General features: G+C 41.7%; 12 protein-coding genes and 1 long non-coding RNA gene across 23 annotated transcripts; 7 read left to right on the top strand and 6 right to left on the bottom strand.

Moving 5' to 3' along the window:
* Nucleotides 1-14046: 14046 nt before the first annotated feature.
* clint1a (clathrin interactor 1a) lies at nucleotides 14047-25932 on the top strand. The gene is made up of 12 exons (XM_058063742.1): nucleotides 14047-14262; nucleotides 17243-17347; nucleotides 17994-18090; nucleotides 18424-18532; nucleotides 18977-19141; nucleotides 19258-19438; nucleotides 19857-20076; nucleotides 20162-20249; nucleotides 21115-21180; nucleotides 21642-21934; nucleotides 23389-23581; nucleotides 23897-25932. The coding sequence occupies exons 1-12, from the start codon at nucleotides 14222-14224 to the stop codon at nucleotides 24238-24240; spliced, it is 1902 nt and encodes a 633-aa protein (XP_057919725.1). The 5' UTR covers nucleotides 14047-14221; the 3' UTR covers nucleotides 24241-25932.
* On the bottom strand, nucleotides 21995-28552 carry lsm11 (LSM11, U7 small nuclear RNA associated). The gene is made up of 4 exons (XM_058063743.1): nucleotides 28078-28552; nucleotides 27726-27865; nucleotides 27545-27628; nucleotides 21995-27294 (listed from the first exon to the last, which is right to left on the bottom strand). The coding sequence occupies exons 1-4, from the start codon at nucleotides 28508-28510 to the stop codon at nucleotides 27055-27057; spliced, it is 897 nt and encodes a 298-aa protein (XP_057919726.1). The 5' UTR covers nucleotides 28511-28552; the 3' UTR covers nucleotides 21995-27054.
* A 235-nt stretch (nucleotides 28553-28787) lies between these two features.
* thg1l (tRNA-histidine guanylyltransferase 1-like) lies at nucleotides 28788-31947 on the top strand. Its single transcript, XM_058063934.1, has 7 exons — nucleotides 28788-29190; nucleotides 29455-29658; nucleotides 29731-29907; nucleotides 29987-30156; nucleotides 30235-30323; nucleotides 30750-30857; nucleotides 31786-31947. Exons 2-7 carry the CDS (start codon nucleotides 29465-29467, stop codon nucleotides 31945-31947), a joined length of 900 nt encoding a protein of 299 aa, XP_057919917.1. The 5' UTR covers nucleotides 28788-29190; nucleotides 29455-29464.
* A 68-nt stretch (nucleotides 31948-32015) lies between these two features.
* LOC131110643 (N-acetylglucosamine-1-phosphotransferase subunits alpha/beta-like) lies at nucleotides 32016-37797 on the bottom strand. Of its 4 annotated transcripts, none has more exons than XM_058063928.1 (19): nucleotides 37596-37797; nucleotides 37418-37506; nucleotides 37079-37198; nucleotides 36677-36879; nucleotides 36504-36568; nucleotides 36307-36441; nucleotides 35157-35336; nucleotides 34795-34995; nucleotides 34545-34715; nucleotides 34213-34336; nucleotides 34103-34137; nucleotides 33874-34043; nucleotides 33579-33798; nucleotides 33422-33499; nucleotides 33258-33334; nucleotides 33083-33181; nucleotides 32847-33014; nucleotides 32696-32783; nucleotides 32016-32626 (listed from the first exon to the last, which is right to left on the bottom strand). In XM_058063928.1, the coding sequence occupies exons 1-19, from the start codon at nucleotides 37725-37727 to the stop codon at nucleotides 32558-32560; spliced, it is 2424 nt and encodes an 807-aa protein (XP_057919911.1). In that variant the 5' UTR covers nucleotides 37728-37797; the 3' UTR covers nucleotides 32016-32557. The 4 variants fall into 4 exon arrangements, with proteins under 4 accessions (XP_057919911.1, XP_057919909.1, XP_057919913.1 ...); XM_058063926.1 differs by having other exon boundaries at nucleotides 32018-32626; nucleotides 33252-33334; nucleotides 37596-37796; XM_058063930.1 differs by lacking the exon at nucleotides 37596-37797 and having other exon boundaries at nucleotides 32019-32626; nucleotides 33252-33334; nucleotides 36677-36875; nucleotides 37437-37506.
* On the top strand, nucleotides 34568-61448 carry adam19b (ADAM metallopeptidase domain 19b). Of its 2 annotated transcripts, XM_058063925.1 has the most exons (25): nucleotides 34568-34616; nucleotides 35268-35356; nucleotides 41005-41108; nucleotides 41695-41780; nucleotides 41870-41940; nucleotides 46579-46657; nucleotides 46836-46912; nucleotides 47215-47395; nucleotides 47462-47527; nucleotides 47864-47935; nucleotides 56153-56319; nucleotides 56399-56483; nucleotides 56570-56709; nucleotides 56889-57066; nucleotides 57133-57222; nucleotides 57303-57498; nucleotides 57682-57790; nucleotides 58737-58953; nucleotides 59031-59108; nucleotides 59178-59286; nucleotides 59357-59483; nucleotides 59568-59670; nucleotides 60347-60556; nucleotides 60630-60718; nucleotides 60813-61448. In XM_058063925.1, coding segments are annotated over exons 2-25 (2643 nt in total). In that variant the 5' UTR covers nucleotides 34568-34616; nucleotides 35268-35354; the 3' UTR covers nucleotides 60820-61448. The 2 variants fall into 2 exon arrangements, with proteins under 2 accessions (XP_057919908.1, XP_057919907.1); XM_058063924.1 differs by having other exon boundaries at nucleotides 47215-47527.
* LOC131110641 (N-acetylglucosamine-1-phosphotransferase subunits alpha/beta-like) lies at nucleotides 46757-54606 on the bottom strand. Of its 5 annotated transcripts, XR_009120934.1 has the most exons (19): nucleotides 54125-54605; nucleotides 53704-53792; nucleotides 53343-53462; nucleotides 52147-52349; nucleotides 51985-52049; nucleotides 51421-51555; nucleotides 51131-51301; nucleotides 50845-51054; nucleotides 50593-50763; nucleotides 50204-50327; nucleotides 49739-50135; nucleotides 49445-49664; nucleotides 49252-49365; nucleotides 49093-49166; nucleotides 48925-49023; nucleotides 48677-48844; nucleotides 48211-48298; nucleotides 47316-47448; nucleotides 46757-46939 (listed from the first exon to the last, which is right to left on the bottom strand). XR_009120934.1 is itself a non-coding variant. In XM_058063922.1 (18 exons), exons 1-18 carry the CDS (start codon nucleotides 54374-54376, stop codon nucleotides 46931-46933), a joined length of 2709 nt encoding a protein of 902 aa, XP_057919905.1. In that variant the 5' UTR covers nucleotides 54377-54606; the 3' UTR covers nucleotides 46757-46930. The 5 variants fall into 5 exon arrangements, 3 of the variants coding, with proteins under 3 accessions (XP_057919905.1, XP_057919906.1, XP_057919904.1); XR_009120933.1 differs by having other exon boundaries at nucleotides 47316-48298; nucleotides 54125-54606; XM_058063922.1 differs by lacking the exon at nucleotides 47316-47448 and having other exon boundaries at nucleotides 54125-54606.
* A 416-nt stretch (nucleotides 61449-61864) lies between the features above and the next one.
* Nucleotides 61865-62492, top strand: LOC131110650 (uncharacterized). The gene is made up of 3 exons (XR_009120935.1): nucleotides 61865-61989; nucleotides 62065-62153; nucleotides 62230-62492. It is a non-coding gene; the product is annotated as an uncharacterized LOC131110650 (long non-coding RNA).
* A 955-nt stretch (nucleotides 62493-63447) lies between these two features.
* On the bottom strand, nucleotides 63448-66775 carry gpr151 (G protein-coupled receptor 151). Its single transcript, XM_058063933.1, has one exon. The coding sequence runs from the start codon at nucleotides 65737-65739 to the stop codon at nucleotides 64429-64431; it is 1311 nt and encodes a 436-aa protein (XP_057919916.1). The 5' UTR covers nucleotides 65740-66775; the 3' UTR covers nucleotides 63448-64428.
* Nucleotides 66776-66962: 187 nt separating this feature from the next.
* On the bottom strand, nucleotides 66963-102704 carry ppp2r2ba (protein phosphatase 2, regulatory subunit B, beta a). 2 transcript variants are annotated; one of them, XM_058063931.1, is made up of 10 exons: nucleotides 102436-102704; nucleotides 77216-77313; nucleotides 76346-76511; nucleotides 75593-75705; nucleotides 73276-73453; nucleotides 73020-73184; nucleotides 70540-70709; nucleotides 69294-69385; nucleotides 69083-69206; nucleotides 66963-68077 (listed from the first exon to the last, which is right to left on the bottom strand). In XM_058063931.1, the coding sequence occupies exons 1-10, from the start codon at nucleotides 102512-102514 to the stop codon at nucleotides 67922-67924; spliced, it is 1341 nt and encodes a 446-aa protein (XP_057919914.1). In that variant the 5' UTR covers nucleotides 102515-102704; the 3' UTR covers nucleotides 66963-67921. The 2 variants fall into 2 exon arrangements, with proteins under 2 accessions (XP_057919914.1, XP_057919915.1); XM_058063932.1 differs by lacking the exon at nucleotides 102436-102704 and adding an exon at nucleotides 86399-86755 and having other exon boundaries at nucleotides 66966-68077.
* A 450-nt stretch (nucleotides 102705-103154) lies between these two features.
* rpl26 (ribosomal protein L26) lies at nucleotides 103155-105373 on the top strand. The gene is made up of 4 exons (XM_058063935.1): nucleotides 103155-103277; nucleotides 103884-104055; nucleotides 104137-104277; nucleotides 105211-105373. The coding sequence occupies exons 2-4, from the start codon at nucleotides 103888-103890 to the stop codon at nucleotides 105337-105339; spliced, it is 438 nt and encodes a 145-aa protein (XP_057919918.1). The 5' UTR covers nucleotides 103155-103277; nucleotides 103884-103887; the 3' UTR covers nucleotides 105340-105373.
* Nucleotides 105374-106053: 680 nt separating this feature from the next.
* On the top strand, nucleotides 106054-107658 carry atp6v0e1 (ATPase H+ transporting V0 subunit e1). Its single transcript, XM_058063936.1, has 4 exons — nucleotides 106054-106304; nucleotides 106691-106738; nucleotides 107130-107251; nucleotides 107360-107658. The coding sequence occupies exons 1-3, from the start codon at nucleotides 106201-106203 to the stop codon at nucleotides 107221-107223; spliced, it is 246 nt and encodes an 81-aa protein (XP_057919919.1). The 5' UTR covers nucleotides 106054-106200; the 3' UTR covers nucleotides 107224-107251; nucleotides 107360-107658.
* A 635-nt stretch (nucleotides 107659-108293) lies between these two features.
* LOC131110350 (vesicle transport protein SEC20-like) lies at nucleotides 108294-111256 on the top strand. The gene is made up of 6 exons (XM_058063398.1): nucleotides 108294-108380; nucleotides 108784-108876; nucleotides 108946-109037; nucleotides 109109-109213; nucleotides 109471-109589; nucleotides 109718-111256. The coding sequence occupies exons 1-6, from the start codon at nucleotides 108300-108302 to the stop codon at nucleotides 109912-109914; spliced, it is 687 nt and encodes a 228-aa protein (XP_057919381.1). The 5' UTR covers nucleotides 108294-108299; the 3' UTR covers nucleotides 109915-111256.
* Nucleotides 111257-112405: 1149 nt separating this feature from the next.
* nkx2.5 (NK2 homeobox 5) lies at nucleotides 112406-114027 on the bottom strand. Of its 2 annotated transcripts, none has more exons than XM_058063562.1 (2): nucleotides 113619-114027; nucleotides 112406-113013 (listed from the first exon to the last, which is right to left on the bottom strand). In XM_058063562.1, the coding sequence occupies exons 1-2, from the start codon at nucleotides 113944-113946 to the stop codon at nucleotides 112406-112408; spliced, it is 936 nt and encodes a 311-aa protein (XP_057919545.1). In that variant the 5' UTR covers nucleotides 113947-114027. The 2 variants fall into 2 exon arrangements, with proteins under 2 accessions (XP_057919545.1, XP_057919546.1); XM_058063563.1 differs by having other exon boundaries at nucleotides 112406-113010.
* Nucleotides 114028-121813: the final 7786 nt, after the last annotated feature.

The raw sequence follows: 121813 nt of genomic DNA, 5'->3' as shown, positions 1-121813 counted from the left end.
TCCACCTTTGCTGCTGCCTCATCTGTCTTCACCAACAAAAGTCTTCCATAAGGGCAAAAGTGACGATAATATTCATTCATCCATGTAATTTTTAAAAAAATTTGTATTAATTGTCTGATAGGGCGGCACGGTGGTTGAGTGGTTAGCGCTCAGACCTCTGTGTGGAGTTTGGATGTTCTCCCGGACATGCGTGGGTTTTACTCCGGTTTCCTCCCACATTCCAAAAACATGCTAGGTTAATTGGCGACTCCAAATTGTCCATAGGTATGAATGTGAGTGTGAATGGTTGTTTGTCTATATGTGCCCTGTGATTGGCTGGCCACCAGTCCAGGGTGTACCTCGCCTCTCGCCCGAAGACAGCTGGGATAGGCTCCAGCACTTAGTGTATTGTCCGTGTATTGTAATTGTCCAATTAATATCGGACAATTTCCATAAAAACATGATCGCCATATGCCAATAAATGCCTTTCTAAGTCGATCACAAAAAACAAGAGTGAATTAGGTGTGTTTTCTGTGGAAAAAGATCACATATGATCAATATAATTAGAATTAACATTCTGAAAGTTTTACATATGAAAAGCTCCCACAGGCTGAAACTATTTTTCGTCTTTCCATGAACTGTAAATCTTACTTGTGCGAGCTGAAAAGCAAACATGTGACATAGTCCACATCTGTACAGCAAATGTGCTATCTCAGTGTTTGATAAACAACTGATTAAATCGACACTGCTCCTCTGTTTTATAAAAGATGCCTAAAACGTGTCAAAAACATCTGCTTATACAAAGAAAATAATGCTAAGCTTGAACTGACGCCGTCGGAGGTGATATTTAACAATACTGTGTGTTTTTTTAAAACAGTCCTTGTATCTGATCTCATTAGATTGTACAAGTGGTTCATAAAGTATGCGTTTTAATGTTTAACACGTTGTTGTTTTTAACAGCTGAGTAGACCTGACCATGCAGAATTGCATGCAGAAGCAAATAAACACATTGTTAGCATCCACCTTTTTCTAAATAACCTAGTTTGCCCTGCAAGAGGAGCAGAGTGGGAGTGGGAACAGCTCACTCCCTTACACCTTAAGAAACATGCTGGTGACAGATGCTAGTAACCAGATGCTGGTAACTATAGCCTGCCATACCAGGGTCATGAGTGCATCTTTTTTCTTTAGTGCCCCCCCTGTGTTATTCTCAAGTGAAATTCAAAAGAAGCACAGTCCAATTATGGTCATTTTATCATCCGTTCCAGAGAAAATGTTTGGCTTTTTTACTGTTTTTTTTTGGCTCATATGGGAAAGTGAGATATTCTGGAAAATCTGTTTCCAGGCTAATGGAAGCAAAGTTTTCTCTATTCAGTTCATTTCAATTTTATTTAATCACAATACTAAGTTCTCTCAGCTTATAATTAATTCCCTAGTCCAATGGTTGAATATCAATAAATATGGATCCCCTTCCTCAGAAATATTACATTAAACACAATAAACACAGCTTTATATCCCAAACCATCCACAGCCTCCAGGTTTAGAACCCCTGCTCTATTCACACAGAACTTCATAGTCTGAAGAGCCTTTGTTCAGCCTTTGCTCATTTGTCCAACTTTAGGATTTTGGGGTTCATTCCAAAAGATGATGTCTTCAGAGAAGAAGAAAGAATATACACCAGAAGTTGCATGATGTGATTTCTTGTTTCAATATTGGCTGCTCTTTTGGTCCTAACTGCTCATCTGTTGCAACCATCATGCAGGATAAAGATGATTGTATGAATACTAGAGGGGTCATGGATTCTGTGCACTGTTACAAGAAGTTCTGATAAGAGAAGGACAAAAGGAGATTTTATTACTTCTTCCTTTCTATCTTGTATCATTTTATTTCTGTATACAGTATATGTTCTTCATATCCTCTGTTAATTTAGGTATACTATGTTCTGACTCGCATTAAAACTCAACTTACATAACAGCCTAAGAACGGATCTCGTTCATAACCCAACGAGCACCGGTATTGTATTTCCCACAATAAAATTAGTTTTGGAATCCAGACAAATTGGAGATTGACCGAGGTGGTGGAACATCTTGGATTTGACGTTATAAGTACAGTCATTTAAAGAAGACAAGGGCAGTATCAAAATAAATAAAGCATGCAGGCTTGACCATAGCAAACTTTTTTAGGGTCCTCGAGTTTCAGCAGACAGCAAGTATCCTTTACTCTTAAGTTAAATACGACCCAAACTATGACATTGAGAGCCGTACTCTTTAGGTATAGGGGGGAGGCGCACGGGATGCCGCTGCTGGGTAACATCTCTGTCAGGGTGGCTTTGCTCCATCACCACCCCACTTCCACATGCACACACACATCCACCCACTCCATCACCACCCGCTCAGGGCTCATCAGTCGCAACGGAGCACATGTGGCTCGAGTATTCTAAACAAAGCTTTATAAAGAGCTCAGCTAAGACGGCCCGATGTCACAGTGGGGGTACTAATGATGTCTAGAGACTGTTAAATACGCCAGTGACAGACCAACGGCCCGCATGCCTCGCACTCAAACACATCACACACATGTTTTCCTTTTGGTATGTGTGGACAATCACGATGGAGGGGTGGAACACATGATCACCGGGACAAACACACACACACCTTGTGCCCAAGGGCATCTGTCCGCAGCCTAAGAGCCCCCCAACTGTTGAAGAAAAGCAGCTCAATTAGCCGTGTGGAGAAACTAACAAAATACATCCATAGACACACTCACACCACCCACACACACACTCAGAAGTGCATTGATCCTTCCCAAGTCTGGGGCTCTAATTGGTGTGTAGATGATACCGTGAGAGTGTGGGATCCTTCAAGCAAACACAGAATGACTTCCACTTCTTTATTTCTCATTTAAAGTTGAAATACACCCACAAATCCTCCCAGTCGCACTGTATTCTACCTGATATTCTTATCTCATCTCTCTGGGTTTAATCATTTTTGTGCATAAAGCACACACTGGAGCATTAAAATCAGAAACATTCCGCTGCCATAAATATCTAATCGCTTGATAACTTTGTAGACAGAGAAGTGGAAAAAGATCCATTTCTATTATGCGTACATGTCCATTGTTCGATGAGCGCCCTGAATTCTAATATACACGCAGCACCTCCCACACACACATAAGAGCAAGTTGTTACAGGCCGTTATCGAGAGCAAATGGAGTCGAGTTATTTCCACAAAGGGTCTCAGCGGGTCTAGAGGATCTCGACTCTCGCCGACTGGGAGCGATTTAGAGAAAGGCACACTGGTATATTAGTAACTGAAGACGTCTGGGGACAAAGCTGCTCTCTCTAAAATCTCATCCCTGCACCGTGACCTCTGCAGCACTCACAAGCGGGACTCGGATGTGCTCGCCGTTCTTTTTTGTCTTCATTGACCATTTGAAGTTTGTTCTTTTCTCTTTGACTCTTCTTTTCTAACGCGAGGTCATTTTCTCTTCCACCTCCTTTCTTCCTCCTTTCACTCAACTGCACTCATATCCCAGCCTATTTTTCCACATTTCTCTCACTACACTTCTCTCCTCTTGCATCCATCCCGTCGCTCCACTCTTTCCCTCCACCGCCCTGCCTCACTGGCCCCAGGGACGGACTGCTGATAGACTGTGTACACCAGCTGCCCAGGGGCTATTTTTAAGGAGCATTTGTCCTTCTCCTTTCCTCTGGAGACTGACTCAACCCAGCAACATCTCGTTCGTGCACACTCACGTGCACACACAAACACACACAGGCATTAACACATGCACTCATTAGCCCATGAGCATGCATGCCCCACAGTGTTTCTCACACACACACACACACACACACACACTCCGTCCAAGGGCATTCTGTAAATGTGGGGGCAGCTTGTAGGGCCGCAGCCCACTGCTTAACTGCACAGGAGCCCTGGCGCTCCCTGGCTGGCCTCAGAGGGCTCATAAAGCTGCACTTCTCCTCCTCCTCCTCCTCCTCCTCCTCCTCCTCCTCCTCCTCCCAGGTCCCGGGCTAATTCTCTCCCTTGTTCTACTGATGCTTTACAATAGTTTGTAAAACAATACTGTAAAACACTGTTGCAAAGTATTGCGTCACATTGCTTTCATCACTAAACCCAGCAGCGCCCAATAGGAGCCTTTGAATAATGCATACAGGAAGTGGCAAGTTTCAAAATAGTGGGACTTTACCACAGTTAGTTAGTTTTTTTTTTTAATGTGCGGCTGAAACATGTCAAGAAATCCACAAATACCGACAGGAAAACAGCAGACAAGAACAAGTGATGCAATTTGTCTTCAGAAATGTTACAGAAATTCCATGTCACCTTGGACGTGATTGTGAGGGAATTTGTTAACAAGCTTTTTCAAATTAAATTCACAGCATCAAATCTGGGCTGCTTCTGTGCTGCGTTCAAGCACCGCTTGCTGCTCAAAGCGCATATAAGGCATAAAATGAATCCTCAAACAACTGCTCCAGCAACCTCGTTAAGGCATTATTTACTTTCATCGTTAGCCAAGGAAGAGGACACTAAAAATCTGTCAGCAGCCTGAAGTGTCTGAGCGCTGCTTAATTGTGCCATTTATCAGCCAAAAAAGCCTGCACACTCATAAATAAACACAATGCCTGTGCAAAGGAATTATAAAAATGTCAGGGCTAATCCACAAGTGAGGCCAGCGTTGATGCATATTAAGCGATTTAGTCAGTGAAGAAGTGAAGCAAAAAAATATGATGGTTAATTTAAGAGTCATTAAAATTGCATGAATGTGCATTGCGCTTGCTTGGAGTGGGATTTTCTTCTGATCGCTAGAGAAGAGGGAGAAAGAGCAATACAAGCTGCCACACAATGTGGGCTATAAGCTCGCTGATTGATCACAGCAGAGCCCAGCAAGCCTGAGAGAGAGTTCAAATCAATGCTTCTGATACTGTGGAGCTAATGTATGTGGCACATGGATGTGTGTGTGTATGTGTGTGTATGTGTGACCAGTGCGTGTGTGTGTCACATTTCGTCCATACACGTTTACAACCTTGTATGTTTTGTGCATATTGAAGTGCTTGGTGTTTGTGTGCCTCCCTCATTTGAGGAGAGACAATGTTCTACATTCCACAGGGGAACACAATCATTACCCAAGCAGGAACTATCAAGCCTGGAGGCCACGGCTCTGCATGTAGTGTGAATAGATCCATCTACTTTTTCACTGAGACGTGCTACTGAACGCACCGTCCACCATTACCAGTGCCCTGCAGTTCAAACCGCACTGTCACCTTAAACAACAAAACAATTAAGGTGCACAAAAACAAACGTTATCCAAACATTGCTCTGATTGTGATGAAGCGGTCACCGCTTGATGCACAAACCTCACCGCTCCATCGATTATACTTAAATAAAACACAAGAAAGGGTTGAGTGGGTTCCTTCTATGAGGTGACATGGACAGTAGCTTGTCTAGACGGTTTGTGAGTGCAAGCCTTTACTTTCCTAACTGGCCTGAGGGACAAAAAGGGCTTTGAAGCCCTCTGCTGCCCTCTGTTGGTGACTACAACTCACCATACATTCCCACGCATGGCAGGCAGGTATAAACATATGGCAGCTGTCTATCTCACCAAATAACAGGTGTGTGAGTGATTCCTCTCTTTCCCACCATGCCCCTTCTTCTTTGTCGATTTCCCCTGCTGGCAAAAAGCAGACAAAGTATGGTTGAGTTAATTTCCCTTGTTGCTCTCTCTCTCACACACACACACATATGTTGTTAGCATGGCCCACAGGAAGCTATTGTTCCATCATAATAGATGGCAATCAGAGGTGACGCCAGCTGTCACCTGATGCTGTGTATCCTGCTCTCTGATAGACCTGCACAAACGTACATAATCAGGGTACCCAAGCTCTGTTGTTTCAATGACCTTTTGCACAGTATGGCCATTTGGTGAGAATGTGGTGCATATACTGGGTTTTATTATTGCCCTTTTTACATCACTCTGGCTTCAACGCAAAGTAAGCACTGGAAGAATCATAAATAGCCAGAAAAAAAGCCGAATGCCACACTATATGTTTTTGGCAGCAGTACAGGAGATGCATGGGGGTTACGTTCCAACGCCACCTACGAATAGCCAAGATGTTTGAATACTTGGCTAACTCCTCATTGCAAGTTTTGAGGCTGAAATGATCGGCAATTGGACTGTACATGCTAGTGCTGCTGTAGCAACACAAACAGAGCACCTCCATCTTGCAATAATTTGGAAATAAGGGAAGTTTATCAAGAAAATTTAGGGAAAGTGAGGTAAAATGGTAGGAATTCTGGTCTTTCGGAAATGCCACTATAGAACTTTTTTCAACTGTGTTGGCTAAAATACAGGAAACTTTAATAAAAATACGGGAAAATTTGAAAAATAATTTAAAAAAAATGGCCAAATATGTTACTTTAACATTTAATGCATTATTATTACATATTTATAAATTATTACCAACTTGGAGTAAATGGTATGTTTTCTGTGGAAAAAATTGGTTGTTTAAAAAATTATTTATATTTAAATTTTTTTTTTTTTAACCAAAGATCCACAAAGAGTGAATCGCGAATATTGCATATTTATTTACATATGCTCATTGTAGCATGATAAAACAACGTAGTTTTCACAGTACTGAACATTTCTAACGCCATGTGGTTATTTCTCTTGTCCTCCTAGCCACTAAATTAAGCATGACATATCTGGGTTGCGATAGCTCTGTAACACACCATAATGCTACTATACAGCACTGATTACACAAATGTGCACATACACACACTCACCAGCCTTAATAAACACAAAGATACGTCTTTAATAACCTCCACACACAAAGAATGCTCTCTCTCTTGCTTTATGCATCCTTGAAACTACCCCATTCAGTCATTTTAAACATACTTCTCCGGGTCTGGATTTCTTTTAAGATTTATTGTTAGTGTGCTTCCAGGGCCTAAAGTCGTAAAGAAATGTGCCAGGGTGCTCTCAGTATGACACAATAAAGTTGATTTTGATTGACACCACTGGTGAGGTCTAAAAAAAAAATGAATATTTACACTATTAGTATTAGTCATAGTAAAAATTCCAGTCACATCACATACATACGCTTAAACCAGCCTTGATCTATAAACAGACTGAGAAGGGAGCGACTTGATTGGCTGAGAGGATGATTGACAGTTGAACGAGTGGAACCTTTGAATGTAAAACTCAAAGGAAAGATGGGAAGCGTGTTTGTGCAGGTCCCATGGGGGGAAATGCCTGGATTTTACACACGTGCACACATATGCACGCGCGCGCACACACACACACACACGCACACACACACACATAGACACAGCCTTGCTCTACTTTGGGCTGTGCTCCACTTGAAAGCATCAATGCTCCCTGTTGTTTGAGACAAGCTGAGTGTTGCATTGCAAAGGAATATACAAGTCAGTGTATCCTTGTAGGTGGACAGGTGTGTGACGATAGCAAAACAGGTGACATGGCGTCCATCCGTCACGGCCCTCTTCATATTATTCCCGTATCCATCCTACAGTATCTCCTTCCTCTCCTTCTTCCTCCTCTTTTGTTGTTCCTATCATGTCCCAAGAGATGGAAATGAATGAGTTTCATTCACGTGCAAAGCTTCAGGTGAAGCCCAGAACAGCAAATTATTTTCCATTCACTTTTCAATGCTCATTTTCTCGTCTGTGTCATTCACATATAGGATTTATCCTCATGTTCACGTTTCATCCAAGCTTGCAAACATATTAAGAGTGATGTATAGTCAAATGAAATGACAAAATACGCTGTGTTCTGCAAACGGTGCTGCAGAAACGTGAAGGCACCGTGCCCTTGACTATCCCCCTGCTGAAAGTAAGTCTTAGCCAATTAACAGTGTCTTCTACTGGGTCTACATGCACACACACAAACACACATGGGTATGCACTCGCACACAGCCGAACCCTCACAGCTCATGGGACTAAACCTCATTAACTGCTCTGAGACAGACACTCGCTCTTTAATCAATCCTTTTCTAAGACTGCACGCACATGGATGAGAAAGATGACAATACACCACAAACACACACACACACACATAGTATGTGGAGAGAGGTGTATCTATGTTCCCACACCGGTCTCCCAGAGAGAAAAACATGGTCATTTGCCAGGGTGATTCAACTCTAAAACACCCTAATTACATCGACAAAGCCACTTTGTTTTGGTGCTGGATAAAATGTGAATGATTTAGCATATTATTATTACGCCTCTAAAATATTAACCAACCCCTAGGGAGTTGATCTGCTCTTTTAAATATATGCAAATTATTTTATTTTGGTTTGGTTTGTTTCCAGTGACTTTTGTGAATTGTGTTTGGATAATTAAATGAGTACATGCAGATGTAGAATTGTAAGCACTGCCTGCTCGATGATCGCACAGATTTGCATACAAATTAGGAATGGCGCACCTCGACTGCTAATCGACAAACTTTTGTTTTCACTTCAACCTTGACCTATTTGAAACATCCACCGTGTGTCTGGCCTTGGAGAGGAAATATAAACACTGCTTTTTAATTGATAAGACTTACTTGATATTGTCCTTCAGTGCAACACTTTCTCTTCTGTCAGGCTCTTTCAATTATGATTGTCCTCCTTTATTTTTTTTTTTGCACACAACCACTGGATTGATGTTACTGTGGAGCTACAATACCAATTCTGCAATGACTTGCAGTATCTGTTCAGCTGAATTAGTGTATGTGAATCATGACAAGCGCAATTCTTTCAATTTCAAGGATGATGTCAATTTGAATTGGTTCGTGTTTTTATATTCATTTTGCTTACTTGGGAATATGCTTTGTTATGATAATAATTGTATAACTATGTACAGTGCCGCACTGTGCACTGTCACAACCCATGAGGTGCCCAAATTTGCGCAGAGGGGGTGAACTCACGGCATAGAGCATGACAGCCCAAGGCTGCTGCAATGTCAGTGCCTGGTGGTGTAATGGTACAGCTGCTGCAGAGGCTGCAGATTTGATCACAGTATATAGTATAGCAATAGTATAAAAATAGCTTGAAATGGGTCAGTTTTAATAGGTGATTTTTTTTTATGGGGCCCAGATTTCCTGAAGGTGCCCACGTTAGTGATATAGTAATTATGTAATTGGGGAGGGCTCCAAATAACATTCTGCTTAAGGCTCCAATTTGGCCAGGGGTGGCCCTGACTATGTACACGTAATATACATCCATCCATCCATTTTCAATACCGCCTCTGCAGGGTTGCAAGGGTTGCAAGGGGAGCAAGAGCCCATCACAGCTGACATGACAACCATTCACACTTGCATTCACAGCTACAGGCAATTTAGAGTCTTCAATTAACCTAACGTACATGCTTTTCGACTGTGGGAGGAAGTACCCTGAGGAAACTGCAAACAAGCATAGGCAGAATATAAACTCCACACAGAAAGTCTACATGTTTGTTAGTGATTAGAATATTTTATGAAGGATTATGAAATAAAGGCGCAGAATTATTTCATTGATGCCAATCGGTGAAGAACATAAGGACACCCAACTCACAAGACGAGATGATGCATGAGATTGGGTCTATCGGAATAAGACAAGATGAAATTTTATGATGATTTTTAAGAAAAGTACAATGAAAAAATATCACAGAACTTTAAATACATGTTTTTATTTAACCAAGTCACAAAACAATGCAGGTGCGTAAATGCTTATTTGCCCATGTGCAATTTGTCAACATTTTTTGATACCAAATGAACCACGGATGTTATGATAATTAATAGTAATATTTCCTCCCCACACAACCACACAAACAAAGCGACTATATGACTGACAAGAGGTCTCACTCTGTTTGAATGCCGTTGTTTTACGGAGCATCGTTGTTCTATGAAACGTCTAAGTTTGCACAGAGTGAACCCTCAACCTGCCTGACAAGAGGAGAGAAAAACGCACCATATATAATGGCCGACAAAATCATCCAGGTAAAATGTAACCAAATGACCAAAATGTGGCTTTTCCTCAGTCTACAAAATTTCGTGCTTTTGTATATTTATGTCATCTTGCAAAATGTCACTCAAGCAACAAAGCTGGCAACATATGCACAGTAGTATAGCAATAGTACTTCTGCATTTTTTTTTTTACATATTTGAGAAAATACAAACTTGCCTGGCGTATGGGTCGAGTGGTTAGCATGTTGGTCACACAGTCAGGAGATCAGGAAGACCCGGGTTTGAACCTTTGTTTGGGCATCTCTGTGTGGTTTCCCCCCCATATTCCAAAAACATGCATGTTAAGTTAATTGGGGTTTGTCCGTAGAGTGTGAATGATTGTTTGTTTATATGTGCCCTGCTATTGGCTAGCGACCAGTCCAGATTGGTGACCAGTCCGTGCCGCTCGTCCTGAGTCAGCTGGGATAGGCTCCAACATACCCCAGCGACCCTATTCTTTCCAGGTTGTGTGGCTATCACGAATTCTTGCATCCATGAAGTCTTTTGAACCCTCCACAAAGGTCATTTTCCCACTATCTTTGTTTTTCCACTGCTTTCTCGCTGATTATGGAGGTACTTTCCTGTGAGCAGAGTTAACATTCTATCTCAGTCAGACGTATGTTGAAAGTCTCCACTTATAGTACTTCTCCATTTACTCGTGTTGCTCGTGCCCTCTAAAAGCCTCTGCTCTGTCCCATTTCTCCCATTGCCTCAGGTCCTTTTTGACACCTCTGCCATGTTAATGGACCAATCAGAGACACTGTCCTTGAGAATCTCACTTTGGCTCATTTTCATACCCCCCTTCCTCTCGCTCAGATTTATAACCTCTACTCCTTACAGCTCCAGATGTTTTGTTCTGCGTTTTACTCTCTGTAATTGCTAATTCAATCTGGTAGTAAAGCAGCAGATGCTCGTTGGATTTGAGCGTACCTGCGTGGGTTCCTGCGTCTATGACGCCTCGGACAGGTTCAAGGAAACAGGATTTAGTGTAACATGCCGACTCATAAATACTTAGAAGTCTTATCCCAAGTTCATTTAAGCGAGTATATAGAAACAGGTATCAGCTTCAATCATACGCTGAATGACCGCCCCCAACTTAAGCCACGGTTGCTGAGCTTCACTAGTTTCATTCTATTGACAATTGACTTTGGAGGCCTAAAGCACGGTGGGAGTTTCTGTCGTTGGCTGTCTTGCTGTTTTTTATTATTACTATCATTTCCCCATCTTTTTTCTCACAAGCGAAAGTGGCCGTCAAGTCAAGTATAAAAGAAAAATAAACAGAGTGGTTATCCACAGGAATGGGAACACTGCTTTTGTCCCATTAGGAACATCTGTGTGTGTGGTTTAAGATCACAGCAGGATGTGTGTGTGACTTTGAACACATCACAAATGGACTGACTGCATAAGCACATTCAATACTTACATACTGCGACAGATATGTTGAGTATGGGTACATAAGGTGTCTATGCAGTACTGTATATAAGTGTTTACATGAAAGTTTAACACACACGCACTGCTTACACACACACACAACACACACACACTCAACACAGTGGACCTGTCATGTGTCATGCAGACAAGGGTCAGATACTGCTTGATGTGTGGGGGGGTTATATCGCTTGGGAAAAGGACCTAAGATCTAACTGGGGCTGCAAGGGGGCCAACAAAAACAGCATGGAATACAACAGCAGAGAAAGACCAGTCCCATGGACAAGAGGAAGTCTGAGACTCAACCAATGGCTCCGCGGAACAGAACTGTTAAATTATAGGTAATGTGAAAAACAAAAAGAACTGTTATCAAATGACACAATATCTCCACAGGGGGGGTTAGAAAATGCTATTTTACGCACATAGATATCATATTCCAAGCACATTCATCATGGGAACTTTGTGGACACACAGTCTGGTTCTCCAAAAGTGACTGGCAATTGGATATAAAAGCTAAGCACAGAGGTAGAGTATCATCTCACAGGATCAGAAAAGTCAGAGTGCCCCCTAGTGTTCCCATTGCTACAATTACACCACAATTGTTGGCTGTTTGGAATCAGTGGAAGATGACTCTGGATGTGGCATGAGAAAATCTAATGTAAAAGAATATTTTTGTCTGATAAGTGAAACTAAAACAGCCTGATATGATTTGGAAATAGGACAAATAAGCACCAAGATTGCATACACCCACAGTATCCACACAATCCACACCATCCACACGTCAGCGGACAGAATTGTGATCTTTCAGGACACATGGGCTTTTTTCAATCAAATCTTTGATTGAATACTTTGCTCTCCTCAGCATCCGCAGCCTCAAAAACGCACACATTGTTGACAGAGAGTGTCTTGAGCAACATCATTTACCACTTAGGCCCCTCCCAGAGGAGCACGCCATGCCTAATGCGTGGCAGATAGCTTGATAGCTCTGGCTTGTGTCGAGAAGTGCACGTCAATCAACAGCTCGCGTCAACGTCACGGAGGCAAAGTGTTCCTGAAAGATCTTTTTACTGAGTGCCTTTCTATCCATCCTCTCTCAGACACACACAACATTCACACATGCACAATCACACGCGGCCATTTCCATCTCAGCAATCACTACTCCTCGAGTTCTGCTCTTCGGACGTGTAACAGTAATTGAGGCTGCTCCCTCGGGTGCAGTGCATTCTGGGCTGTTAAGTGCTGTTTCTTGTTTTTGTTTTTTTTTCTCAACAGGCTTGTATTTTGGCTATTGTGTTGTTTCCTCCTCCTCTTCTATTGAAGTGGAAGTCATGGGCCGATTTACGCGTATCATTAGAGGTTCCTGATGGATGTAGGCCATCCTTCCCCAAGCTATATTAATCAATACGACAAAAAGGATTTAGATGTTTTTGTATAAGCACACAAGTCACATGAGAATTGGAAGTGTATTTAAAAACATGGCCAAACAACTGCTGCCAATCATTCAGCGCCTCTTCCTCTTCAAGAACTCCTTCTATATCCGAGATGACACTCAAGTCAGTCAAGGCACTTCACATGCCACGCTGACCTCGCTGCTCGCCACAGCAGGCCTGGCTTTAGTATGCCCTTGTGACCTTTGTGTGCGTTGATGACGTCATCCGTCCAGAAGAGGGAGTGATTGATCTGGATTGACACAAACAGCCAGTGCCCTGGCTGGCCTGTCACACAGCATCACTGGGTCATTGCATGCCTGAATGCCAGATGAGGAGGGAGTGAGAGCATGCGGGGGGGATGACCTGCTCACTTTTATGTGGCTGGAGCACATTTGGACAAAAATGAAAGGTTTTCCTTTGACAGTGGAGCGTGAGAAGTTAGTTGAGATGCTCCGAAAATACACCAAAAAGTACTGTGTACTTTGACACATCCATGCTCAAATAGTGGCCTTTGCTGTAATATACTGTACGCCATGCCTCAATTAGTTGTCCATTTGAGCAAATAAATGCCAAATGAAACCTTTTTTGCCAACATTATTAACCAAAATAAATAAATTCAGAGTTTTATTATATTCTAAAATGATTGGTCTTATACTTGCGTTCTTGTCAAGTTGCAAAGTTTTTCGGTTGAGGGTTGCATACTGACCGACTTTTGAAATTTGTAAAAAGGCTTAAAAAAATAAACATTGGCTCACACACCTGTTATGAATTGAGTTCCTTGTTGCAGCAAGTTCTGCAAAAAGTACTGAACAGTTTGTCAAGGGCATTCAAACATTGAGAGAATGTCAGTGAAGCTCACCTGTAAAGGTTATACTGTAATGTGGCTTTAGCTTCACACTCAATAGCTGAATAATGTGCAAATAGGTCATTTAATTTGTGTTATAATTATTCATTTTTAGTATAGTATGGTTTATTTCTTGTTATATTGTTATTGCATTGTATTATATTGTTTATTCAAAAAAGCTATCTAAATATAATTACATTGCAGGGCCTATGATCAGACAATTAGGAAAACAATGAATGAGTGTGTATTTAAAATCCTTATTGCATTGCGTATGTGTTCCCATGACAAAGTTTGCAACAAGAGGTTCCTGGTGCAAAGGTGCAATGTCAGGTCTTTTGTTCTTCCACTTCAAAGTACTTGAAGCAAACGGAAGCGATCATTTATTGACGCCAGTAAGCTTTCGTGACGGCCTGGTTGGTGCGTTTGCGCCTCCTGTCTAGAAAGAGAGGTGTGACCACTCTTTACTTTTCCAATTCAACGTTTGGTATCGGTGTTGGGCTTTGAGTGAAGCGTTTTAGCGAGGCGGAAAGCTTCTTTTCACAGAGCCAAGATGCTGAACATGTGGAAGGTTCGGGAGTTGGTTGACAAAGCGTGAGTATCTGGCAGCCGTTTACGTGTCCTTTGCGTGCGGAGTGTACCTGTTTGAAAGAGACACGTATCAAAAAGTTTGACGTCACGTCGCTCAGACAAGTTAGCTAGCTTTGGACGCTTGCTAGCTATGTTGTTGGCAAATTGGACTCATTCTTTCAACGTGTACGCTCATTATTTCATTGTTGCATTTGATGGTATGAGGCGCAATGTACTGCTTATAACCTAAGCGTGTTGTTGCTGTTTGTTCCCGGCAGGTCAAGCTAACTCACTTAGCCAACAAGCTAATTTCCTGGCTAGGTGGCTAACTGACCCGGCTAGCCAGCTAAGCTAGTTTGACAGCTTTGGCTCATTAGAGGGGGGTACTGCTGCTATATAACGTTACGTTTCACAGCCACGGTTTGAAGTGACAACAGTTAAATACACGAACTCGCCAAGTGACGTGGACATTCTGGCACTTGTCGATAAGTTTGACTCACTTTTAGTTACTCCTTATGGAAGTGTGTGAACGTGTGTCTTATCATTTCGTGTGAATCAACATGTAAAAATGTTATAACATGTAGTAATATGTCATTTATTGGTGTGTTTCGAACATTTGTTAATATTTTACACATAATTTAGCTAACAAGACGTGCAGTTTGTCTTGTTTACGTTTCAACAGCTGGTTGACAATGGAGCTGATAACGAGGGGTGGGGGACAATTCCGGTGGTGGTATCCTTATCGGATCGATACTAGTGTGATGAGATCGATATTTTCCAGTTATTTTCTATGTTTATGTTCACAAATGTGTGTGTTTGGTGTGGCTTTGCTTGTCTGACAAATGCTCAGAGTCACAAAGAAGACATTAAAGACAAAATAATTTCATGATTTTAAACATACTCAAGTTAAAAAAAAAACTTTCCTTGGTTTCAGATCAGAACACAGGTTTGCAGTATCGCTCAACACTACTGAGAACATGTGAACTGATTTTTAAAAAGTGTATGCAAATGAGTTGCCGTGACACTCCTACATGTAGTACACTAAAGTGTCAGTTGTGTGTGATGGCAACCAGTAGTAAATATTTACCAGCTTTGACCTCAAGCAACTTCTGTTTTTTTTCGTTTATAAGTTTTCTTCACGTGTAAGTTAATTGTGTGCACATTTTTATTGTATTATAGGTCTTACATGCAATGTTATTAGTTACATGTTTGCAGATATTTGACCCAAGACCATTATTATCTAAGAGTGTTTTTCTGTTGGATGCACTCTTGCAAGTAGTGTGACACAGAAAGGGCACAAAATAAAGAGGAAAATGTATGTTCAAATAAAAGATCCCTGAAGTTTCCCTGAAGCCTTGGGTGATTAATACAGCACGTGTCACCGACGGTAATGTAGTGTAAATGGTTTCCAACCGACTACGCTTCAGCTGTTTGTTTTGTCAGTGCATAAAAATAACGTGTGAACAAAGAGTAAAACACTTGGACAAATGCCAATCTAAAGAATATATCTGTTTAAAAAGTATGTGATAGTACACCACTGTCGGAGAGAATTGCAACTTCCACTTTATCAGTAACGTTGAAGGCAATGGTGACCAGTAAATAAGATAAGCCATTGCATTACTACATCCTGTCTCTGCATGCATGTGTCATTTATAAGAACATGAGGCAATGTGCAGTATCTTAAATTATTACAGAGGCAGATGATATGTCCACATCATACAACATAATGAAAGTAACTGAAGAAAAACTAGATTATGTCAGTCATGATTGCCTCTTTCACACTGGGGCTATTTTTCCATTTAAGAATTACAGTAGAGAGCTGCTAACTTGACATTGACGCTCTCCAATTTTGGATCAACTTCTGCAATAAGTGTGACTTTTGTAAGTTTAGATTCATCTCCAGAACTTCCCATTTCTGTCTTCAATATGCCTCACAATATTTGTATGTATGCTGTTTATTTATCCTGTGTATTTTTTCAATGATTACCAACTTAGGATGAATGAGATGTGTTTCCGGGGAAAAATAAACAGTTTTCTTGCCATGAACTTGCTTTTTCTTCCAAAGAACACTGTGTACTCAAGTGTGTAATCCTCATCCCCAGAAGCTTGACGTAGTGATGCAGTCTGTCTTCACAACCACAAAAAAGGGTGTATCCCAGTTAAACTACCACCAAATCAATGCTGCTCTTTTAGGCGCTGTGCTGAGGTGGCATGAATATGTGAGGAGGTTAGGAAGCGTACGGCCCAAATGTACCCGCCATACCATGTTTTGGTTATACTGTAGCTCTGATATTTAAGAATCCAAATGTATTCTTAATATTTTTGCTCAAATCCAAAACCTCCCTCCTTATTAGCATTGTATTAACCAGCAAACAAAATATAGAGGCCCCAGATTTTTGCTTTCCAAATTATATGCCCTCAGGTGAATTTGGAGGTCCCACGTTCTTTCAGTCTTTGTATTTGATGATCGTTTGTGGCTTAACTTCTACATACTCATCATTCTTTTCGGATATTTCCTGACTGTTCAACAAGGTCACGTTCTAACCACTTCAAGCAGAAGTTGCAACATGTGTACAAGGACTGAACAGATGAAAGATAACATGTGTTCTGTGTTTTCACAAGCTTATGAGGTGTTCTCATTTGGTAGTTTTTTTATATAGCCAATAAAGATCCTGACTATGTTTATGTTGCCCTACGTTGTACTTTTTGTAGGCTAAAATCAAGCAAGAGGTCTCTTGCAGCAGGTCTTGTGGTTTTATACTGGACACAAATTATCTTTTGTTTGTTCATAGACACGTTATACGGTTCTTGTTTTGACTGCTGGTTCCATGCAGCGTTCACAACCAAGCATTCCCTTTGTCCCATTGTCCAGAGGCTGAAAGAACAAGTGTATGGGTGTGGCAGTAAATGCAACCTTTTTACTTGTTGAAACAGATGATGTGATTTGGTCTGTTTTGTTTTGTTTTCTTTCATATTGATTTTTTATTATTTTAATTCTGCACAGAACCAATGTGGTGATGAACTACTCGGAGGTAGAGTCCAAAGTTAGAGAGGCAACCAATGATGACCCCTGGGGACCATCAGGACAGCAGATGAGTGAAATTTCGAGGTGAGCAACTTTCAATTAATGTTGCATGCTACCTCTCTTACTATCTTGAATAAAGGTTTTGCTTTGTTGTGATTATATATTACAGTCATCCCTCAATTATTGCGGGTAATTTGTTCCACATCCAACCGTGATAAGTGAATTTCCCCGAAGTAGGATTCCTTTTTATAAAAGTCATATTTTTACAGTTAGAGCATCAAAAACTGTTTACTAACCTGTCTTCTAAGTATTTTTTAACATTACCTCTAGACATGAAATAACACCTCTATAGTCATCTTTACACCCATATAACCTTAATAGTAGACAAAATAAGAGACATAGAGAAGACATAAACAAGTCTTGTTTCCTAGGGGACCTAGCAGACAGGCAGACATGAAGTCAGGCGTTCAGAGTTGAGTTTCAGCCTTGCAAAAGTAGCATTTTTAGTAGTAAAATAATTTAAAAGTGTGACCCTTGTGTCTCTACAATATTACATAAAAAAATATTTTGTATTATTTATAATTATATATTGATAATACTCAAAAAGCAATTTTGGCTGAAAACAATCTTTGACCAGTTATTTCATTACTAAATAAGCCAGATGAACTTTGCATTGTGGTGTGTTAACGTGCTGGCTATTTCTCTGCTTTGCAAATGTCTTAATGCTCAGAGCAACCTTCATGTACGAGCAGTTCCCAGAGGTGATGAACATGCTGTGGACCCGCATGCTGAGAGACAACAAGAAAAACTGGAGGAGAGTCTACAAGGTATGTCCATGTACTACAAACTTGTAGTATATGCATTTCTGCAACACAGGCGCAAAGGCCGATGGTTACAATTGATTGACCCTTTTAAAAATGCAGCTATTTTCAAACTTACAGGAACATTTATGTGATTAATCATGAACACATCAAAACCATGTGTGGAAAACCCTTGAATGTTTGTGATTTTTAACCTATCCTGGATTTTTCTCAATACAATACCCTGCTGGCCAGAAAAAAAATCAATCTTGGCCGTTTTGAATAGAATTCTACAATATTCATATCCGCAATTTATGCAAAATCACTCTTGATTATTATATATTTTGTCCTCCTCTGCAGTCCCTACTGCTGCTTGCTCATCTCATCAGGAATGGATCCGAGCGGGTTGTCACTAGTGCTAGAGAACATCTCTATGACCTGAGATCATTAGAAAGCTACCACTTTGTTGGTAAGTGTTTTTCCCCCTCTACCGTGTTTTCTTTTCCTCTGCACTTTGGTAGAGGAGTGCATACGCAAGCATGTCAAACCTCTGCAACTCATTGTCACTTTAGCTGTAAAGTTCTGCTTTGATAATGAGAGGCTTTCTCTAACAGAATGCTAATTAACAACAGTTTCAGTGTGAGCTGTGATGAAAGCTTTGCTTATTCCACAATTCCTAACACCACACAAACGTGCGCACGCACACACACACACCCACAGTCACAAACACACAAAGCTGCTTTCATTATTTTCAACCATATGTGTATTTAAGGTGTAGTTTACAAGAAATTCATCATTTTCTGTTGATTTTAAATTTGCTGTGGTCTGTAAGTGCGAGGCTGCACGTCAGCATTTAAGTTTGTTAAAAGAATCTGTACACGTTGGTAATTATATGCTGCATCTTTGCACCTAGACGAGCATGGGAAGGACCAAGGGGTGAATGTGCGGCAGAAGGTGAAGGAGCTGGTGGAGTTTGTCCAGGATGATGAAAGGCTGAGGGAAGAGAGGAAAAAAGCAAAGAAAAACAAAGATAAATATGTTGGCGTGTCCTCAGACAGTAGAGGATACAGAGGTTACTGTAAGTCCGCTGTTGACAAATTGATCAAAACTAATCTCAGCCCCTTATACAAAAACATTGATGTTTTTCTCTGTAATCTGTGTGTAATCCTTCTGTTTTGATGTGTTGGCCTCCAGCGGGGGACAGGTACGATTCAGATAGCCGTGGCAGGTGGGATGACGACTGGGAGAATAATAAAGGACAGTTTCCTTTCAGCGATAAGTTGGGAGAGATCAGTGACAAGATTGGAAGCACCATTGACGATACCATCAACAAGTTCAGGAAAAAGGACAGAGACGACTCTCCAGACCGATTTAGGTAGGGGGAAGCGGCACAAACCATTTTCCAAATATCAACTCCCATTGCCAAAAGGGCATTCTAACCATTTTGAAAATATACCCGTTTTATTGTTTTCATGAGTGTCATTACTCTGTACACTGTACTTTTTACTGTTAGCTGTACAATTTGTGATTAGCCGTGTGCGTTTTGTGTCTTATTGACTGTTGTACAGCACTTTGAGCAGTTAATCGTTGGAAATGAAAACAAATAAATTTGACCTCGACCTACCCAGCCTCTTGCCCAAAGACAGCTGGGATACCTAGTGAGAATAAGCATAGAGGCAGCACAATGGAAAACGGAGCTTAAAATTGAGCATTTAAAAATATATATGTTCCACACTAAAACATTTTACAGGGGCTTTCAATATGTTTGTGTTTTTTTTTGTTTTTTTTTCAAGTGACAATGAGGAGGAACGAGGTCGCTCATCTCATAATGGCAAGTCAGGCAAAGAGTTCAAAGATGAAGAAGAGACTGTTACCACCAAGAGTGTACAAATAGTCCAAGCAACAGAGACGACGGCTACCAGAAAGAGAGGTGGTGTCCCATCTAGGAAAGTGGACTTGGGGGCAGCGGCCCAGTACACAGGTGACAAGAGCCCAAATGCCACCACCAAACAGGTAGCATATGTTTAAGAGAAACTTCCTATACAGTAGACGGAAGAATATTGTCCCTCTCTCATGTATTTATTTTATCATATTTCAGCCCCAGTCAGCAACCCCACAGCCTTCTAGTAGTGGACTCGTTGATCTACTAATGGTGGACACGACACCTTCAAAACCGGCTTCCACAGGTATTTTCTGAGTCAATTTCAGAAAGACATTTTCAACCATGATTTTCAGTAAAAAAAAAAAAAAAAAAAAGTCATATTGCAAATCATGTTTCTTCCAAAATGTATGAAAGCCAAAAGATTTATACAGAGTAGTTGTCATATTCTCACCAGTGTAGTTTAAGTAAATACATAAAATGAGGCGTGGTCCGACGCAGGACATACATACTACATTGTAATGTAACCAAAGTCCCGGTCAAAAGTCCAGAAGCTCTTTTTTCCCCTGCAATTTAATAGAGTAATGTACCTACAGGTGGGTGTTACATGCCGGTTTAATCTTATTTAAGATGTTTAAGACTTATTACATCTGAAATCAGTGCAATTTGAAAGATCTGTCACACTGCACTACAGCACTCCATATAGTGATACAATAATACATCAGCACAATGTAACAGACTATTTAAAGTGGTAATGTTATGGGTCACCAAGCATCTGTTTAATCTTATACACTCACGCAATCAAGGTCCAAGCAAAGACAATCTGAGTCTCTGCACTTGATTATTCACAAAATGGGAAATGGTGATCCAATGGCCTGACGGCTGGCTTTCTTAAAACGGACACTTCTATACTTTTCACAGTGTCCAGCTGCTGTTGTTGGCGTCAGATTTTGGGGACTGTTGGAGGAGGGAGTTCATGTATAGGAACTAAGTGCAACAGATGTTTTTTGGAGTAGTCCCTGGTGAATGACGAGGGCAGGAGGACTGAGCAGATGTTACCACCCATCCTTTCTGCCCAGCACTCCTGACACTGAAGGAATGCTAGCTGGCAGCTCAACACCTGGAGTTGGTCTATAAAAAATGGACCTCTTCATGTCTCTTTCTCATTGCAGACTTGATTGGTGGATTTGCCGACTTCTCTTCGCCCGCTGCTTCGACTGGTCTTTCCGCCGGATCTGGTAGGATTCAAGTTTTTTTTTTTTTTGTTTTTAAGTGTGTGTTGTGCCATTGTAGCTATTCCAGCACACTGCTAGAATATTCAAAAGGAAAGCTGGCCATATGGTGCATGCTACCTGCTCTGCATAACAAGAACAGACACACATCAGCTTCAGTTATGGATGACAAGGAGACAGGGACAGAGGAAGACGGTGCTGGTGGGGGGGGGGCAGAGGAAGTTGAGAGGGAAAGACAACAAGCAGAATCAATTCAATTAAATTTTAAAATGTGGCATTGGTTATCACCGAGAATACCTTCAGTAAAACTGGACTGACCCTACAAAGACTCAACTGATTTCCAGGAGAGATTCAATTTGACATTTCGATTTCTGTTTGCAGAATGCTGCCGTTATTTACACTCAAAATATCAACATCATGGTTCGGGTGGAAAATAACTTTTTTTTTTTTTCCCTTTCATCTTTCAGCCGCAGCAGTCTCCAGCAGCAACGGAGACTTTGGAGAGTGGAATGCGTTCCCTGGTGGCCAGATGCCAGCATCTGCTCAGTCTGTTGACACCAGTGGAAATGACCTTTTTGGAGCCATGACTGCAAGTCCTGCCCCCGCCCCAGTCGCAGCTGCGGGAAACAATGCGTCCTCAGCAGATCTATTTGACTTGATGGGGCCAACTCAGACGTTCACCTCCTCTCAGAGCCTCAACTTCAGCATGAACAGTACACAAAGCATGAGCACCACAGGCCTGCCTCAGTCTAGGTCGCAGGTATGCATGGTTGCACTCATACACACAAGCATCCATTTTGAATAATTTATTGATATACTTAGCATTACATGACATCAGTTTCATGCTGACATTTTGGGGAGAATAATCCTTGACAGGTTTGGAATGCTGATATTATCAGTTAATGTTACTTGACTGATGTATACAATTATAATAGGCTAGAGAGAGTACACAGCTTCCCAGGCACAAACGAAATATTGCTTAGTGGTTTGTTTGCGGTTTTTTTTTAGAGCAGGTAGCACATTTACTTTGGAGACGCAGCTAAAAATCTGAAGCAGGAAACTGTTGCTTTCCCTTCAGTTTGATGCTGTAGATTTCAATTAGTCATTGCTAAACCTAATGAATGCTAAATTGCTATTCTGCATTCTGTACTTGAACAGGAGAGACCAAAGGAGATGTCTGTCACATGACCTTGTGTGACGACTGCTGTTATCGTGTAACAAGCATCATCAGGAATTGATAAAACAATGTTGCCTCTGGAGACCAATCATTTTGCCAAGTTGGGCTTTTTTTCAACTGCAAAGACAAAAGAGCAATATCAAGAGAACATGACAGTGAAGAAACAAAAGTGAAAAAAGACATAAAAGCAATTTCTTCAACACACTCACGTGATCAAAGAATGTGTCTAGTCCAAAGTAAAGGTATGAAAAACAATAAATATAGGCAAAAACATTTTTAGATACAAATATATAATTATATTACACCCACAACTTCAATATACCAATAATACAGTATTAATACCAGAGAGCATACTTGTGTGTTGGGATAGTTTTTTTAATCCTTGGCCCTTATAGATAAGTGTTCGAACATACAACCGTCCCTTTGTATGCATTTATTCATCGTTTGCACTGCTTTGTGACCACTTCAGTCAGTGTGCCGTGTGATAAAGACACTTCTCTTGTGATTGAAATAGACGATAAACCTGACGGTAGAGTGTTAACAGATGCTCGAGTTCGCCCCTTGAGATCCCTGCCTAACCACCCACTCTACGTACGGCTGACATCAAGAATAAGAACATCAGGTTTGAGACATGTAAACCAACATTAAAAACCCAACAAAAGCCGGTGCATGTCGACTGTATTCCCTTTCTTTAAAAAGGTTCTTGACCCACTTAAGGTAGACACCCACCACTGCCTTTAGTCTGTTGTGTTCAAGAATATGGTTTAATCAATTAAGATCAGAACCTGGAACTGTAACTCTTCATTATCTCTTTCAGGGTTGGTTTCAGAGAGTGAATCTATCTTTTCACACTATACTATATTACTTTTATTGCAGCATAGTGTGGATTTCTTCACTGAAACTGTATATTACTTTCTCTACCATGGAGAATTGCTAATAACTTATATCATTATATAGTTGAGTAATATTGTAGTCTTAAAAGTAAGATCTCTTAGAATGTTTTATTTATTTGGTTCCTTTTTTAATGTCTATTCCAGCCAATCCAGAACATCGGGGCGCCTCTACAACCGCAGACTACTCAGCAGGGAGTCATTTCTCAGGGTGCTGCAGCCAAAGCTTCCCTCCCCTCCACTTGGTCAGACCATTCTGTGAACATCAGCCTTGACTTCCTGGGTCCGGGCATGCAGGCGCCCAAGCCAAGTCAACCCACCCTCAATACACTCCAACAAGGTTAGAGGAAAGGGGGTCGCATTTGGAGTCTGTGAACCAGAGACTAGGTGGATAACTATAACCCGAGAGTCTGTGTAGCCAGGCAAAATGTGTAAACAAAGATGGTAGAATAGTCGAACTTCAAGTGGAACTTCACACACGCTGGCACCAATAGGCTTTAGACAAGCTGACAAGCTGCCGTCAATTGACGACACATTTTACAGACTATTTTCCATTCTCTCACATAACATAACATATGTTGGTAACAATAAATGTGCACTTTGAAAGCGCTCTTTTGTTGATAAACTCTTAACATGTTCAATCCATTTATTCCAGGCAACCAGGCAAGCGCTAATATGCTCTCCCAAGGATTTTCCACAATGAGCCTTGGACCCTCTGCAGTCAGACCGCATGCGAATCCTATGATGCACCCCGGTGCTGGCATGGGCATGAGCATGGCCTCCAACCCAAGTATGATGGGAATGGGAATGGCGTCCAACCACGGAATGATGGGGATGGCGATGGCTCCCAACCAAGGGATGATGGGGATGGGCATGAACATGGGGATGCCACAGGGAGGTATGCCAATGGTAATTCCTGGTGCCATGGGGATGAATCCAGGAATGGTCCAACAGTCCAAACATGACGCATTTGCCGACTTTGGTAACTTTGGGAAGTGATTACGCTGGAAAGCAGAGATGATATCTGAGGGCTTGTTAGTGAAGGATTATGAGCTTCAAACAAAGAGTACTTGAATCATGTCAACTCTCAAAATACAAACTCTGCGATGTCCTTATTTTAAACAATGCTGTACAGTGAAATGGAGCTAAGTGTATGCATGTATGGAGTTTGAACCAATATTGGGTGCGGTCTGGGGGTGGTCATCAGACAGCTATTGTAAATCGTGTGCCTTGCTGTTTATGAATGCGAGGTGTGTTATACCCAGTGAATGTCAGGGGTTTCGCTTTTACAACCTCAATCAAATGAAATCACCAGAATAGCAAAAATGTATATGCATCGGTTTTTGAGATGCCTCTTCTCTAACTTTATTGAATAGTAAGTCAGGATAACATAATCAGCCATTTTAACTTCTAATATATCAAGTTACCTCTTATTTGTCCTTGTCTTCCTTTATTTAGCCCGTAAATACAAATCGCTCACTTTATGAAGAAGCTTATTGGGGGAAATAACAATGTGAAGAGTTACATCATCCAGAAAAGGATCTAAATTTAGATTTTTGATGGAGATCATTGTGACCTTCCCTTCCATGTTGGGACACATCCACTCATTATGGAGCCTTGTGTCCTACTGGCAATCATTGACTGTGTGAAACTAAAGCTTTGACTCATTCATGTCTGGAGATTTCCAATCACAGACATCATCAATTATCTTTGGTACTACATATATGGCTTTTGTGATGGTGTACATATATACAGTATATATAAATATATATATATATAAATTGCTTCAAAAGAAAAGTATGATCACTTTGCATTTAAACGAGATAATCAGTAGTTGGATTTTTTTCTTCCAATTACAACCCAGAGTGCCTGGAAGACCTTTTTCTCTTGGTTAACTTCCTCAAGGGAGACAATGTGACCATGCAGTGTTGACAGTAGCAACCACACCATGTACAAATAATTTGTACTCGTGCCTCAAGCCAAGCAAACTGTACAGATAACAGTTGTCTTAATTACTTCACGATTGCTGTTTGATTGTCCTTTTGGACATATTCCGCCTTTTTGAGTTATTGTACTTCCACTAGCGCAGACTGTTTTCTGATTACATCAAATGTGAGCTTGAGTTCTTGTTCGATGTCTCCGCCCTTTTTTTTATATACATTAACAGCCGCTCATGTTTAGTTGACACTTCCTGTGTGTGACTGTGTGTGAGTGTCCCTCACAGCTTAGCAGGTAGAGAATGATGAGTAGAACAATCCTGTTCACTTAGAACTGGTGCTGATCTGTTAGAACATACAAAGCACTGCTCCTTAACTGGACCAAGTGCCTCCTGACCCTTGTAACTGTAATATCATATAAATCTTGGGTGCCTGACATTTTTGGTTTGCCAATGATATAAATTATTCACTGGCCAGAGTACAAGGAAGTGGATTCTGCAGCCTCTGGGGGACTCGAGCCCTTGCACACCGATACTATTGTAGCCTTTTATTGAAGTCTGGAACATTAAAATGACCAAAAAAAAATTCAGTAGTGTTTGTCTTATGCAGGGGTTATTTTTCTACTTTTGATCTATAAAAAATGGGATTGTTACTTAAACACTATCTGCAACTATCAATATGTTTTGCATTATTCCCATTTTGAGTTACACAGCAAGATGGCTTATTTACAACATTAAACAGTTGATTGAAATGACTTAATGGCCTGTGTTGTTTCATTAGCGTCATTCAAATGAGCTTCAAGCGGCACAAGCTCGGAACTGTACTTTTAGTCGATGTAAGCATGTTCAGTGTCACAAACCTTGCATATTAAGTAGTTGAGTTTTGAAATTGGTAAATATTAATTTAATTGGGACTAACATATTATTTTTTAAGTCTACCTTCAATTATAACAGTAATGTCCACACAAACCCAATGCTGGAATACTTGTAAGCCATGACGTCTTTGCGACAGCACGACACCTTGTACGGCTGTCCTTTGACGGCATCTGTCCGTCTCGGTTGTCGGTGTTTAATGCATTGGTGTGCGGCACAATGATTAAAACATAACTAAACTCATAGGATGATGTGAAAATGCAATATACTGTATGTTATATACGTTAAGATAACTAACGAAAAAAAGTTGAACGTAATCAGTGAGTATGACTCCTGGCTCATTCTGTCGTTAACTTTCATATGTATAAATATCGTATCATTTCTAATTGACCAAAATAAACGAGGAAAAATCCAGAAAAGTGTTGGGGACGCCGATAAACCAAAAGTAACCTCCACCATTGAAACGCGAAAGCATTTTCTAACTTCGACGAGATGCAGTAAATTGTGCTTTTATGGGTAATGTGCCCATTAAAGAGTAAAGGCAATCCGAGACGTCAAGACAAATGACAGCTTTTGAGTGCCATCTGCAATCCCGAGCTTCACAAACTCAATTATTCATAATGCATTTATGAAGTCCGCTGAGACTGTGCTGTCATTCCTGTTCAAACTAAGTGGAAAAGCAACATCAAGAGACAATCTGGAGACAATGGCGACCAAAGCTTTACTGTGTCTTTGCTGCCACCTGCTGGATGAGCACTGAGATGCACCCTCGAGTATCTTGTTCCGTCTCATTCAGAATCGGCTTTATTATTACAATTGTACAATTTGATGCTGATAAGAGTTCTGTGCATTTCTGAGTGACTTCAGTTGGAGGCATGTCAAAAAAGACCCAAAACTACAAGAAATAAACTCCATATCAATATGATATATGATTGATTCTCAGTGGATTCTTACAAATAGAAGAACCACAGATCACTATCAGTTCATGCACAGTTCAGGTGGTGTCAGAGTGGTTGGGGATTGACCAGGAGAATGCTCTCACCCCGGATGAAAAGCTGGTTGACATGGCGAGTTTGGACCTTGCCATAAGTCTTGCAGTCTCCTCTGGCAGGGCGAGCAGTCGAATGTTTTGAAGTCGCTTTTAGAGTTGAAGGTGGACTCTTGCTGGTTTCTCCTTGGCCGCTGTGCTGTGTTGTCGTATCCTCACGTCCTGAGCTCTCCTGGAGTTTCAACTTCTCAAAGAGCTGTGGAAAGATTTCAAGAGTCTTAACGAGTGTGACAACTGTGTACATTATATGTATGCTCATGCTCTCGTAGATGCCATGCCTCACACATCTTTGACCCGAATACAAGAGAGTATTTAACAACTGGTTGTCTTATATTTGAGGTCTGGAGATTTACGCAAGCCTTGTAAATGATTGACAAAGTGAATGTAGTATTCTATTTATTCTTGCAATATTTGATAACCAACTGACAATCTAAAGCAGCAAATACCCGTGTGATGGTGAGGGCTTTCTCATGGTACAAGGCCTCCCCAAGAAGAGGCTCTCTGTATGTCTCATCAACATCCACCATCGCCTGCCAAATAGAAATACGAGTAACAGCAGCGAGTAGTCGTCATAAAAACTAAAAGAACACCAAAATGGCCTGTTTCACCAAAGCCAGGCGAGCTCACCATGTTCCAGAACTTGTCGAAGGCCACAATGAAGCCAGAGCACACACCCCTCAATCCTTTGAAGGTCCTGATGTGCACTTTAACCCTTATCCTCTCTTCCACACATCGGTACAGCTCCCCCAAAGGACTGCCTTTGCATACTGCACACAAGCAGATCTCAGGTCAGTTTTAAATGCTCATGCACGTGAGCACAATCACTGAAAAAACAAAGTATATGCATTAGAATGAATGTGAAAAATTGTGAGTGTTATGGTGAATTGTTTATTAGTTTTTTCCCCTGAAAGTGGCTATTATGAATGAAATAGTACAAGAATTAGAGGTGTAAAAGTGTTGTTTTGAGTATTGAACCTACGGGTCATCCTAGTTAGGACATTTTTCTGAGGCTTTTGTCGTCGTGACCGCGGTGGTTTGTTGCTGCCCTCTGCCTCCTCATCTTCAGGCTTCTTCACCATGAGCTGCTTCAGCCGCTCGATACGCTCCGGGTCGGCCACCCCCTTCATTGCCTTCTGCCGCTTTTTCTCCACATTTTCCGGCTTTGCTCTGCCCCGGCCGCCCTTCAGGAAGCTCTCGTACTGGGCGACATTGTCGAAACATTTAATGTTTGGAAAAGGCAGCGACACCGCGGGTGAGTACAAGGCCAAAAGTGGGTCGAAGTTTTCAGAGCAGACGTCTGTTTTAGAAGTGTCGTCGTCCAGTGACACCGGCGAGGCATTTAGGCGGGACGTTGATGCTGTTTCTTCATTATCTGGCTTTTCTGTTCTCTTCTGCCTTTCTTTCTCCTCCATGTTTGTTTGAAAGCGCCGCAGCAACAGCGCATACTTTATCGCAGAGCATCATGGGAAATGCTAATATTCTGCCAGAGTGCTCACGCCACATACAGTTAAGAAACATTGTTGTGCTCGTTCTTTTGGAAACATTGTATTTTTGTGATACACATACGTATATAAAGGCATAGTCGCCGTTTAAAAACAGTACTTATTTTTCTACTACAACATAAATGTCTCCTGCAACAGCAGTACAAAAGCAATCTGTCGTAAGTAGACGATCTTTGCTTACACGAGCTTCCAGCCAGATAATCACAATTTGCACACTGTATTTACATACTGATCCACTCTACTGACTCATGCTGGAGTATATTTTATATCAATATATCAGAATGTCGTATGATTCATAAATTAAATGAAAGCAATCTACTTTAAGTTTTTCTTATGTTCAGGCAATGCGGACCGTTGTGTAATACAGACCGTGTTGTCAGCCGGAACATCATTACTGGCGGACCCAAAGCCACTCAACTCGCATGAGAGATGTCATCTTTTTAAACACAGCTTATTTTTGTGCCTTCTAATTAATTTAAGACATCAAGTTGGCTTAGCAATATATTACAGCATCCGGAAGGTGTTTATAAAGTAACATATTCATTCGCTCATTATAATCTGTGTGAAAGATTCCCATCGTCTGAAGTGTGGTAAGTCTGTTGTAAAACTGATTAGTATTTGTCTCATTTTATATTGTGGATTTGATTTGTTAGAACAAATGCCAGTCTATCATAAATTGTCTTGGAAGCTAACCGGTACTACTGCTGTCATACAATTTCAAAATGTTTTAGTGGTCTTTGTTGTCTTTGCAAGGACCCTCTTGTAAAAGACACAGACAACCCCACTGAGTCCATGGTTCAAAAGAGATATAATGGAGAGAAATAATAACATATGTAATGGCTTTTTCATTGCAGGATCACCCTGATGCTGACTGCACATGTCTGCAGATATCTCCAAGGCATAAAGACTTGTGTTGTTTCACCTGTGGCTTGTCTCTTTACCTGCACTCATACCATGGCAAAGAGCAAGTTTGAATATGTGCGTAACTTTGAAAGCGATGACACCTGCCTGAGAAACTGCTATATTGTTGTGCGACTGGATGGACGCAGCTTTCACAAGTGAGTCTCCTTTTCCTGACGGACATCTACAGTCTTCCTGAAAAGATGTGAGTGTGGTTGTGTTGTGTTCAGGTTTGCAGAGCAGCACAAGTTCATCAAGCCGAATGACAACAGGGCTCTGGGGCTTATGACTCGCAGTGCTCGCTCGGTCATGGAGGAACTAGACGATATCATCATTGCATACGGACAAAGTGATGAGTTCAGTTTTGTTTTCAAGAGAACCTCCACCTGGTTCAAGAGGAGAGCCAGGTACCTGTGTTGCAACAATAGTTATACTTTTGCTGCTGTTTTGCCTACTGACTACTTTTCCTCTCTATTCACCTTCCAGCAAGCTTTTGACCCACGTTACCTCACAGTTCTCATCCTCGTATGTATTTTACTGGAAAGAGTTTTTTGGGGAGCAGCCCCTCCTCTACCCACCAGGATTTGATGGTCGTGTGGTGCTGTATCCCAGCAACCGCAACATTAAAGATTACCTGAGCTGGAGGCAAGCAGATTGTAAGTATGCTGCAATTGTATTTAAACTGAGGTGGTAAATTTATTTAAAGTGATGCAAAACTGTGTCTGCTGTTTCAGGTCACGTGAATAATTTGTACAACACAGTGTTTTGGACTTTAGTACAAAAAAGTGGACTCACTACAACGCAGGCACAGGATCGCCTTAAAGTGAGTATTCAACACTGTATACATTTTATCTGAGTGCCTTACGTTTATGGAAAATATGTATTTATCTGTGTTACTGATGATAACTTGCAGCATTTCGCACTGACGATTTAAATCTTATAACTTACAGCATGTTTTGTAAAGGCAAGAGAATAAATTCTAACATCAGGTTGTACTACTTTATTGGATTAATATATTTTTTATTGTGCATCAAAGATAAACTACAGCATTTTTGCTTGGACCACTGCGCAGAATGCCTCCACGTCTGCAGAATATTGCCACAAGATGGCGCTAGTTGTATTCTCTATCATGCCTGTGTTTGGTTAACTCTCATGGTTTAACATGAATGAAGGTGATGTTTCACATTTTTATACACATCATTAATGTAGTCTTTACATTAATATACCACATTTCTTTCACCCCCTGCAGGGAACGTTAGCTGCGGACAAAAACGAGATCCTGTTTTCCGAGTTTGACATCAACTACAACAATGAACCTGCCGTCCACAGGAAGGGCACCACTCTCATCTGGGAGAAGGTGAGGTGAAATACTCACTTGCTCAATTTTTGCTTGAGATCTAGACAGTTTTAAAGTACTCTCTCTCAACATTAACAAACTTTTTTTTCATTCAGGGTCACATATGGGAAAGTCTAAGCAAAAAGTATTTATGTATTTAAAATCACAATAGCATTTTTACAGATTTTGGAACTCAGCCACAGTACACACATAAGGCACACCATCGATTTATTTTCAAAATTAAAGGCTAAAGTGTGATTATAGTGCAGAAAATACGGTACATCTGAAATATTGAACAGCTGGACACTGTACTTTGTACATGCATTCATTGTTATTATTGTGATTATTATTATGCTAACTGTTGGTATTATATTAATTAGATAAACACTACGCATGCTTGAGGGAATACACTCATTACTATTTGACACCATGACACCACCATGTTGGAAGAAATTGCTGAACAAGAAAATCTGGCTTTAGGAACACACATAAAGTTTAACTCATAGTAAGTTTTTATACACTAGGTAAAAATACATGTTTATGGATGTTTGTATCTCCATATTACATTATTACAAAAGAGACTGTTTTTATGACTTTCTGAAGTGGTCTTTTGTCCCTTTTTAAAATGCACCTATTTGCCTATAGTGTATACCAATTCTTCTGTTGGGTACAACATCCTTGAGGCAGATAGTCTACACACTAGTGTGTACATGTGAGTGAAGATTTGGTAGTCACGTTTCCAGGGCAGCTGTGGATACAGATATAGATTACCACCACCACTGTGTGACTGAGGAGTGAATGAATAATAAGTTCACTTCACTGAGAAGCGCTTTGGGTACCTTTCTGAGAAGCAATATATAAAATCAAATCCATTATTATTTTTGGCCTTCCATTCCTTCATAGCATCTTCAACTTTCTGTCCCGTTTTTTTTTTTTTTATATTTTCCAGCAAAATGAAACTGTGACCAAACAAATGAATTTAGCAAAAGATGAGAAGAAGGATGTGCTTGTGACTCGGACCAGGAAGAGCGTGCAGGCCTACCATTGTGACATCATAGGTGAACAGTTTTGGGAACAACACCCAGACATTCTGGAGAATGATGACTGCTAACACGTCCTCTGAAATGAACAGAAAATGACAATAACAGACCCGTGTCAGCTATGACACAAATCCCACATTAACTATAATCAAGATTTTTATTATGATATGCAAGCATATACAGAATGTACATTTAACCCATCATGGAGTAGCTGAGGAGGCATCGTCAAGATCATAGATCCCAGACTAATGACCAATTCTACGTCATCAACAGGTTTTTCTGGCATTATACAATAAAAAAATCACAAAAGTGAGACTTTACATAATGTATTTTATTATTTACAATTTCACTGTATTATACTGAGAGCCTGTTCTTATCCTTTCATTTTGCTTACAGATGAAAGATAAGAATGCAAATGTTTTACAGTTAATAAAAAAATAAATGCATAAGATGTATCTGAATCTTTTTTTCACCAAAATAAATTTGTCACTTTCTTTTGTTTCTCGTCTTAATGAGCAACCTGTGTTAACATTAAGAAAAAGCCTCACCAGCCATGTCAACCTAACTGCACGTCACTGGTTTAAAGGTATGTCAGTCGTCCCACTGTGAACGAATGTTGTGTGTTTCATTGTGTTCAACCTTAACAAAATTGAAAGAATTCCTTTTTCACATGAAAAAGTATCAACATGTTCGATTTTCGACTTTCACCTCCTTGTGTCTGTGCAGCAGCCGTTGCTCCAAGTGAGTGATCTGCAGAGAAAAAGATGGCACTGTGAGGAATTATCCTTAAATATGTAAGTAAACGTTTGGATTTCTTACCTTTCCGAAGAGGAACTTGAGAATTAAGACAATCAGGGTCCCAATAACACAATATCTGTAGAACCTCAACTTCTCTTGGTAGGCTTGCCTGTAAGATGTGCAGTGTTTTCTTTAGGTCAGACAGAAGTGATGCCTTCATCATGGTTCTTACCATTCCCAGAGCTCGTCTCTGTACAAAATCCCGTTGGATTTATTTTTGGGCAGCTCAAAGGTAGAAGGGTGTGGGAACATGTCGTGGTAGAATTTCCCCAGCTTTGCTTTCACTTCCTTGGATGTGCTTTCAGTGTGATCTATTCCATCATTGATGCAGATGAACTTTCTGTGGGAGCAAGCACAGAAGATATCCAAACACTGTTGAATTGGATTGCTTTTTTGGGTTCTTCTTACTTGGGATGGGTTAAAACATCTTTGAACTGATGACTGGCGTTGGTTGCGTTGTTGGTAAGAAACTTGTAATGTATGTCCTGCTGCCCCATGACTTGATATCTGCAGGACAATTGACTCTTTAGCAGCAGCATGGAGGTTCACTAGAACTCGTTATTAGTGGAGGTCTCACTTGTACTTTGGGTCTGTGGAGGCTTTGTGGATGCGATCAGCGACAGGCTTGCAGTTCAGTACCAGGTCTTTTGTGATCGGAGGCTACAGATGAGGATATCATAGAAATATCATACAAATTGTAAAAAAAAAAACAGTCCTTGTTGATTTTGTTTCGACATTGAGGAGTACATGGTTCATCGTGCCGTTGACTTCCGATGAAAGTGTTCTACAGCAGGTGATCAACTGCTTCTTCAGAACTTCAAAGTCCTGGAAGCAACCATAGAAAGAAATTGATCTTAGAATCAAAGTCAATTTTTCTTGACTCAAATTTGGAAGCCACACCCACCGTGGGTTTGATCGTTTCCTTTTGGATTCTCCTGCCGAGATCTTGAATCTCACTCTCGGATAAAATACCAGAGTGATCTTTGTCAGCCGTGTCAAACACCTCTGAGATGTTGACTTTGTGCTTGGCGCTCATCAGGAAGTAATAGTAGGAAAAGGAAATCTGCATGTCGTCCGATTGACGCACATAATGGCTCGAGGTCTTCTCAAATTCTTTTGGGAATCTGAAATATGAAGAGCAAGGCAGCCTCAGCGTTGAACCTTGGTCAGAGCTTACTTAACAACATGTTATCACTCACGTGTCTTGCAGCTCTTGCATGATAAATACGTCAAACAAATGCGGTGTGTGTGCAGGAGATTTTCGGGTCATGATACCGAACTTGCGGTTGTACAGCCTGTTGACGAAGCGTAGCGATTCGCTGAAAGTGCTCTGCAGCTTGTGACCAGCTTGCTGAAGATGTTCATCTTCCTGATAATACAAAGTGATTACATAACGCAAAGTACAGTGGAAATGTACGTCGTGTTTACCTCAAATTGGTCTTGAAAGGACCTCTGCTTTCTTGCTACAGCAATCAAATAAAAGCAATATTTGAAAGCTAATTGATACTTAATGACAATGTTGTTTTTAATCTCCTTACCCTTGCAGTCTCCTCCATCCCAATCACAGGCAGCGTTGTTACACTGGGGGTTACAGCGCCCGTTCTCGATTAAGGTTTCTGGGCAGTGCTGGGCACAAGGGTGAATAGGCGAGGTGACATAAACCTGTAGAAGTAGAAGAAGTAGTAGTAAGGTAGTTGTGATCTGTCACATACAATCTAATTTGTGAATGAATATCTGTCCATCAGGTTGCCGTACAATTCAAACTAAAGTACCGTGGAGGAAACTGACCAGGTATGTTCCCAACCTGTGTACTATGACAAAACACCTTTTTCACAACGTTGTGTGATGTTTGAGGTCTATTTTTGATTACTTTCTGTCCGTTTGATGGGTTGTAGAAGTCATCCAACCAGACGTCTTTGCCAAGCATAATGTCATCGTTGAGGTAAATAAACTTCTGCGAGATTCCCGGAATGCGGTGGAGGTGGCTCTCTATAGCACCTGAGCTGAAGGTGGGGAGGTGGCTGTGGTTCAGAAAGATTTCCTGCAATTCAGAATATTATTTTTTTCAGTTCCGGTTCCTGTGAGAGGTTAGATTATTTCTTCAAAATCTCAGATTTTACCTTATGTGTGACAATTGAAAGTCTAGGATTGCTCAGGTCGAGCCAGAAAGGAATCTGTCCGTTAGTGACGACAAAGATGTGTCGCACCCAGGGAGCGAATTTCTCCACAGAGCGCAGAGAATGTCGGAGTGCATCATTGTCCTCGAAGCGATTGGCTGTGAGAAAATCTCTGGTCTCTTTTTTTGTAGGCACGGGCTGCATCTGCACTGAGAACAAAACAGGGAAAATATTATATATTATAATATTAACAGGCGATACTCTATTAGAGAAAATAATCTGTTCCACAAAGACACTGTCCGACTGGTACAATATTCATCTAAAGATGTTTATGATTGCGGTTGTAGTTTGGAGTATTGCAGAACCTTGATGATGGCGCTCAGGTCCCAGAATAAGTACACGGGGCTGATGACCAGCTCCTTCCCATTCAGTGTCATTTTATGTGTGCTTTCTTTTCCCTGTTTTGCTTCCTGGAGGAGATCAGTCAAGTCTTGTGAGCTTCTGAAGTAGAGCAAAGCGATGCGGGCCTTCCTGTACAACTCAACCTGAGGAACACATACAGTATGTAAGTGTCATGTATTTTTATTATTATACAATGATAACATTTTGCAAATACAATGTCTCCTTTTTTGGAAAGCATTTAAGACAAAAAATACAGAATTTAACAATGTTTTTAATGTAGTGATAAAAATACCCTATGAGGGTAGTGTGTATCATAGTTCATTCATTCAACAACCATTCACACTCACATTCATACCTATGGACAATTTGGAGTCACCAATTAACCTAGCATGTTTTTGGAATGTGGGAGGAAACCGGAGTACCCGGAGAAAACCCACGCATGCACGGGGAGAACATGCAAACTCCACACAGAGATAGCCGAGGGTGGAATTGAACTCTGGTCTCCTAGCTGTGAGCCCTGCGTGCTGGCCACCATGTACCCTTGTGGGTCATTGTTATCTGTGTGTTAGTGGCAGGAAGAAAAGCTCTGATTCATTTAGGGAGAAGTTGTTTGGTGGCACCTGTTGTGTCGATGGGCTCTATTTTTGTGGCAGAACGTGGCGCACCCTGTGCAGTGTTAATTTCATCCAGCGCACCACTGTGCGCAGCCACTTTGGTAATCTTGTAGGAGATGGGCGGTAGGTGTCCAAATTTTCATCTTAGTGCTGTGAAAATTTCTCAACAAAATGGTGCGCCGAAGGTGCGCTGAAAGCTCGCCAGCTCCGACCTGGTCTATTCTTGGCGCAGGCAAAACGCACCCTGTGAAGTGGTACATTAACTGACTATATATGTAACCGTCTGAAGCAGCATGCACATTTTGGTATAATTGTCCCGTTACATCTGATGTTAGATCAAAGATCACGTATGATGAGAAATCAACCTGAGGGCAGCTGAAAGGGTACAGAGGATATATTCGGCTTCTGTCATCTCATGAATCTCATTCATTTTTGAGTATAATTTGTGAAATATCAGAATTATCATCACAAAGCCAAGCTAACTGGCAAGCAGCTTTACCGCGGTTATCTTCTTGGTAATGGCGGCAGGTAATTTGGCTCGCAGCGCCTCTGACATTTTGAAGGAGCCAGTGAAGCCACTCAGGAAAGCCACGGTCCGCATTCGGATGACATGCGGAGCATCTTTGTCTGTGGTCTGGAAAACACAACTGAAAGATCATGAGAGCAATAGCGAGGAAGAAAAAATCCACAACTCACCAGGTAACACTTGGTGACTGAGAATGTCTTGTTTTCTTTGAGCGTGTTTGCCAAAGCCTTTTCAGCTGAATGTCAGACATATGGATGAAATTAATATCAACATAATATTAAAACCTAATATATGCAGTCATGGCTTCATTCCAGCCACAATTTAAAAGAGTTAAGAACATCACCTTCAGTCTGTGAATGGAAGATAACCACGGAGACGGTGTCAGATGTTTTGAGAGGTTTCATGAGTTTCAGCAGTGCCTTTGCAGATGAGAAGTAGGGCGAGATTGAGGACAACTCGCCAGCATTGAAACTAGCCGGCACGGCAGGTTCGAGCACCAGCATGGGTGCTGAAATGCAGTTAGAGAGCCGGCATTGTGGCGTCTTTCTGGAACCAAATGAACAAGACTTAAAAAAGTAAATGCTGTTGCTTTTTTAAACACAGCCTCTGCATACTGCTTATAGTGGTAATGGTCTTGATAAGCGTTTAAACCCTGGACTGGTTGACTTCAAATAATGTAGATCACCAGGTATTTGTTCAAGTTCTTTTGAAGCAATCAGGTAATGGCTAGATGACCTCCACCTACCTCACAGCTCGTTCTTTTTCTGCCAGTTGCTTTTTGGCCACCAAAAGGTTCCTCAGTAGGGTCTCGTCTGTGCCGTTAACCCAAGTGTACACCAGATCGATGGGAATTGGCGAACAGTTTCTGCAAGAGAAAAGAAGAAATCCAGCACCTCACATGAGTTGGCTTGTATTTTAGACATTTTTTAAATCATAATTTTATGTCATATCACAGGCATGTTTTTCATTACTGCTTGAATGCCACCCAAGGAGATTAGCACAGGAAGTGTTGGTTAAACCTAAAAATAAGGCTCCACATTTGCTTTGAATGATCTCATTTCTGTCATACATGAGTCTTACTCACCTGCTGTGAAATGACTTACAGTCTTCAGTTTTCTTGAGCAGGTCTAATACCATATGGCGAGACCGGTCCAGACTTTGCTTTGCCACTCTCTGCATGCATAAGAGTAGTTTAGTACATTATTCCGCAACGGAATGTCCCAATGTCTCATATATGAGAGAAATATCAGCAGTTGTCTCACCTCTCCTACTTGGTGGATGGACACCATGAAAAGTACAAGGGCCCCGCAGTAGATGAGAACTCTGTGTCGGCAAGGCCGACAGGTGTAGGTTTGCCTCAGAAGCTGCCCGAGCACCAAACTGACATCCGCCATTGCTCTCTCACGTCACTGTATTCTTTTCAACCGAGCTTTAGCTTACACAGTCACGGTATCTGTAACAGTGGGAGTAAGCAAAAGGTATCATCTTTGCATGACGGGAAAACATAACCGGTTTGATGAAGTGCCTTTTGTCATAAACACTTACCACCAAACATCTAGTGAGTGGCGAGCAGTCCGCGGAATACATATTAATTAATGTCCATTAAAGTGTATTATGAATGTATTTTCTGTATGACTCCAGTTGTTTTTAACATTTTCTAACAGATTGGGAGTGATAAAACACACACAGGTGTGGACTTAATATTATTATTATTATTATTATCTATTTTTGAATCTGAAGTAGTCCGTTCCGTATTTATTTACTCTTATTTTATTTCATTATCTCCCCTATCTTCCCTTGTCTGTCTTATTTTGAGTGATTTAATTTATTACGACACTTTTGCAGAGCTGATGGAAATGTGACATGAATGTAAACAATGTTGCAAACAATGTTGAATAATCATCAGGGAGCGTATTATCACGCTATCACGTAAGACCGGTTTTCCCACACCAGGGCATGAATGATGAGATATAACTTGAACATTTGTTGTCTCATATTTTATTCAACGAATAAGCATTTATCTGTAGGTTTATGTATATTTTACACAATAATCTTTATAATATTGTCACATTTTTACATAATAAATGTATATAGAACATTGAATACCTTCTTATTACATTCTAAATGCGTTCTTTATTAGAGCCTGGTAGATATGAAATAACACCCCTATAGTCACCCATTCATTAGTGATCATTCATCAATTCATTTTTCAAGAAAACATGATTACTGTTCTTAGTTTTACCATCATTTAATTTGCGTTGTGACCCTTGCCACAAAACATGTCAACACTGTCATCTAGTGGTCGCCACTTGATACATCATTCTATAATTGAATGGATTAAAATATGAAAACTATATACATATATATGTACATACATGTACAATGTATTATTATGTAATATTCTCCAGTTTAAGGGTTAACATTCATACATTAAAACTATAATATATAATAATATATACTATAATAATCAGTGTTAAATTTACACAGCAATGCCCCCTCGCTCTATTGGTGACAGTGTTGCTTTTGGTAGTGATGATCTTGTCTATAACAATTACTTAATCGTCTAGAATCGGTCAATTTTTGTACAGAAGTAGAACAATATGATATCAAACTTCCCCTATTATGTGAACGTGCACTGAGCAAAAAGCAGAACCATCTTCTCCCTCGAGAAGATGGTTCCTCAAATGTGAGGGCTGTACTCACCTTTGTGAGATGCTGTAGTTACTAATTTATCATACTAAACCATAAAAATCTTTATGAAAAGAGTTCAGGCTGCATCGTGCCTTTCATTTTCTCTTTTTTTGGTCTAGGCATAAGACACGACACACTGTATTCGCACACCTCAATCAAGTACTGCAGATACTGGAGTGTTTGGCAGGAGCACTCATGGCCTTGTCTCGCTGCCAGGCTGCCATTTACAGAAGTGAATGGGTTGGTTGGCCTGCACTTCCATCAGTGCTCAGAATAACTCACACACCCCGAGTACACTCTATCCCCTCTGACGTGCTCTGTGGCATAGTTATCATTGCACTTCTAAATGACCGGCTCAGTATGAATGGCGGCTGTGGAGTCCACCTACTGTATTTCATTACCACCGTAAGCTCGTTTACTATGAGTGCTGTATTTTGGGGGTTGGTGACCTCTTTCGAAGCTACTGTACATGCTTCATTGAAGTCAGGACTCACTCAGAGGAGCACCGATTCTAAATGCTGTGTCTTGTGAATGAGTCTGAAGACAATGCACTTGGGTCACAGCAAAAGGCAACACAGTCTCTGGCTCGGTCTCGTGGCCTCACACATTTTATTTAGCAGAACATGTGGAGGCAAGTGGTTCAGTTATTTAGAGACAGTATGTGTTTACATTCAAGCCTGCTAGTTGAAACTTGTTAGGGTATTCTCTTTCCTCATTTAGTGGCTATAGGGGATTTCATTTAGCCAAATGCAGAGAGTACATGGCATCTGTTGGGGTTAAGGCATGAAGGTTTGTAATTGTATAACAGCATTTGTATGTAATTTCATAACATACATATTTGAAACTGTTTTTTCTGTTCGTCTGTAAGAGTACACTTACAACACTTACTGTATGATCTGTATTTTATACAGTGGTGTGAAAACATGATTTCTTATTTTTTGTCATACTTTCATGTTTCAGATCATCAAACGGATTTAAGTATTAGTCAATGTCAGTAAGACTGAACACAAAATATAGTTTTTAAAAGAAAAACAAACAAATCTATTAGTCCTAATTTATCAGTCTAAAGCTTTGGGACTACAGCAAACCACAGTGAGAGCCATTATCTACAAATGGTGAAAACATGTAACAGTGGTGAGCCTTCCTAGGACTGGCCGAATGGCAAAATTACCCCAAGAGCGACTCTGGGCAGAAACATCCTGAATGGCGGCATTCCAAGACTACTTGATGATCCTCGAAATCTTTGGGAAAATACTCTTTGGTCTTATGTGGAAAAATCTAGAAACATCTTGCATTAAAGTAACACATCTCCGAAAAAAGAACATCATACCAAGAGTAAAATATTGTGGTGGTAGTGTGATGGGCTAGGAATGTCCATTTTTTTACTGAGTAGGGGTACACGCCAGATGGTTGCGGCACGGTGCCTATTAGAATACATGAAGGCCACTATTTGACAAGTTTATTTTTCTATTTACCATCGGTCTGGACATATTTATTGAACTAGAGTGCGCATTTGACCAAAAAAAGTGTGGCGTCTATTGGAGTGGAGGCCACTATTTGAGGAAATATGGTAATGGTGGTGATGTGGTCTCATGTTTTTGTGTTTACTATCTGTCGATTTATGTGCGGCACATATTTGTGCAAGGTCTATAGTCCTTAATTAGCGAAATATGCCTTTAAGAATCATATATAAATTTAAAAAAAAACATTAAAACCGTTCAGGCTAGGCGTTGTTCCACTAGCTGTTGAATGTCTGTCAGGTTGAATTCTTCCATCGTCTTGTCTCTATGCGCGTGCGCGTGCGCGCGTGTACGTGAAGGGGGAGGGGCTCCAAAACGTATCCATCACCGCTGAGAGCAGCGGTTCTTTGCCATGTCACCCCGACAGAGAATGTGTCTGCATCTGACGTGAAGGATCCAAAAGGATTGTACACATTGATGTATCTCCTATCCGTATTCACTGGGAGCTTCTCGTGTTTAGGATGCGTCCTACTCTGCTCCATGGCGCGGCGTCCTCTATCTGCCTACCCCTCCTAGCGCTCCTCCAATGGGCTCACCCACTCGTGCGAGGCGCTCTTTACCGCGGTGAGTCCGACTTGTTCCGCTATTCGTTGCATTTAACGGAGACGCCAATGAAAATGTAAATAACAATGAATATAGGCTCTTACAGTTGAATCATTTCGTACATTTGAGTGCCTGTACATTGGCCTGGTGGACCAAAATTACGTTAACTATTAAATCAATATATGAAAATAATACACTTCATGCACAATTTGGTAGTGCAGTCTGGTTACTATATATTAGACCAGCGGACAACTATTCCATCAAATTAATATCCAGATTGAGTTTATCCAAATCATTATTGAACGCCTCTTCATGTGCAGTACACACACTGCTTATGAAGTGAAATATGTGAAACTCCTCCATACACATAATAAAGACGATTAAAGGATTCCCTTGACGGAATCTGTTTATAGTGTCCGGACTCTAAAAGAACCCTAATACATTCTTCACCAACATGTGAACGCTTTATTTGGACACCTGATTCTGCTGACTGGTTTATTGGGCGCAGTGTTTGACTGTACGACAACCAAGACATTGTACGGAAACTTAAATATATTTTTAGTAATTATTTTTGTCAAAAACTAACAGCTTCTTCATCTTTGTGCAGGAGAAAAGAGTGCAGCGGCCAGTTATGACATCACCTATCCCGTATGGTTGCCTCTTCACAGACACGGCAGGTCTGCCAACAGAGAGGTGAGTCACTCTCAGCATGTTAATTTCATAAGATGATTAAATACACAATGCCAGTTCTTCAGCTCTGAGTTGCTCCTGTGTCCTTTCAGCATCCTGGGGAGGCTCAAGTTATCATCTCAGCCGAGGGCCAGGAGCTGAAGCTTCACCTGGAGAGAAATGAGTGAGTCATGTCGCTATCATGTATGAATTGTGCTCAAATTCGCCCGTGCATGTGAGGAATCGCTCCACCAGACGTCCACGAGACGCCTCGACTGGGTTCTTTGTTTGACCAGATGTTAGTTGACACATAGACACATGGATGAGATCAAGGCCCCCTCGGGGGCTGAGATGGAGATTACTCGGTGATGTGTTTGGACGACGGACGGTTGCTGACACCCGATCTGTGTGCCTTTTGGTTAACTGCAAGTCAGAGTACCTTTAAGATCTTGCAATCTGGTGCCTTCTGAGTGCTTCCCTTTCAGTAACTATGATAGATTGATAAGAAAGACTCTTATAGCTTGGTGGGATGTCCAAAATGTGGCGACAGCCAACACACGCGTGCAACAGAAGGCTTTTGTGAGCAGAGAAATGAAGCACGTTGTACCACACTAATGTATGTTTTCATTCACCCGCATCCACACACGCATTAGCATCAAGTCATGACTCCACTCTGTCTAACAGGCAATCCCCTGCAGGATTTATCCCCATGTATGTCCCACCTCCCCAGCAGGTGGTCACACTCTTCTATTTCCTCCTGCAAGGAGTAGGGATACTTCATCAATCGCCTCCTTGTTCATTGTTGTCGAGGGGAAACAAAGAGACAGAGCATCTTTAATGCACTCGTATTCTTTCATGATTCAATCAGTCAGGAAAGGTTTTGAAACAGATTTTAAGCAACTGTTTCCTGCATGGAACAACACGGGTTTCGACATTTTACTGGTCTCATTTATTAAGTTGCAGGTAGACTTGATTATAAAAGTCATGTACTCATTTACTGTCAGGAACAGCCAGTGTTTTTATTCCATTCAAAATATGGTCAAAAAAGACGCAATAGCACCTCTTTATTTGGGGAGACAATCATGAGCTATGAAAAAGCTCACAACAAGCTTTTCAACCCAACTTAAATTACAGCAGCTCATTACTCAATATACTCTGACCCATAGAGTCATCTTACAAAGAAAACCAAACTCATCACACAGCAACTTAACACTCAAAGGTTAGCTAGGAAATATACAAACAAGTACCAATATGAAAATACAATAAAATAGAAATTTAATGGTGCTGCAATGATGGCTCTGTCCACCAGAGGGAGCCAGAGGAACCACCCTGGCATGCATTATGCATTATGGGAAAACCTGTTCATGAGCACTAAACATGACAAAGCAATATAATCTCCCTGACTTGTTTGCTCCATGTTTGAGAGAAGCGCTCATGGCGCTCAGTCAATGTTGAAGATCCAGAAAAAAGCACTATTCTCATGGACCTTGAGGATTGAGTCAAAGTAAAATTTTCCTTTTTATTAGACAGATAAGTGCCGTCGTTTTGTGTCCTTCCTGTTGTCTTGAAACAGTCGTCCTTTCAGGATATGTGCACATCATTGTCCTTCCTGTCACGTCCTCTTCTGTCCTCCTGTCCTCACCTCGTATGTCCTCAACTATCAGCACTAAAAAAAAAAAACAAGCACCCTATTCTCTCCTCTGACGCTCCCCAGAGCTCCCAAGACAAATATACATCTCCCACGTGTACGGACGGCTGTTAGGGGTTGCAGCCACACGCAGCCACAAAACGCCAATGCACGCAGAATACACAAACAAGGCTTAGACCTGATGGATGTCAGGGAGAGCAGGAGATGTCTTACTGTGTTTAGTCTGCTCAGATGTCTTAACACACACACACACACAGTTTCCTCGTGCAATAAAAGCCCGTAAATCCTCCATTGCCTTCACCCCATGTGAGGTGATGTTATCTGATACGATGAGAGAATGCAACCCACTGACCTTAATGCATTACCCCACATCCCGTCCTCTTCCCTTCACCATCTCCAAAGTACATTAGCATGAGTAATCCCCGCTCCCAACAGAAGCTGAACTAAGCCTTTGTCTCGCTGATTCAGGCGGCACTGCTCTCCTCAATCACAGCATCTGTCCTCCCCCTGGACCACATCCAACCTCTGCAGAGTCATCTTAGGCCAGATCGTGTATTGGTCCATTTTTGATATAGTCTTCATTGAAAAATGCTACTGAAAGGCTCTTTAGATACCATGCAAGGGCTCAATGTTTGCAATGAAGCGTGTTGGAGAACCAGCTGAGACTGGATTTAAGGGGTTTTGGAAATTATGGGCAAATGTTGAGCACATCTAGAGCAGCGATGTGCACACTTTACACCACCAGGGTCAAAAAGAGCAGTCTCACTGACAGGACAGCCGTCAGTCATTATGGCAACAAGTGCAGTGTCATATTACTCTCATATTATTACTCGTATTTCTTCTCTCCTGCCTCGGGCTCCGTTAATTAAAACATTTAGATAATCGGATATGCCTGAATTAAATGTGAATGAATCATTTAAAAATAATTGAAAAATATTTAACTATGAATATAATGTCCGTGTTCTTGTGTCCAGCCCTGATACGCATTCAAAATTCATTTCAATTCAAAATGTGTTCATAGTGTGAAGTGAGCATACATTTTGACTCAAGAAATCAAGCTTAAACCGACCTAAAAAGCGAATAATCGGTATTTTATTGCTCAGCACATTGACTTCGACGATCATGTTATAATTTTCCTGTGCACTTTTGCCTCCTCCTGTAGAAACAGATGATATCATAGACTTTATTTGTACTGGCTTAGTTATTACAGCAGTAAATAATTTTCATTGCAGACCCCCAAAACCTCAGTTTAAAGATGTTTAATTGTGGGAAATACACACTCTTTGTCACTGTTTTAATCTAAATGTTAATTAAATTAACCGGGCTTCAAGTGGTGATTACATCATTTTGCTAAAGGCATACTGTGTCTATATGTCATGCGTTGTCAGGTTTAAGAGCCTGCAGTCTGGTGCACACTCTGCCATCCCCAAGGAGCAGTGTAGGATCATAACTGTAGCAGCAGAAGAGAGGAGCGGGATTGTTCATGTCTGCATCATTCATCTTTTGTGATTATGAGAAGAGCGCCAAGCTAAAACACAGTTAATCATCTGACATTTTGCCTGTAATTCCGCCTCTTGGGAGAAAATGCTGGGACTCTTTTGGGGATGGGAGTGAATCAGGAAAACTAAAAGAGGCGTTAAATGGGTTGTAAGGTTAAATGGCAACTCATTGAAAAGTTGCTTTGCGGCTTCATTTCCTCCTCTTGCAGGATGTGTGTGTGTGTGTGTGTGTGTGCACATTTCTTGCCAGACCACATAATTTGTTAAAGCATGAGACAACTGCTTTTTGTCTGTCTATTTAGAGATGACATCAATAGGCAGCCATTGTTTCATGTCGCTCATCTCCTTTATTGCATATAAAGGGAGGGAAGAAAATCCTTCTTGTGTCTTGAAACAGTTTTTCCAAAAGAAAATACCCCTCTAAAGTCACACACAAAAACATGCATTGTCCTACTGTCAACCATGCACGTCACAACAGCATATTTTAAGTTAAGAGGGTACATTTTAATGAGCATCTACAACAACTTTGGGGGCTGAGAGCAGGCTAAACAAGTTAGCAACAAAGACGTGTCAATTATAGAGCCTTTCAGTGTGAACATGTGAATTACAGATTACTAATAATGCGATTTGGAACACAAATGTATTAAGCGATGAAACCAATGTTAGACAGTATGTCTACTATATTATTATACTTTGTGACCAATTTATAACCTCAGTGAGGAATGGTGGTTTGTTTATACATTTACAGTTTGGACAGTTCTTTCCTTTAATCATCTTACTATGTGGTGTGTGTTATACTTGTTCATAGAATGCCCACAGAACAACTCAGTTTCTGTCTGTTTTAATGTTGTTTTATTATTACCACTGTAAAATAAGCAGCTTTGACTCTGGAAAAAAAAGTTGCAAGTGTTGGAATTTTCATAAAGAAAGTGAGAAACCCTAGTGAATTCACAAAAGAAGTCGTAGCAAAATGCAGCGGAACCTTGGTTAGCGTCATTAATCCATTCCAGAAGGTCGGAGTTGACCTGCGGTTCTTTTTTCCATGTAGTAGTAAACTAATAGGCAGTGTAATAATATATATTTTTTTGTAAATGTGCAACAGCCGTAAAACATGCTAACCAGGACGTATTCTAACCAAGGTTACACTGTATTTCTTATGGGGGAAAAAAAACTGCAAACTAAAATCAAGGAGCAGGACAAAGTATGTGTTCTACATGTGTTTGAGTCCTCCAACAAGCATCACTTCATGGTGTCTGTTCTCATGACGTCATGGCTACAGATGGTTTGATGGATGTGAGCTGTGAGAAGAGGAAGGAGAACTGGGCTTTACTGGGGAAAAACAGCTGTTGAGTAGGGAATGTTTATGAATGAAAACAGGAAGGTTGAGCAGTAAGATGGGGTGCAAGACAAACATCTGGACAAAATGTAAATATTGGGTCAGGAGGTTGTCACAACAGCTCTGTCTTGCACACATTAACATCGTATGTGTGTACTGCGGCATTCATACTGACATCACACACCGTATTGTGTTGTTTTCTATGGAACGTCCAAAGGTATATTTATCAACTGCAGCCAACAACATTTGTTTATTTAGCGACAATATTAACACGACTACAGTATAGTTAGAGGCATAGAGAGCTTTTGAGGTATATTAATACAATCCATGTATCTCCAGGCAGCTGTTGACAGCTGGATATCAGGAAATATGGTACACTCCAGATGGACGCCGCATGTCCTCCTCCCCTGTCAACATGGTAAGTGTCTGAGGCACTTTTAATGAGCTTAACTGCAACAGGGACGCGTAAAGAACCAGAGGATAGACATAAACATAAAAAAATATGACCCAGGAAGTGTTCCAGTGATGAGAATTCAGATGATTTTATTACACATGAATGAGCTCCATGTTGATAGCAGATTGTTTTGGCATTCTAGAATCACTGCTTGTACCACGGAGAGGTTTTGGGTGTTCCAGGTTCCAGCGTCGCTGTCAGCACATGTGCAGGACTCAGGTGAGAAACGCCCGCTTTCTAAGACGGCTGGAAACAAAGGTACTCAAGATGCAGTCATGGATGGCCATAACTGTGCCATTGTTTTATAATGGAAGAAAAAAACTGTCAACACAAACACTTACTCTTTACTCTTGTGATCACAAAATCATTTGTACAAAGTGTCAGTGCACCACTCTTGACTTCTTGAAATATTTTTTTTCAGTAGTTAGACAGTGACACATTTTAGGTAGAAGAGCACACAGATCCACATTGATGTGCTAACTTGGATGGACCCATTGATGGATCCTTCTTTGTTTCCACAGGGGACTCATTTCTCTAAACACAAGCGTCAGCTACCTCATTGAACCCGTTTCCACGGATACGCCTCAGCATGCTATTTTCCGAGCCGAAAGTGTCACTCTACCTCCAAGTAACTGCCTGCAGCACCAAAACAAGGAGCTGAAAAAGTTCCTCCATGGGATGACATCACCACAAAGGATAAGGGTGAGTGTTGTAACGAGTCGTAACACCAGAGATACCGCACATGAACATCACACCTGTCGTTTAAAGGAAAGAAGAGATGTGAGTCAGAATATGAAATATGTGGAGCTGTTGCTGGTGGCAGACAAGGCTGAGGTGAGCATGCTTACATGTTGTGTAATGGACATGGACTATGGACACAAGTCACTTACATTAGTGGTTGTCAACGCTTTTGAAGATTCATTTACAATTTTCAGTATTCATAGGAGGGATAAAAATATTTATTAACACAACGTCTCATGTGTTTGCTCCATTTCACACTGGCATAGAAACCGAAGAAATGTGTTTCTTTTCTTTGTTTATGCGCTGATTCACATCTTGTTTGTCATTTGTACAGTTGGGAGTTTCTTTTTCAATGTTAATTTGTTCACTGTTATGTGTATGAGTGTGTGTGTGTTGCTGTTAACCACATGTGGTTATTGTGGCTTTCAGTTTGACAAACATGGGAGCAGTCTCGAGAAGACCAAACTGAAATTACTGGAAGCTGCCAATTTAGTTGACAAGGTAAGATTTTATGTTGTCTAAAGTGTAAGTACCACTGGTTATTGTATTGACAGGTCACGTTATGGATTGATAAATGGGAGGGTGCGAGGAAACACAAAGGATAAATTACGGGAGTTTCAGATATGTCGTGTTCTACCTCAATAAACACAACACAGAGCAGTATAAACCTTGTGATTTAAACGCTTCAATCGTTTCAAGTCAGTCATCTGCAAGGAGAACGGTGGCGCCGTGACGGCTTATCCATAAATGTATCAGCAAACGTGTGGATTTCTGACCTTTTGGAAGAGGAACTTGAGAATCAAGACGACCAGGGCTCCAATGGTACAGTATTTATAGAACCTCAACTTCTCTTGGTAGGCTTGCCTGTGAAATGTGCAGGATGTGTGTGTTTAGGTCAGAAGTTCCCAAAATATACAACAAATTCTTTGTAATTGAGACCAATTTACTAATTGAACTGCAGTAAATTGACATTTTAAGACTTGGTGGGCTTTGCATTTGGTACCTGGACCTTCAATGAGGACTTAAGCAACTTAATCCGTTTCTTTATAAAACCACTATCATGTCGCAATTATGAGTTGTGCTCCTCGCTTTTGAGTGTACTTTGAGGATACTACACTTTTCAGGCTGCGTCCTTTTGTTGTTACTTTGTAATAGCTTACATATTTCCATTAGTGTCTGACGAGCCTATCCCAGCTGTCTTTGGGCTTCTTACTTCCACCCCAACTCCATCATGGTTCTTACCATTCCCAAAGCTCGTCTCTGTACAAAATCCTGTTGGATTTGGTTTTGGGCAGCTCAAAGGTAGAAGGCTGCGGGAACATGTCTTGGTAAAACTTTGCCAGCTTTGCTTTCACTTCCTTGGATGCGCTTACAGTGTGATCTATTCCATCATTGATGCAGATGAACTTTCTGTGGAAGTAAGTACAGAAGATATCTGAAGAGGGCTCAATGTAATGTTTTTTTTTCAGACTTACAAGAGTTCTTCTCACTTGGGATGGGTCAGAACATCTTTAAACTCACGACCGGCGTTGGCGATGTTGTTGGTAATATACTTGTAATGTGTGTCCTGCTGCCCCATGACTTGATATCTGCAGGACAGGTGAATTATTAGCAGCAGCATGGAGGTTTGCTTAACACGTTATTAGTGGAGGTCTCACTTGTACATCGTGCCTTTGTAAATGCGATCGGTGACAGGTTTACAGTTCAGGACTAGGCTTTTCGTGATGGGAGGCTGTCGAAGAAACCATAGAACCGTCATCCAAAATGTGCACAAAACTTGCTTCTTTTGCTTCGACATTGAAGCGTACACGGCTCACCATGTCTTCGTCATGGTCGGTCACCTGACAGGGTTTCACCTGAATAATACCAGTGACTTCTGATGGAAGTGTTTCACAGCAGGTGATCAACTCCTTCTTCAAATCTTCAAAGTTCTATCAGGAACCACAGAAAGAAACTGATGTCACAATCAACTGAATTGATTCTTGATCCAAGTTTGGAGGCCACACCAACCGCAGGATTGATCAGCTGCTTTTGGATTCCAGTGCCGAAATCTTGAAACTCACTATTGGACAGAATGCCAGAGTGATCTTTGTCAGCCGTGTCAAACGCCTCTGCAACGTCGACCTTGTGTACGACGTTCATCAGGAAGTAATAGTAGGAAAAGGACATCTGCATGTCATCGGAGTGACGTAATTTGTTGCTGGAGGTCCTCTCAAACTCTTTTGGGAATCTTCAAGAGGAAGAACGAGGCAGACTCAGCACTCAGCCCTTCGTTGGCCTTTGTCACAACTTGTTGGAACTCACGTGTCTTTTAGCTCTTGTATGATTGACTTGTCAAACAAATGGGGTGTGTGTGCAGGAGATTTTCGGCTTTTGATGCCAAACTTGCGGTTGTACAGCCTGTCAACGAAGCGTAGCGATTCGCTGAAACTGCTTAGCAGCTTCCGGCCAATGGCGGCACTATTGCTCTCAAACAATAGCACTCTCTGTAGATCTTCAGCATCTTCAGCTTTATCAGTACCAGACGCTTTCACGTTGGGGCCGCCTTTGTCCTCACTCTCATCCAACGACAAGATTGGTAGTTTTAGTGGAAGCGTTTGCTTTTGGTTGGTGGCCTCGGGCGTGTTGGCTTGAGGAAGCTCACCACCAATAGTTGTAGAGCCCCCCCATAAACCAACATTGCGTCTAGACCTCTGTTTTGCTATAAATAAAAGAACATATTTAAAAGTAAATGATACAAAAGTACAATGCCATTGTACATCTCTTTACCTTTGCAGTCTCCGCCATCCCAATCACAGGCAGCGTTATTGCAATTGGGATTACACTTCCCGTTCTCGATCAAGGTCCCTGGGCAGTTGCGGGCACAAGGGAGAACAGTCGTGGTGACATAAACCTGCGGAGAAATCGTAAAGCATTTATGTCGCTGAGCTGTTGAAATAATGTAATTGTGAATGAATGAATGTCTGTCCGTCAAGGTAAATCCATCCATTTTCTATACTGCTTATCCTCATTAGGATTGCAGGGCTATGCTGGAGCCTAAAGGATACAAGTATAATCTTTGGAAATATACCCTGGAGGAAAGTGTTATTTTGGGGATGCTCCTATGGCAAAGCGCGTTTCTATGAGGTTGTCTGATGATTGAGTTCTATTGTGATTACTTTCTGCACATCTGATGAGGTGTAGAAGTCATCCAACCAGATGTCTTTGCCAAGCATCATGTCGTCGTTTAGGTAAAGAAACTTCTGTGACAGTCCCGGAATGCGGTGGAGGTGGCTCTCGATGGCGCGTGAGCTGAAGGTGGGGAGGTGACTGTGGTTCAGAAAGATTTCCTGCAATTCACAAGAGATACCTGTTCCACAAATCATTCCCCGACATTTTGACTATGTGTGCCAGTGAGAGTGAGATTTTACCTTATGTGTGACAATTGAAAGTCTAGGATTGCTCAGGTCGAGCCAGAAAGGAATCTGTCCGTTAGTGACGACAAAGATGTGTCGCACCCAGGGAGCGAATTTCTCCACAGAGCGCAGAGAATGTCGGAGTGCATCATTGTCCTCGAAGCGATTGGCTGTGAGAAAATCTCTGGTCTCTTTTTTTGTAGGGACGGGCTGCATCTGCACAAACTGAGAACAAAAAAAAAATTATTGTCAAAGATGTACTGTGATCATTCCATAGTGATAGTTTGGAGTGGTGTAGAACCTTGACGATGGCACTCAGGTCCCAGAATAAGTACACAGGACTGATGACCAGCTCCTTCCCATCCAGTGTCATTTTCTCTTTTCCCTGTTTTGCCTCCTCAAGGAGATCAGTCAAGTTTTGTGAACTTCTGAAGTGGAGCAGAGCGATACGGGCCTCGCTGTACAACTCAAACTGAGAAACACATCAATGGTCTTACATCTTAAAATTGAACAGTTTAAACTTTTAGAATAGAAGTTTTAATAGAGTGGAATTATTGCCACAGAGTAAACTAACTGGACGAGCAGCTTTACCCCATTGATGTTGTTGGTGATGACGGCAGGTAATTTGTCTCGCAGCTCCTCTGATGTTTTAAAGGAGCCTACGAAGCCGGTCAGGTAGGCCACAGTCTGAATTTGGATTACATCCGGAGGATCTTTGTTTGTGGTCTGGAAAAAGCACGCATAAGATCATCATTCATTCATTTTATACCGCTTTTCCTCACGAGGGTCGCGGGGGTGCTGGAGCCTATCCCAGCTGTCTTCGGGCGTAAGGCGGGGTACACCCTAGACTGGTCGCCAGCCAATCACATATAGACAAACAACCATTCACACGCACATTCATACCTATGGACAATTTGGAGTCGCCAATTAACCTAGCATGTTTTTGGAATGTGGGAGGAAACCGGAGTACCCAGAGAAAACCCACGCATGCATGGGGAGAACATGCAAACTCCACACAGAGATGCCCGAGGGTGGGATTGAACCCTGGTCTCCTAGCTGTGAGGTCTGCGCGCTAACCCCTAGACCACCGTGCCGCCCATAAGATCATCAGTGAGGGCCAAAAAAAAAAAAAAAAAAGCATAAAACATAACTCACCAGGTAACACTTGGTAATGGAGAATGGCTTGTTTTGATTGAGCATGTCTGTCAGTGCCTTTTCAGCTGAAAGACAGTAACGTGATACAGTAAACTATTTGTTTTTGACAAGCCAAAAACCTCATATATGCAGTCGCAATTTGAAACAAGTTTAGCTCTTCACCGTCAATCTGTGAGTGGAAGATGACCACGGAGACGGCTTCAGATGTTTGGGATGATTTATTGAACTCCATCAGCGCCTTTGCGAGCGAGAGGGAGGGTGCGATTATGGACAACTCTTTCACATCGAACCTGGCCGGCAGGGCGGGATCGAGCACCAGCATGGGTGCTGAAATGCAGTTAGACAGCGGACATTGTGGCTTCTTTCTGGAAAACAAATGAACGAGACGTAAAAAGCTAATACTGCTGTTATTCATTGAAAAGCATCTTAACTCCTGGTTTCTTTTTTAGCGGAAAAACAACCACTTTATACTGTTTGTCTTGGTTAGGGTCATAGGTAGTAAGCTGGAGCCTATCCCAGCTGTCTTTGGGCGAGAGGCGGGGTACACAATCACAGGGCACATATAGACAAGCAACCATTAACACTCACATTCATACCTATGAACAATTTGTAGTCCTCAATTAACCTAGCATGGTTTTGGAATGTGGGAGGAAACCGGAGTGCCTGGGGGGAAACATTTACTCGCTTACTCACACTACAGTGTGGAACCTCAGTTAGCGTCCTCTTCATATGGTGCCCGTCTTGTTCTGTTGTTAATACGTACATTGCAGGAATCGAACAGTGTTCTTTATGTTTTTGTTTTTTTTATAATAAAACATCCTACGATGTCATCAGTGTCAAAAATATTAACACAGAGCATATTTGAATAGTTTTACAGGCATGAAACCATTCCAAATGCATATGAATGAAGGAAAGCGATAAATAAACATTACAAGGTCACTTTTACCTTCATTGAACATGTGACTGTTCCCAAAGACACAATGTGGCAGCGAGATCAACCACCACCACCTTCCTGTTTTCAACCAGGTCAAACATCACATCTTCAATGAAGTTAAATGTAACCTTAAATGTTTAGAAATTATTTTCTGCATCTACTGTGTAACTACAAAAATGTGTTAAAATTTCTGGCTTTCTGGAACGGATTCGTTGAATTTTTTTAATTGAACTTTTTCTTTCTGGAAAAATGGATTCGGTTAATGTGTCGGTTGGAGTCGGACCTTTTAGAATGAGCTTTATTTCCGCCTTGTTGATCGCCTCAGCGTGTGAAAGGAGTAATGCCGTGACTGAACACCAGGTATTTGTTCAGTTGTAGTTCCTTCCAAGCAATCAGTCAATAGCTGTCAATGGCCTACACCCACCTCTTAGCGTTTTCTTCCTCCGCCAGCTGCTGTTTGGCCACTAAAAGATTCCTCAGCAGGGTCTCGTCTGTACCGTTCACCCACGTGTACACCAGATCGATGGGCATTGGCGTACAGTTTCTGCAAGAGAAAAGAATAACATGAGCATCTCTCATGGGTTGGTTTGCATTAAACCAATGAACTTCAACAACGTATCTCAATGCATGTATGTTCAACTTCTTTATGTGGCTTGGCTTTTGATACAGAGAAATCCATAATGTCAGATGTTCATCATCTTTTTCTTTCGTTATTTTGCCCCTGAATGCCACGTAAGGAGTTTGGCACAGTGAAGGTGTTGCTCTGCAGTTTGAGCCTCACTCACCTGCTGTGGAACGATTTGCATTCCTTGGTGTTGTTGTCAATGTCAAATACCGTGTGGCGAGACTGATCCAGACTCTGCTTTTCCAATTTCTGTACGAATCAGAATAATTAGTGCTATATGACAACAAGTTTAAGATATTGTTCTATATTTTAATGACTTTACATTGTCAATTGGTAATGCACTCATCTCTAAATAAACACAGATAAATGATCATCTTATTTTGGAAGTACGGTACACCACAGAATGGAAGTTGGACTACTTCCATTTCTTTGGTTTTGAACAGGTGTGATACTACAAGTGTACACAGAGTACCAGAGTTCCAACGAGTTCAAAATATACATAGATTAGACGATTCTACGGTTCCTAGCTATGAAACTATCACAGCACAATGACATTATGACGTTTTCCGCAGTAAACTTACCTCTCCTATTTGGTGGATGGACACCACAAAAAGGACGAGGACCCCGCAGTATATGAGAGTTCTGGGTCGGTGAGACCGACGGGTGCAGGTCTGCCCCAGAAGCTGCTTGAGAACGAACTTGATGACGACCATGGTCCTGTCGCTATCCTGTACTGTAAGGACATATGTAAAAGTGCCTTGGATTTTTTTTATGAGCTCTTTATGAGCTGTCGTGGGAACCGGTTTTGTTAGCACACTTATCATGCCATTCATCAATCCATCATTGTTTTCTCTTCAAATTGTACTCACAAGCTGGCACGAAGCCCAGCTGACGTTGAGGCGGTGTATGCCCTGGAATGGTCGCCACCCAATCTCGATGGCACATATTGACAAATAACACACCTAACACACAATAACGTGCATGTTTTGGGGATGTGGAGAGGACCTAAAATCATAATGGTGTCCTGAAAAACTGGATTAATGTTTAATTGCAAGATCTCTGTAACAGGAAAAGTGAGTACAGCTCGCAAGTTGAACACACATGCCTTTTAAGTCAGAATCTTCATCATGAATTTCTAGTCCAAGTCGGTAAAAATGTAGCGATGTTTTGATCCAAGCTTGATATACAGTTGTCTGGTATCGTTCTCCTCTATCCATTCGTTGCGTCCCGTGTCCATATTGTCAGTCTGAGGATGAGTTTGAAACTAATGTCATGTACACAAGCAAACATTGACAACAAAAGATACTGTTATTACCAAAACTCTTGCTATCTGCTGTCGCTACGACTGCCAATCCAACGTACCATACACCTTACAACGGATTAGCGAACGTTAACATTGAATATGTCACTTTCTTTGCATGCTTTCATGGCTGCAATGCAATGCGAATGTTCCGTGTGTGATAAAGGGAGAATGAGGAAGTAATGTGTCATTGATGTGATGAGCAATGTGATGCGCCTTCTCTGTGTGAATAATACAAATGAGCACTGCTATTGGCATGTTAAGGTTGGCAGTAAAATTGGCAGTAAAAAAAACACAGTAATAAAGTGTCAGTCTGTGTACTTGCACAATATCACCTTCAAGCACTTGTTACGTCTTTTGATAGTGTCCATTTATGGCAATAATGCATGTTGATAACGCAACTATAACCATTTTAACACGTACTGTTATACTAGATAAGTGAAAAGATCGGTTTTCCCATACCGATTTTGCCCTACCAGGGCACAAACGTACATATTTTTGGACAAAAATAGCATTCGTTTGTAATGGGTTAGGTCTGTATTACATATTACCTGATACCGGGGTCGAACTGGTACTTTTGAAATGGTGCCTTGTGCTTAAAGAGTTGCCAAACTGATACTTAAAACAATTGAAAACGTTCAAATTGTCTAAAACAGGGGTCAGCAACCCGCGGCTCCAGAGCCGCATGTGGCTCTCCAGCCTCTTTGTTGCGGCTCCCTTTGCAATGCTTGAATATTTTTTAGCACCCGTGTGGTGAAAATGCACGTCTTTGTTATGAGTTTACAAAAATCCAACTTTGTGTGAGACCATGAATGCATCCTGACTGAGTTCTGACTGGTGACTGAATGAGCAGACAGGATGCTATCCAGTTCTCTCTGACAGGTTAACATGAAGGGAAATGAGTAATACTTTGAGTTATTTGAGTTATTAATTATTATTAATGAGTTATTTGACGATTCTAAAAAATAAATTAGAGCTCATTTAAAAACAAAAGTTTATCTCCAGTACTAGCAAGAGTACTCCAACTCGTCTTTTTTTTTCCCTCCAATGTTGTTTTAAACACACAACGTTTTGCGGCTCCAGGCTATTTTTCTTTAGTGGGCAAGTGGGTGAAATGGCTCTTTTCATAGTAAAGGTTGCCGACCCCTGGTCTAAAATAAACACCTATAGGTATCAAAAGATGCGCCGGTCCAAATAAAAGTTCCTCATCAAACCTTAAACTACCTCGCCAAATAGGGATCCCTGCTATGTTATATGTTATATGTACTTCTCCTGTTAATACTTCTGTATACATTCTACATACACACAGTACTACAAGGCTTTGAGCATCCGTGTGGCATTGATTGGTCTGGAGGTGTGGACCAGCCAGGACATGATCGCGGTGTCCAACAATCCTCACAGCACGCTTGCGGCGTTCCTGTCCTGGAGACGCAAACATCTCAACGTGCTCCCTAACGACAACGCTCAGCTCATCACGTCAGTATTTCACCTCGTTTGTCTGAGATGACGACTTTCATTCTGGTTGTTGAATCTAATAAACACTCGACGTCTCCAGGGGACGGTCATTCCAGGGTGCGACCATCGGACTGGCGCCTATCAGAGCCATGTGCTCCGAATATCAATCTGGTGGAGTAAACACAGTAAGCGTCAGATTTAAAAGTTGACATACTGTTTTGAAGTAGATATGAGGAAAAGTGTTATTCTGCACCCGTGATTGTGGAAAAAGGACCACTCGGAGTCAGCTGTTGGCGTCGCTGCCACCATGGCGCATGAGATGGGCCATAACTTTGGAATGAGTCACGACAGCGTTGGATGCTGCCAGGCCAGAGATGAGGACGGTGGTTGCATCATGGCAGCTGCGACTGGGTATTTTTTTTTTTTAGGACTTTTAACTTAAAGTTGGGTATTTTAGAGGTCTGAAAGTACACTACAGTAAATCATACTACTATAACTAGACATTCACTTTCTTTTCTGATTTTGGATCAACATTTGCACAACATCAACATTTTATTTCTAAGTGCCCCCGCCCCCACTTTATCTCATAGACACCCTTTTCCACGCGTGTTTAACGCTTGCAACATGCGGGAGCTGAAGAGCTACCTGAGCTCCGGAGGGGGCAAGTGTCTCTTCAATGTACCAAACACCAGATCCATGTATGGGGGGCAGCGTTGCGGCAACGGCTACCTGGAGGATGGCGAGGAATGTGACTGCGGCGAGGAAGAGGTCAGTTTCTATCTGTAGTATTCGTACGTACGAAGACTTGAACTCACCAGATGACTGTCTCCACAGGAGTGTACCAGCCCCTGCTGTAACGCAAACAATTGCACGTTAAAATCCGGAGCTGAGTGCGCCCACGGTGTCTGTTGCCATAACTGCAAGGTTGCATAATATAACAGTTTGACAGTCACATGAGTGATGTTTTTGGTCATCTAATATAAAGTTAATGTCGCACTGTGAAGCTGAAGAGTCCCGGGGTGCTGTGTCGGGCCCCATCGGGCCAGTGTGACCTGCCGGAGTACTGTGACGGAAAGGCGGAGACTTGTCCTGCTAACTTTTATTTGGTGGATGGGACATCGTGTGCAGACGGGAAGGCTTACTGCTACACGGGGATGTGCCTCACACTGGAGCAACAGTGCCGCTCGCTATGGGGACGAGGTGGGTATCCCGCATTGTGGATTAATATCTTATTAATAGCTCATAGCTTTTCAGATGCAGCTGCATCTATGATCCAGAAGCAGGGCAGCTCATCAGCATCAACCCATTTTCCAGCCTGTAGTGATCCCTGTTTGTAGTGTATTGTCTTCAGTAGTACTAATACTTATTGTGTGTTCCGCGTAGATGGCCGCCCAGCTCCTGATGTGTGTTTTAAGAAGGTTAACGAAGCAGGGGACATGTACGGGAACTGTGGCAAAGATCTCGTGGGGAAATACAGGAGCTGCAAAGAAAGGTGAGTTTTGTTTATTATTTTCATTTTGCATAAAAAACAGAATCAGAATGCCCTTTATTGTCATTTTACAGATAGTAGAATGAAATTGGGACTGCATGGTGGATGAGTGGTTAGCGTGCAGGCCTCACAGCTAGGAGACCCAAGTTCAATTCCACCCTCGGCCATCTCTGTGTGGAGTTTGCACGTTCTCCCCGTGCATGTGTGGGTTTTCACCGTGTACTCCGGAGAAACATGCTAGGTTAATTGGCGACTCCAAATAGGTATGAATTTGAGTGTGAATGGTTGTTTGTCTATATGTGCCCTGTGATTGGCTGGCCACCAGTCCAGGGTGTACCCCACCTCTCGCCCGAAGACAGCTGGGATAGGCTCCAGTACCCCCGCGACCCTCGTGAGGAAAAGCGGTAGAAAATGAATGAATTAATGAATTTGAGTGTGAATGGTTGTTTGTCTATATGTGCCCTGTGATTGGCCGAGGGTGGAATTGAACTTTCCTAGATGTGAGGCCGGAGCCGAACCATTCATTCATTTTCTACCGCTTTTCCTCACGAGGGTCGCGGGGGGTGCTGGAGCCTATGCCAGCTGTCTTCGGGCGAGAGGCGGGGTACACCCTGGACTGGTCGCCAGCCAATCACAGGGCACATATAGACAAACAACCATTCACACTCACATTCATACCTATGGACAATTTGGAGTCGCTAATTAACCTAGCATGTTTTTGGAATGTGGGAGGAAACTGGAGAACATGCAAACTCCACACAGAGATTTGCAGAGGGTGGAATTGAACGCTGGTCTCCTAGCTGTGAGGTCTGCGCGCTAACCACTCGACCGCCGTGCCGCCCCGGAGCAGAACCAATGTTGTCAAATTGTGTTTAGCACATAAGTGTGTAGTACTTTTATCCCAAAGTGAATGGACTAATAAATGATGTATTTTCCTTGTTTGTACCAGAGATGCTAAATGCGGGAAGATCCAGTGTTTATCTTCAGCATCCAAGCCAATAGAGAGCAACGCGGTACGCATCGAGACCACAGTGACTGTGGGCAACAATAGGGTGCAGTGTATGGGGACACATGTCTACAAACCTGGGCATATTGATGAGGAGGCGCAGGGAGACACTCTGGACCCAGGCCTCGTCATGACGGGCACGAAATGCGGCGATGACTCGGTGAGACTTGACTGAATCTGCACATTCATTATTGGGTTTTTCATAACATATAATGTTTTTTTTCCCGCTTTCAATAGATTTGCTTCAATGGCGAATGTCGCAATGCATCTTTCCTCGGGGCTGATGACTGCCATGCCAAATGCAATGAGCATGGGGTGAGTTTATACTTGATGAGGACGTGCGTATGCACGTTATTACACTCTACTTTCCTCCTCTTTCACTAGCTGTGTAACAACAACCACAACTGCCACTGTGAGAACGGCTGGGCTCCTCCTTTGTGCATCCAGAGTGGGTCTGGTGGTAGTGTGGACAGTGGACCTGTCATCAATCACAGTGAGGCAACTTCCTGTTATGTATGAACTATTTTATTGTACTCATGTACTCATACGCTATATTCCAACAGGCAACCTCCTTCCCGCGCTGCTGGTTCTTCCTCTGGTTCTTTTTGTTCTGTTGGCGGTTGGACTGTGGTGCTGCTATAAACGTAAACTCCAGTCACTGAAAAGTCCAGCTCCACTACCTATACCAAGGTACGTAGTCCTGCATCTGTCCTCCACTGCAGCAAGCATCACTAAATGAGTTTGCATTAATCATCCGTGTGTTTCGGTTTAAAGTCGTACGGTGCCAGTTGAAGCCAAACCTCTGCACGCTGACGCTCATGGGAACGGTCACGCCAACCCCACATTCTTGCTAAAGAAGCAAGACTCACACCAACAGGTACAGAAATGACACATTACAGTCAAATCTCAATATGTGAGATTAAGTTTTTGGCCTGCTTTTGTACATTATTGTATGTATAAAACTATTCCATTTGCCCTGAAATGTATCGTTCTGGAAAATCCAGTGCCCAAAAAAGGCAGCTGACTCACCGTCTTTGCATTTTTTCATTGTGTCCATTGAAGAACCTGCCAAAGTTAGTTGCGCGTGCCAGCAATTTGATAAAAAGGTGATAAAAAGGTGAGGAATGCGATATTGACAGACGGGTTGCTGGATTGTCGGCATCAGATAAAAAAACTGTCAATGTACCTATCGGTATACATTCCTACTGGCTGGCCTCTTCCTTAAAGATAAGGCAAGAAGCACCGCCATCAAGGGGAAGCTTGGAGTACAATCACAGATGAAGTAGCTCAGGTGAGATACCTCTCTAGAGAGGCGTTCAAGGCGCATCTGGCCGGTAGGAAGACTATGTCTCTCAACTGGCTGGTGAATGCCTTAGATCCACCGGAAAAGCTGGACGAAGTAGCTAGGGAGGGGGGAAGTATGACTTTCCCTGCTTAGGCTGCACATTTCTGTATTAGTGACTGACTTGACTATTAGCAAAAAATTATAAGAAACCCTCAATTAACATAAAAATGGGGTAATATCAGTACCAATCACTTGTTTCTTCTACAAGGGCAAGTCCTCTCCTCATCCGAGACAGGCCAAACAAGCCATCATACGTCCAGCAGTGAAACCACCACCTGTACCAATCCATAAACACCACCAAGGGCGAAAACAAGCACCTTCGCCACCCTCAGGACCCCCACCTTTGCCTTCTGATCCCCGACCAGAACCACCTAGCAGACCTCCGCCCCCTTGTCCTGTCAGTGGTACCTCATCAGTGGTAAATATGAGTATGTCAACATTTATATGAAGTCTTTAGCAAACTTTGTGACTGATTGTTGTGACTTTTTTAGCAAGCAAAAGGCCAAATAGTCACCACTCATTCATTGCTGAAGGGAAAGGCAGCTTTGGCGCCATCTGCTGGACATAAAAATGCAAACAGGTGAGTTAGACAAATGACAACCAGTATGAATGTGTCAATCAAGGCAGAATTTGGATACAACACATCTGACGACTTATTATTTCACCTAATCTAGATCTTGAATCTCAGGGAGAAATTGGGGACCAATTCCATCACTTCCAAAAAAATGACATGACACTCTGGACCTGTGGACTGCATTTTATTTGCATGGTGACTCCGGCGGAAAGAAATGTGAATTATTTGAGGTGAATGTCAGCTGTGATGAAACATTATGTGGAATATTTATTCCAAAGAAAAATGAATGTTTACATGATCTAATAAACACGGTGCCTCTGAAAGAGCACCGGCTGTGAATGAATATCTTATATTAAGAAAATATGCCAGTGCTGAAGTTCTTCTTATGCTTCTTATTTGTGGGTAATGTTGGGATTTGAACTGTTCCTGATAGGAATAGATGGCAGAAGCGTAGCAAATGTCTTTTTTTAATATGTTGTTTTTTTTTTATTTACTGCAAAAATGATATGAAAATAAATACACTGTTCATATTAGCAACATTTTCATATCTGTTTAGGAACAACAGATGCATGTTCCTTTGAATAATGATAATAAGCATTGCAACAGGGAAGCTTGTCATAATGAAGGTACCCTAATTGGTGTTAGAAGTTGTATAGAAACACAGCTGCCATATTGAAGATCTATGCAAACTCAGGCTTTGTAATTTCATCTCATTTCCAACTGGAAGTCAATAAAATACATCATGTTGTGCATTTGATGACCCCCCCGAGTTCTCTCTCCTTCTTTTCACAAAGTCACAGCAAGATTAGAATAAGTATACTGCGAACTGGCTTTACTTGTAAGTTCACAATTCCATCCATCCTCTCCTCCATCTCACTTAGATGATATCTTACAATGAAAGACACTTAGAATGGAAAAACAAAATGTGTCAACACAGAGACACATCCGTCAATAAAGATTGCTCAACTTTATTGACATTGTCAGTGAACTCAACAATATCATGCATGAGTTCACTCGCGGAAACGCTCACAGGTAAAATCCCTTCCGTGTTTATATATATATATATATATATATATATATATATATATATATATATATATATTTTTAACAGCATCTTCTCTGCGGTTGAGTATCTGAAACCCCCAATTACTACAGAAATGGGGTCCCTGAAACCACCACCTGTACCAATCCGGAGGCGAAAACAAGCACCTTCGCCACACTCAGGACCCCCACCTTCACCTTCTGATCCCCGACCAGAAGCACCTAGCAGACCAATGGTAAATATTAGCATGTCGACATTTATATGAAATTCCGAGCAAACTTTGTGACTGATTTTTGTGACGTTTTTTTAGCTAGCAAAAGGCTAAATAGTCACCACCCACGCATTGCTGAAGGGAAAGGCAGCTTTGGCGCCATCTGCTGGACATAAAAATGCACACAGGTGAGTTAGACAAAAGAAAAACGATAAACGTGTCAATTAAAATTGAGCATTAATCTTGTTGTTTCAACTTATCTAGATCCTGAATCTCAGGGAGTGTCAAGATTGTCTGCTCTCAAAAAAAAACGCTGACCTACGTCACCACTCCTTCCGTTCATACACGGTAAGTCAAGGGGTCTCCAAGCAGTGGCTCCTAACCACTTTGAAGTAGCTCTCTAAATGGTTTATTCATTTATCATCAATTCATACTGAAAAAAATTACAAAGTGGAGCATAATAGTTTCTCCTTCAAGAGTTTTTACAAAAATATATGACATTTAGAGTGGATTCTTGCAGTTTATGGTTTAAATAGTTTTTTTTCCTCCAAAAATTGAGGAAAAAATATTGAAAAATATTCACTATAAGTCAGGAATAATTTTTAAATCCATGGTAATACAGGTAAAATGTAAAATATTTTCAATTTTTTTTAATATTCAAAGTCCTATACTGAGGTGTCACTTTTACGAGCAGGACAGATTTAATTGCAAGAAGACTCTCCTGCTGAGCACAATTAGTGTTTGACGAGCATGTCACTTCCTGCAGTGATTTCTAAGACATGATGATTGGCTGATGGAACACCGAGGGGGGGCACTAAAAAGATGACCCCACCTGCAGAAAGACCTAATGATTCCTGAGTAGAACCGTTGATGAGATCAACCTTTTCTTTCCATTTCCTTTGGGTCAGGGCCTCATTTACTTGATGCTTATTAACATCTCCATTTTCTCTTGCTTGCTTGTCACCGTAGCTCATATTTAGTGCAAAATAACAGATATCGGTTGATTAGTGCAGATTAATGCGTTGTTATGTTTAACAATGCATGGATTCTGTAGCATTTATAGCCGTCCGGGACCCCACCCTCGGGACTGGTGGCGCGTTATGGAGTTAAGTGTTGCTCCTGCTTCAGGCAATAGAAGGTCAACATCAATGATTCATGAGAGGAAAATGTCATAAGGAGGAGAGAGGGGGCGTCAGGGTGGACGCTCGCCTTCAGTATGTCTTTCGATAACCGCCATAGTGCGTTTCATCAGTGTTGTCATTATCGGCATTATTTGGAATGTATAGATATTTTTTTATAGATCAGCTCCGGCTCCGTTTCCTCTCATGTTGTTTACTTGTTGTTTACTAGCTTTTGACCTCCAGCTTTGAGCAGATCAATGAGGAAATCCATTGAATGGGCTCCATCCGAGTTCAGACGAAAGCCCTTTCAATCTAATTAGAGCCCAATGGATGCCCTTATGAAAATATATTTAATGACCGCACGGCAGCAGGGGATCATCCGCTGATTCTTTCATTTCACCGACAAACATGACCTTTTACCTACAGGTGTTAGAGATGACTTTATTGTAAATACTACTAATTACCACATACACAAATGCACAATAAGCTTCCAATATTCCTTCACATATGTCACCATACTTGGTTTTGTTTTTTTTGAACATGAATATGTACATGTTATATTGGAATACATCACACAATTCACTGTTTCACGTCTCAGAAAGAAAAGGAGTAGGAAGAATCAACGCTTATTTAGTGTAGTCTGAAAAATAACATAAGAAAATGTAAAGGTTTGTAAATCAATATAATAATTAACATATAAATATCTTGAGAAATGGCACTAATCATTTTGGATATAGACCTTTTTGGCAAAAAAATACATAAAATAGCAGATATATGCGATATACTGTACATATTCATATTGTCCTCCGACTCCAAATTGTCAATAGGTATGAATGTGAGTGTGAATGGTTGTTTGTCTATATGTGCACTGTGATTGGCTGGCCGCCTCTCGCCCAAAGACAGCTGGGATAGGCTCCAGCATACCCGTAACTCTAGTGAGGATGGATGTTATTCAATGTTATTCTTATTTTTCTTTGCAATTTTTCATACTTTTATATACAGTATATTTATAGTGGCTTTTTTGTAACCAAAACGTGACCAGGTTATTAATATTTTGACATACAAACTTTATTTTTACCCATATTACTTCATTGACACCACTAGTTTACAGTCCTGGAATAAATAATATGACACTTCCTGTCATGTTTTTGTGTTTTTTTCCCTCCATAACATTCAGGATTCGAGCAAATATTTTATGATCACCGTACATCAATAATATAACAATAACAACCATGGAAGTTCAACCTGACCCACGACTAAGTGGATGTTGTTAGCAGTATTCCACACCTTGTACTTCATACCCCACAAACACAGAAACACCCATGCAGTCCATTGATCAGAGTTACTGTTGCCATGGTGATGATGCTGAGGATGATGTTAATTTCTCTCGGTTGTCCTGGTGCTCCCACGGCACCGGGTCATTTTCCTCCAAATAAGAACCCGTCTCCCTCTCGGACCAGAACTGCTCCACGTCAGGCAAGACCATGCCGTCCTTGTCGACACTTTGCTCCAGCTGAGCATCTCTGCTGGTTCCCGGTTTGTTGCTTGGGCTCCTCTCCACTCTCAGCTGGCCCGAGGTCTCCGGTCTGGGGCACGGTGACTGAAGGGATGTGGGCTTGTGAGGTCCCGGTTTTGGCTTCACGGGAGGTTGTTTGCGCAGGGTTAGACGCCGCCACAAGCCGCGGTAGCCTTCTCTGAACTCCTCGGAGAGGGAGAGCACAATGAGAGGGTTGATGAGCGACAGGGAGAAGGTGAGCAGCTGAGCGCAAAGCGTGATGAGAAAAGGAGGACACGAGATGAAGGTGTCGGATCCTCCTGATGCTTCTGAGTGGCGCTCCCAAAGCCACACCACCCACTGTGGAAGCCAGAGGATAGCCGTGGCAACGGTGAGATTGAAGAGCATCAAGGTGAGCTTCCTGGACCTGATCTGCGTACGCAGATTCTGAGTTTTACTGGAGCGGCGCTGGCACTGGCCGTACGCCTTCCAGAAGTATATGAGGGCAAAGCTGAGGGGGGCGCAGTAGACCCCTAGCGGGTATGCCTTTGTGTAAACAGACATGAACTTCCACGCTTCAGGAGGAACGAGAAGCACACACATGAGCCCGTGAAGCCCTTGCTGGAAGGTAGAGAAGAGCCAGTGAGGGATGGTGACCGTGCACGCTGACAGCCAGATGAAGAAGAGCACCACAAGGATGGAGCCCAGGTGGATGCTCACCTGCTTGGTGGGGTTGGACACGTAGCGATAGCACGCTTTGGCCATGACGGCTACGGTAAAGCTCTTCGCCGCCATGCAAGACTGAAGCAACCAATCGGACGTCTTGCACAACACCCATCCCAGAGTCCAGCCGGTCTTGGAGAAGGAGGCGGCCCGGAAGGGGACGGTGAAGAGCAACACCAAAGTGTCTGCGAACACCAGGTTGAAGATGAGCGAGTTGATAAGGGACAGTTTGCCCTTGTAAGCGTTGGAGAACAAGATGGCCACGGAGGTGAGGTTACACGTGACCCCCAGGACACAAATAACACCCAGGATGGACGGCACCAGCACCCTGAGCTCCGCGGGGTCCAGATGGAAAAAGGAGTCCCCGTCATTGGAGGACCACTGCTTGAAGGAGTCGTTCACCACCGTTAAATTGTTCCCAGACTGCGTGTCCATCTCTTCCAGAAAAACGGGCAGATAATATGAAGTAGAAAAGGTTTGACCCCCCCAAAAAAATGTTAAGAATATTTAATGGATATCGTTAATAATATTGATCCTGCGTTTGGGATCACAGGGGAGCTGCTGTCTGTGTGAGGATTTATCCTGACACATGATGGAGCGGCTTGGGTGGCTTCTTATAAAGATGCTGTTTGATTGACAGCTGGTGTCCCCAGCTGACAAAAGGCGTGGAGACTCAGGCCCCAGGGTGCCAATTATGGAGACCGTACCCCAGAGATACTATTTCTTACATATACTGTATATAAGTACTATGTATATACAGGTTCTACAAAAAATGTATACACTTGCAAGTATTAGACAAGACTTGTTAGATCCTTCTTTGATAAAATGGATCGAAACAGATCGATTGGTTTCATAGAATTCCCTCCGCGTTCAACATTCCTCAATCAGTCTGGAAAAGGTGTGGAACTCCAGTGAAGTACAGTGAGAACCATTATCCACAAAACCGGTGGCCAACTACCCCAAATTACACAGCGACAACTCATCTGAGAGGTCGCAAAAGACCCCACAACAACATCCAAAAAACTGCAGGCCTTACTTCCCTCAGTTAAGGTCAGTTTTCAGTGTTCAATTTTGCCAGTAAACATCTTAATCCATCTTGATCCCTCAAAGACCTTTGGGAAAATACGAGACAAAAGTCCCAAAAGTCCCATAATAATATCACCGCACGTCATGTGATGGTCTGGGGCTGTTTTGCTGCTTCAGGACCTGGAAGACTTGTTGTGATAAATGGAATCATAAAATCCTGATGGCCATCTTTTGGTGACCTCAATCTGAAACCAACCTGGGTTCTGCAGCAGGACAATGATCCAAAACCTTTGAGTGGATGAAGTAAGACAAAATGAAGACTTTGTAGTGGTCTAGTCAAAGTCCTGACCAAAATTCCTCCTGGAAATTAAGTGCATTTCAAATTAAGTGCTCAGGGTCGCTCAACCTGTTATTAATTTCATTAAAAAAAACTTAAAATAGTCAAATCAGGAAGTAGGAAAACACTATAAGCTATGTACTTGCAGCATCACTGCATGTGATATACTGGTACAGTAGTAACTATTCTATCGTCCCCCACACGAGGGCGCCCTTACACCATTCTTGCTCCACACAAGCATCACAAATCCGCTTTTGAACTTGCACAGCTTTATTATTTTTTTTAATCAAAGAAATGTTCAGTAATCATAAAGACTGCATTCTTATTACATTCTGATCTATAAAATGTTTTTTTTTGTTTTAATTCGAAGTGTCACAAAGGAAAGACATTTCTTGACACGTACAGTATTAATTCCCTGATGTCACAGAGTTCACTTTGACCTTTTTCCTTTTTTTAGTGCTTACCTCAGATGTCGCCGGCTCTTAACAGGTGCTATAATCCATATGTTGAAAATGAGCACACGCGTGTATAGGAGTCATCGGTAACACGTCCTTTACATGCAACATGTTAGAATTATCATAAACTTCCCCCATCGGAGGCTTGGTGGGAATTGGGCACGGTGATAATTAATACTGTATGCTGGCTTGTAAAGTACCTGGGCTTGGAACTATTGTACCGTTCTCGTTTTTCTTCATAATTGACAGACAGGAAACAAAACATTCACACTTCTGCCTCAATACCCCCCCACCCCCTCCCAACCCTTCTTACATTGAACCCCCACATACCAAAAGAAGGCACCACAGCAGCTAAACAAACCGGCATTAAATAAAAGCATGAATAAAAATTGCCTCATTCACATCACAGACTAGAGTCGCCCCACTGTGGGGGGGTTGTGGGGGGGGCAATTGGTACTAGAAAGACTGACCACAAGCAGAAAAGACATTATCAGCAGATTGTGCTGTCCAAAAAAAATTGCCTTTTCTTGCAATTCACTGTATCCGCCCTCCATTTTTTTTTTTCCTTCCATGGTCCGGAGCGCTGCTACATCCTATTGCTCATGCAGCTGTCATGTTTCCGCACGGGATTCCCTTTTGCTAAATAAATTCAACACTCAGTTCAGAAACCCGCATCACTGATTCCAGAAGCGGACATCCTCAGTGCAAATCATGTGAGCAGCAACATCGGGGCCATCAAAAACACCCCCTCCAACGCACACGAAGAGGTCATGGGGGGCGGGGGGGGGGACAGCGTGTTTTAGTTGACTTTGTCTTGGAAAATGTAAAGGTTGTTGGTGGCCGCCACTGCGATGATGTTCTCGTGCGGATGCCATGTGGTGTGAAGGATCTTCTTGCTGAAGTCTAAACTGTCCACGCTGATCTCATCCTTTCGGCGTTTGCCGCCCACGCACACCTGCGGGACAACATGGCCGATGAGGACGCGGATTAAGTGGATTAAAGTTTTTTTTATTTTAATACAACCAGTAGTGATATTTATGTAAAATCAATAGATGTTAGGTTCCATAGTGGGTGTGGCTGCTTTGTGTGTATTCCTCCCCCCGCTTCTTCTCTGCAGGGTGGAGGTGCACACATGGAAGGAGCATCCAAGGTGTGCTTGATTAGTAATCAAGTGGAGCCGGCATAAAGGAGGCTCTTCCAAACATTGCTGTGTGCATGTGTGTGTGTGTGTGTGGGGGGGGGGGTCATTGAGGGGTATTGTCACTCTTACTGTTTTTGGTCATTTTTGCTTCACTAATTGCTAATACAGTAAACCTCGGATATATCGGACTCGGATATATCGGAAATTCGCTCACAACGGACAGATAAAAAAAGAACCGATTTTTCTGTAATGCATTTCCAATAAAAATTCATTGCATATATCGGATTTTTTTATAACGGATTTCGCCTATTTCGGACAAAATCTCCAGTCCCGTTCCAATGCATTTCCATTAAATTTCCCTGGCATATATCGGATGGCCGCATCGTGGCGCACCGATTCGCCGAATTGTGACAGGCCGCTATACGACGTCATTTGCAGCGTTTGCAGCGTTGCCTGCGCGTCCAGGTACATTGGAAACATAGTCAAGGAAGTGCCTTTTTATAACGGATAAAATCCGATTTACGCATATACCGGATATAAATCCGATATATGCGTAAAACGGACATTTTCCGGTATACGCATATAACGGATTTCGCTTATATCGGACAAAACCAGTGGGAACAATTGAATCCGATATATCCGAGGTTTACTGTAATTTTATCTTGTTATGAACGAACTGTTCATTTCAGTCCATGTGTCTGTTGTCCATATTGTGTATTTGCAGTCCATAGAGGTTTTATCATAACGATGCAATGTTGCTCACATCCCATCCATGCATTAACAAACCAGTTTCACTGCACTATAATATACTCCTTGTACCTTCCGAGGCTTGAGAATTGCTCGTGGTTTGCTGTTCTCCCTCGACGCTTCCAACGTGACGTCCCGCTTGGTGTTGCGGTCAAACATTCGGAAGAAGTTGTTGTAGGAGCCGGTCATGATGACGCTGAGTAATACGAAGAGGAGAATAGCGGCTTAGTGTTGTGTGTGTACGGTATAATGAAGAAAGTGTAAACATGTAGAGGACTCTAACCTGTCTGATCCGTTCCAGACACACTCAAACTTGTCAAAGATGCAGTCGTTCTCGTAAAGTGAGCAAAGTTTACCCCGTAAGTAGTCGTGCACCTGGAAGAACAAGTAAAAAACTAGAGTAAAAAACTCGACCAAGGAGTTAAACCTGTTTTGTTGACTCAAAAAAATATCCATAAAGTTGCCACATGCTGTGATTTGACTAATCCCTGCAGTCCTGGTGACGACCGTGATGAGGCAGCGGGTGAAAAAGGAATTGAACAGAGAATCCCTTGAGCCCTGCACACGGCGTCCTTATCAATCATGACCTGCCCTTAGAGAGCTTTTGTCCATGATCAGACAGTGTGGATGTGACCCCCGTGACCCACCACTGTGGGAGGTTTTTCCCTTCAGGTTGAATCAGTAGCACCGGTATCTGTCTTCTTACAGGACAGGGAGCTCAATAAGCACTCTCGGTGTGATTGTTAAAGATGGCGAGGTTAGAGCGTGACAGGATTATGTTGAGTGATTAGTCCGAAATCAATACGTTGTGACTGCATCTTAGCATTATTTACAATTTAACAACATTTACCATACCTGGCAGTGTTGCATTTGAAAATAGGACACATTTCCTGGAAAATAAGGGTCTTTCCATCCATGTGGTGCAACCTGATTTTTTTTTTTTAATTTTGTGGGATTACTTTACCAGAATGCTGTGCTGCTGTTGCTTCGGCGGTACCATTATCGTCCCACTAATATTATCGGCAGGTTTTTTTAATGATGGCGACATTGTTCACACAGAGGATGTCCGCAGTCTGGAATTATGAAGTTTCATCTTTGTATTGTAAACATTCATTCATTTTCTACCGCTCAAACCCAGCTGTCTTCGAGTGAAAGGCGGGGTACACCCTGGACTGGTCGCCAGCCAATCACAGGGCACATATAGGCAAACAACCATTCACACTCACATTCATACCTATGGACAATTTGGAGTTGGCAATTAACCTAGCATGTTTTTTGGAATGTGGGAGGAAACCGGAGAACCCGGGGAGAACATACAAACTCCAAAAGAAAGCTTTGGTTGTGTGGTTGACTAAGACATCTTCTTCTTTCCTTTCTGCTCCGTTCATTCATGAGCCCAGTTTATTTTTATTTCTGACCTGACCAGAAATTGTGACTCGGCATTAGTTTGATATCAATGTCTAGATCGGTACAAGCATCTCTTGCCCATGCATCGTAGCAGCGTGGCGTGACGGAACGGAACAGTATACCTGATAGGTCTCAAAGGGTTTGTTCTCCATCTGCAGGTCCCACACCTTAACAGTGAGGTAGTCCCTTGTCATCAAGTAGCGACCGTTGTGGCTGAACTTCGCATCAGAGATAGATGAGATGATTTCGGAAAAAAACGAACGTGTAGCAGGATCCTCCGGCTCTTCAAAGTCTACAATCAGAGAAATGAAATCAAGTTGAAATCAACAAAAATGGGGAGATTTGACTGCATCTGCTAACAATAACAACACAACAACGCAAGTATTTTTATTTTGTTGCGGCAGCTGAATCCCCTCCCAGCGTTATTTGTGTGTGTGTGCGCTGAGGGAGACAGCCACGGGTCAGCGTGATGGCTAAATATTGGTTATGATACATATCGATTCTGGCAGCTGCTCATCCGCACGCAGGCGATGAGAGCCAGACATTCCATTGTGAGATGTCAACTTATTGTTCTTCCTCCTCCTCCTCCTCTTTTGCCCTCCCACCATTCCTCACCACTTTTCCACCATCCTCCACCGAGATGTGCCAGTGGGGAGTCTAATGAGGGATGCGCAGTGAAAGATGGAAAATGAGGGGTGATGGGAGGTTATAGGAAGGGGATAAAAATAAGAAAAAAACAAATCAATGTCTAAGTTGGGCCCATTTGAGCCCCGCTGGATTTACGCATGTGTCAGTGATGCATGTTTATATGCATGTGTGTGCATCCTCGTCCTCCCTCCTGCCCTCGCCCCCCCACTAGGGGCACATAATAGGCTACCCGGGGAGTTGGCAGGTCCTTTTTCTTTCTGTCCTGGGGCTCCGTATCTTTGGCTCGCTCCTCTCCCTCTGTTCATCCTTCTATCATCTTTCATTCGTCTCATTGCTAATGCTGATTAATTTTAGCTCGCTGATTTATAGATGCGTATATATGTGTGTGTGGGGGGGGGGGGGGGGGGGTGCACTATGATTAATATGTCTTAAAGCTATTGTGTGGAAATATTTATTTATTTAAGGCCTGTCTTGAGGCTAACAAGAACAGCCACCTGCAGTGTGTGTGTGTGTGTGTGTGTGTGTGTGTGTGCGTCACATTCACGCCCTAATCCTAAACAATTGCCACATTTCCTCAATTAACCCAAATGCACCATGCATCCCGAGAAGCCGTGTTAGTTAGCACACGCTCCGCTGAACTTGTCAATACATGGCAAGGAAACAAGGAACATCCTGGGACAACAAGGTGTGTCCATGAAGGACTAATGGCGATGGATTTGCCTGTTTAAAATGTCAATGTGTTCATTATTCATTCAGCTGAAGTGTTTGCCTGTGATGCTAGGCCATTCTTTGTTTAAGAGACACCCGATGGGATTTATTGATGGGTTATCAGTCATGGCATGTTGAGCTGCAAGTCCCAGCCACACAAAGGTGCCGCCTATTTTCCTTTGTTATGTGTGTTACTATTATGAAATTATCATTTTAGAAAAAAATAACAATACTCATGTGTTTCCACAGATATTGTAATATTGTCATTAGTCAACATTTTGACTCGCGCTGTCATCTTACAAAGAAGGCTAAAATCACCACACAGCAACTTAACATGCTAAAGGTATACCAATTCAAGTTTAAAATAAAAAAAACAATGATTTTAACTTCTTCATTGGCCAATGGTTGCCATGGCGGCGAGCTCATAAGCTCAGGGTGCGTTTTGACTATTAAGTTGCTGTGTGATGATTTTTGGATAGTTTTGTGATTGTGATTAAACTAGTGTCTAAAGTGTTTAGTGATTATGCGTTCAAAGGAAACAGTGGTTGTAATTTCCCTCGATATATATATTCCCTCAACATGACGCCATAAATATAAATTTCCATAATTTGCATAAACTCCAGAAGGTTATGAGGAGTAGTACAATGAATGGCAAAGACAATCCCTCTTAGTCGTGAAAATGAACTTAATTCCAAAACACTGCAACACTTTCCACTGCATTTCAGTCCTGTCACAAAGGGACCAGCTGACATCATATTGACCATGAGAGTGATGACAAGGATAAAGGTGGAAGATGACTATCATACTGTTTGATTTAAAATAGCAGACTGGAAGGACGGTAGTGCTTGAAATTGTTGTTTTTTTCTCCGTTAACCCTGGCTATCTGCAAGGAACCTGGCTATCTGCATCTGTCTATGGTGTCCTAACTCAAAACCACTCACTACCCATCCTTCACAAAGTTTGGATGCTTTGTTTGTGCATTAAATTCTGTGGATTCGTTTGTTAGGCGCACTGTTTGGGCAAGTGTACAGAAACCAATACAATATTTATGCTTTTCAAACATTTTTAATATAGTAATTGTAAAGTATAATGGCCTAGAACTGCGTTCCATGTGTTCGCATGCTTTCCTGTTCCTGTTTTTGGTATTTTGTCCTTGATAGTTTTAATTGACTGCCTGATGGAAATGTATTCTATTAAATAGACACGTCAACACGGTTTAGCCAGGATGGTCCCTGCTGGTACTCACATTTGCAGTGCTTGTCGCAGAGCGCCGCCTGTCTCATGTCACACAGTCTTATCGAGCCCTTGCTGCTGCTGTATGCGAAGGTGTGACACTGCTGCGGATGGAACTCCGCCGAGGTGATGACTTCTGTCAGCTCCTCCATATTGGATGGTTTTATGTCCACAATGTCTTAGAGAGACGGCAATTAAGGACGAATTGGTAGTGTTGGTATTTCACGCAAATGAGTCTCGATTCTAAACATAATAATCAAAGAGGATACTGAAGCTGCGGTCAGTGATCTCCAGATTCCACAGGTTCACCCTGAGGTCATCGGTGGAGATGAATGTCTGTAGGTCGGAGTTCACGGAGATGGAGTTGATGTGGTAGGTGTGGGCGTTGCTGAACACTCGCCTGGCTGTGGCTTCAACCATCAGATCCATGGGTTGCAGCACCGGCACCTGGAGGTAAAATCGGAAGACGAAAGTACGCACTGATAAGGCCCACATGTGCCCGCTGGTGCTGATATGATATTTAAATGTTATTTGAAGCTGAAGGTCTGTTTATCAGTTTATTTTCTGATGTGCAGACCGCACATGTCTTGTGTGCATGCACTACAAACGTCTGATTCCAGGGATTCATATGACATTTACTCCATACATCTTAATGAGGAACGCGCCCGTGGGCTGTTTGATGAGCTGACCAAATGAAATATCGGTGCTCTCCACACACATACGCAAAGACGCCTTGTGTATGTGTAAAAGGAAGTAAAAAATGTAAGAGGAGATGAAGATACCCTGAGGGTGTCACCAAGTCCTGCTGAGGAACGATAACTCAACTCACACAGACTCCCACACCATACAAACAGTTGCAGCTCCAGCTTCAAAGATGCCCCATCCCCAGTCTACATGCAGCCCCCCGATGGCCAGATAAAACCCAGACAAAGACGCAGGGGAGGGGAGCAAAGAGAAGAACAAATTGACTGCTTCTTCCATCTTTTTCTCGTCCGATTGCTGGCACTGACAGAGAGGCATGGCAGCACAGCAGGCTGCTGTATCGCCACGGGTGTCGCTTCATTTCCATGTCTTTCACTGACTGCCCAAAGAGACATATAGGGCATTAACCCATAGCCCCCGCAACATCGACGGTCCCCCTGCTAAGCTGCCCTATGCCCCTTTTCTCTGACCTTCCTGCTTACGGCATAATGTTTTACATTGATGCTGAACCATGCAAAACACAGCACATCAGTAAAAAAACTACATTCTGATCCTTTCTTTTTTGAGAACATGCCAAAAAAAATCCAGAATTAAATTTTAACAACCCTCCATCATCCAACCCAACCCCACCCCACCCTGCCCCTTGCAGATTTCACACCTTCTAAACAGGATTGCCACACTCCCGGCCTGTCCTCCAGGTCGCTATGATCCCCTGGCTCGCCAGACAAAGAGCTACAGACACGCTGAACACAGCACTAATCTGCTATGACACACTGTCTCATGGCGAAAACACGAGGCGGAGGCAAGGGAATGATGGCGGCCTTCGTGGCCTTCACCTCCATGCACATATCCAGCACTCCTTGTTTATACAGTAAACCTCGGATATATCGGATTCAATTGTTCCCACTGGTTTTGTCCGATATAAGCGAAATCCGTTATATGCGTATACCGGAAAATGTCAGTTTTACGCATATATCGGATTTATATCCGGTATATGCGTAAATCGGATTTTATCCGTTATAAAAAGGCACTTCCTTGACTATGTTTCCAATGTACCTGGACGCGCAGGCAACGCTGCAAACGCTGCAAATGACGTCGTATAGCGGCCTGTCACGATTCGGCGAATCGGAGCGCCACGATGCGGCCATCCGATATATGCGAGGGAAGTTTAATGGAAATGCTGGAGATTTTGTCCGAAATTGTCGAAATCCGTTATAAAAAAATCCGATATATGCAATGAATTTTTATTGGAAATGCATTACAGAAAAATCGGTTCTTTTTTATCTGTCCGTTGTGAGCGAATTTCCGATATATCCGAGTCCGATACTATATCCAAGGTTTACTGTATTGTAAGGTGTGCATCATTAAAATCAATGCGCGCAACGATGTTTGTGCAAAATATAAATGGCGCATTTACAAAAAAAACTATGTTGCCACCGTCCAAAGCCAGACCAGACCAGACCAGAAGACTATTCTCCCTTTCATACAACATATGTGACTTTACTCATCTGTACACACCAGTCATTATTTGCACTATGACCCATTGATCATTGCACTAAAATTAATATATCTGCACCTGCATATGCTCCTGTGCAATACTATGTGTATATTTTGGATATCTTGTACATATCTTGTATATATCTTGTTAAATTGTCTTTTTTACTCTATATACTTTTTTTGTTTTTTTAAACTTGACTACTGCACTGAAAAGAGAAGCTCTCCAATTTCGTTGTACATCTTGTATAATGACAATAAAGGCCATTCCATTCCATTCCATTCCAACACTGTGAAGAAATGACTATTTCTGTATATTTATGAAGTACTTTATATTGAAATTGTATGTAGCAAAGTTGATAAGTCTGATCTTCATGCGCGACCCCTTACTCGTAGCGAAGTGATGGTCGAAGGGTCTCTAATGCGTCCATCTTCATCCTTCAGGTTGTAGCCCTCTGGACGTTTGTCTCGCTCACTGATTTTCCACAGTTTCACCGTCTTGTCTGAGAAAGGGAAGAAAATTCAGTTAGACAGCCTCGCCCGTGCAGTCAATCTTGGATACAAGATGGATGTGATGGGGGGGTTGGGCATCCAATCTGGCATGTAGCATGGCAGGAGCCAGCGCGGCTGATGAATGGCGGCGCCTGTGTAGATTGTGAAGTCACTGATATCAATCTACAAGTTGACTACAATCCCCGCCTTGAAAATGCCATCGAGGTGTTTTCTACTTCTGCGTTACAAACAGTAGTTATATCTCATCTTCTCAGTCTAGCGAGGAGGCTGGTGGCAGCAGTCAGGTCGCTACTATTTTTTATTTTTTTTCCTTTTAATATCCGCTGCGTATATTGGTGTCAGAGTGGCGAGGCCAGCTCCACAGGACCCCGCACCATCTGCTCCAACCTCCGCTAGCACTTCTGTAGCAGCCATGCATGACGGTCGCAATCTGCAAGACGTCTCCTCTGCTGATGTTTGAGTGCGAGTTCGGAGATGATATGATTGGATGTGTGTGTGTGTGTGCTGTGGTAACCATGCATAAAAGCGTCTGTCGGTGGCACTTGTGCAACAGAGTGGAACACAAACACGGCAACACCAGCAGACGACAGACTTTTTTTTTTTTTTTTTTTTATAGTGTCAATGACTGACCATTGGTGGAGAGCAGGAAGTAAGCTGCGTTCTGCTGGGGAAGCCATTTGATCTTGTTGATCTTCTCCTCTATCTCCAAACTCTTCAGGTAGTCAAACTCTGGTTCGTGGCTCTGGAATGTACTGTAAACATTGTACTCCCCTCGACGCTGGGGCTGGCTTTTACTCTGCAAATTAGAAAAAAAGGAAATATAAGTCCTGCAACTGACACAATTTATCAGGGTTTGCGTGAATAAAATAAATTAATACTGCAATCAGCAACACATCGTATGTAAATATGCAGGTTTACACTTTAAACACCTAGCCTTTAGTCTTCAATAAAAGTATAAATGATGTTAAATGTTCATTTATGCATTCAATTCAACATTTATATGTGTTTTGCATTGTTTTCTACATGTAAAACTACAATTATTCTCAATAAAATGTGTTTTGTGTTCATATTTCTGTGCTTCTGGAGCATATTAATTGGATTTATATTAGTTATTTTGTGGGAAAATGCGTTTGGTTGTGTGTCAGTTCGTTCACGTTTGACCTTTTGCAACTGTGTGAAGACCAAAAACGTTTATTTTGTCTCCTCAGCTTGTACAGATGTACCTAATAAAGCGGCTTGTGATTGTAGATGAGATTGACAGAGAAGTACGTTTTCTCTGATATGAAATATGTTACATGATGGACATATTTTGGCTATTTTTGTTGTGTTTTAGTTTTCCGTTTTTGCAAAAACCAACTAAATGTACTAAATGTAGTTTTCGGCTACACAGTACTTGTTTTATTTTCCCACACTCACCTTCCGTGTCCGTGATATTTTTAAAGCTGTCAAAAAGTATCAAGGTATCATCGTGATTAGTGTTCCTTTGTTGGCATTTCCTACCTCCTGCTCCCTCTGGAAGACAACCACTCTGCCTCCTTTATCCCCAGTGGCCAACAGCTCCCCTGATGAGTTAAACTCCACCGTTGAGATAATGTCAGCTGCAGCACAGAGAGAAGGAGAGAAATGTCAGCGTGGATGTGTACTGTGCGTATAAAGCTTGTAAAAACAAGGGAGGCATATTCGGGAGTAGAGTGATTTCAAAGAATACAGCAGCGATGAAGCGCAGAGGACGCCCTGTCGCAGAAACCAAATTTGGGTGAAGACAAACCGAGCGAGTCATTGGCTGTTATTCAGCGATGTGAGCCAACTCGTGTCATATAATTACACTCCTGTGCTTTTTTTAAAGGACGTTGCAGTCACACTAATTGTATCATTTGTCTCTACAACTTGGCTGCAAATCCCTGATCGCGTCGTGGTTCAGTTTGCAACGAAAATATGCTTGGGTTCTCATATATCCATACTACGGTCATTTGCCAAATTCATACGAAAATGTGACACATATTAGTCAGTTTTGTCATTTATCATTCAGACGACTTAAGTGCCCAAGCAAAGAAGGGTTAAGAAAATAGGCATTAATTAAGTATTGCTGAATTTACTGTTTTATTATACAGCATGGCCAACAATATTGTTTGGCTTTTGGACCAAACACAAAGATACAATTGGAAAAAATGGCCGTGCAAAATACTTCTCTAATCATTTGACATGACAAAGATCGATTGTGGTGTGATTTAGAATATACAGTATTTTTTTTTCAAACTAAATCTCTTCAACACAATAGTAATTTATTGATTTAGTGAGTCTTTAGTGCAAACATCCAGTAAAATTGCATCCAATGTAAGCTCCCCTCACAATAATACAGCCGTCCAAGCACAGTGAGGGGTAACTACCATTGTAACTACAGGGCTGAATATCCATCATCCAACGTGAAACTAACGTAACTGGTGAACTGGTGCGTTTTCTTCTTATAGATGGCGGCATACAATAAGTTTTGAGGCGCGTTACCCCACATACCGGAATTATGAACAAGTGTAAACATGTCAGTATATGTCGGTCTGTTATGAACAAAGCATATTTGCCACTTCATTTGACTTCAGTGTACATACCTGTAGTCACACCACAAGTAAATACCACACACCTTCCCCCTTCTCTCTGCTCTTCAATACGTACTGATATGGACAGACTCCATGTTGGTTGTGAATAAACAGCCCTGAGCTAGTATACAGTCATGTGTGTGTCACGGCAGAGGCTTTCTCTCCGTTTAAAACTGACAATTATTTTAGTCAGAGAAAGAGAGAGAGAGATAGAGAGAGAAGAGCTATAGTTGTTTAGTATCCCCCCACGCCCTCTGTGGACCTTCTTCTGAACAGGAGAGGGGGATGTTGCTATGGAGACCATTTCCATCTCAAGCAGCAGTCAGAGGGGTGTGTGTGTGTGTGTGTGTGTGTGTGTACGTGTGTGTATGCGTTTGTAGCAAGTTTGCTGCTGATGGTAGCTGTAATTCAACAGACAGGCACAGAGAGAGAGCAAGAGAGAGAGTAATATTTTCATTATATTGCATTTTTACTCAAAAGACTCCCTGTGCAGAGCGGAGGCATCGGCGAGTGACCATAATAATACTCATTCCACATATGGGCGTGTGTACGGCCTTGTTGCATTGCATGCTTGCATTGTTAAGGAGAAAGCATATTCACAGCAGAGGGTTTTCCTTGGCCGTGTACTGTTTCAAACATTTCACTCAAAAAAAAAAAAAAACACCCACTGGCCTAATTATAGCCAGGCGGCACCCCGCTAATGTACTGCACAAATGGCACCCACCCTTACAAATGCATGTCTTTCTTTGTGTGTCTGAGAGCCTCCACCTCACACTCACACTGACATGGAAGCATCAAGCCAAAAGCATTGGTGTGAATCGGCTTAGCAAAGACCATTCTTGCATCAAGGTTTTCTTTTCACCCCCATTTATTTGTCTTTTACCCCCCCCCACCCCAATCTTACACTACTCCTTCCTTCATCATTAACCCATTAAGTCACTGAGGAGAAACAGTAATTGATGGAGCCTATTTAACCAGTTTACACACCAATACGTCCTTCAATCATTTCACAGAATGAGCACACAGAACTGAAGTCATTGATGCCGAAAGTCAAGATGAAGCATCGAAATGAGTTTTAACATGCAAATATATTCAAGGCAGACAATCTATCTCGACTACTGATGGAACTTGTGTTTGATACTTACACGTCAGATAGCAATTATTCATTATGTGGACAAACTATGTATTTTTTATCTGTATTTTCTGGCTGAAAATATGACAAGAAAGCAGTAAGATGTGTCAGATATTAATGGGAATTATTTACCATTTTCTACCCTTCATACATCTTAGAAGTTATTCATGTTCTTGATATTAGAAGACATTTTTGAGGACTCTCGCATCATGTCAGTATGGTATCACGGTTCCCCACAGGACTTTAATCCATTTGTGGTGGTGGATTGTGGGTAGTATGTCTAATCATTAAATTTGCATAATTAGCAATGATGCATTAAATAAAAGATTATAGAGATATTTAAAGACAAAATTTGTGTTATCAACATGTCCACTTTTGTCTTGTTATGTTATGGCTTTTTACCATTTTCACCATTTTTTTTTTCATATTTATTAAATTTCTACAACTTGGCTACCATGGAGCTGTGGGTGCACGTTACCCGGGCTTGTGGATGTGCCCTGCATGACTGGATCTCCGTTCCACTTACATTTGCATGATGCAAATGAGAATTTCGGCTTGCAGAAGAGGTAGCGCCAAATCCATTTGTGGCGTCTCAAATGTTTCACATTTTTCTTCAAATGTATTTAGTGGCGGGCTGCCACAAATAAATAAATGTAGTTATTTTCATGAATATCTCATAACACTTCTCTTATTTCCACCTAAACATATACACAAACGCTCCCACACACGACTTCATCAGCAGACCCTAACCAGATGAAGACTATAAATTGTGTGTCCAGTCAGGTCTGACACAGACAGGTCACTGCTTCCTGCAACGCTTGCTATAAGACCCATCCATCAGCAGCAATAACACTGACTGTTGGATTGCCGCTGTGATATATACAACTACTATAAATCTCCACCTCTATATCCATTCAAAGCCAGCCTCCAACATTCAATACGGAGTCCGACTAACTAGATGGAAATATAGATATACATTGATCCTGGAATTAAATAGGCAGCCAGGAAAACAAAGGGTGTGCGATGCTACTGAATATATTCATAGAGTGTCACCAGTGTGTGCAACATCCGTCGTGCATAACAGAAGGGGACAACGCACTGAGAGAGTTGTTAGTGATATGGAGGGAGGAGTGTGATCCAATCCGCGTGGAGGCTTGTTGCACTAAGTAGGTCAATAAAAGATCGTACAGATCATCTCATCGGTACAGACGCAGGCTAAAATAGAAGCTCCCTGGCTCACCTCTAGACGACACTTAATCCTGTCAAGGGTGGAACATACACTGTGATTTGATCCAGCCTCACCCGGGAGTGTTGAATAAGACACACGGACCCAAAATGGTGCGGCTGCATGGAGAGTGACTTGTGTAAGCAAATCCAGTGAGGAACATGGATTGGGGGTAAATGCTTTGTTATAGGCACGGCGAGGGTAGGATTAAAGCACTGCCTACGTCAATGGATCAGACTCATGGGGTGTTTAACGTCACACACTCTTTCCTTTCCAGACCACAACCAGCAATACGTGCTGAATAAGTTGAGCACAGGAATTCAAGCCCATCATCGTCGTTATCATTGCTATCATCATCATCATAGTTCTGTCACTGATACAAGTATGGTCACATCCCTCCCCCGACCCCTCCAGCTACTCCATCTTTCCACCTTAACCCCAACAACCCACACTGAGCGCTGTTGGCGGTTTCTTTTTCCCCAGAGAGTTTTTCCTTGCCTCGCCAACATGCTTGCTCAATTGTTTCTCTCTTCAACGTACAAGGAGCAGGGTTCGAGACCTGCTCAATGTGTACATTGCCCTGAGATAACTTCTGTTGTGGATTGGTGCAATACGTAGAAATAAAATGACTTGAATGTGAATACTCAGAAAATACAGGAAAATTACGTTGAGCGAAACGATAGTAGAAAGAGAAAAGGGCAAACTACGGTTTCCGAAGGAAAACTAAAGAGTTGACAGACATGATTAGGATCGGAATTTTCACACACAACCCACACACACACACACACACACACACACAGTAGCCATCAAAAGCCATCCAACTTAGTCCAACTTGCAACAACATAAGGGCTTAACAAATATTAATATTCAGTTACAATACCAATACACAGGTTTTAAGAATGTTAACAAAAAAAATGAGAATGTAATAATCATTTTATGATGAGTGTCAATGGACTTAAAATACTTACACTATGGATATTTAAAACGTCATTTTGACAAAATCACTATATTGCATTCAGTTCTTCATGCAACAAGATATTCCAAACATTTTTGTTATAAAAAATAACTAATAAATAAAAATAAATAAATAATAATCTCACTTCACTTCTCATTTAGCAGGTTATCCATCAATTTGTTAGTAATAGTCAAATGCATAGGCAATGAGGTTATATTCAAGCTAATATTCAGATATACTGGCAGTTAGTGGCCCTCAGTATCACTCAGCAAACCTCATGTTCAATTTAGTAGCGGTAGTAGTTCAAGCAAAGGATTGCGACAGAACCCCCTCCTCTTCTCTCTTCAATTGCCATTGTTCATGTACAACACAACCCAGATTTAAGCGCTAAATATGCATCACACACTTAAAGTATAAAATGTATGTGTACCCGCTAGTAATGAATGATAATGTAAGATGATCAACAAACAGACAATACAACACTGGCATGGAAACAGAAGTTGAGAACATTCAAAGACGTATTGTTGTTTAGTAATCTGCACAAATTCAAGGTCGGTTGGCTTTCAGTGTTTCACAACTGCAATATATTAAGTAGCGAGTGCTAATTCGTCACTTTTGTATTGGGACTAAACAGCTGATCATAGGCTCCATTCAGAGCAACAACAATGGAGATGAATTGAAACTTTGAACAAGCTCTGCTGCTTTAACAGGCCGGTTTGGCAGCAATGCAATTAAGGGTTTTATTAAGCTTTATGAGCGCCACACAAAGCCAAAGAGCATAATGCAGCTCTCTTCATGTGAGGACCATGACTCCTTGTAAGATCTGATGTGAACAAGCTAATTAACCTGGTTTCTTGTGGATCAGCCCCATGAGACGTAGAGCGTGCATTATGGCTGAATGTGTGTGTGTGTGTGTGTGTGTGTGCGTGGGAGAGCCACGCTCAAGGGTGAGATGGGTGAAATAGGTGTCATTGCCTCATTTCTCCCACTTCATTAACACATTGCAAGTGGCACACATCTGACTGCAGACACAACACGAGACAGACGTCAGAATGAAGTCACTCATCAATTTATGCAGGCACCAAACCTTTGTTGTTGATATCTCACAGAAATTAAGTATGGGAGGGGATTTGGGGGGGGAGAACGGGAGAACAGGAGCATACTGAATTTTAATCCAGCAAGGAAAAACAAAAGCTGTCTCTTGCCTATCTGTCGATGTGTCTTAGTGAAATCTCTTTCATCCTCTTTTCAAGTCTGAATGAAGCGAGAGTCACATATGTTTTTACATGGACATTATCAGTACACTATAAAGGACTCCATGCGTTGCCCCATACGAACACAAAAAGCACTAATGCACCCCGTTATTAGGTTCAGAGAGGTCAAACATTGCTCAGCCTTCAGGCGAGCGGCACACTGAGTGACTCCCACATCGTGTAACCATCACAGCGGCTCCACGATCTGACCTGGAAACCGCAGGCATGGCTGAGGAAAAAAAAAAAAAAAAAAAAAAAGATATATCCGTAATCATGTAGCTGCAGCACCACGGGTACACTTTAATAAATTCTCATTAAATTTTCATGGAGCTGCAGACTTAATAAGAAGCTAATCAGGGCAAGAAAGCAGCTGCTGAATAAGGACTATACGACTCGCCCCAACTTCACAGCTTGCCATTAAGCCCCCCGCCCCCACCCCCGATACACACATACACATTATATGACTGGCGTTACGTGGCGAGGCGAGGTGTTTTCAACGTTTCGAGGTGAATAATGGATGGGACCTGGGGGTATAGTGGGCTAAGTCTTTTCATGCCGGGGTCCTAAAGTGTAGCCCCGGGCCGTTTGCCTTGGCACGCAGGCGAGCCCCACCTCCTCTCTCATAAGCGGCGGCAATAAAGATTGTGAGCTCTCTGCATCAGTATTCAAATACATCACAAGTCGCCTTGTCGTCGCCAAATGAGAGAAAACAGGGGGCGGGGAAGAGATGCAGGAAAGGATTACGTGTCCAAGCGAGAGATCTTTAGGTCATTGTTCCATAAAGGAACAAAAATCAATACCAAAGCAGACATTTAGGTTGGGTGGCCTCACAGCAAGGAAGCTATTTCCAACAACTTACTAAATTGAACATTGTGTTTTAGAAGCAAAATACAAAAACAGTATTTCCCATACATTCAATTTGTAATACCACAAGTAGATTTAGTGCTACTTGGTTGCCATCAATTTTCGGGTTCTGGTCAGTGGGGAACCTTTTCCATTTCCACCGGGAGGACACCGAGGCGTTCCCAAGCCAGCTGTGAGACATAATTCCTCCAAAGTATCCTCGGAACACCTCAACCAGAACATGTCTGAAAGACCTCAACAGGGAGGGGTCCAGGAGGCATCCGGACTAGATGCCTCACGATGTGAAGGAGCAGTAATTCTACTCTGACACCCCTCCCGTATGACCGAGGTTCTCACGGGGGTGCTGGAGCCTATCCCAGCTGTCTTTGGGCTGTCTTTGGGCGAGAGGCGGGGTACACCCTGGACTGGTCACCAGCCAATCACAGGGCACATATAGACAAACAACCATTCACACTCACATCATACCTATGGACAATTTGGAGTCGCCAATTAACCTAGCATGTTTTTGGAATGTGGGAGGAAACCGGAGTATCCGGAGAAAACCCAAGCATGCACGGGGAGAACATGCAAACTCCACACAGAGATGGCCGAGGGTGGAATTGAACCCTGGTCTCCTAGCTGTGAGGTCTGCGCGCTAACCACTCGACCACTCGACTTATATTTTCTTTTGATTTTTGTGTGTTTTACTCATTTTTGCAAAGGCATCATGGCCAAATATGCAACCCACCCCCACCACAAATACATCGCAGCCCTCTGGGAAACACAGCAATTTGCACATTAACTGCGAGGCATTGCGTCACGATGCAAGGCATTCGCCCAGTTGCCATTACCGATTCATGTGTCATCAGCAGGTGGCTGCTGCTCAATTTGTCAAATGAGACCATAATGTTATTTTCTTTCATTACAATGATGATGATATCTGACAGGCCAAAGCTAAGTGACAGCGAATATAGCTTACAGACATCATCACACACACACACACACAGTCAATGTAACTGCCCACACACTCAGCGGTGCATGGGATTGGTACAAGGCAAAGGTCAGCGGCATTGACATCATTAAAATGTGACATCATGCTGGTATGGGCAAGCACAGCCTGGGGGTCAGGGGGATCCCTACCATCTCCTCGACTCATCAGAGACTAGCCTATCTGTGGAAGTGTGTGTGTATGTGTGTGTGTGTGTGGTCTGAGTGGGCCGGGCCTGATTAAACGTGGTAAATTATGAGGATGGGATGCAGACCCAGACACCTGCTCGTTGTGATCTTTGGCTGCAGTCTGACTTCATACTACTTAGGGACGGAAAGCAACGGGCAAATACACACGCTCATTGGTGATATATGGGCTGTGACAATCATAAATTAAAGCCATAAAACCTAACAGAAGTAGGCTTGCTGTGTTTAAAAAGCACAGATGGGCTACAGGCTGGCCAGTCATTGACAACCATGTGTAGCTCTCATCTACTTTCTCATGATGAAACCATGAGAAACACCGGGGCACGTTTTTGCAGTCAGACGGAGACGCAAGCTGGAAGACGCTCCTTTTTTTTTTATCTCAGCGCAAACAAAGATACCCATCACTTCTACCCCCCCATTTCACAGCTTCCCTCTCTGTGTGTTTAGCAGTATGTGCATGTGGGAGCTCGGTCAATTATGACATTTAAATGAAAACACTTTCTCATGCTTTGTTGTCCTGCAGCCTCAGTGCAGCCTCTCACAAACCACGCAAAACAACCTCAAAATGTTTTATTCACAATGTACTCTCATGTAATGATACTTTAGACGTATATTAAAGACCGACCCAAATTTGTATGCACTTTTGAGACAAAATACTTTGCAAAAAAACACTCTTAATATTTATTGTACAAGCTGTTGCATGACAATATGGTGCACTTAGTTAATTGCTGCGAGTTAAATCCTAAACGGTGCTATTACCTTCCTCATAGCAGCTCATCCGTTCATGCAATCTGCATAATTACTTACTACATACGTACGTAGAGGTCCTAATGAGATGAATGATTTGATTCACGAACGCCTTCACCTGTAAATCAACGTTTTATGTTGACCAAGCAGTCTGTGCAGCTGATTGGTGGAACATGAGGGAACTATTAAGCATCAAAGAGCTAACAGGCAGATAATCAAGAGGGAACACACACACACACATAAACATACACACAAATATACACATACACATGATGGGAGCAGCAATTATTGCCCTGAAGCTGCAATAACTGCTATTGTTCATTGCCCAGTGTGCAAGTGAGGGAGACATTTGACCTTTAATGGTTCTATTTTCTGTGAAAAGCAAAAATGATACAATGATGCCATTATAATATTTAACAGGTTTTCACTCAAAGAAAAGAGAAAATAACTAATAATTGGGACAATTTTATAATTTATGCCAAACATTTAACAGCATGATAGATTGGTGCACATGGGAGGATTTGTGCTCACAGATTAAAGCCTTGCTTATCCTAAAATAGCATGACTGGACTCCACCTCATCATTATCAGCTTCTACCATATGACAAACAGCACAATATCCGTATTGCACTTTATGTCATTCAATGCCATTTAAAGTGTGTTTACTGCCACTCAAGTTAGTGTAGTGTTCAAGGCATCCCTCCCAATTCTCAGCAAAGCTCCATGAAAGCGTGAAATAAATACCTTCGGTTGCATAGTTGTGGTCGCGAAGGAAGCTGCTGTTAATTTTCCGGGTGTCGCTCTCCTCCTCCATTGATAAATCGGCTGCTTCGGGATCCTGACAGCGGCAGACCTTTCTCCCATCCTGCCCCGGTACCGTCAGCAGGCGGGCTGTGGAACCAGCGGGGCGCCTGTCATGGCTCCAGATCTGCGGTGTAACGAAGGCGATCAAATAGCCTTGGTGATGATGTGCCAATATTTTTTTTTTATTTTGGATCAAATGAAATATGTCTCTCCGGTTCGTAAGTAGAATCCGTGCGTCTTCATGCAAAAAAAAAAGAAAATAAATGAGCGAAATGTCTTGTGAAGATGTAGCAGCTCTCTCCTAAATCAGTCCTCCAGGGTTTGAATCAAGGTAGAATGGATCTGCCCCTCGAAGTGCCGGCGGGGCGGGCGGGATTATGCGTCAACAAGCTTGCGCCGACCACTTCCGCATTGCCAAGTCACCACCTCCACAGGTCCGGTGAGAATATCTCCTAATGTGGACCAGAACCGAATGCTCTTCTCATTCACGGAGCGATAGTGAGCTGACTCACTAGGCGTGCATGGAAGTGCATGCAAACACACACACACACACACACACACACACACACACACACACACACACACTTCAGCATAGGTGGCCCCTCCCATGCAGACACACACTCTGCACTGATCTCCTGTATCTATAATAACAGTACAATTATGACCAACAATAATCAAATCAAAGTTATGATTGAATTTTATAATATGAAGTGGACCCAAAATGAATAATAATTAATTCAATGTGGGTCAATATCAACATTTGAAGTATAGGCGACTTTTTCGCTTCTATTCAGGCAACCAAATCACCTTTTTGACAAACTCCAAAACATTTCCACCATCTGGCAAAAATGTACACCCCCGCAGAGTGAGAAATACTTGCCAAGAAATCCCACCCCACAAAGATCATGAAAGGTGTACTGGTAGTCAGCCATTTTGGTTTACACGTTCACTTGCAGTTGCATTGGACATGAATTTGGTATTATTTCCAGTTTTTCTTTGTATTGTGTGTAATATTGTAATACAGGCTGTGTTTAATTTCATTTTTCCAATATGTCTCGGGCCAATAAAAAACAAGCTGCGTGCCGCAAATGCTCTGGGGACTACATTTTGCACATCGTGCATTACACCTATGGGTGCTTTCATAACAGTGAACACTAAATGCAATCTTCCATGAACGGTTTTATCCTGTTCAGTGTCACAGGCGTAGCTGGAGTCCCAACTGACTTAAGGTGTGACTGATCACCTGTCAAGGACGGGGGCTGACACAGAGTCACATTCACACAGGAGGAAAGACGGTGTGGAAATACCTCACAGAAAAACTCAGACCAGGATCAATCCAGCATGTTTTGCTGGAGCCTATTCGAGCTGACTTTGGGTAAGAGGACTGGACTGGTTGTCAGTCAACCAGGGCACAACACTGGGAGAAGGTCCAAACTCCATACATTGCATTTTATAGTTGTAAATTATTACAATATAACATATAATGCGCGGCACGGTGGTCTAGGGGTTAGCGCACAGACCTCACAGCTAGGAGACCAGGGTTCAATTCCACCCTCGGGCATCTCTGTGTGGAGTTTGCATGTTCTCCCCGTGCATGCGTGGGTTTTCTCCGGGTACTCCGGTTTCCTCCCACATTCCAAAAACATGCTAGGTTAATTGGCGACTCCAAATTGTCCATAGGTATGAATGTGAGTGTGAATGGTTGTTTGTCTATATGTGCCCTGTGATTGGCTGACGACCAGTCTAGGGTGTACCCCGCCTTACGCCCGAAGACAGCTGGGATAGGCTCCAGCACCCCCCGCGACCCTTTGAGGATAAGCGGTAGAAATGAATGAATGAATGAACATATAATGCATATAGTTGACACAAGCAGCCACTGTTTATTCAAATTTAAAAATTTAAAAATATTGTTTTTCTGAGATGTGCATGCTTGTTATTGGTGTATTGTGCGGTACGATGCACACAGAAACACAAAAAGCATTCTCACAAAAGCAGGGCGGAAGAGTTTGGTAAGAAATGAAGATGCACCAGAAACCGCCCAGACGCTGATTAATTAGATTAGTAAAGCCGCCGTCTGCGCTTCTTTCTACAAAGATCTCATTTAAACGTAAATGTGCTTTCTCTTTCACGAACCTTCATCTTTTGATGGCTGTTTCGGTGCATGTGAGAGGTGTTTACATTTCTACTCACTTTAACCGAAATCTCTCTACTTCCACAAAGGGACTGGGTATCACCCCTTGTCAAGCCTCCAGTGCACAGCAGCAATAGCAATAAAAGGATTGGGACCCCCCTCTCCTAAATGCATTAGCTCTCTAATCCACAGAACCATTTGCACATCCAATCCTCCCCTCTTCTAATGGGGATCTGACTGTGAGAGAGGAAGGCTGTCATTGAAAAAAAAAAAAAAAAACACCACCTTCCTACACATGCTATTTTACACCCCATCAACCTGCAACTTCCACTGGAATACATTACAGGGCATTATCCATGCAGGGAATAATGAGGGCTGCAGGAGCAGTGGTGAGGTTGTATGCTTCCATCTCCACAGTCCTTTGCTCCTCTAATGAAATTTGCAGAAAAACGCTTCCATCCTTGACCTCCCGGATCTGACTGAGTGGTCTGTGGTGTTTCCCATCTCTATCAATATTTAAACAGGATCCAGAAGGACAATAGAAATACTCGGCTAAGTTACAGTTGAGCAGCATGACTGAATGGAATTGAAATGGAATCAGTGAAACAATGGGTGTAATAAGATGAAGCCACATGCTTGAAGGGTTCATTTTTGTCAGAGGTGAGAGGTCGGGTGTGTGTGTATGACAGACAGAGGTGCTTATTATAGGCAGAGTTATTAAAGTGTATAATGAGGAACTGCTCTGAGATCAATGCTGCCTTTCTGGTCTCTGAATATATGACAATCACCCCCACCTTATCTCATTCCACCCCCCACATAGTGACAACACAGAATGGCTGCCGGACTTAAAGGGAAGTAGAACACAGTAACAACACCGGTGCCTCGTAAATTGGCTCGCTTACAAGCAATCTCAGATCGATAACCATTTTCTCACATAGGACCTAAACTTTCTGCATCCCATGGCTCATTGGTCCCTACCTTCAGTCAGTATACATACACTCCTTACCCACAATGCATTCCATGTCTGCTGGGTAAAGCACAAGTGACAGCCAGCATCTACACATTACAACGTCTCCCAGGTCACTCTTGCAGGAAATGCTCAAGGGGGAGCGTACCGAAATTGGTGAGCGTGTCCTCAATTCTCCTCAACAAAGTGGGTTAAATTAGATTCTACCAGTCCAAACGTGGGGACAATCACAGGGCAATGATATTTTAGTCATGCCCAATTGCTCTCCTTGATGTGTGGTAATTGCTCGACTCGTGGATGCCCGAGCGAGGGCTACAGGCAGGAATATGCCGTCTGAATACCAAGCAACCTACATCATATATAAAGGCGTGAACGCACGCATGGACAGATCAGCGCTGACAGCCCAACTTCAGTAAAGATTGCTGCAGGTTAATGGAACAAATCAATTTCAGTCATTTTTTATTAGGACAGCACACAGAGATTATTTAACTCTGTAATCCATACAAATATGTTTATTTAACTATACATTTATTACTGTGGTTTGGGTTTGCAAGGGTGTACATCTGCAGAGATCCTCTAAAAAACAGCGGAACCTTGGTTCGCGTACGGTCAGCGTGTTTTTCGGTTAACAAATGTATGCTAAAATTTTGTCTGAGTTTGCATACATTTTCCAATTAGCTCACAATATGCTGCATGTCTTGATGTTTTATAAATGCACCACATGTGTCCAAGTGTGTCCTTAATGTATTGTTACCAGAAAATGTCCTTGTTAGCAGCCTATTGGCTTGATACTACATGAAAACGGGAACAAAAACAGTTAAACAGTTAGACTCAAAAATGTAGAAAAAGTGTTTTTATAGGTTTACAATTACAGTTTTACATGCATAAAACTATTATAAATGCATATACATAAATAATGAAAGGATATATGAACATTTAAGATTATTTTTATCTTTGCTGAAGGCGTGATTGTTAAAAAGACACAATGTGCCAGCTCGAATCAACTTGGACACCACCGTTATTTCTTGAAATCGATAGTGTTTCTCACCTTCTTTATGAAAATGCTGGCACTTATAACTTTCTCTGGCTCATTAAGGGATATTTTGCAGCCGTGATCAATAAGAAAAGCAAAGAGTTGAGGGGAGAAACAGGTTTAAGTGCCGTATGTTTTGGTTAGAGCGGATTAATGACACTAACCAAGGTTTTACAAGCCCCTTTGCGTGTGATGGGCCGCCCTTGGCCAAATTGGGGTCTTACACAAAATACCAGTAAAAACAAAAATCTGTACCATACACCAACAGGAACTGACAGGAAATTGTGTGAATTATGTCATCCCTGCATCCAAAGTTAATGAATCACAATTCCCTGTTAGTTAAAGGTCACAAATCCCAAATGGGCCATATTGTCAAAGATATAGATCATTTACAAATCCCATGAGGGAAAAGACAGTATATATGCACTGTGTTCAAAGGAATAAAAAATGTTTAATATATCATTCAACAGTACAGTTTGTGTTCCAGTCAATGTAAACATGCCGAAAGTGGTTGCATGAGCTCCGTGTGACAGATCCCCACTTTGTTATCAAACAAATAAGGATTATTATGATTCGGGAGCATGAGAGTCTGCCACCAAGCATGTGCTGCCTTCCATTAACTATGTAACTATGGAGCCCACCCTGGCATTAAGAGGAGCTCAACACATGGGGGTAATAGGATTGCCCTGCAAGTCCATCTGTCAGGGGGCTGAGCGGCAGCAAAGCCCGGCGACCAAGCACCCTGGCCTGGATACACCTGCTGCGGTCTGTCGTAGCTTAGCACTTTGCTCCGGAGATATTTACTCAGCATTAAATCCTTACTCAGCCAAGTGTGTAAATCATATTTAAAGGTGCAAGTAAAAAGTGGAAAGTTGGTTAGCTTCTAAACAAGACAAAGTGCACCATACTGTTCTGCTTAATGGAGTACAGATGGAGATGCATGGCTGAAGCTGGTGTATGTGTGAGACAGTGTGGGGGAGGTATGGGGAAGAGTGAAGAAGAAGAGAGAAAAATAAAAGGGGGGTGGTGTGGTTTTGGGAGAGTGCAATAAATCCAGCCTAGAGGCAGTCCCTAAACCAGCAGGTTTTACACTTGCTGCCATTCCAATTACATCAGGATGTGACTAATGCTTCATTGCTTGGAGTCCTCAGACCAGCAGGATTGGATTTCTGTTCCCCCCTGACACTCCTTTCCCCTCCCCCAAACTACCCCTCCTTAATTCCCTTGATAGTGAATTAATTGAAAAGAATGCATGTACAATGATTAGCTCAGGGTGAAACATTCTAGGACAGAATTCATCAAACGCAGGGATTGGAAGTGTTTTTGGGGGGCTTTAAACACCACAATGTTCAACAACAATAAGATAAAAGATGCAAATTGACAAATAGATTAGCCTGAAGGTGAAAATGCATGCACACACTGTGGATGTGGATTTGTTTTGTGGGAAGTATAGACTCAACCTGCTGAGAGGAAATGGTGCCACTTAAGGGGGAAAAAAATCATTGCATTGTACTTCTTCGGTTGCTAGGAAACTGCAATTCAATTGGCATTGCAATGCAGCACAACAGCTGTCTCCATAATTGGACAATTAAGATCTTAAAATGTCTTTATGTAGCTCATATTCATTTCAATAAAGGCGCAAACCTGTCCCAACATGTTTTATAGCGGTTGGGTTAATGGGCCCAATATGAAGTACATGTTCTCAGAGGAACTGAGTTTCATTAGTCAAATGATCAGCGATGCGTTCAAGGTTCATGACAGAGACAACAGTGGGAACAATTTGTGCATCTAAGAATGGACGAACTGCATGCGTGTTGTTAAGCATGCTATGTTTATCCAACACCGCTTCTATCGCTGTGGACAGATGAAACACGGCCAAGTGGAAAGTAGGTTAAGCAGGTTAGAGAGTGAATACAAAGCCACCTCCCCATACAGTATGCAAGCTAGCATGCAACGCTGCAAATGTTCAGGACCGTGGACAGTTCTCACAGACGCGACAACAATTAACCTCAAAAGAAAACATAGCTTAAAATTAATCAAATACTAATCAACCTTTTTGAAACTGAGAGCTGCTTAATGGTACTGATTACTGACGAGTGGTTAGCACACAGGCCTCACAGCAAGGAGACCCAAGTTCAATTCCACCCTCGGCTATCTCTGTGTGGAGTTTGCACGTTCTCCTCATGGGTTTTCTCCGGATACTCCGGTTTCCTCCCACATTCCGAAAACATGCTAGGTTAATTGGCGACTCCAAATTGTCCATAGGTATGAATGTGAGTGTGAATGGTTGTTTGTCTATATGTGCCAGTGTGACAGGGGTTCGACCAACAGTCATATCCTTCTCTCCAGCACTCTGGAATAGACTTTCCCAGGAAGGCTGAGGAGTGTGACCCCTTATAGTCGCAACACACCCTCCGGTCACGCTTCTTAAAGAGGTGTGACCACCACCCAGGTCTGCCAATACAAAGGTACTATTCCCGATCTCCACGCAATGTTGAAGAGACGTGTCAGCCAAGACCGTCCTCAACATCCAGAGCTGTGAAGAATTCAGGACGAAACTCGTCCATCCCCGGAGCTTTGTCACTGAGGAGCATTTTAACCACCCCATCCTCAGTCGAGAATGAAAATACTGTATTGATTTAATAATATGATTCATATTGTAGCTGAATAACAAAGAAATATTGATACAACAACGCCAAATGTTTCTTCAGTGCACAAGACAACGAAGAATTGCCTCCATCTTGCATGTATTCAACATGATATATGGTGCTAAAAATGTATGAGAAGCCTGCTGCCACCACCTTCCCCTTTGGTGGTGACACATTGCCAGAAAGGCTTCCCCTGCAGCCATTCAGTCATGTTCCAATCAGTCCCATGTGACCGCAGAGCATGTTCTCTGAGCACCTCGGCCCAGGGTCCTCACACACAAAAAACACACTGCTTTATTACAATAGTCCACACACACACACACACACACACACACACACACACTGTCAACAACAAAGACAAATACTTGCAAGCATGTCTCACTTAAAGGCTGTAATCTCCAGGAAAATCCCATTTGGCAGAGCAGCTGCCAGCGTGGAACACAGATAGACTCGAGTTGGGTTGCCCACAGGGTGGCAAGCTGTCAAGTCACACTTTTCTTTTTATTACACACCCACATACACATTTGAGATGAAGGTGGATCAGCACCACCGGTGATTAATGATGCCACTTGTTTTAATAGAAACATGTCACAGGTTCACCAAGACGGAATCTCATTGGGAAAGAATTTTATTTTTATTGCTCATTTTATTGATCTGGCATAAAGGATCGGTGTTGCAAAGTAGCCTCAGGGATTCATTGTTAGAAAAACAGCATTGTATAGAAAATGAGCAGAATTGCTGGCAGCAGTGCTCTGTCCATCTGCATGTTTATCATCCTGGCTGGCTGTCAAAAATGCTGTCAATTTATGATGAATAGTACCAAAATATTACAAGAAAAACAAGTAGGCAAAATATAATAATTTTCACATCATTTTAATTGTTTGATGGGTATTTTTAGCTGGAAATGACAAAATTGTGTCATAATGTGGAGGTGAGGAGTCAAAGGGGATGTGAGTACAATTCACTTGACATTATTCCAAGTTGTTGCAGATGCTATATTATTTGATTTAATTAATACAGGTTGATAATGAGGTGATTTCATGCAGAATGCAAGGTGCCAGCAACTCGTACAGTGGTTTCTTCAGACCAAAACACTTTATCAGGTTATCAATCCTGATACCCACTGAACAAAATAAAAAAAAATTCAATTTAACTGCAAATCTGGTGATGGTGTAAATATTTTCCTGTACTTTATATTATATAGCATTGAAGATTTGTACCCATTTCTTTTCCAATTGAGCACACACAGGCAAAGAGAGTGACATGAGAAACAGTTCATTATCCCACAGCACCACCGCCTGGCCAAAATAAGCAGTACATAGTTCAACCAATTGCAGCAGCCTATTACAACACATTGATGCAATTGATGCATTAGTCCTGCTAAATCAAGCTTGACGTTAATCTATCTACAAGAATAACATTGTGACACCATAAATGCATCATTGGAATGATTAAGTACATTTATGCAGATGTTTTCTTTTTGTCATGCTGATGCACAGCGCTCATAGTCATAGTGGAAAGGATAAGCAGCAGTAAATGAATGAATGAGGCTGTCACTTATTTCATTAATGTTGTTTAACACTTTTGCATGAGTCCTTGGTTGACACTGCAAATGCAATTTGACTCGATGTGATGTGTCAGCATCCATTTCAGATCCATATTCCATCCACGCCAGGCCTCACTAGGCAGAACTAATGCCCAGCACCACACTGGGTGCAAACTGCCAGCTGAGGACTGGCACGGGGGCTCATCAGTGCACGGGGGGACATGGGAAAAGCACTGTGCTTTAAGTATTTAGGTGGAAATGTCATATCATGCACATGTCCCCCAGCAAGCCAACAAAAATAGTACATCTGGCAAAGTAGTGTTAAAGGGGGGGGGGGCATGAATGTCATTTTCTGGTGTTCATCCAACACTTCACTGCTTCACAATATGCTTCTGCATTCTGTTGTGTACAGGTTTGATTGTGAAAACTTTAAAATAGACTGACAGAATACATGTCAACATACGTGCACTTCCCAGAAGCTTTAAATGAATGTTTTAGGTGAGTGTAAACAGTAAACAACCCCAGTGCCAGCACAGCTTGGCCCAGCTGCACACTGTCAATACTAATGACATCAGGACACAAAGTATCACTATGGTAACCTGGTGGCCCTGACCCCATCCCAGACCCCTCTGTACGAGCGGAAGGCTGAAGAATAGCTTGTCAGTGGACAGAGCGAGAGAGGGAAAGAGAGGAGGAGGGAGAGGTGGAGAGAATGATGACGATGAAGAGTAAAACAATGAGCAAAAGGTGAGGCTACGAGGCCTTGATGGGTCAATGAATCAGAGCCAAGTGCTTGATATGGAAAGAGGCAGCTCAGTGTGCCGCAGCCAAGCCAAAGGTTCAACTCTTTTCCCCTCAAGTCTCCTAGACCACCCCGGCATCCATCCCCACCTCCTTTCGATCAAGAGACTACCTCGCCTTGACTCAGCAGCACTTTCAAGGAGGCCAGATGGGCACGGTGACATATTTCTCCCATGCAGTCTGCAGTCCCTAAATCACCTCAGTGCTATACTACTCTCCTGGGAAGCATGTATTTCCAAGTACACTTTTGTCAAAATGTGTCCTGAAGGGACTGCCTATAAAACTCAGTGGATCACTGTAAACAAAGAAAGAAAAAGGTCAATAATTTCAAAATATATATTGAACAACAGGTAAAGATCTCTGCAGTTTTGGAGAACGTGTCTTATATTTGTCACTTGCATGTATTGCTTTGTAAAATGTGCTTTTTTTTTTACCACTGGGGAATTTAAGCAAAGTCTTTTTCTATGGCAAACACATTTTATGCTGAGCAGGTCGCAGAACCATTTGGTCAGATCAATGTTGAATAATCCCTCCCAAGCAAGGGCAGGGAGAACCAAGGTCATTTCATTGAACTGGTAACACTTAGTATCAGCACAATTGCATGTGGAAATCAAATAGCGTTCTTTGGGTAAAGGGTAATGCGCATATTCTCAAGTAGTCTACTTATGCGTGGATGGAATTCTGCTTCATAATAGAATTGGAAAGTGATATTATTATCTGCTACAATTTGCAGTGATAAAGTAGGACTCTACCGTGCTGCGGCTTGATGGCTTCCAAGGGAGTACATCTTATACTTACAAGTAGCAAATTAAGAACATTTCGCTTGCTTGTATTAATAGCAGATCACAAGGTTATAGAATTGCCTGCCAATAAATAAGGTGGCGTCATGTGTCATCCATCTATACACGGTGTGTGTATGTGTGTCTGTGTTTGCCAGGAAGAGCAAGTGAAAAAAGGCTCATGGTAGGGACAAGAATAATATAATAAATTGTACTTAGAAAGATAATATAATAATGCTCATGTTGCCGAAAAGACCCTAGTGAGACTGGATGGATGGATGGATGGATGGATAGATGGATGGATGTTGCTGAAAAGGCAAAAGGCAAACCAACACTGGTACCTTGCTTTTTCTGTAAATTTCAATTAATATCCATCTGACAGTTAAAACTGAGTAGTAGTATCTCGTAGTATCTTGTAGTATCTAGTAGTATCTACTGATGTGTCTGGTCAGTATGTGTTCAGAGCAACAAATGTCATCAGCGAGGTACGCAACGTGATGTAACATCTCTTGTTTTTCCTCCCCCGCACACAACGCACACAAACTACACTCTGTCCGTGGTGCTGACAGACAATAAAAATAAACAGCATTCTTTCTATGTATAGCCGTACCTGCTCCCGGCTATGTTTTGATCCCTGATCCATATCGACCCTGTTATACTGAGGTTATTCAGTGCAAACACTGCGATGATGACTTTGTAACAATGGAAGGCTATTTTCTGAGGGAGATTGAAAAAAAAAATCCCTGTAAAAGTCCAAGATGGAATGTTGCTATTACCCCTGAAATGGAGACAGTTATTCTGTTTGCCCACAGCCGGTGTTAACTCACTTCAAATTACACCCTGTCTTTACTTCCAGTGGGTTGTTTAAGAGGTTTTGTTGAAAGAAGTAGGGTTGTATGTGTATAGAGGCTTGAGTCAAGACGCTAATGTCATTCATCTTTCTATCTGAAGGCTCTAGACTGTGACCCTGAGCCCACCTTCCACTTGCTCCCAAGGGAACTCTAATGTCAGCTTGACCAGAGAAGGTCTGAGTGATCAGAAGTAACCATCTGGGACCACAATCTCAGTGGCTCTTTTCGGGATGGTCTGATTTTCTTATTTATTTATATTTACTCAAGGAGGCCGACTGAAGGAGCATAGATTGTATGCAGTTTGTTTTTTCATTATGTTGTTTTATTTACTTTTCTGAACTACATAATACACACGTTTATATTTACTGTTTAAACTCAATTTGACTTCAGGGATCAACAAAATTAAGCAAATACAAAAATATGACCAGTCCACCCATGACACTGACCAATACAAAAACATAATGTCCACCAAAGCCTCATGTTTTAATAATTAATGATGTGTATTTACAACAGGAGATTGTGTATTATTCTCTGAACTTGACCTGTTTTTACGGAACAGAGGCCAAAAATGTTGATCGGGACATCCCTACTTTTTACTATTTCACTATTTTGTCATTCACACCAGCCCCAAAGTTGGTACAACCATGTATAGACATTATAGTACACAATATAGTCAACAAACAGCCCCTCAGCTTTTGGTGTGAAAAATGTTGCTTATTTCATAACACCTCTTGAGACTTGGCGGTGTCTTATTTTTATTATTTTTCTTAATGAATTCACGTTGACTTATTTGTTCATAATGACCAGCAATATGGTCATAATGAAAAGAAAAAAAGAATCTAATCTGAAGCAAAAAAATCTGTTAGCAGCACACTCTCCCATCCACCCGCAAGGATCGTTTCCAAAACTACTGAGACAGATGGGCAGGGAGAGGGAGTGCACATCCTACAGTTCTATATATAATCCACTCCTAATAGTGGTTGTGTGTCTGTGCTTCAGCCTGTCAGGCCCAGCAGTCCGGCTCGATAAGGAGCCTCTCAGTCGGCCTATAAAACTGCAGAGAGGAGCTCAGTCGATGTTCTAACGCAGAGAACCTCTTCACCGAGAACAAGATGGTTGAAAAACAATTCCATTGTTTATATGTTGTGTAACACAGGTAAAAAGAGAGCGAAACTTGCATCAGTGTTTAATGTAAGAGTACACACCCTCCAGTGGATGAGGTGTCTCTGTGATACCGTGACAGTTAATATCATTCCTTGTTTTCATGTCGGCTCGCTGTGAGAGACAGAGCAGGGAGTGTTTGTGGAAACATGAGACTGCAGATGAGTGCTGTGAGAAAGGGAAGCTGCTATGTTGCTGTTGTGTTGTAAAGGGAACATCAGGAACACTTCAGCTGCCTCCTGAGATTCACCTGATGGGATTTGGATACCAGATTGAGTCCATTAAAATCACAACATGTGTATTTACATTACCGCACAGCAAGCGTGATGACGCACAACCGTTCACTCAATCCTTCTTTCCTTCAATATTAAATTAATGATGCATTTGCCTGCATCGTTATTATGTGGCACGATGAAAAAAACTTTCTGTCATTAATTTGAGTTTACCACACACATAGGTCCACTTATATCACCTTTATGGATAATCGTCGAAGCTATGATGCTGCTTTTTCTTCCACTCTGCACAGGCCAATCCTAGTGCACTATATATCATTGGAAGCTCTCTGAATAGAACACAATGTTTCTTACTGTATTGCAAACAATAAGTGCCAAAGAGAACCACTAAGTAGCATCAAGTTAAGCCAGCAAAGATGCTTCAAAGTGTTTGTGTGTATTGCACTCTTTTTCACTATCTTCCACATTTTTCCATGATCTTGATTTTCATCTTCAAGGATAACACACATTTATATAAATGCTTGAGACTTCACATTATACATCACCCGAAACTCTAATCTCTACTCACTTGTGTGATGTTTTTTCTTCCTAAATATCCTGTCAGGGATATCCAGATTCAGCGGACTGTGAGGTATTGATTGTTGAATAATTGCATTCTTGAAGGTGTTCAATTACAGTACACATAGACAAACTTCACGAGATGTCAATGCCGTTCTGGAAACTGTAATGAGCGATAAGTTTAGATAAAGTCCTCCCTGACAATATCTATAAGCGTCTTCTCTGAAGCTAGCTCGAACTGCAACTGAGATGCTGTTTGCATGATAATGTCAATGCCTTCCCGTATGCGTGTGTTTGAAACATCATAGCTATAGGTGGGCTGGATTCTGAACTGTCGAGTAGGTGTCTGTCAAGATAACAAGCATGATGCATGATAACAGCACACGCAGACCCGCAAAATGCAGACAAATCCCCCCCCTAAACTCCCCAGACCCACCATAGGAGGGGCACCACAAGACATGACAAATGCCGTCTGAAGTCATTCAGGACGTACTATGTTGATTGATGGCCGATGTGAGACATGACAAAGTGTCACACTGTGGATGCACATTTTTCCCTGACTCATACACAACAGCAAATACCCATCGCAAACCTGAAAGACTTAATCCGTCACACCAGACTCGACATGCTGATGTGAAGTTGGGAAAAGAGCATGAGGAAACAAAAGTCAAAATATATATACACAAAAGCCACAATGCAAAAAAAAAAAAAAACACATGTGAATCCATGTGTTGCAATCTCATCACAGTGATCCCAATAAACAGAGCACACACTGTGGTCCACCACTAGGATTATGTAATGTATTTTCCACTAACGCGGTAACTGCACACTCATCTTCCCGGGGGCGAACTCTGCTCAGCTGGAGTGGACATGAATGCTGAGAAATGGCGGGGCGAGGGGGAGGGGGATAACACTGCAAGTTTCCTCAAGGTTGATAAAAAGGATGGAAGATCACACTGTGAACCCCAATCACACGTGTAAACAATGTGCGCCCTGATTTGTGTAAGCATTGCCGCTATACAACCAAAATACTGTGTGTACAGTAGGTTGCGTGCGTGCAGGGGAGCTGGCATTTCCAAGGTCATCTGCTGTGTCATCATACCCCTCGGGGCTCCACTACATGAGGGTCAACATCTCATGCTGCCGTTCTCTCGCTACAAATGCTTCTTCTTTCTCCATATAGACCACAGCAGAGGATCATGTATCTTTAGACTGTGGCTATATGAGCAGTGTCTTCTGATCTATTGCTTCCTCTAATATTGCTCTTTTGAGAGTTGGAGAATGGGCTGACATCCCATACTAACATTTAGGAGCTTGGGGTTTTTATAGTAATTATGTGTTGGATGTTAATGAAATGGAAGGATCTGGAATAAGTGTGCTTGACGTGTTTTTTCTTACATTGATTGACCAATTCTTGGTGCACCACACATTTCACGCAAAGTCAGTTCCATCAATTCTCTCTGTTGCCAATCCTGTTCACGTTCACAAAGAGCTGGAGCCTATCCCAGACTATAATCTAAGGTTGCCTGACATGACGCTATATATATATTTACAATGAAAGACCTGAATTTACATCTCAAAGACATACTCTTGAGTAAACATCCAGTGTGTCCCGATTGTGGCCTGCCGCAATTAAATTTGGACCACCACAGAAGCATTTATTACTCCCTCCATACAATAGATGGCACCACAGCTGACTTGGTCGTGCATTAAAATATATTAGACATACAATGACGTGTACATTATATTTACAATCGCCACACAGTAAGATGGAGTGCAGGACACATCAAGAATGTTTTTTTTAATTGCCTGTGCGTGTTATGAGGCACATGCACGCGCTTCTACCGCTACCATTTTTCACAAGTCAGTCATTTTTATGCTCTGTTGTTAAATAAGGTTTAAAAGAATGAAATAAAATGGTACATTTCTTATTACACAAACCCGTCCATATAGGGCTAAAAATAACCAATTACCTAAAAACGTCATCCAATAGGAGAAATATGATCTCAGGGAAGAACTAAATTTGAAACACTTATATGCTTGGACTATGTTAAAAAGCCATAGCATTTCAGTATGTGGAATCAAACTATGGAATGGATTGAGTAAGGAAATCAAACAATGCACAACGATGAGCCAATTCAAGAAACAATACAAGCAGTTGATGTTTGCTAAATACAAGGATGAAGAGTCTTGAACCAGTCATGATGTGCTATATATATCACTATATTGACACTTACTATGGTACACATTATGGCATTGTATGGTCATATCACCTCGTACTTCGGTAGTACGACTAAAATAAAATAAAAAAAAACAAGAAAAAAAATTAACTATATTAGGAAAGCAGGAAGTGAACAAATGTAACAGTTACTGATTGTAAAAGTACCAGATGGAGGGGTAGGATTTAATAAGCTTTGCTTCTTCCTACTCCTTTTGAACATGTGGAACTGTGAACTGATTATATGATGCATTCAATTGTAATCTGATGCATGTTCAAATGAAATAAAACCATTACCATTTCCATATACAAACCCTTTGTTGCATCATGGCAGATTCTGAAAATGTTACGACACCACTGATAGATTGCACTCCTGTTGGAAACAGACATAGGTACATACAGTACGATGCACTGTATCACAGTGTCTTCCTTCTTGTACCACAGGCCCGAGGGCAGAGCGTTTTGGAAGGAAAGCAACCATGCAAAGCTAAATAATGCAGCGGCCCAGTCTCCACATTATGACCTAGTAAATGGCTGCTTATAGAAAACACCCTCAAACCCTCCTGGGCTGTTCTGTCTGACAGCACAATCACCACGATGAATGGACTGCCTTTTATGAACTTCTGTATTGCAATTGTGGCTTGGGTCAGTTCACTTAATCTCATACTTCAACTTTGCCCCGACACTTTGCTGACACTTCTGTATTGTAACCTCTGAGCAAGGCAAAATGAAGTCTAAGTTGTCTCAGCAGAATCAACTTGAATATGCCTCACCAATGATGAATAAAAGCAACTCTCAAACATGACAGCATAGGAAAAACCTAACACCAGGAGTATACAGATTATACATTACTATAATGTTGTAGTATATACTGTAGTATTTACATTAAAGGATGTCTCCCACAACTTCATGTGTGTCAAATCTGCAGTGCAACTTCTGAATGCATGTATAGAATCACACATTCACATCACAAATACTTATTTTGCATTGAAATGGAGCTTATAAGCAACTCGCATTACATTGTACAGACTCCATATGTGTCCCACCCTACCTTCGGTGTGGCAAGTGGAGGACAGGATAGTGCTCGGCGGTCGGAAGATGTACGGTAGGTAACGGGAAAAACATTTCATCTTCTCCGATGCTTGCCGACGTTTGTGGGGTGTTTGCTTGCAGGCTCCACATCCGCACTGCCTCGGCGACAGCCAGCCAGAGAAGAACCAGTGGGGTGCGGAGAAACAGTGTGTCCACGGCGCGGGGGGCTATGACAGCATCATCCCCCTTTCTCATCCACACCGCGGAGGCAAAAGAGCTGTGGGAGGCTTCGCTGGAACTGCAGCCGGCAGTTGTCTGCAATGTGTTTGACTTGTGTACTCTCACGCAGGAGGACGATTTATGTATGCGTGACTGTCTTGAAGTACGGCAAAAATACAAGCTGCTGATGACTGTGGTCATTTGCATGGATGTGCTGCTCTAAATATTCAAGTGTAACTTTTTTGTCATTTTTTAAAAACTAATTGTTACTACACTAGTGTGCCCAGAAAGAGCTAGCACCAAACTTGATGAATCATAGGCAACTTATTTCTAGTTTTTAGTCTAACTAGTTCTGGCTCCATCTTGTGGCGGTGTTCCGTGTCTTTAAACATCAAGTCAACGCAAGGCAATAGAGAAAAAATACATTTAAAATGTACATACAAATATACTATGTTATTTTATAATTAAATTCGTTATTTTTAAATTAACCAACGGCATACAAAAAGTGAAGCTCAGCTCTACCAGCGGAACTACTGCTCAGTTGTTTTCTTGAAATTCTCGCGAGACTTGAGTGTGAACTAATGCCAGCGGAAGTACTTGGCCACCCTCTTTTCCGCCGGCCATAGAGGAGTACACGGCAGGGTAAGATTCGATGCTAGTAATTTCACTTACGAATCTTGAGCCATCCACGTTAATACACCTCAATTTGATCACATAAAGCACAGAGCACCAGATTAAAACCTACCAGCTTCCCATAAAGACCCATTTTGCGAGAGTGTTTACGAAAGATGGCTGAATTACGACGGCTATTGCTAACGTCTCTACTACCGTTTGTTACTATCCGCATGTCGGCAGTCATTTTATTTAACAAAATGCAACAATTAACCTTCTGCGTTCGCCAGATGTCCAAATAGCCATGTAGTGTTTTTGCGTATGTTTGATCAACGTTGTGTATGGCTTAAATCTCCTCAGCCGTTGGTCTGGTTTGTCTATTATGCTAACGATGTTAATAGCTAGCTAAAGCTAGTGCCCCTGCAAGTGAGGAATAGCACCTCGATGTTGCGCTACGAAGACGTTCATTGAAAAGCAACTTGACAGCTAATGTTCTATGGTCAATACTTTGAAAGTGTAGAAGATTGATGTGCTAGCTGCAGTTAAGCAGGCATCTCTACCGACCTGTCCATGATCACAACAATACATGGACAGATTTGAGAATATGGTATCCTGAAACGTATCTTTCATCTACAGCACCATGAAGCTGAACCCATTTGTAACATGTTCCCGCCGCAAGAACCGCAAGCGGCACTTCAATGCCCCCTCACACATCAGGAGGAAGATCATGTCCTCCCCCTTGTCCAAGGAGCTCCGTCAGAAGTACAACGTGAGGTCCATGCCCATCCGCAAAGATGACGAAGTCCAGGTATTTTCTTGAATATCAGCTAGAGATGTTGAATGTGAATATTTTAAATTGATTAACATTTCTATTGATGCCCCCAAATAGGTTGTTCGTGGACACCACAAAGGCCAGCAGATCGGCAAAGTGGTGCAGGTCTACAGGAAAAAATACGTCATCTACATTGAGCGTGTCCAGAGAGAAAAGGCCAATGGAACCACAGTCCACGTTGGTATTCATCCAAGCAAGGTGAGAAGTTATTTTAAATGCTTGTTGAAGTTAAATGTAAGATGGCGTAAGTTAGTCATACAATGTAAGGCAATGTCTCATCAATGTGGTTGGAGATGTTAATCCTCCTGGAACGATGGCAAGCCAAATTAATTTGCTTCACTCGGTTTTTCACAGTAATGGAGAGATGGGCGCAGTGTTGTTTTTCAGCCCTGGAGGTGTGGTGGACATTAAGCGTACCGAAGTCATGTTCTAATTGTTTTTTTTTTTTTTTTATTATTCGCTGCCAATATTTATTCATGTCATACATGTGGATCTCCCGACACCACTACACACTGACAAGATCCACTGACAAATCTAAGCAAAAGCCGCTAGATCAATCGCCTTCAACTTGAAAGCCACCTCACATGCACCTCTCTGCTCATTCTCCATGGTTAAGATGCGCGCACGAAGCGCGAAATGACTACTCCGAAGCACACAAGGTGTCAGGAGGCTCGAATGCAACCACAAATAAGTGGCATTGTATTGGGGAAATGAGAAAGTTTTGGAGATCATTAATGGACTAGATCGCTGGATGAGTCAAACATTCCCTAACAAAAGACTGATGAAAATGTGTTCAATATGTAAATTATTTATTGTCAGACTAATTGCATAGCTACTGTCAGATGGCTGGAATTGATGGAATGCTCACTGTGCCCAGAAGGACGCAGTTGAAATGCTGTTTGTATCGTTATGATTTAATTATAACAATTATTTTTTTATGGTGATCCTCTTTGACATTACTATGCATGCTTGAGTCTTACCAGAGTGAACTCACTATTCATGCAGCAGTGATCAGCATTCCTGTGCAAGCAGTTTGGTGTCTTGCCCAAGAGTGCCTCAGCTCGTTAAATGTAAAAAAAAAAAAAAAAAAAAAAAAAAGGTAATCAGTTGGACTATCTCGTGTTCTTGTAGGTGGTCATCACCAGGTTAAAGCTGGACAAGGACCGCAAGAAGATCCTGGAGCGCAAGGCCAAATCTCGCGCTGATGGAAAGGAGAAGGGCAAATACAAGGAGGAGACCATTGAGAAGATGCAGGAGTAAACATCTTTTGCTATCAATAAATTGTATAAAAGAATTTGGCAAGCGTGTTTTTTTTTTTTTTTAAATAGGATTCAAAGTGGGTAAAGTTTTGCAAGGAAGTCAGCACATACTCACAAACCATATTTGTATGTTTGTAAATATGGAGGCTGATGTCGGTTTAAAAACCTCCAAAAAAAAATGAACTGCCGAGTTGCATTTAAACCAGAAACTTGAAACGGCATAGCTGCAACTCTTCAAGATTCTGGTTATAGTTTTACATCCAAAATAAAACGGTTTTTGTAGTAATTTGCACTTAATTTATGCTGATGATACCCACCTTACTCATTGGACGCTGATGTAGAAAATGCATGCAAAAAAAGACGTCTGGGGGGGGGTTAGAAAAGGAAACTGCCGAGAACTGCTATTCTGTAGGCAATATCCATCGTTTGCAACTCCACTGCTAGAAAAAAGGGTAAGGACGGAAAATCATAAGCTTAAATAATTGCCAGAAGGAAAGTTACATAAGTAAAGTGAATGCCTCAACTTAGCTTTAAATTGTTCCCTCATAAAATTGTTGCTATGAATGACTAGTAACTTCTCGTGGTGTCACAAAATGGAGGAATGCTGTACATTTGGATGCACCACATTTTTAAATGTAACACTGGAAAGTTTTCACATGAAGACGTTATGCTTGGAAAAAGTATCATGGCCCAGCATGCTGCAATGAGCATGCGCACACGACCGTTTACTTCCTTTTCCGGCTGCCTTGTGACCTGGTCACGTGACACGTGCTACCGCTTTCGAAGTCTTCTGTCTAAGTTGTGACAAGTTTATATCTGCGACATATTGTGATATATTTTTGCTTTTAAACTCACAGCTGGCATGGCCGAACTAAGTTTTGTGATTTCCATGTCTGTCATGACCTTATTTTGGGGCATTGTTGGAGGAGTGGTGCCCTGGTTTATTCCCAAAGGACCAAATAGAGGGTGAGTATGTTAGCTTGGTTAGCTGACTTCTCTTTTCAAGATTATTATTACCTGTGTGTCTATATCATGTGTCATATGATACACGTAAAATAGTTGGAAGCTGTTTTGCATCGAATCAGCATTACCTGAGTCATGTGTAAACTAGTAACTTAGCAACTTTTAGCTGCTTTTAGCAAAAGTTAGTGTTAGCTAGCCGAAACTAATAGGTCAACTTCATCCTTTCTATTTATTCTACTTGTTTGAAGAGTCGCCATTTTTAAACGTCACACTTCCTTCAAGAATACTTGTTTGGGGAAAAACGACGTAACATCCTATTTATTTCCTTTAAAAAACGCTGTTGTCTGAATGTGCCACATAACTCCCTATAATTTCTTCTGTTTAAACAGAGTTATTATCACAATGCTGGTGATGACTGCTGTTTGCTGCTACTTGTTGTAAGTATTATTGTTGGGTTTACTCCATTTTGCATGTGCTGCACTGTTTAGTGGCAAACTCTATTGAGTTTCGAACGCTGCGTTAACGCTCTAATTTATAAACATGTATATACAATATTAAATGTGTTGAATCAGAATGTTCGGGTCATAAAGAGACAGCTCAGATTAACGACCACGTAATTTCATACGAGTTTGTTTTAATCCAAAATGTGTGCCAAACTAAATAATTTACAAGTACTACGTGCTGCAAGTTTCCAGCCAGTGTCTTGTTACATGTCGCATGGACACAAGGGGGCAGCAAAGAGACTTAGAGGTTTTTCCCCCACCCTTAATATTGAGCGTCACGTGATCTACAGATATGATAATTCATACATCTCTCCTGTCCCGTCAGCTGGTTGATTGCTATTCTGGCTCAGCTGAACCCACTGTTTGGACCATCTCTGTCCACTGATGCTATCTGGTATCTGAACTTTCACTGGCCTTAGTGATTCAATGCCTGCAGCTCTTCCGCAGGTAAGATTTATTTGTGTTCAAAGCTCAGCCAACATTTTGTGTTTGTATTTGTGATGAACGCCTCCATCTTCCATTGACATCTGCCCATTGTCATTTCTCTCAATACAGATGCTGCTACAAAACCGTGGAGCGTTTTCTCTTTACTTAAAGTTTTGGTCCACACTTGGAAATCGCCTTAATGTCACATTCTTGTGTGCTTACAGAGTGTTTTTCACACTGGTGCCTTGAACAGAATACCTACAGAATACCAGAATACTTCCTTAATTCCTTCTTGCTGAGTGTGCTAAAATGTAAAAATGAAACAAACAAACAAAAAAACTAAATTTAGTGTTTAGTTTATGTACAGTGTTGTTAAGTGTTGTTTATATTAATTATCATGCTATTAAATATACCTATGTTGTGCCTCATGCTGCTTGTTTGTGTTTTATGTATGTAAGTATGTTACTTACTACTTAAAAATCAATTTCTGCAGGCACCCATTATATTTACATGCACGATTAGTCAGATGTTGACTTTTTGTTGTTACGTTTATAATTTATAAACCCGATTTTATTGTCATTTTTAAAATGCTGAAATCTTAAACTTTGTTGTACTTTTACACTTTATTTACCACTCATGAATTCATGTTCAAGAAACAAATAATTGACACGATGGAAGGAGGAATTCAAATGTCCTTCTGTCTTGCCGTACTCTGTATGTATGTCTACCAAGGACATTGGAATTGGTTAGGATGGGCCTCAAATGAATGGAGCAGAGTCCGCCATGATGGTGAGCAAGATAATTGGGCGGAGCTAGGCAGACAGCTATATTCACTATCTCACAGCTAAGTAAAATATAAAGTTATACGCCGTGCGTACACTTTGATAAAATGGATAAATGTGTTTTTACCGAACAAAACTAATTTACAAAAGGCTGAGCATTGTGCCAAGGGCATGTTTCTGGTTATCTGCTCACTATCATGGCGCAGAACTCGCTTGGGGCATACTACGGAAGTAAAGTTCGAGTTGAACTATGAAATTAAATTGTCCTTGCTGTATACGTTGGCAACATGGCGTCCACTGACGTTCACGTCCGAATATGTGAACAAGAAATATTAAAATATGACTTAGAAGTCAAAGCTCTCATCCAGGTGCGAATGTTGATTTGGTAAGACTACTTGGGACTGCGGCAGCATTCGGTGGTATTCAAGGAAACATCTTTTTAAAGCTACTCTTTCAGAAGTTGACATGAGAACTACCATTTGTATTATATGTATAAAATATGCCGATAAAGTGGATTTGGGTTTTTCCACGTTTGCTAGAATTATCCTAATGCTCTTTAAAGAACTTGTACACTGTTTTCTGAAGAATATACTGTATTGAGTATACAATTGTGGTTTTAAAGGTTTAATTAGGAGTATTTTATTTTCGTGTGTTTACATATATGTATGGATATATAGATGCATCTTCGTATATATGATGAAATACCTGTTCAAACAGCATTAATTCTGTCCACACATCATATTACTGTGTATAATGTCCATGTCCTACCAGGATATAACTGAATGCAGAGGTCCTCAGAGCAATCTGACTGAACTGAACACCAATGTGAAAACAAGTTTGCACAATCTACGACTGCGTATACAAGTAAGAAATACGATCTGTGACGGCTGTGTTAAACATGTATAGATTGAATGATATAAAATAATGTTTCAGGATTTGGAGCAGATGGCGATGGAGCAAGACAAAGAGACAGACAAGCTGGCCTTGATCAGTCAGGTAGAAGGACACAGGAAACAGATGCTGAGGTAAGTTTGTATGTCTTTAGTGCAAACGTGCAAATAACTATGTTCTGAAGCGGTTTGTGTGTTTGTGGCAGCAACCAGACTGCTTGGAGGAAGTCCAACCTGGCAAGCAAATTGTCAATCGACAATACGGAGAAGCAGGCGCTCCTTAAAGGAGGTGATAGTGGCGCGAGACAGAGGTGAGAGGACAGCCTTCCCCGCTGCTTAAACTCTGTCTCTTTCAGGAGATCAGAGTCGGGTTTCACCTCTCCCCGAATAACAAAACCTGAGCAGATTTACAGTGCTTTAAATGCTGAATCACATCTGTGCAGGGATTCACTGTTTTGAAATGTTGTTCATTAAGACTTACATTAAAATTAAACTTACAATAAAATTACTATACTCGCTCTTAACATGTGAGTGAAGCGTATTTTGATTTTCTTATGTATTTATGCAGGAAGACAACCAAAGAGGGCCTGGCCGAGACATCCAGTACCATTACACAGAACTTGATGAACATCAGTCGAATGATGGCTCAGCAGGTTAACCAGAGCGAGGAGGCGATGACAACACTAGGTTTGAACAATGCATTCTCTTTAATTTTATTTAATTTAATTGTGGTATATGTTCTTTAGTAAATATAAAGGTATTTGAATATTGTTATGGTCCATAGTGTTTAAGGTAATGTCCTCATTTGGTTGTAGCTACCTCATCCCGAACCATCCATGAGACCAATGATGAATTTAAGACCATGACAGGGACCATCCAGCTGGGGAGGAAACTTATCACCAAGTACAACCGCAGGGAGCTCACTGATAAACTGCTCATCTTTCTTGCACTGGCACTCTTCTTCGCCACGGTGCTTTACATCCTGAAGAAGAGGATCTTTCCTTTTTTTTGAGAATGCTAAAATGATTTCAAACATCCACTATGATCTATTTTTCTGCTTTCTGTTTTAAATGCAAAAAAAAAACATTAATAAAACAAAACCACATATTTGGCATAGATTATGTAAACATTCGTGACAGGCCTCTCATTGCATTCCTGCTGTGGGATTTTCCTGCAAATAATAACTTGATATGTGTGACACTGACAGAAAGATAAAGTCCATTATCTCTTATTCTAATGGGAATCGTTCTTGCATATCACACTCAAATTAGAGAACCTGTCATCAAATACGTGCAGATTGATACAATGAAATGGCTAATGCAAGTCCAATATAATATTTAAAATAAATACAAATATAATAGATAATATCAAGTCAAAATGTAATAATGAAAATTAGTTATTTTAATTTTTTTTCCATTTGTAAAATGTTACACTACTACTTACGATGCGTTACTTTTAATTTACTGTTGCGTCTGACTCTAATACACCGATGCCTTCAACAAGATAATGTCAGAACAGCTTACAAATTAAATTAGCATCAGAAACTTTTGTTTTTGAATATTTTTATTTCTTCAATTAAATATTAATTTCATCATGGGTAACACTGTTTAATGAGGCTGGTCCTTCCTTTCTTGCTTCAGTCTTATAAGACTTTGACTCTCACGGTTCCACTGTATATTGCTTATGTATTTTAAAGCCATCCAAATATCTTTGTACCTTAGTAGCATTCAGAAAGGTACACAATACACCTGTTCATCACTTTACTTGCGAGCTATGTGCTTAGCTGTGCCGCCACAAGCACATATATGGCCGAGACAGAACAGCACGCATCCCTGTCTTTCTTCAGATAAGACCCGGAAAAGCAAACTATCCTGCCCGTTTTTTCCCCTCGCCAATGTGGGTAGAGGGTGATGGGAGGGGGATATTTTTGGTCTGTGTGGATTTGTTATCTGACGTTGCCTTTTCAGCACCTCATAGGAGAGCGTGTCCAGAGGAGCTGCATGACCTCGCTATACGTACTATAGTCGCCTCACATTGCATTGTCATTTTAATAAATGCCCGATTGATGATTGAAATGTGGCATTCATAAATGAGGGAGAGGCGGTGTTCATTGTTGACTTAGAGTATCTCACAAAAGTGGGTACACGTCTTGCATTTCAGTGACTTTTATTACATCTTCTCAAGGCACAATACAGAAATGAAACCTTGACAGCGTTTATAGTAACCGTCAGCCATTATTGTCTAAATAGCTGGCAACACAAGTACTGCATGCCCAAATTGTGTCCAAAGTATCAATAATGTTATCTAGAACTTCCTTAATCCTCTTGGCCATGAATGCTCTCTGCCACTTTCCTTCTGCGTATAAAGATGCCCCACAGTTGCTCAGTCGGGTTCGGGTATGAGTCCTCCATCATCTTCACTTTTCTCAGCACGGCACTTGTCAACATGAAGGTGTGTTTGGGCTCCTTATCATGTTGGAAAACTACTAAACTCTTTTCCCAATTATTATGGATCTACTTCAGAATGTTGCTGTACATGCTGGAATTAAAGTTTCCGTCAATAAACTGCAGTTAATCTGGCAGCACTCATGCAGCAGCAGACAATGGGTCGACGTACAGGGGAGAAATCAATCGGGCAATAACAAATAGGACATTGAATATAGGCAAGACACAATTACAATTAGACACATTATAAGTCTATATAGTTTACTATGTATTGTCCCTTGAGAAAAAATGGCTCCTGAAATGTGTGCATGTGTGCACTTTTGTGAGATGCTCTAGCGTGCGTGCGTAATATAATTTCAGTTTTCTTTTGAGCACCCTGATGGTGCAAGTCTGTATGAGGATCTAAACATTTCTTAAACAAGCACAGCTTGATTTAAATATGTTATATTGCACTAGAATTAGTGTTCCGGATAAATAGGTGTAACATTTTTATGTTTTAAATTACTTTTAACATCCCATTATTACATTGCAATTTGAATTTGTCTCACAGTCAATATCTACATTGTCAAATTGATCTAACTGTGCTTTTACATGTGAAGTAGTAAAAGTATTTGCAGTGTAAATGGAAAACATTAGAAGGTCAAGGTCATTTGGTTCCAGCCATGTTTGTGCTGCTGGCCGCCATTAAACAAATTTAGTGAGTGTACATTAAGCAGACAGCAGGTTGTAAAATATGTAAACTGCTAAGCACCTTTTAACCTTATTTAAGCACTTTGAAGGAAGCCTCATAATAGCCACTTGAACAGTTTAAGCAGACACAAACCAACACACTTCTAAGTTACAAAGCATTCATAATAATAATACTTTTGGTATACATCATTTGACAATTCACATTTTTAAAGAACCTGTGCTCTTTATTTAGTTTTTTGGACTCTCTTGTCACACAAAAAAAAAAAAAAAAACATCCAAACTAGCACTGGACAAAAACTATATAAAAATTGTTAAATATTCAAATAAACAACCAAAAAAAGACTAATGCATGCATGCTCCGGAGGTGGTCTACCAAGTCCTAATTCCATGAAGCGAGGAGCCGGCGTTTGAGGAAGGGAAGGTAGGCTGCATGTTGTTTAAATCCCCCACACCAAAGTTCATGTAATTTCCATTGTTGGATGTTGATGTTTGCATTGTGGCTGCGGGATAATTACACGCATAGTTTGCGCTGCAGGCTGTGTTGGTATAGCCGCTAAAGGACGCGTAGTTGTTATAAGTGAAATGGTTGACGTGGGCCATACAGCAGGGCGGGTTGCAGGTGCTCGTGTCAGCCGACATGCAAGGCTTGCCGTCCCGCACCAGCACCGGCACCGACACCCTCCTGGGCTGTGGTAGGGACACCATCTCCAAGCTCTGGTCCTGCCTCTGCCGCTTGCATTTGTACCTTCTGTTTTGGAACCAGATCTTCACCTGGGTCGGGGTGAGTTTAAGGAGCCCGGCGAGGTGGTCTCTCTCCGGGGCTGACAAGTATCGCTGCTGCTTGAAGCGGCGCTCCAGCTCGTACACCTGCGCCTGGGAGAACAGGATCCGTGGCTTCCGGCGTCTTCGGGCCTTCGGGCGGTTCGGATCGTCCGGCTTGTTGGCTTCTAGTGACAGACCCGGATGACTCAATTCTTCTGAAAAGACAACAAAAAGTAAGACATTTTTTTCCATTATAATCATTTTTTTATTGTTTGTTTGTGTTGTCTGTGTAATTTATAGGTTATTTTGAGGCCTCCGAATGGCTTTTTATTCAACTAATACAATTAACAAATTTCACAACAAACCATTTTGTGTTTTTTTTTAATTGCCATTCACAAAATTATACGAAATAAGTGCACTTAATAAAATTGCAGGTAAATTTTTTAAACATATTTAACCTTTGTGTCTAAATAATCCTGTACAGTTATATAATATATATTTATGATATAAAATACATTGTATATTTACATTTCCCCCCATGAAAGAGCTTCATTAATTCGGTTTGTTCCCACTAAAGATTTATTGGACGTATTTGAGGGACTATAATTCCAATATTTGAGCAGTAGAAAGTGCACATTTCCACCTTGCACAGTTTTTGCTCTAATTGCACAATTTTTATACACAAATATACAAATATATATATGATTTTTATATACAAACGATATACTGTACATAGGAGGCTGTTTTATTGTGTTTTCTTGACATTTCTTTTTTCTATTTATTATCCTAAGTATTAGTATCCCCAAGTATTTAAACTCACCTTTTGCATGTTTCTCCTCCAACATGTGTGATCCTTCCTCCTTCACATCGTTCATCTCCAGGGCTTTCCCATAAATGGCAGGGGCAAAGTTTCCACATTTGGGGTCCTGGTGGAGGTCCTCATCAAACAACTGCACGGACGTCGAGGCGTCCCGCAGAGGCTCCTGCTTGAGGCGCCCCAGCATGCAGGAGGAGGTGCAGGGCACATGAGAGCAGCAGTCCATGCGAGAAGACTGCAGGTCCAGTGAAGACATGAGGTCATGACTGTTCTCCAGGTTTAATATGTCCTTCACAGAGAAGGGAGTGGACGTGCTGGGGCTTGGAAACATTGCCAACAACTGTTAAACTGACATGTGGAGGTCACAAGAAGACGACAGGGGCTTCTTCTCCTCCCTGCCAATGTTTAGAGATGTAAGTATTACTTTGGTATGCCACACACTGGTCCTCTGTGAGGTCTTCACTCCTTTGCAACCTCTCTCTCTCCCCTTGCACCATGACGAGGGGGGTGGGCACAGAGGGGGGCCAGTGGAACCTTCACTCTGTGGTCCCTCTGGTATACTTCATACTCACATGACTGACACATGTTAGGCTCCTGTTGTCATCCAAATGAACTGAAAGTAAACATTCATGTTCACGCCACAACATCAGGCACACCTGCACCATCTAATCAATGCAAAGATAATAATGCTTATGTATTTATTTAACCATATGAATATTATTGTCTGTCAATGCATAGTTTGCATACACCTGAATGTATAATATCAATTGTTCCCTTTTATTGTTGCACAAAATTGAGCATTTAACACATCACAGTGATACACTGCACCACTGTGCATCAGTCAGGGAAGTCTTGCGGCCAAATTCCTCCTTTCATGGATATTACCGTGGCTGTCAATGCATAGTTTGCATACACCTGAATGTATAATATCAATTGTTCCCTTTTATTGTTGCACAAAATTGAGCATTTAACTCATCACAGCGACACACTGCACCACTGTGCATCAGTCAGGGAAGTCTTGCGGCCAATTTCCTCCTTTCATAATGTATTTTAGAAGCTTTAGGCTATTATTATTATTATTATTATTTAATAATAGTAGTCCTAATATAGATAAGCTACATATACATTATTTTGCCTTTTCAATATGTATATTTGTAATTTCAACAAATAATTACAATTAAAACAATTATTCAAAGTGTTTAATTAGTTGCAAATGCATTAATTAACTTAGAATATGCATTATTATATGCAATATGCATAAATAACATCAGATTACGCAGGTGTCTTTGTGTTATTAGAACAAATGGCGGGTTGCGTGCAGGTTATTGCACACTTCGGGATGTCAGCTCGTCCCTCATCGTGGACGAGGAAACCGAGCAGACCAAAAATGTTTTGAACACGGAACCTGAAACCAGCAGCGACACACTCTGCTGTCTGCCTCCGAAAGATTCTGGAGCCACTGTCGCTCTTATCTGGACGTGATAACAGACGACAACAAACCTGGACACACACAAACACACACACACATACACAAGACACCCACCCACCCACGCTGCCGGCCCAGTTATCCCATGCGTGACACCCAAAACTTCCACAGCCAATCAGCCCCAGCGTATTCTTCCATGCGCTCAATGGCGAGTAAATGCTGTGTCCAAACTTGCTGTTAGTTAATGCGTGTGGAGACTCTCCCAGGAGACAGACAGTATTATCGTTTGTTTTATCTGCAGTAGTTTAGCACAGCCACAGGCTAAATGGGTCCCCGGTCCCCCAGCCTGGATGGTGTTTATAGTTGGAAAGACTATTTGTGCGCCTTTCGTGGCTGATTGATGGCTCGCTGCAATCCTTTTAATCCTTCTAATCATTTCTGGAATATAAAAGTCAACCCAAAACCAAATGTCGTGCAATCTTGAGCACATTTACATGTCAACAAATTCTTTTCATTCTTTTCTGGGTGTCAAATCAATCATTCGGGTTGTAAACTTTGTTGTGTCAACTGTAAATTGGACGTGACGCGTCTGGCATGTGTTCCGCATCCACTAATGCTTCGTCCCCTTTGACCTGTCTTTCTGCAGCACATCTCCAGCTCAGATAAAGACGCAGATAAGCTTGCTTAAAAACTTCCGCTGCAGCGTGTGAGTATTTTAAAACGTGTGCGTAAGCGTGTGTCACCTGAAATGGGAATAAATCAGAAATACGTGGGAGAAAAAATATATCACATTTTATCATCATTAATAATTAATCACCCATATCTCACCATTGTAATGCTTCAAATTGGGTGTTTTAGAGTGACGTGGGAGCTGAGCTTATCAGCAGCAGTTAATTGGTTAATTGATACAGGCTCCATGTATTGGGGACAAATATTAAAACCACCCAAAACCAAAAAAACACACATGCAATGGGGAAATGCTCCCTATTTTAAAGACATAAGATATACCATTTTACAGTATTGAGCATCCCACTTATCATTTCTTAGGTCAGAGAATCCCCCCCCCCCACCTGAACTATTCCCTCCTAACTGCGTAAAATGCTTAAATCATGTTCACCATAACATCAGTCATTACAGCTGTTGTGCAGCTGCAGCATGTCACAGCATGTTTTGTCACTTTTTATCATGCCTTCTTGAACCCAAGACCCCCCCCCCCCCCCACCCACCCATCACTCCAAAACGAGCTACACTGCCATCAAGTGGCTCCTATAGAAACAGACTGTTTAGATTGTCATTACTGCATGAACAGTACTAGACGTCCTGCTGCTGCAAAGATCATTCACAGGTCAGCCCTCCGTGTGTCACTTCTCACTTTGCATAGCTGTAACCCAAAGCATCCACTGATCTGGAGTCAGGTTATAAGGGAAAACTAACAACGGCAGCTATGTCAAGGGCCATCTGTCTTTGCATCATTTGTCATGTCTGTGATGCAGCAGCGTCTTCTTCATGTAGCTCCGCCATCCCTCAGTCCTGCACACACTTCCTAGATCATGGTCATATTTTGGCAAGGCTTCACACGTTCCTGTGCCGAGTGGAAGGTCAAAGGGCCCCCCCTGGGACTTCACAGGATGGCTTTCACACCGTATCTTCTTTAGTTTTGTCTACGTCCTCCTGCAGCTGATGTTGGAGTTCAGTAGTAGGGTACTGTACGCTATTTGGTGTACAGTATTGTATACCGTGTACTGTGCTGATGAATGGACTTCAAAAATACAGTTTACTCATGGTTGCTAGGAATTAAATGTACATTTTCAGGAAAAAAACATGCATCTAAAGGTCAGCATTCGAACTGTCGCCAAGCAAGATAACACCAAAAAAACTGATGAAAGAGACCCTTATTTTTCATGATATATAACAGATATTGTTGTAGATTGTTTTGCTTTTTCTTTTCATTTTTTGTGACTTAGAAGAGGGGTGTCCAAACATTTTCCTAAAAATAGGACAATGCAGTGAACAACTTTGATACATTTTGTCCATTAAAGATGCTAAAAGTTCCAATGTAAGTCAATATATGCTAAGCTATCCGAGCAAAATATTTACATTTTAATTAGCAAAGTGGTGTAGCATCTAATAATGTGGACTCATTAATAATTCATTTTATTTTTAGAACTAAAATGTAGTGTCCCAGTACTTTTGTCCGGCTAGTGTATTTTCAGTGCTTAACTTCTTTTTACACTTTTTACAACATTTGTCATTAAGTTAACAAAGTGTTTTAACATTTTTACATCTTAATCCATGCACATATTAATTTTTATGCAATATATATTTTTCACAGTCACCGATGAGCTGGAGCCTACCCCAGATGACACACTGGAATGGTCACCAATCAATCACAGGCCACGTGAGTGGGATCTCAGGAGGCATATACAGGTACTAGCTTCTTTTTACACTTAAATCATTACCTGTGCATGAATAATAATAATGATTTTATGATCTATATCTCTGAAAAGTGTGACCCATTTTTCACTTCCATTGTCTAGACAGTTGAGTACTGGTTTTTACCACAAGAGGGCAGCGTTATGCTATAATAACTGGATATTCTCATTCAGATGTGAGGTGAAACGTCTTCTAAAATACCTGAACAGTCCCCTCATTTCAATGCTCTAAGAATTTTGTTATAATATGAAAAACTAATGCATTCATACACTTAATGTAGACATACAGGTCGATTTTTAGTATTTTCACATTATGCATATTACACTGAAATGTAATTTAATCAACATTTCTGAATGTATTTTCTGTGACATGACCATGTCCTGGGTGACCTATTGCGGTTTGCATCTTTCCGTTTTTCCACCAGCCTAACAAACTTTTAACTGACCCACTTTTCTATCAGGCTTACCAAAAAATGAGCACGAGCATTGCTAATATAGACAAATGGGCCGACATAATAAGATGGCTTGATTACCAGTCTTGGCCCGACACATGAGCACTGCTGTCTGTGCACGTCTCTGGTCAAGGATGGGCTCTTTGGTTTCCATCAGGTCTGCACACAAACACACACTGTTGACTTACTCCGCACCCATTTTCACCACTTTTTAATTGTGTGGCAACCCCTACAGTATTTAGAACATCGAACATGGTGTCGTCATCCTGGCACACACACTGTGGCTGACAGAATCAAGTCTGTTCCAGCCCATTATTCCCAGGCTTTCACAGCCTGGGACACCCACAGCAGGGGCAGTCAACAAGATGTGTGTTGAGCAAAAATAACTAGTGCAAATAGGGAATAATACAAATTAAACACGTACATTATTAACTAAATAACAACTGTGAAAACTACTAATTCAGGCTGACTAATAGCGATATAATAATAGAAAGTCTCATTGACTCATGGGTGCTCGACGAAGACTCGAGTTTCACTGACTCACAGATATTTGATGAAGACTCGAGTTTCATTGACTCACGAGTACTCTATGAAGACTTGAGTTTCACTGACTCACTAGTACTCAACAAAGACTTGAGGCTCACTGACTCATGGGTACTCGATGAAGACTTGTTTCACTCACACACAGGTATTCGACAAATACTTGAGTGTCACTGACTCACGGATATTGGACGAAGGCTCGAGTTTTCTTGACTCACGTGTACTCTATGAAGACTTGAGTTTCACTGATCCACTAGTACTCAATGAAGACTTGAGGCTCACTGATTCATGGGTAGTCTATGAAGACTGAGTTTCCCTGACTCACTAGTACTCAACAAAGACTTGAGGCTCACTGACTCATGGGTACTCGATGAAGACTTGTTTCACTCACACACAGGTATTCGACAAAGACTTGAGTGTCACTGACTCACGGATATTGGACGAAGGCTCGAGTTTTGTTTGACTCACGTGTACTCTATGAAGACTTGAGTTTCCCTCATCCACTAGTACTCAATGAAGACTTGAGGTTCAATGATTCACGGGTAGTCTATGAAGACTTGAGTTTCCCTGACTCACTAGTACTCAACAAGGCTCACTGACTCATGGGTACTCGATGAAGACTTGTTTCACTCACACACAGGTATTCGACAGACTTGAGTTTCACTGACTTACGGATATTGGACGAAGGCTCGAGTTTTCTTTGACTCACGTGTACTGTATGAAGACTTGAGTTTCCCTGACTCACTAGTACTCAACAAAGACTTGATGTTCACTGACTCATGGGTAATCAATAAAGACTTGTTTCACTCCCACATAGGTATTCGACAAAGACTCAAGTTTCACTGACTCACGGATATTCGACACAGGCTCGAGTTTCACCGACTCACGCGTGCTCAACAAGGCTCAAGTTTCACTGACTCGTGCATTGACAAAGACTGACGTTTCACTGACTCGCAGATGTTCAAGAAAGACTTGAGGTTCACTGACTCACGGGTACTCGATGAAGACTTGAGTTTCACTCACTTGCGGGTACTCGATGAATACCTGAATTCCCTTGAGTCACGGCTACGCAACAAACAATCAAGTTTCACTCACTAATAGGAAGACGACAAACACTCGAGTTTCACTGACTCACGGGTTGACAAATATTCGAGATTCACAGACTCACAGGTCCGTCGGTTTCTGTACATGCTCTGTGATGAGTACCTAATTAACTTTAGTGAGTGACTCAGAAGAACTGTACTTAGAATTAAGTTTCCCAGAAAGTGGTTAGTGGTCAACACTGCATTCTGGGACTTGTAGTGATCGGCCAATTTAGATTTTAAACCTATTTTTGGGTGTTTTACCCATCTTCTAAGTGTGTAAATACGGCCAAGTTAGGGTGATGCACTGTGAGTGTCTGTGCTCTTGCTGTCTTTCCTCCCCGACTCTCTCTCCCTCTCTAATGGGGACAGTATGAGAAGAGAGTTTGTGCTCCGTCTGGATTTTTCTAATTGCCTCCGCCACAGAGGCCTGATACAGCAATACTGTTTTCCCGTCAGGTTTGTATATGTGTGTGTTGGTTGGAGAGAGCGGGCGGTAAAAAAGAGACGAAGGTGGACAGAATCATCGCTCTGCAGGCCCCCACATAGAGAAGACCATTCATGATAAATACTAGACTAATGGGAGCTTAGCAAGGAGGCAAAGTTGTTCGATATTTCTTGGATTATGGCTCAATAAAGTCTGAAGGAGTAAACATCCTGGTGTATTTAGCAGACAGACATCCTCGTGCTCACGCACATGAATTTACAACTTCTTATTCAAGCTCACAATCTTCTTGCAGCTCCGTGGCCTGGTGCTATACTTCCAGGCCAGGTTATGAAATCCACCCAGGGCCAGGTAACAAAATCCTCTCTGTGGTATCTGCCAGGGAAGGCAGTTCCATGTTGACAGATGGGCACAGCATTCCTGGAGCCCAGGCCTTGCCAGCTCTCTGCCAGGAGCTGTGAAGAGCCTGAAGCATTTTTTTACACCTATGTGCTTCATTTTTGTGGCAACCTCAAGGCACGTACAACATGAGTTATATTTCCCAAATGCTCCTTCAAATTGGCACTTTGGGCAGTGATAGGTTGCTATGAAGGAATGAATGGGCTAGTGATGGGCCAGACATGTGTCCAGTTTAATACAGACGTCCGTAACGGTGAATGGCAGCTTTGTCATCTTGGTACCTTCTTGTTAGGATCATTTCCTGCAAACAAAATAATGATATAAAGAAGTAAACATGTGTATTCATGTACAGCATACAGCTGTGAGGAATATTATTGTACTATTTTGGCAAATTCCAGCCTATTCTTCTTAATGAGTGGTTTGCATTGTCTGGTGTTGCCCTTGTACTGAAGTACAGGGTCAGGCAAAATGATCTGACACATTTGTAGGTTAAATAAAAGGCAAATAAAGTAAAGAAACAAAAAAAGTGTTTTTATTTTTGAAAAGTACATATAATGCCATTCGGTTTTAATTATGTTTATGTTTAATTATGTGCCAGGTCAGCCGGTTAATTTTTGTTTCAATGCAGATCCAGTAGCACTGAAGTTGGTAACCCTTAACAAGATCATGTCTACCAAGATTAAAGTGCAAACGGAACGCTCGTTATGTTGCAGTTACAGATTCGTTTGTTTTGATAAATATTTCCACAATGAAAGCACGATGCTCACTAGTCAACAAAAACAATGGTATTATATGAATTTATGAATTATATGTACTTTTTGCAAATAAAAACACTTTTTTGTTACTTTACTTTATTTGCCTTTTATTTAACCTACAAATGTGTCAGATCATTTTGCCTGACCCTGCACATGAAGTCTTCTATGAACACCAGAGATGGATACCTTCATTCCTGCCCTGTGCAGGTTGTTGCTGATGTCGCAAACAGTTGGTTGACATTTGTTACGTAGTACACCAGTGGTTCATTTGTTCTTCAGGACATTGCACTGGCTATGATTTGTGCCATAGTTATGATGGATTTTGCATCTACTCTCAGATTCACAATTGCTTGTTTTCAAGGCAAAAACTATCCTATTCAAACAGATTGTAGACATTCAGTGCTATTTTATTGATTGGATATGCAATGCAAACCCCCCACCTGTCAGTCACATGTTGCAATACTTTTCCTCACATGAGAAATGGACCAGTTCAAACAAAAGGTGGCGTCGTCCAAGTTGTGCATCCAATCCAGATGCAAAATAAAAGCTGAAATGTTGCTCTTTGGCTTGGTAATGATCTTTTGATGTCAAACCCAAATGTTTTCAGTCTACAGCAAAAATCAAGGAATTGACTTCACTGTTCAAATTCTGTAGATCTGTAAATCAA

The sequence above is a fragment of the Doryrhamphus excisus genome, chromosome 23 (genome assembly GCF_030265055.1).
Source record: "Doryrhamphus excisus isolate RoL2022-K1 chromosome 23, RoL_Dexc_1.0, whole genome shotgun sequence".
In the NCBI taxonomy this organism is placed as follows: domain Eukaryota; kingdom Metazoa; phylum Chordata; class Actinopteri; order Syngnathiformes; family Syngnathidae; genus Doryrhamphus; species Doryrhamphus excisus.
The sequence above is the reverse complement of the archived record's forward strand: the minus strand, read 5'-3'. Positions and strand labels throughout refer to the sequence as shown.

Bases quoted from the DNA above. Each gene is read 5' to 3' on its own strand.
- atp6v0e1 (XM_058063936.1), top strand. From the start codon at position 106,201: ATGGCCGAACTAAGTTTTGTGATTTCCATGTCTGTCATGACCTTATTT. The intron at 106,305-106,690 runs GTGAGTATGTTA...CTGTTTAAACAG, and splicing joins CCCAAAGGACCAAATAGAGG to AGTTATTATCACAATGCTGG. The intron at 106,739-107,129 runs GTAAGTATTATT...CTGTCCCGTCAG, and splicing joins GCTGTTTGCTGCTACTTGTT to CTGGTTGATTGCTATTCTGG.
- LOC131110641 (XM_058063921.1), bottom strand. From the start codon at position 54,376: ATGAATGGCATGATAAGTGTGCTAACAAAACCGGTTCCCACGACAGCT. The intron at 51,556-51,984 runs GTGAGTTATGTT...TGCTTTTTCCAG, and splicing joins CCATTACCAAGTGTTACCTG to ACCACAAACAAAGATCCTCC. The intron at 49,366-49,444 runs GTTGGTGTGGCC...GGTTCCTGATAG, and splicing joins AGCAGCTGATCAATCCTGCG to AACTTTGAAGATTTGAAGAA.
- gpr151 (XM_058063933.1), bottom strand. From the start codon at position 65,739: ATGGACACGCAGTCTGGGAACAATTTAACGGTGGTGAACGACTCCTTC.
- adam19b (XM_058063924.1), top strand. The intron at 41,781-41,869 runs GTGAGTCACTCT...GTGTCCTTTCAG, and splicing joins GCAGGTCTGCCAACAGAGAG to CATCCTGGGGAGGCTCAAGT. The intron at 57,067-57,132 runs GTCAGTTTCTAT...CTGTCTCCACAG, and splicing joins GTGACTGCGGCGAGGAAGAG to GAGTGTACCAGCCCCTGCTG.
- thg1l (XM_058063934.1), top strand. From the start codon at position 29,465: ATGCTGACTGCACATGTCTGCAGATATCTCCAAGGCATAAAGACTTGT. The intron at 30,324-30,749 runs GTGAGTATTCAA...CACCCCCTGCAG, and splicing joins AGGCACAGGATCGCCTTAAA to GGAACGTTAGCTGCGGACAA. The intron at 30,858-31,785 runs GTGAGGTGAAAT...TATATTTTCCAG, and splicing joins CCACTCTCATCTGGGAGAAG to CAAAATGAAACTGTGACCAA.
- clint1a (XM_058063742.1), top strand. From the start codon at position 14,222: ATGCTGAACATGTGGAAGGTTCGGGAGTTGGTTGACAAAGC. The intron at 18,091-18,423 runs GTATGTCCATGT...CCTCCTCTGCAG, and splicing joins ACTGGAGGAGAGTCTACAAG to TCCCTACTGCTGCTTGCTCA. The intron at 21,181-21,641 runs GTAGGATTCAAG...TTCATCTTTCAG, and splicing joins TGGTCTTTCCGCCGGATCTG to CCGCAGCAGTCTCCAGCAGC.
- rpl26 (XM_058063935.1), top strand. From the start codon at position 103,888: ATGAAGCTGAACCCATTTGTAACATGTTCCCGCCGCAAGAACCGCAAG. The intron at 104,056-104,136 runs GTATTTTCTTGA...GCCCCCAAATAG, and splicing joins GCAAAGATGACGAAGTCCAG to GTTGTTCGTGGACACCACAA. The intron at 104,278-105,210 runs GTGAGAAGTTAT...GTGTTCTTGTAG, and splicing joins TTGGTATTCATCCAAGCAAG to GTGGTCATCACCAGGTTAAA.
- nkx2.5 (XM_058063562.1), bottom strand. From the start codon at position 113,946: ATGTTTCCAAGCCCCAGCACGTCCACTCCCTTCTCTGTGAAGGACATA. The intron at 113,014-113,618 runs GTGAGTTTAAAT...TTGTCTTTTCAG, and splicing joins GGAGGAGAAACATGCAAAAG to AAGAATTGAGTCATCCGGGT.
- lsm11 (XM_058063743.1), bottom strand. From the start codon at position 28,510: ATGGAGGAGAAAGAAAGGCAGAAGAGAACAGAAAAGCCAGATAATGAA. The intron at 27,866-28,077 runs GTAGGTTCAATA...GCTTGTGTGCAG, and splicing joins TGTCCTAACTAGGATGACCC to TATGCAAAGGCAGTCCTTTG. The intron at 27,629-27,725 runs GTGAGCTCGCCT...TCTATTTGGCAG, and splicing joins TCGACAAGTTCTGGAACATG to GCGATGGTGGATGTTGATGA.
- LOC131110643 (XM_058063926.1), bottom strand. From the start codon at position 37,727: ATGGCGGATGTCAGTTTGGTGCTCGGGCAGCTTCTGAGGCAAACCTAC. The intron at 34,138-34,212 runs GTAAGGAGATTA...TGATTGCTGTAG, and splicing joins GGATGGAGGAGACTGCAAGG to CAAGAAAGCAGAGGTCCTTT. The intron at 33,500-33,578 runs GTGGGTGTGGCT...GGTTGCTTCCAG, and splicing joins AGGAAACGATCAAACCCACG to GACTTTGAAGTTCTGAAGAA.
- ppp2r2ba (XM_058063931.1), bottom strand. From the start codon at position 102,514: ATGAAATGTTTTTCCCGTTACCTACCGTACATCTTCCGACCGCCGAGC. The intron at 76,512-77,215 runs GTAGGAAATGCC...TCTAATTTGCAG, and splicing joins TCTTCCAGAGGGAGCAGGAG to AGTAAAAGCCAGCCCCAGCG. The intron at 68,078-69,082 runs GTACAAGGAGTA...GTTGTCCCGCAG, and splicing joins CAATTCTCAAGCCTCGGAAG to GTGTGCGTGGGCGGCAAACG.
- LOC131110350 (XM_058063398.1), top strand. From the start codon at position 108,300: ATGGCGTCCACTGACGTTCACGTCCGAATATGTGAACAAGAAATATTA. The intron at 108,381-108,783 runs GTGCGAATGTTG...ATGTCCTACCAG, and splicing joins AAGTCAAAGCTCTCATCCAG to GATATAACTGAATGCAGAGG. The intron at 109,590-109,717 runs GTTTGAACAATG...ATTTGGTTGTAG, and splicing joins GGAGGCGATGACAACACTAG to CTACCTCATCCCGAACCATC.